Source organism: Centroberyx gerrardi, chromosome 12 (genome assembly GCF_048128805.1).
Source record: "Centroberyx gerrardi isolate f3 chromosome 12, fCenGer3.hap1.cur.20231027, whole genome shotgun sequence".
NCBI classification, from domain to species: domain Eukaryota; kingdom Metazoa; phylum Chordata; class Actinopteri; order Beryciformes; family Berycidae; genus Centroberyx; species Centroberyx gerrardi.
The window spans coordinates 14,806,476-14,948,382 of record NC_136008.1 but is presented as its reverse complement, the minus strand read 5'-3'; the positions used below and the strand labels follow the sequence as shown (position 1 = coordinate 14,948,382).

General features: G+C 42.4%; 9 protein-coding genes across 11 annotated transcripts in view; 2 read left to right on the top strand and 7 right to left on the bottom strand.

The window, feature by feature from the left end:
• Window positions 1-4,890, bottom strand: part of LOC139925433 (metalloreductase STEAP4-like) — a 9,340-nt gene extending 4,450 nt beyond the window's left edge. The window contains exons 1-7 of the mRNA XM_071916805.2: window positions 4,404-4,890; window positions 3,821-3,928; window positions 3,657-3,727; window positions 2,306-2,393; window positions 971-1,249; window positions 706-800; window positions 460-570 (exon numbers count right to left, since the gene is read on the bottom strand). Coding sequence (XP_071772906.1) covers window positions 460-570; window positions 706-800; window positions 971-1,249; window positions 2,306-2,393; window positions 3,657-3,727; window positions 3,821-3,928; window positions 4,404-4,628 — 977 coding nt within the window. The 5' untranslated portion in view covers window positions 4,629-4,890. The remainder of the gene's footprint in view (window positions 1-459; window positions 571-705; window positions 801-970; window positions 1,250-2,305; window positions 2,394-3,656; window positions 3,728-3,820; window positions 3,929-4,403) is intronic.
• A 13,214-nt stretch (window positions 4,891-18,104) lies between these two features.
• Window positions 18,105-22,947, top strand: glipr2l (GLI pathogenesis-related 2, like). The gene is made up of 5 exons (XM_071916819.2): window positions 18,105-18,534; window positions 19,185-19,293; window positions 20,482-20,585; window positions 21,291-21,368; window positions 22,213-22,947. The coding sequence occupies exons 1-5, from the start codon at window positions 18,522-18,524 to the stop codon at window positions 22,386-22,388; spliced, it is 480 nt and encodes a 159-aa protein (XP_071772920.1). The 5' UTR covers window positions 18,105-18,521; the 3' UTR covers window positions 22,389-22,947.
• A 1,303-nt stretch (window positions 22,948-24,250) lies between these two features.
• Window positions 24,251-29,167, bottom strand: LOC144541930 (uncharacterized). The gene is made up of 8 exons (XM_078287203.1): window positions 27,787-29,167; window positions 27,235-27,483; window positions 26,563-26,660; window positions 26,091-26,159; window positions 25,740-25,886; window positions 25,465-25,599; window positions 25,165-25,287; window positions 24,251-24,383 (listed from the first exon to the last, which is right to left on the bottom strand). Exons 1-8 carry the CDS (start codon window positions 28,424-28,426, stop codon window positions 24,369-24,371), a joined length of 1,476 nt encoding a protein of 491 aa, XP_078143329.1. The 5' UTR covers window positions 28,427-29,167; the 3' UTR covers window positions 24,251-24,368.
• Window positions 29,168-40,203: 11,036 nt separating this feature from the next.
• tbrg4 (transforming growth factor beta regulator 4) lies at window positions 40,204-47,469 on the bottom strand. Of its 2 annotated transcripts, none has more exons than XM_071916783.2 (11): window positions 47,391-47,469; window positions 46,265-46,771; window positions 45,828-46,148; window positions 45,144-45,318; window positions 44,815-44,972; window positions 44,160-44,270; window positions 43,888-44,032; window positions 42,498-42,740; window positions 42,108-42,219; window positions 41,843-41,957; window positions 40,204-41,149 (listed from the first exon to the last, which is right to left on the bottom strand). In XM_071916783.2, exons 2-11 carry the CDS (start codon window positions 46,676-46,678, stop codon window positions 41,048-41,050), a joined length of 1,896 nt encoding a protein of 631 aa, XP_071772884.2. In that variant the 5' UTR covers window positions 46,679-46,771; window positions 47,391-47,469; the 3' UTR covers window positions 40,204-41,047. The 2 variants fall into 2 exon arrangements, with proteins under 2 accessions (XP_071772884.2, XP_071772885.2); XM_071916784.2 differs by lacking the exon at window positions 47,391-47,469 and adding an exon at window positions 47,251-47,335.
• Window positions 47,470-48,417: 948 nt separating this feature from the next.
• On the top strand, window positions 48,418-63,650 carry LOC139925419 (potassium-transporting ATPase alpha chain 1). 2 transcript variants are annotated; one of them, XM_071916782.2, is made up of 25 exons: window positions 48,418-48,518; window positions 50,906-51,006; window positions 52,281-52,391; window positions 53,200-53,259; window positions 53,546-53,749; window positions 54,030-54,143; window positions 54,429-54,563; window positions 54,798-54,915; window positions 55,393-55,661; window positions 55,861-55,939; window positions 56,332-56,451; window positions 56,663-56,772; window positions 57,472-57,606; window positions 57,847-58,039; window positions 58,296-58,471; window positions 58,658-58,794; window positions 59,408-59,558; window positions 59,832-60,000; window positions 60,408-60,562; window positions 60,858-60,981; window positions 61,645-61,790; window positions 61,937-62,070; window positions 62,735-62,836; window positions 63,148-63,239; window positions 63,348-63,650. In XM_071916782.2, the coding sequence occupies exons 2-25, from the start codon at window positions 50,995-50,997 to the stop codon at window positions 63,374-63,376; spliced, it is 3,075 nt and encodes a 1,024-aa protein (XP_071772883.1). In that variant the 5' UTR covers window positions 48,418-48,518; window positions 50,906-50,994; the 3' UTR covers window positions 63,377-63,650. The 2 variants fall into 2 exon arrangements, with proteins under 2 accessions (XP_071772883.1, XP_078143334.1); XM_078287208.1 differs by lacking the exon at window positions 48,418-48,518 and having other exon boundaries at window positions 50,798-51,006.
• Window positions 63,651-64,795: 1,145 nt separating this feature from the next.
• On the bottom strand, window positions 64,796-91,709 carry LOC139925414 (DENN domain-containing protein 3-like). Its single transcript, XM_078287143.1, has 29 exons — window positions 91,587-91,709; window positions 87,326-87,475; window positions 85,309-85,507; window positions 84,808-84,924; window positions 84,545-84,660; window positions 84,084-84,208; window positions 83,422-83,533; window positions 83,006-83,125; window positions 82,777-82,875; window positions 81,902-82,021; window positions 81,242-81,357; window positions 80,875-81,030; window positions 79,971-80,067; window positions 79,456-79,559; window positions 78,809-78,996; window positions 78,079-78,238; window positions 76,685-76,880; window positions 75,678-75,846; window positions 74,652-74,741; window positions 72,504-72,763; window positions 71,922-72,092; window positions 71,373-71,502; window positions 70,777-70,884; window positions 68,611-68,750; window positions 68,159-68,319; window positions 67,610-67,746; window positions 66,994-67,112; window positions 66,318-66,467; window positions 64,796-65,641 (listed from the first exon to the last, which is right to left on the bottom strand). The coding sequence occupies exons 2-29, from the start codon at window positions 87,407-87,409 to the stop codon at window positions 65,423-65,425; spliced, it is 3,963 nt and encodes a 1,320-aa protein (XP_078143269.1). The 5' UTR covers window positions 87,410-87,475; window positions 91,587-91,709; the 3' UTR covers window positions 64,796-65,422.
• Window positions 91,710-93,188: 1,479 nt separating this feature from the next.
• Window positions 93,189-110,165, bottom strand: LOC139925431 (solute carrier family 45 member 4). Its single transcript, XM_071916802.2, has 13 exons — window positions 110,101-110,165; window positions 107,360-108,465; window positions 102,481-102,669; window positions 102,197-102,376; window positions 101,183-101,877; window positions 100,726-100,881; window positions 100,249-100,497; window positions 99,768-99,887; window positions 99,401-99,500; window positions 99,032-99,112; window positions 98,738-98,868; window positions 97,956-98,024; window positions 93,189-97,574 (listed from the first exon to the last, which is right to left on the bottom strand). The coding sequence occupies exons 2-13, from the start codon at window positions 107,616-107,618 to the stop codon at window positions 97,278-97,280; spliced, it is 2,526 nt and encodes an 841-aa protein (XP_071772903.1). The 5' UTR covers window positions 107,619-108,465; window positions 110,101-110,165; the 3' UTR covers window positions 93,189-97,277.
• A 2,532-nt stretch (window positions 110,166-112,697) lies between these two features.
• LOC139925442 (G-protein coupled receptor 20-like) lies at window positions 112,698-116,537 on the bottom strand. Its single transcript, XM_071916823.2, has 6 exons — window positions 116,343-116,537; window positions 115,532-115,798; window positions 114,802-115,046; window positions 113,965-114,049; window positions 113,138-113,263; window positions 112,698-112,886 (listed from the first exon to the last, which is right to left on the bottom strand). Exons 1-6 carry the CDS (start codon window positions 116,535-116,537, stop codon window positions 112,698-112,700), a joined length of 1,107 nt encoding a protein of 368 aa, XP_071772924.1.
• An 11,303-nt stretch (window positions 116,538-127,840) lies between these two features.
• The window catches only part of dgat1b (diacylglycerol O-acyltransferase 1b), a 27,480-nt gene continuing 13,413 nt past the window's right edge, over window positions 127,841-141,907 (bottom strand). Inside the window, exons 6-17 of the mRNA XM_071916801.2 lie at window positions 141,853-141,907; window positions 135,845-135,973; window positions 134,799-134,867; window positions 134,551-134,654; window positions 133,632-133,670; window positions 133,200-133,241; window positions 132,951-132,995; window positions 131,942-132,054; window positions 131,229-131,294; window positions 130,676-130,763; window positions 129,902-129,964; window positions 127,841-129,301 (exon numbers count right to left, since the gene is read on the bottom strand). The exon at window positions 141,853-141,907 is cut by the window's right edge and continues 51 nt beyond it. Of these exons, the coding sequence (XP_071772902.1) occupies window positions 129,152-129,301; window positions 129,902-129,964; window positions 130,676-130,763; window positions 131,229-131,294; window positions 131,942-132,054; window positions 132,951-132,995; window positions 133,200-133,241; window positions 133,632-133,670; window positions 134,551-134,654; window positions 134,799-134,867; window positions 135,845-135,973; window positions 141,853-141,907 (963 nt within the window). The 3' untranslated portion in view covers window positions 127,841-129,151. The remainder of the gene's footprint in view (window positions 129,302-129,901; window positions 129,965-130,675; window positions 130,764-131,228; window positions 131,295-131,941; window positions 132,055-132,950; window positions 132,996-133,199; window positions 133,242-133,631; window positions 133,671-134,550; window positions 134,655-134,798; window positions 134,868-135,844; window positions 135,974-141,852) is intronic.

Genomic DNA, 141,907 nt, shown 5'->3' with positions numbered 1-141,907 from the left:
CTGCCGATGTGCTGAAATCAATTTCTAGAAAGTAATTACACAATTAAACTTCGGCTGCTGCTAATATAAACCTTCAGTACCTAAGAGATTGTTCCTTGAATTAATGGGTAATAGAGAAGGTGTTTCTAAGAAAACTATGTCATTAAACTCAGGCTGTTACCCTTGTGACAACTACAATGTAGTTACTATTTTCAAAGTATTTACCTTCTTAGTTACAGCTTTAATTACTTGGTAATTTACTATGCTTACCATGTATATACCCGGTAAGTACCTAGTGTTTAGGGTGACAGTAAGTTACCAAAATCTCTAGAATTCATAATATGTTTTGGTGTAATTCAACAGCTAAAACTGAACATGAAGTTTCAGAGTTAATGAATGAAAGCAGGGTTTGTGGGGATTTATGCAGCTGTTATTGGACATGGATAAAAGGCATGGGGGTATGCAATCAGTGTTACATACCGTATGGGGATGATGAGAGTGTAGAGCACGTGTAGAAAGGCAAAGCCAAGTGCAACCAGACCCAGCTGCTTCCTGCACAGCATCCAGCGATCCAGCCAATCAGGGAAGCGCCTGGAACAGCCATATGTTTGCTGTGGCTTTATTCTATATCATGTAAAACACTCCAAAAATGATACACCTCTGTCCCTACAAATGCAACTCTGTCTCAGGTGCTGAGCATCATTTTGTCCTGCTTTGATGTCTGACCTGTACTTGGTCCCTCTGTAGAGCTGAAGGAAGGAGGCCAGAACACCAGGCAGGTAACACAGAGACAACATGATCAGAGACACGATGGGGAACACCTGAATGATGGAGGATAAACAGAGAATAGATTGCTGTGAGAATAGAATACACAGGATTGGAGTTACATGATTGCTAGGGAACACACTTGGAGGCTTGGAGGTGAAACACATCTTTGACAGAGAACACAAATAGCACCAATCCCCATATGAGAGCTGCTCAGATGTTCTACCTTGTTGGCCAGGGACACCATGATTCTGAAGGAGTTGTCTTTGCCCTGCTTGACGTATGTGTGGACGACGTCTCCGATGAGCACGTAGAAGAAGAAGAAGGCGGCGAGGCCGACGGCCAGGCATAGCGGCAGCCTCCACTCTGGGAACAGCTGCAGGGGGAAGTCCTCCAGCTCCCTGGCTGCTGACAGAGCGCCCCTGTCCAGAACGCTGAAGCCCAGCCTGGTGGCCAGCTCTGCCACCGCCTGCTTCGCCTCAGCACTGTTCCCACACAGCAACACCTGGAACACATAGACACCCATGCTTTTTAAAGCACCTGATATACTCCACATGAGGCGTATACGTCTTCATTATATTATATTTATGCATTTATATTTATGCATTTACACACGCAAAGATAAAAGGATGGTTTTGACTCTGGAGGATTGAACCTGCTACCACCTGCAGTAGCTTCCAGAGTGAAATACTCTAAATTTAGTTTGGAGGGAGAAGGTAAAAACCAACAATGCTCAGTCAACATCTATGTGATGTTGCTGATGGTGCTCCCAGAACACTAACACACCCCGATACACAAACACACACACAGAGAGAGAGAGAGAGAGAGAGAGAGAGAGAGGCACGCTTCTGTGTGGTTTTGCTGTCCTCTGGGATTGCACAACCAGATCAAAATGAAACTGAAAAATACACATATGCAGCTACTTTGCAGTAGAGAGGGAGAAAGCAAAGCATGGGATGGGAAGCTTAGATCTGAGAGACTGTGGAGTTAATTGATTCAAGATGCTTCACTGGCACTCAAAGCAAAGACATGAGGCTGGCTCCTTGGCTCTTGGCTCCTCTTCTATTTGGATTTGGTTTGATCAAAACTTAAAAATGAGTTAATAATGTAGTTTTGATTAAAATGCATTTCATTCTAGCAGAGACTATTATTTTTAACTTGTTGGTCAGCACCCCACTGTGTGAACACATTACGGACCTGTCAAGTGCTTGTAGTTCTGCACTGTCATAGTAATTTGACAAACAGTACACAGACAGAGGATTTGAAGAGTTTCATTCTAAAATGAGACATCCACCTTTTGAAATAAAAGTGACACCTACTCTTAAATAGCACAAGATGAAAACAAATTCTAAGGTACTTTTTAAATTATGGCAGGTAAATTAAGTCCTGTTAAGTTAAGTTGTCAAAAAGATAACAGTTTAACAAATGTGATCTTCAATATTTTAGACTAATTAAATTCCAGATTTTATTCATTTATTTATTTATTTATTTGATTCATTTATTTATTTTTGTGTTCCAATGGTTTGGAAACAACAACAACACAAACAGACACGTTCAGTACCTGTCTATTGGCATCCGAGGGTCCGTTCTGCAGGCCCCAGGCAGACAGGGTGTTGAAGGCCTTCACCACAGAGGCTTCAGGGATCAGCCTGGACAACAAACAACAAACTTTGTTTCATGTTCACCAAAGGTTGAATGTTGCAAAATGTTGCAAAGGTGATTTAACTTTCATGCATGGTGTCCACAACAGTGCACAGACATTTAAAAGACATTTTGAACCATCTAAGGTGTGTCACCATGTCCAAACCACCACTGGGTAAACTCCCTTGAGCCTTGCCTACGTTTCCATATGATTATTGTTTTTTGATGACGTCATAAATTCAAACTGCCGGACGGAAGTGGAGATACACCTCAGGAATGTCTGTTAAATCCTTTTTTTATGCTAAGAAAATCAGACAGGTAAAAAAAATATATATATGTATATATGTTGTATGTATGTATCCAGATTTTAATCATATTTTTACTGTATTTTTTTTTCTTCCCACTGTAGTGGATGTCATGCATTAATGGGTATATTTTACATATTGGGCCTGCATCCAGCCCTATTGTCCATTATTTATTTAATAAATGCGGTTCATACATAAAATATTGATATGATTTTCTTTTGGATATATTAATTAAACAAACATGGAAAAACATAAGACTGATTTTCATTTTAATGGTTACACTGTATATTTATTAGATAATATAACAGTTATATATGTACTATATTTATATATTCAGATATATTATACTTATAATACTTGTCATAGCAAAATATCAGCCTGTATGAGGATAACAATGAGTGTGTGTGTGCGTGTGTGTGTGGCGTTTGCACACATGCATAAAATATGAATAGTCACTTTCAACACTTCAACACATCACTTAGGTTATTTAATTGGTTACATTTAACTTTACCATGACCTTATTCCAGTGTATTACTGTATAATTACACTGTATACCTAATTAGCTATAATTAGGTATACAGTGTAATTATACACCACATCTAATTATAGCTAATTAGGTATACCTAAGTTTACCTCTTTATACCCCTAAAACTAACCCTAAAAGTATTGTATTTGCTACAGAGTAACCATATAATATTTATACTATATTTACAAATGTGATACACTGTTACAATTAAATATACAATGTTCTTTTGTGTTTTCATAACATTTGTTTTTGGTTTAAAAACGTTCCGTTGAAGTACTTTCTATACTGTTAATGCATGGTGTCTTTTTTAACATGATTATTCAAAAGTAAGGAAAAACATTAGGAAAAAAATGATTGCTTTATGATTTAATAATTAATGCATGAAAGGGTTAAACCACGGTCCATGAGATAACTCAATATTTTAGCTAATTTTCCCTCACCTCTGCAGATACTCAGCATTGGCCTCTGGGTATAGATTCTTCCTCAGGTTGTTACTGACATCCACCAGCACCTACCAATCAATGAAACCAGCGGAGTGGGTGAGAAGTGAGAAATTAACTAACTGCTATGTTATATGGAGGCATCTGACTGTGTAGTGAGGTACCTTCCCCTTGAGTTGAGGCGCCAGGGTCTCCAAGAAGTCATAGTGTTCTCTGTGAACACAGATAAACACCAGGCTGGCGGACTGCGCCGCTGCTGCGTGGCTCAGCACCTGGACAACACACACACACACATACCATGGTGATACATGACCACAACACATAGTAACACATTCACTAACGATTGTCTCAGTGTGTTCATTGGCACTAGTTCACTTAACAACACAAACTACTCATTTAAGAGACACAAACAAAATGAAACAAAATGCAACAGAATGCGATGCACAAACAAACACAGAAACAGATGTGCAAACACACACACACACACACATGCGCGCGGATTGTCAGTATCCTACAAAAGCCTTGTTTAGCCCAGTCAATTTTCAGAAATTGACAAAAACTGTTTTTTCCCCACTGGTAAACATGCACTTTGACACTGTACAACACATTTTCAGTTATTTGGCTTGGTCCCAGGACCATGAAACACACAGGGGAAAGTGGCAGCTGTCAATTATAACAACAACAAAAAAGAAAGAAAAAATGAAATCAAAGTGCAAGGTTTCTGCAGATATCATGTATGGGTTGTACCTGAGCTCCCTGAGGCAAGGGGCCGCAGCTGTGAGGTCTGCGGCTGCCGTACACCACCCTGTAGCCAGTCTGGAGCAGACGCTGGCCCAGAGAGCGCCCCAGGTCCCCCGTCCCAAAGATACACAGCGGCTCCTGCTCAGGGGCAGCTGCCGTGCCCAGAGGACTCAGGGACACACTCTCTGGCTTCACCTCTCCTGACATGACCCTCGCTGTGTCAGCCGCCATGGCCACACTCTGACACGGGCAGATCAGATGTCTCCTGCGGTTAGAAAGAGCAAAACACTCCACCCAGTTTTCTGGCAATGCTAGACAGCTGTATTCAGATATGACCGAGTGATGTGTCCAGATCCGAGACGGATGCCACAAAATAATAGCCCTCAAAGAAACAGCTCTTCTGGGCTCTTCAGAAAAAAGTCTTGGCAAATCAACTGTCTGTCTTTTGAGCCTTTCTGTCTGTTCGTCTAACTCTTTTTCTCATGTCTTACTGACAGACTCACTCTGTTTGTGTGTTTCTGTCTCATCCCACCCCCTTTTAGGATGGGCTAAGGAGGCAGTCCGTCTGCTAAACTGGGAAACTCCATAGGAAAAGGTGGGAGGCAGTTATATTTTCTTTGTCCAAGCTTTGAATATGTGTGTGTGTGTGGGTGTGTGTGGGTGTGCATCTGTGTGTGTTAGGTTAGGAAAGCCCATGGCAGCGTTGCATGTGTTGCCTTCTTCTGGGAAACCACATTTCATCTATGAGAGATTATGCAACACCGGAATGCCACACTTTTGGTCTGCCAAGTAACTGTGGGGTTTCTGGTGTAAATAAAACCATTGCTACACACACACACACACACACATGCACACACACACACACACACACAGGAATACAGGTAGTGAATGTTCCAATTCATATGAGAGCAAAAAGTAAACACATCTAAACTGCTCTTCTGTCTGACTTCAAGTCCTTGGCACACAACATTTGTTTTTTGACTGCTGCTCATCTAAATTTAACTGCTGACAGGAAAAAAACAGGCAAGCTTGTAATTACTGTAAGGACAAGTTTAGACATTTGATGAGACTAACGAAACCAAAAGTCTTTTTGTTAGAGTGGAGACCAGAGTTTGATAAGTTCTTTAACGCTCTCCTAAATAGTGGGCAAGGCAAAACTAATACAATTCAGAGCAGAGTGGGATTAGTTGACAGTTAACTCATCAAAGCTGTGGAGCAGTACACTGCGCTAAATACACACATGCTAACTTGACCCGGTCAAGGTCACAGTATGTAAACACAGAATGCCCCCGATCCCCTCCTCCCGTCCAGACATAAAATTCCAACACCCTGCCAAGTACGTCTAATTACTGAATGTTTACTGAACAAATAATAGCACAGGAGGTTATTTGTCAAGTGTATGCCTGTCTGTGTGACATGTGCCTGTGAGCATAAATGCAAACATGTGCATGTGTGTGGTGGGAGTGACAGAACGCCATCCTTACAATCAGTCACTGACATGGTGGCCAGTAGTGGCAGCAGCAGCTGATTCATGGAGTGTACAGGCAAACCCGCCAATTAGAGACTAATCTGTGCTCTACAGTTGCCCCTATGAGTAATTAATGTTCTTAGCCGTAACTGAAGTTGGCCTCTGAGCGCAGCCCTTCCTATTTTCCCAGAGGTCCAGAATAGCTACAGTGTTCAGGGTTGAGGTGAGCCGCAGGCCTACTGACCTGTCCTACACTGTAATTACTCCCTCTGCTCTGCTGCTTGGCTAAGTGGTGCGTGTGTGTGTTTGTGTGTGTGTGTGTGTGTACGTGTGTGTGCGTGTGGGTACGTGCATGCGTGCAACACAAAAATATAATGGTGCTACACACAAACACACACACATACACAAAAAAATTATGTAATTCTTCTCTGATCTTGTTTCTTGGCCACTGATTAGCCCGAATCCTTAACAACAACAAATCTGTTGTTTAGCAATCAATTACTTGCCCACTCTTCCTCCCACAATATTCTAAAGCCTGAAGTAGAGTCATGCACATGAGATGGGGGTCAGGCTTGATAAACAAACAAAATCATTTCCTTTTTCATTAGAGAATAAGAACAGATGCAAACAAAAGAATCATTGATGGAGAAGTGTGAAAGTTTAATGTAAAAGGCCTTGCCTTTTGTTGCTTATGGACAGCAGTGAGACCTGACTTGCTTTCCATATACTGAGCGGTCAGTTGCAACTAACCCAGAGTTCATTGCGCTCTGAAGCCTCAAGGCTCAAAGACCAACCAGTAACAGCCCAGGGTTTAACAGCCCCCCCCCCCCCCCCCCCCCAGGTCCTAAAGGACAGACCTCTGGCAGCTTCTCAGAGCTCACTGAGTAGAAGAGCTGGAAATGGTTTTCTTCAAGTATCTGTGTATCTGTGATCTACACACCAAACAGTCCAGCCTCCGATAGCGTGGGTGTGTTTCTAATGATCAAAACATGAATTGAACGGAAGCAGCAATCACGTATCAAATGTCAAAGCTGTAAACGGCACTCTGAGGCAGGGGTGATGATTGGAGCGCTCCACTATTCCCAGGCTCCAGCCATTACCATGATTGGCTTTACACAGTGCAATATCTGATTGTCTAAGCAAAACAGAGGGTGCATTAGAGCCCACAAGTCTATGCTAATGTATTCCGGTGCATCAAATAAGACTCACTGATTCAGTAACATCCTGGTTTTTATATCATATACCTACTCAGTAACTACTTTACTTTTGTAATAATTGTTGCATGAACATGTCATTACAAGGTAATCAAACAATTGGTTTTTAATTACACTTCTCCAGGGTTGAATGCAGTAGCTTATAGTTGTAAAATGTAGAGTTCAGTGCTATAATAAAGTAGTGCTGATAAATGTATAACTGTGGCCATGTTGGAAACTGAGAGCTTAGAGAGCTAGGGAGAGGGATGCAAGAATAAGTGAAGTGGGTTTTCCACAGTGATGAGGTTATCAGAGCAGATGCTCCCCAGGTAATGGATTATCAGATACATGAATAACTGCAGCAATTATTCAGTGGAGTGCATGGTCATAGGGGTGAATTATTAATTATCTACAGCTGAAGGATTTGTTCTAGAGTGTGATTTGATGTCAAGAAGAAAGAATGAGATGAAGGGATAGTGTAAAGAGGGGGGTTGTTGTGTTAGACATTCTGCTAGATAATGGTTGTATTGTGTATGGAGGTGCAGTGCGGTGGGCACTTGGACCTGACGTGTGGCCTAGCCGAGGAGCCGTGCCCCAGGGTACAGAGAGCAAGAAACATCCTGGTCTGAGGCCTGTGTTTGGTACAGTGACTTTTCCCTCTTCTCGCTTCACCTCCTCTACACGACACATCTTCTGTTTGTGTTTTCCTTAAGGCGCCGAATGTCCTCCTAAGCCCCTTTAGCTATGTTTTTGAGGTTATGTTTTCGGTTTGCAGGCCATGACCAAACACAGCCTGAAAGGCCACATCTAAAAACAGCTTCTCTACAGGCAGGAACATGAGAGCCGGGCCCGGAAAGCAACCCACATATGCCCTCGTCGCTTGCTCAGAAAATGGCTAAGCTGTCAAAGCCCTTTTTTTGTAGAGTGCTTAAATGAGTTACAGAAGGATATAAAGTCCAGCTGGCTGGTTGGCAGCAGAGGATATCCTTACTGAAACTTGTCTTGGCTTTGGACAGAGTCAGGAACAATGTTGCAAGCTGTGCACTTCCCTGTGATGTAGACAGGACAGACTCTCTCTTCTCTCTCTCTCTCTCTCTCTCTCTCTCTCTCTCTCTCTCTCTCTCTCTCTCTCTTTTCTTCGTCTCTGGTCTATCATTGTGATCGTTTTAGAGATTTACAGTGGAATCTCCCTCCTGACCCCTGCTCCACTGGTGCTCAATGAGTGGCCTGTAAAGTTAATGGGTCAGATCCAATCTTTCCTTGTAACACACTTCATGCCACACGCACGCACGCTCACATGCTTCTCTCGCTCTGTCTCTCTCTCTCTCTTTTCTTTCTTTCTCTGTCTCTCTCTCTCTCTCTCTCTCTCTCTCTCTATCTCACACGCACACAGCAGCTTCAGGACATGGTCTCAGCTTTATAGGGGTCCTAATCACAGTGGTTATAAACCCTGACTGAATGAGTGAGCAATAATCCCCTGATGACACTGATGTATGCGATATTAGAGCCTCTGAGGAATTGAGACTCCTGGGAACTGTGTCCACACCAACAGTCGACTCTGTCCATTCTGTCCACACCAAGGTTACGACAGTAAACTAAAAACTAAGATGAAAACCAGGCTTTAAAAAACATTGCTGTAACCTGAAATTAAAATTAAAACAAGACTTTATGAAAAAACTAAAACAAACTGAAAATTGTAAATCAAATACTATTTTTACTGAATGTTAATTGAGAAATAAATTTAAAGAATTGAAAACTAAATTTTTAAAAGAATTTAAGATGTATTGTTGGTCTTACACAATACTTGCAAACATATACAAAATCATTGTTCTGAACATCTATCATTATACCTTTAAAAAAAAATACCACCCCTATCAAAAATAGTAAAACTGAAACTAAACATACAACTAAACTAAAACTACTGAACGCACACTGAAAACTAACTAATACTAAACTCAAATTGAAATAAACTAAATAATATTTAAAATTGGTCCACTATTGGTCAACAGCATCCCAGCGTACTGCTCATATCTCCCATGCAGCCGGTGCCATTATACAGAATTCAGTGAGCTGTAGAAGTAAAACTTCACCACCTCCTTGTCTAATCTAATCTGCACTCCCCTTTTTGTCTTTCATCTCTCCATTCACGCCTCTCCTGTGTTCTCTCTCTCCATTTTACTCCAGATCCAACTCCCTCCGCCCCTACGACATCAAATCCCACTCTGGAACAGAAGTCCTGACGGTAGTGAATATATAATTCATCCCCGTGACCACACACTGCTGAATATTTCACTCTGACAGTCATGTATAATTATAGTTGACTTTGTGTCAAGCTGTCAGTCCAGTACCCCCTCTCTGGTAGTTTCTTTTTTCCACACAGCCCTCCAGGCCTCAAAAACCGTTTCCCTGTCAGTGTGGGCTGCCTTTCGTCTCTCGGAGGCGGCGGATTGCTCAATTACTGTCACTCGTTGACTGGCAAACCAGCATCAACACCTGGTCCCGCTGCATCCAATGAAACACCTATAATGGCTTGTAATTACAGACACGGATTGTGTTGCTCTGAGCAGACACCCGCAGAATGCATACTATGGTGTTTAGGAAATGAGATAAAGCAAGCGGTAACGATCCACACGAGGGTGGTAATGAGACTTAATGGGAGTTAATGGGGTTACACTGATCAGGAGAGGAGAGAGACCCCAGGTTAATACAGCTACTAACAGGACAGAGACAGAGCGAGGGGGGTATACACACTCACACACACAAAGAGCCAATATAAAGGCCTACCTCAGCCCTCGTGCTATCGCCTGAAATCATTAGATCGTTATAAGTCTCCTCGGTTTAAGAATTATACATGAGCCTTCTGGAAGGCTCCCGTCTTTGATTCTCTTGTCCTATGCTGCGGTTATACAAGCTGTGTGTGTGCGTGCATGTGTGTGTGTGTGTACATGCATGCGTGTGTGTGTGTGTGTGTGTGTGTGTGTGTGTGTGCGTGCGTGTGTGTGTGTTTGAAAGCGTGCGTTCTTTCGGCAGTCCTCTGTGCTTAGCAGCAGTTAATGAGATCAGGGTGAGTGTTACCTGGGAGGAGGCCTTTGATGAAATATGTTCAGAAGGAGAGGGGGGTCATAGAGAATGAGATGGGAGGAGAGAGCCAGGAGGAGCAAGGAGGAAAAAATGAGGAGTGGGGTGGGGGGGTTGATGTATAGAGATGGATTGAAGAAAATAGAGAGGATATAGGGGGATAACAGTGAAAAAGAGAGAGGGAGAAAGAGGGGGAGCGAGAGCGGGGGAAAGTGACAGAGAGCAGAAGGGAGGACATTCATTTTTAATCGAGAGGAAAAGTCAGCTGCACCGCAAAGAGAAAGGCAGATAGATGAGGCTGTTACACTCCCCCCCATCCACTTACATTCACCCATGCACGCACCCACACATACACACACACACACACACACACAAACACACACACCTACGCATACAAGCGCACACGCACAGAGAACAAACGCACATACGTACACACACACACACCGCTTCAAACAATCAACAGTGAATAATGTGTGGCCTGTTCAGCTCTGTGTATTTGAAAGAGTGGATTGCAGTGAAATTTTATGAAACCCATGAGGGAGTATTTGGATTATAGTTTTTCCTTCATCATAATCAGACTCAAATCCTCCTCTTTAACTCTAATACTTTAATTCTAATTACTCCACACAGGCTTCAGTGAGCTGAAGACTGGGAGGGTCTTTATCCCCTGGGAGAGAAAGAGGGAGAGACTGTAGGAGACAAAGACAGACAGAGACAGCCAGGAAGAGAGAGAGAGAGAGAGAGAGAGAGAGAGAGAGAGAGAGAGGAAGAAAGTGAGAAACGGAGAGAGAGGAGAAGGAAGAGAGAGGATGGAGTTGAAAGAGAAAGAGGAAGGTGGCGTGAAAGAAAAGGATTCAGAGGGAGTAAAAGAGTAATGATAAGAGTATTCCCTTGCTGAAGACCGTTTCACTCCTGGCTAGATTTATAGTGCTTCATTTTCTAAATGACAGGTGCAGACCACATAAGCACACAGAGCTCTGCTAACAGAGTCGAAGGTACATGGCAGCAAAATGACAAACACACATACCACTTGAACCAGGTTGGCAGGTTGGTTGGAGAGGCTACCTAGTAAACAAAAAGTTGCCTGTGTAAACCTTACTACCAGCAGTGTAGCTCTGTACTGCCAACGCACCTAACTCCAATATTAATGTGCACCAACCTGACAAAGCACCCAACCTCCATATTTATGTGTTTCAAAATATGTATAAAGAAATGATGCATCTTCTCTCATTCATTCCTAAAACACGGCCTAAAGCCGGTTTCCGTCGCTACTTCTGTGGTGTTGCTGCCATTCTGCTGTGGCCTGTTTCTGCCATATTGGTGGCATTTTGGGTATGTGAGTCCCAGGAGTGTGTAGTCAGCTCTGCCAATCAGAAGTAATGCATTAACACAAGAGTCAGTCCTGGCTCAACTGGCTTGGTCCAAGATGGTGGGAGGGAGCCAAAAACAGTGAAGTTTGGTCCACTGCCTGATTTTGAAACGCTAAGCCCCAAGCACGATCAAATTTATATATCATGTTTAAAAATGCAGGAACTGGCCCCAACCTGTCCCACCGGTACTGAAGATAAGAAAACAAAAGGTAAATACCTCACACATTCACAGCTATGCCTACTGTGTCTATCAAGGCAACAACATTTAAATGATTACCCCCGGGTATTGCCAACTCGTACAGAACATAGACAGAAGCGCCGCAGGATCTAGTAACACTTTACTGACCACTGGCCCATTGGGGATTCCAGTTCAAACCAGATCTGAACATAAAAACGAACAGGAAGGATGTTTCATTTTCCCCAGAGGGCTCCCTCTCTCTCTCTCATTCCCTACTGTTATCTCTATCTCTCTCCACATTGGCTGCTTTCATCCCACTCCGGAGAGCCGGAGAGATACACAACACGCAGAGGGAGAAACACACACCGACACAGAAGTTAAAACACACACAGAGAGAAAAGGAGGGAGCACATACAAAGGAGAAATGCACTCTCACTCACACATGCACGCACGCACAGACACACACACACACACACACACACACACATATATATATACAGACACAGTGGGCCCTATTTCAGGATGCTGTCAGCAGGGGGACAGAGGCTAGAGGAAACACAGGATGAATTCTCCTCTGCCTCATTCCATCACACTGCCATGACACCCCTATTTACCTCCCCCATCTATCTCCACCCCGACTGTCTACCACCTTGTCGTGTGTGTGTATATGTGTGAATGTGTCTGTGTCTGTCAGTGTATGTGTGTGTGTGCACGCGCGTGTATATCTGTGTGTGCGTGAGCTTGAGTGTATCAGCACATTCACAGTGATACATTGTGGTGTGGTGGGCATTGAATATAGCACTGTACTGTAGTATTGTTAGAGCATGCTGTGCAGCCCATCAGCGTTTGACAGAATCCCTGCGTTTTGTTTACATGGTTGAAACACTGGCAGTCACTCCCATAGGAGCGACTCTGGAAATTTCTTCATTAAAGTTTACAGTGGAGCGGGCCCCTAGGTTTCCCAAGCAATCTCTCCGACTGATTCCCCCTTAACTCGGTTTCAGTTTTTTCTTGTCATCTTTTCAGGCTTGCAAGGAATCCTCTCTCGCTGCCTTCATCCGATGGCTTTTCTTCACACCCCATATGTCCTCCTGCGAATATGAGAGAACCACTTTCATTTGGGGGGAACGAAAGTCTTCTATCCAATTCGCCAACCTCATTTTGGCTCTGAGAGAAACGGTCCCTCTCTTTTTGTCTCTGGCACATGCACATGTGCACACGCACACACATACACACATACAAAAAAATGGTCCTTTCCCCGCTGTCTCTCTACCCCCCAAGGCTACGGTCATGCATTTTCACTCCATATTACATTTTTTTGTTTGTTCTCCCTGGCCTTCTGTGATCCATGACTGCAAAAAAGAAAGAGAGAACACAGCGAGAGCAAATAAAATAGATATTAGCAGTACAGACATTCCCTATTGAGCTGTCCAGTGGGTTTATCCCTCACTAAAACACTGGCTGTGATTCTCAAGGAAAACACAAATATGCCTTTTTCACTCGCTCTGCATCCCAGTAGACAAACATGTTCACAGTGTAACTGTAAATCTTGTGCTTGTTACTGGGGCAATCACACTCTGAGGGCCACAGTGTCAACACATTCACTTACTAGGGACACTGTACAATTACTGCTTTACAGTTGAATAGTATCAGTGCTCTTGACATTGAAAATATATTTGTAATGCTGTCACGAACAACATATTGACCTCATCTTTATCCAACCACTATTATACCCATAGTGTCCTTTAGCTGAACAAGGAATCCACAGTCGGAGCACATACAGTAGTCATATAGTTACATTTCTCGTTGAAAATTACCCTAACCCTAACCCAGCTGCCATGGCTAAGTGTCTTTAACTTCAACCATCGTTCTGCTAGACAAGTCCAACACAATAAGATAAGAGATCCTCTCAAATCCTCCACACAGATAAGATTCAATTTCAAGTGTATATGACCAACATACACAACATCAGCAAGCTGTTAGCACATCAGCTGTCATTCATTCATTCATGCATTCATTCATTCCCTGGACAAGTCCAGTCGCAGGGCTCAGCTGGGTGAAAAATATACATAGTTTTACACGTATTGATAAAGAGACTTTTTTCTACCAGTTGGCATCGTGAAATATTTTCCAAAAATATGCAGGGCAAGCATATTTAAAAAGAAGTCAGTTTAGAGATTACTGATTTCCACATTAAATATTCATTACCGTGTGACATTCAAATATCTCAAGGAGATATGTATTTTCTGCAAAATAAATTTGAATTTTGAAAATCACTTATTTTTGGCTGTAGTGTGGTTGAAACTATACTCTTGCAGCAGTCAATTTGATTAAATTCAGTGCACAAACTCAGTTCACACTATTCACACTATGTTCAGAGATATCATGACAGTTTAAAACAAGACAAGGAGACTAACAGATTGTTTACGAGACAATGCATACCACATGTACATCCATGCGCAGGTTGTGTGTGCTTGGATATTCACACATACTGCTGGATGCTACTGAATGCTACGGACTGGCAGTGCCCACTGGCAAAAAATAATATCTTACCTTTCCCCATCTCTCTGTCAGTAGTTGACGGCTGCATTTTCTTCTTGTGTGTGTGTGTGTGTGTGTGTGTGTATGTGTGTGTGTGTGTGTGTGTATGTGTGTGTGTGTGTGTGTGGTTGACTGTCTGCTGATGGGCTAACACCTTTTTTCCAGACAGCCTATCCTCCTGTATCGTCTCGCCAGAGCAATGGAGTACTCCTCAGCATGGCAAACACTGCACACCTAGACACAGACGCAGGCACACACACACATTCACATGCACAATCATACTCACAGTTCTTATTAAATAGATAGCTTTGTCTTATGTTGACCTGAAGCAGAGGCTTAGGATTCCCAACTTAGTAAAACACTCCCTCAGGCTAAACCCAGGCAAGGTCAACAGATAGTCCCATAGTACTTAACAAAACAAACAGAACATCAAAGTAAGACAAAATGGCATACTCCAGAATTACAAAATTAACTTGCTGCCCTGTACAACCGCAACAGCAGTCCCAGATGCTGAGAAAGACCCAAATGGGGCCCATGCATAATGGTTAATGGTGGTTAGTTATTTTCAGAAGCAATAATTAGCGTGCATAATGTCAAGATTTCTCCATGCCTCTGCAAATAGCATTTAGGCATGACAACTATTAAATGCTGTTAAACCAGCTTGAAGAGCTTATTAGTTATACTACTTGAACATAGCTATTTAACCTATGATATATATGTACCCAATGTTGAGTGACAAAGCAATGAGAGTAAAAGGAAAAGGCAGTAGCTCTCCGAGTCAACAAGGGATACAGCGTCTCCCCGCACATGTGCAGCATGTAAGAGAATTATGTACAAATGGGAGAAGTGCAAGTGGAATTTTAGAGAAAGAAAGAGAGAAAGAGACAAGAGCGGGCACTGTCAGAGAGGACTCATTTGTCTGAAAAGAGAATATCAAGGTTGGATTCATGAAAACCCATGTTGAGAGACAAGACAGTCTTCCGAACAGCCATCAAATCATAACACATCGATCAATATCAAGGTCAAAGAAGACTTGTACTGTTACCAGCACAGAGATCCCACATCATCATCTATCTTTTCCCTTCACCTCTATTCTCCCGTTTTTCTCTCTTTTCTCTTTTCCTGTCAGGTCAGAATATATCCAGATATTCAACTCGCACTCTCTCTCTCGAGTGTGCGTGCGCATACGGCACATGCATACGTGCATGATTGCATGTCTGTGTGTGTATGTGTGTGCGTATGAGAATGAGGATGTGAGGATAATTTAATTATGGACCAGATAGAGCGGGTTACTGAGGTTAATATCCTACATGCACTCTGCTCCTCTCCGGACACAGTAATTGCTTTAAGCACATTAGGAACTTTATTGACTGCGATGGCCTTTTAAGACATTACATTTCTGCTGCTTAGTGTCAGACAGGAGTCAGCCAGTTCTCCTTACTGTCTCTGTCTCCCTCTATCTCTGTCTTTCTTTCTTTATAACCCCACCACCACCACCACCACCCTCCCCACCCCTCTGCTTGCGCTGTCATTCTTTCTTCTCTCCGTGTCTCTCCTTGCCTGTATCTGCTTAATTGAATGCTCTGTAAATATGATGAGATTTGTACAGCGCCTCATCCGTAGAGGCCGCTTGATGAGGTTTGATTGGCAGGTGATTAACTCCTCTTAACCCACAGAATCATTTGTCCTCGGTGGAACAGCCGCGCTAATGACATCATAAAAAGCTTCTTGATGTGTCAAATTCTGGAGCGGAACTCTGGAGAGAGCTTCCAACAACTCCCTCGAAAAAAAAAGTGCAGCCCCCTCACTTCTCCTTCTCTCGGCTCAGATCAATCCTCTCAACACCCCCTCTGTAAGATCTCTCCATCTCCATTCAACTAGACCACTTAATGAGGATGGAGGTGAATGGAAGGAGTTATTAAAAAGTCCTCACCTTCCTCCTGGGACCGCTAAAGAGGAATTATATGCGACTAAGTGCACTTACAGTCCCAGTTAGAGTTATTTCACATTTCTGTTGCCATAAATCCACACGACTGTAGTCAGGATGTGAGGGGGAAATTATTTCTGGCCCAGAAAGAATGTGGTGCTCCTTTCTTTTTATAATAGATCTGTGGGAGGATTTTCATCTGGGGTTTCAGGTGAGCAAAAAATGAAAATCACAGATGGGAGGGAAGGAGCAGGGGAGACGGAGAGAGAAAGAGAGAGAGAGAGAGGGAGGGAGGGAGGGAGAGTGATGGGGAGGAAAAGAAAAGAGAGGGAAGGATGTCGCAGCTGACAGGGAGGGGAGCCAAGCAATAAGTACAGCAGATATAGCCAATGCGCAGAGATAAATGATGTAATATCTGCATGGATCAATGTCTGTACTGTCCCTCTAAAAGGGGCTCTCTCCATAAATCACAACACCATCCCTCCTCCCACACACACACACACACACACACACACACACACACACACACACACATATACATATACATATACATATACACACACACAAGAACACACACACACTCAACCACTATCTCAATTAGTATGAATTAAGATGTATGGCTGTAGAGCCTCAGTGTCTTGAGACCACTATGTAAATGTCTTCTTCCAGCTGTCCAGCCCCATCACTACGCAGATGGCAAGAGGACACGAGGAGGAAACCCATTTGTTAAGATAGCACTATCCAGCTAATGAGAAATCAAGTGGCTTGACTTCTCACATGAATCCCATCATGTCCACTCATATTATTAAACCAAGATGTCATGGGATGCATTTAGTGTGACTAATAGTCCGACCACTTCCTCTTTCAATATCTTTGCTAACAGTCCCACCATGTGGTAGATGAACTCATTACAAGTGATACTTGAAAGAGCTCTATATACCTATATCCACACTCCACACACACTCCTACACTGTAGGAGTAACCTACACTACAGAGTGACTACACCACCAGTCAAAAGTTTGGACACACCACATTTTTCTTTGTTTTTACTACTTTCCACTTTTTAAAATAATAGCAAAGACATCAAAACTATGAAATAACACAAATGGAATTATGCAGTGACCAAAAAAGTGTTAAACAAATCAAAACTATCTTATATTTTAAGATACTATCTTATATTTTAAGCTTTTTTTTCATACATAGGCATCAACTTCACTATTTATATTTGTCTTTATATTTCAAGCATTTAAGCATAAGCCTTTAGATCAAAATGGCTTTAAGATAATGAAAAACACAGTACATTCAATCAGATGTGTCCAAACATTTGACTGGTAGTGTATGTATATATAAACTTTATCCTGCAAAAGTTGGATAAATTCACATTCACACCTGGGACTTGTCTTGCTAAAGCTTTCTACTATTACACAGTGAGCAGCTCCATCAGAGCAATTTGGGGTTAACACTGGAAAGGCCAATGCATTTTGTGGGTGTAAGACGAGGCTAACAAAACAACAATTGAAGGCTGCATACAAACTACTACCTTATGTGATTTTGAAAATGTCAACACTGGCTTATACAAAAAGTGGAGGGACATTTTGAAAGCAGAGATACTTCAGTTCAAAAACAGCAGTCATTTGACAGTGCTTGGCCTTCTCAGTGACTCAGTGCTCAAGGGCCACACATGCAGCATGTATGCACTCAGCGGCCTGTCTCAGAGTTTGCCATTGTCTTCAGTGCTACATTGTCTGGCACAGCGCTGCATCATGACAGTGCATTGTGAGGAAAGCCACTGTCCCGGCTACAGTTGCTAAGAGCAGCATTCTCCCTGACTACCAAGCTACAGAATACAGGAATCTCAGTCCCATATATGGGCATGTGTCTCACAGAGATGATGTCATTACACCAAGGACTGAAGGGGCTCCCCTTTCATTTGTAGGAATGTAAAGAGAAGAAGTGGGTGTGTGCTTGTCTGAGCCACAAAGATAGAGAGAGACAGGCAGGGTGGGTTGTAGTGAGGTGAAGGATTAGAAAGAGACAAAGACTTGAGAAAGAGAGGTGTTACGTAAAGCGTCACTACACACAGATTAGTAGTTAAGAGCTAAAGGGGAAGTTTGCAGAATTGCCGTAAAGTTGAAGTTAGAATGAGAGGGCAATAGAAGGAACGACCAAAATAAAAGCATTGGCAGCTGTTTCAGAGCGTCAGCGTTAGACAGCACTGAAGGAGAGAGAGAGAGAGGGAGAGAGAGAGGAGAGAGAGAGAGGAAGAGAGAGAGAGAGAGAGGGCAGAAACAAACAAGCAGAGGAGAGGCTTCCTTCGTCTAGTGGCACGCTTGTTACTGATCTTATAGAAGACTTCCTGTGTCAGCACCATGGGAAAGTCAGGTAAGTGGAAACTGCACTCCCAGGATTGTAACTTTGATTGTATCAGTTTGGCCTGAGTTAGAACTTTGCCCTCAGAAACAGTGTGTGTGTGTGTGCGTGTGCGTGTGCGTGTGCGTGCATGCATGCGTGCATGTGTGTGTGTAGGTTGTGAACTTGGCTGTCTTTGAAAAGTGGAATGGGAGGGAGGACATACAAAATTGTAAATCTAATTTCCTTTCTTCTATTACTTTAATAGTGCTTCCAGTGAGTTCTCAAAATTGCTTTTACTGATTCTTAGTTAGGTTTCATTTTGCAACAGGCTGAGTGCATGCAGGCTGCTACACAGCAGTGGTATTTGTGTTTGTGTGTGACTATTTGAATCAGCCTATTGTGTGAGTGCTGCGCAGAGTGTGGGACTTATGAAAAGGCCAGTGAGTGATAGGCACCAGGCAGGAGAGAGCGGATGACGGGGATGACGTTTTCTACTCCGCATCCATCATCCATCACCCAGCTGGCACTCACTGTCTGAGGCCAGGCAGACTGTAGGGGCAGGCTTGTATTTTGCAACTAGAACAGTCAGGTATGAATCTTCAGGTTGCATCATCACATCGTCAAATTCTGTCTCTGTCTCTCTCTCTCTCTCTCTCTCTCTCTCTCTCTCTCTCTCTCAGCCTCGAAGCAGTTTGCTGAAGAGGTGCTGCAGAGCCATAATGAGTACAGGAAGAAGCACCAGGCGCCTCCTCTGAAGCTGAGCAGCAAGCTGAGCAGAGACGCTGCCCGGTGGGTTAACGCACACAGATCAAATTAGCAGCCTAATTAGCAAGCAGTACGCATAAGAGTCATTGTCGAATTGCTCAGGATAAAAGTGACAGTTTCAAGCCTAACCTGTCAAATTGAATAACTGCAAAACATAATATAATATCAAGGGTGGTGAGTGTGTTTTCAATGTGATTATAGGTTATCTTGACAATTGGTTGCCACTAATTGCCAATATATTCAATTTCATTTAAATGAATTTTATGAACTGATAAATTGGTTTTCTCACCACATTTCCACCACATTTTTCATGCTATTCATTATTACCATGAACTCGCAGAAGTTATTGCACATAATTTATTCTCCTGGCTGAATCCAAAGTTGTTTAGTGCTGTCAGGAAGGATAGCTGCTGTCTTGCGTATTGGAGCTTCAATCCATCTCCATGAGCAAGTTTGATGGTGCGGCAGCAACCACGCATCCTTGATATTAGATCCCTGATCTGGAAATTTAGGGTGGCATTCCAAAGCATGATGTTATCCATGTTGTGAAAAATAAATGTTCACTCCTCAATTGATTTCATGATCTAATATGTCTATTTTATAAGCAAAGCCACCTTTTGTAAAAGTAGGTGTCATTTTTTTTTTTTAAATGGTTTGGAAATCAACAGATCAACAGGATATCAACCATTAAAGCATGTGGTTTAGCATATCTTATAGGCTACTATAAGATATGCTAACTATATATACCATATTTCTATTAAACAAATTTATTATCACATCTATTTTATTCTTGTGAAATACTGAATAGTTTCCAGCCTCTGATAATTACTCAAATGAAACAACCTGAAAAGGGAAAATAATTATTTGGTTGAACTGTTCGACACTCTACATAGCAGCCTGTGACAGGGGGTTGTGAGTAAGCATTGTTTCATTTTAAGGGCTCAAAAGCCGAAAAGGTTGAGAACCTCTGGTTTAGAGGACACCATGGTTGAAGAATCAATTGAAAGCCACCATTAAAAGTAAAGTGGTCCATATAACTTGCACTAATATTTCAGGATTGTTCAAACAGTTCGTCTGGGGGTGGAGCAACAGCACAGCAGCAGTGCAGCAAGCATGTAGAAAGCCTACATCTGAGGTGTTGCGGTGTAGCTCTCACAGAAGCAGTCTCTCCAGTGCAGTCCCATCCACAACTTTCTGTTTCTCTCTCTGTAGCTATGCTGAAAGTCTGGCCAGCACGCGGATCCTGAAGCACAGTGTGGAGTCCAGTAGAGGGAGCTGTGGAGAGAACCTGGCATGGGCCTCCTATGACCAACCAGGTACACACACACACATAGACATACAATATATACAGTATATTCTATCAAATAAAACCCATGTAAGCCCGTGTAAAGCTCTCTCTCTCTTACATATGGAGGGAACAGTGCTTTGATTCTCTCAAACTGGGCTATTGCCATGGTGACATCATTCCATGTGCTGATTGGCCATTATGGAATTCTAGTGACTCAGACCTTTTCCAGCCATACACACACACACACACACACACACACACACACACACATACTGAGTTTGACTATGGTCCTCCTGACAGATAATCTTGATAACATATATACTGTACATATATACATGACATTCTCTATAATCAGGATGAGATGGATCTGATGGGACGCGTCCCTCCAAAGCTAGTTTAGCTAGAGCTTAAAGTCGATGCTCCATGCAGACCGTCCAGCCCAGTAAGTGAACAGCTGGGATCTATTTCCCCCACTCTGTCCTCAGTGTGAGAGCTCACAGACAGTGACTCACTGCAGAAATATGTCGCTGCAAGATGGTGCGATTCATTAAAAACTCTCCTATAGACATAGTGTAGCATTGGGTCACACAGAGTGCAACGTTGTAGTCTTGAAAGTAAAATGTGCACTAAAGGGGTTTGTTGCATTCGGGTGCAGTTTGCTCGAGCTCCAAAATGCACACCATGGTATTGCTAGCATTGTGATTAATATGCGCTACATATGACTTGTGTGCAGGAAAGGATGTGGCAGACCGCTGGTACGATGAAGTGAAACAGTACAACTTCAACCGCCCAGGATTCTCCTCTGGCACTGGTGAGATATTGGAAACAGCGTACAGTAATGTATGCTCTCTCTCTCTCTCTTTCTCACACACACACACACAAGGTACATCCTGCTTCCTTGCATACTTCAGTGGCCATTCTCTTTTTACACATTGTAACAACACATTATATCAAACACTCCTCCCCTCTCATCTCTTCTTACCTCTTCTTATCATGTCTCATCTTGTCTCTTTTCTCTCTATTTACCTCTCTACATATTTCTGTCAATTTCTCTTTCCCCTCTGTCAGCTCCCTCTGTCTCAGTGTCACGTTCACCCAGGCGTGGGGCCAGGAGTTTCACATTGATGTCACATCTCAGTCAGTGCGTGTGACTGTGTGAGTCAGTGATCAGCCATGGGGAAACTGAGGGAAAGTCACAGTCCTCTGTATCACTGCGAATCCCACGTGTCAGATCCAGTCTGCTCTGATTCCTCCAGGTGTTTTCCCATTGCATCTGCGCTGAGTGTGACCGGAGCCTGTTGAGCTTAATCACACGTGAACCAGATCACTCTTAGCAACTCGTCCGGCTGATTCACACTGACTCATATAATGTTGCCGGGTAGAGCGGTAAAAGGAATAAGTGTACAGCGAGAAAAGGGAAGTTTGAAACCGAGTGAGGGCAAAGAGAGGAATTAAGATTCCTGCGTCTGTAAATATTTAGAGGAACTGAGTTCTGTGGGTGGACTCACATATTCAACCTAACAGTCTCCCTCTCTCTCTCTCTCTCTCTCTCTCTCTCTCACACACACACTCACTCCATCCTCCCCTGTCTTATCTGCTTGCCTCTACCTCCAACTTCTTTGTCTATATTATCTCTCTTTTCACTCACCATCTAGGCCATTTCACAGCGATGGTGTGGAAGAGCACTAACAAGTTGGGTGTCGGTAAGGCCGTCGCATCAGACGGTTCTTCCTTTGTGGTGGCCAGGTATTTCCCAGCTGGGAATATCACCAACCAGGGACACTTTGAGAACAACGTCCTCCCAGCTAAAAGCACTGCATCTGCCTCCTAAAGATGTCGAGACCCCCACAAGACTTGAGTCAAGCCCAAAGACATTTATTCCATTTTCCAAAAGACTTTGAAGTTATCTGCCTGCACTACTAGAGATAATACTCAGGAGAGCACCACTTCTTGCCTATGGATTTGAAAGAGGAATTGCACTTTGGCTTGAAATCCCATGTTTATGATTTGAAAGGGACCCGTGAATGATATTGAATGAAAGTAGCACTACTGTTTGACACTGCTAACAAAGCCAATCCTACATTGGATTGTATAAGTCTTGATGGTTATTTACCTTGTGACACTGATCTATACATTTCATGAATGCTAATACATTTTTCACAAACTGAAATACTTCATCGTCTTGCATCTGTATTTGTGTAGGAATGGGAACTAATTCAGTGGAAGTGGCAGGTCATTTACGTGTGGAATCATTGCTTGTAAATCCAGTGATTCAGCATGCTAGGTATGTGTTGTTATTGCCATCACTTTTCAAAGCAGAACCCCTTTTTACTGCATTTCCAGGTGTGTGTTTTGTATTCTAACCAATTTTGTACAATAAAGGTGATTGTTTGTCACAAATGCATTTGGTATCCATCCATGGATGCTAGTGCCATCATTATCATGTGAAATCATCAAAGAGTGAAAAACAAAAGAAAATAAGAGTTTCATTCCACAATGACACCTCCACTTTTTTGAAAAATGGGACATCTGCTCAGGCAAAATGTTTGCTGGCAACAAAGTGAAACTCACCATGAAATATGGTCTTATTAGCTACCTAAAGTAATAATATTTTAGATGATGTAAGCAGTTGTATTGTAAAGTATTGAGTAATGAGCATCAGGGTATTTTTTTCCAAAAAGGCAATTAGAGGTCCGCATAATTGTGGGACTCGCTTAGATCTTGGGGGTCCCAAAACAGATTTTGGCACCGCAAGGTTTTTCTTTAACAGCTGCAGATAGCATCTGCAAGAATAATGAAAGCAATTAAATGTAATTTTAATATTACAGTGCAGTCTGGGTGCATTGTTTCTAAAAAGCCCTGACTAGCAAATCAGGACATCATTTTTGCTCTGCCTAATAACATCCGATCCCTGGCTGGCCTGTGCATGAACAGGATGTCATAGCATCACACGAATCACACATTAGCGTAATGGCATCGACATAACTTCCAGAATTTACATTCATGTAAAATGCAATAATTGTTGAAAGTATTGCTTTGTGAAAATAAATGACTGTTATGTTATTACATAACATTTTCTACATGAAAACTCTACATCCAAATGGTCTTAATGAAGAATTATCTCTTGCCTGTTTCTTGTAAAATAATCTTTCAGTAACCTTTTTGTGACTTTCATGTCCCTTCTTGCAGGGCTCTGTCTGGATATGCTGCAATGTATTTCTGGAGTCTCATGTCAAATTATACCTGATGACTGTCTGTATTCATGCAATTGTTTAGATTTCCTATGGCCTCAGTCTTGGTGATGGACTGATTGTTTGCCACTACCTTCTCTGATTGGCTCACACTGATTCTGGAGGAGTTTATAAATAGGTCATGGTACAGTGAGTCTTTGTATGGTGCTGAAGATGTTCTGATGACCGAAACGTTCACCTTTTGTTTGTTCACTGCACTTTTAATTAATAACAACGCGACTGTTCAGTCAGTGTAGTATTTTGCAATGAATCCCCATTCTAAACTGTTTTCACATTTGCAATTGATTCTGAGATTGGGATTAGGAAAATGTTTCATATCGGCCTCCTGAAGTTGCAGAATGTTGGGGCGAGTCAGCTAACTTAATGTGCTGTTAAAATAATCAATACCAAAACTTTTGTGATTTTTAGGGTGCAGTTCATGAGCAGTCACAGCCCACTCTGACATGTTCTAACAGACTTTATTTAGCAGGTACTGGGGATGCAACATAGCAGCGATACAGAAGAGTCAGTGACGTTTAGGCTTGAGAGGCTGGGGGGGTCAGGATTCAAATTCTCACCGCTCACATGGTCAGCTCCTGCGAGAAAGAGGGAGAGAAAGAGATGGAAGAGAAAGGAAGAAAAAACAAGATGAAGTAAGATGAGTGAAAAATGTAGTTGAAAATAAAATGTTAAAGAAAAGTAAATATATGAAACTAAAAATGATTACTGTGGCTTCACCTTCATAAAACAAAGAATATGTTCTAGTGTCTTCCCTGCCATCGAATGAACAGCATGAGCCACTCTGCCTAGCGGAGCTGTCACACTAGCTAAAGGATTGTATTTCTTTGGGATACTCTTGATGCCTGAAGGAGAGGTTCTCTTCCCTCTGCAGGGAGATCAGAGCTACAGAGCAGCACCCCTGGGGGCTGGAAGTGATCCAGTGTCTTTCTCAAGGACACTTCAGCGGGGCAGATGTGTGCTGTCAGGGGGGTTTGAACCAGTTGAAGGACAGTCTCCAACTGGTTTTAATGTCCCACGGTCTAAAGCCTGCTTCAGAATGCTTTACACCCCATCAAGAAAACAAATCTGAGGAATACCATTCCTTAAAATCATCTGCGTCACCCTAGCAGTCAGCTCAGTGTGAGTTGTCGCTGCCACCTAGTGGACATGACACTGTATTGATGACCTACACAGGTTGCTCAGTAACTGGGGAGAAATTCTACTTGTCATTTGTCCTTTCTCGGTGCCCTCCCCTGCTCTTTCTCCTCTCACCCTCCCTCCCCTCACTGGCAATGACTCATTATTTTGTTCGCCATCTACCCCCCCCCCCCCCTCTCCTCCTCCCTCTCTCCCTCCCTCCTTCCCCTCTCTCCTCACCATGATAGCATTCACAATGTCATTCTTGTTGTGTTTCAGTGCGCGGACGGCCTTGGCTCGTGACACATTGGCCTGAGCCATCACCAGCTCAATGTCCCTCTGCTCAAGACCTCCCTCATCCACCTGATAAACAGAGAGAGAGAGAGAGAGACAGAGACAAAGAAAGAGAAAGAGAAAGAGAAAGAGAAAGAGATTTGAAGGATCAAGTAGAGAGTAGTGAGAATAACACTTAACCTTGAGAACGTAATACCAGTCACATTAGTGAAATAGGTGTTCAGCTTCAGAAACATTAGTGGGTACCTCTTCCTCCTCCTCTTCGCTCTCCTCCTTGATGGTGAGGCTGGGTGGGACAGGGGGGGCCAAGGGAGAAGAGGCCACAGGCACCTTGAACTTCTCTGCCGCTGCCTTGTGAACTTGCTGCGACAGGTCCTCGATCTGAAGGAGGAGTGGAGAGGAGAGGAGAGGAGAGCAAAATTGCAGAATTAAGCTCATCTTCAAAAAAGCACAAAGAAGAAAGAAAGAAAGAAAGAAAAAGAAAGAAAGAAAGAAAGAAAGAAAGAATCAAGAAAGCTGACCTTGGCCTCTCCAAACACAATGTAAATGTCTGATGCAGGGCTCTTGAATACGTCTGGTCTGCTGATGACAAACAGAATGCTCTTGGACTTCCTGATGGTGATCCTGGTCACACCATGGACCGGCTTCAGACCCAGCTTAGACATGGCCTACATACACATACAGCAAGAGAGAGAGAGAGAGAGAGAGAGAGAGAGAGAGAGAGAGAGAGAGAGAGAGAGAAACAATGATGCTCCATAAACTTAACAGATAACACCCATATCCTCATAGGAAAGATTATTTTTGTAATCCAATTCAGTGTATTATCTTGGTTCACTTTATTTCTCAGTTCTTTATACAGCCAGTAGTCTGACCTTGCGGGCCTTCTTCTCACTGCGGCTCTGTTTGGGTCTGTTCATCCCTTCATCTGTAGGGGAGATGGACTGAAAGAAAGACCAAACATTAGTTATTTCAGTTAAAATAATGAGCCATGACATTTTCATATAAATATATGTCCATTTTGCAAATCTCTGTTGCTGATTGATATAACACGATAACACACAACAAGTCATTCAACCTATACTCAGTTCATGTAAGGTTTTGTTATTTTAAACAACCATTGTCAGGTAGGTTTTGCATGGGACAAATCCTCCAGTGCACAGAGAGTGATGCATTTTATGTTTCTGGCAGCAGCAACAGTGGTTTATTTGGAATACATAGAAGAGGAATTCGGTAGTTAGCATGACCAGCAATAGCCACTATGGCTGAACAAAGAAAAGACTGGTACCGACAGAAAGTCAAGACTTCACATTATGCCACTGGACAACAGAGCATGAACAGACTCACCTGGGGCTCTGAGGGTCTCAGTGGCACCACCCCTGGCTCCTCCAGCTCAGGCACTGACCCTTCACTCTCTGACTCATTACAGGAGCCCACTATGGAACCTACACACACACATGCAACACATATACAAGTACATCATATCCTTATTGCCATAGTAACTAATCGCCATGGCAGAAGTAAGGAGGGCATTAGTGAGTCTACCTCGTTAGCACTATGCTGATGAGAGTGCTCATTATGAAATCCAACAGCTCATCTAATCAACACCAGGGAATTTAATTAGCTTTTGGAAAATAAATTTAATTTTGTCTCCATGCGATATAATCTTTACATCATCTGCAGTCTGTCAGGTACAACCATATAGAGAACTCTGAGCACTATTCATCCATAATTCAAGCAGTGAACTGTATTCTGCAGAACATTTATGTCCCTTATGATGTCTTTCATCAGAACAGCACAACCACTTTCAGCTATTCCCTGCTGTATCATCAATTCATATTCAAATTCTTACATGTAATGAAGGTTACACAAAGCAATAACAGCTCACCGTGACTGTACTATTGCAGCAACAAAGGGGGAGAGATGGGAAGAGAGGAGTGTGGAGTGTGTGAGGGAGACAGAAAGAAAACTAGGACACTCTTCTGTCCCATAGGAGGTCAGACTTAAAGAACAACTCACAATTGTTTTTGAAGGATAGGTCGATCTCTTCTGAAATCTTGTGGCTGTGGCTGATTGGACAGCCTAGCTGTCTGTCTGTTAGTGGGTGGGCGGAGAAAGGCTGTATTTCCCTTTGATTGGATGGGCCAGACTCTTTATGCATGGATCCATTTCTGTTTCCTGCAACTCCTCTGGGCTGGGCTCTGTGACCACGTCGAGGCAGACCATCATCATCCTCACTGTCTGTCTCCTCCTCAGCAAGGCTGGAACCTTATAGAGCACACATTCATTGGTCACATTTTTATAAGGAAGCTCAAATCAAATTATGGGATGCTCATATTTGACTTTGTTTTAACAAAAGGTATTAGACATTCTGCCTCTTGTTTTGGACCAGGAAAATATATCATCCACCTCCTTTTTCATAGCAATCCCACAGTGCAAAGCATCCTTTCACTTTTACCAGGTCTGACAGTGAGGAAGAGGATAAGAAAATCCTCAGTGTGCATTGCACTGTGGGATGGGCTGGGAGTACCAACTGATGTCAGTTCAGCAAGCCAATATTTCTATACTCACCTCTGCACCTGTCTGGTGTGCTCCGTGTGCGACCTGGCTTGGCTTGTTTGTGAGGCTGGATGTCGAGGTTAGGCTGTGAATGGGACTGAGAATGGGGAAGGGACGTAGAATCTGGAACAGGCACTGCATTTGGAGCGCCAGACCCAAGAAGAGACTCCTGGGTAGGCTGGGACAGACTAGGCAGGGCTGTAGGGGAAGATGGGACAGAAGAGACACTTCTGGCAGATGTAGTTGGTTTAGGAAGGGCAACAGTGGCCTCTTGGAGGTTGCTGTTTAGAAGAAATTGGGAAACAGGGAGTGGCTGGGTGGTAGGGGAAGTAGATCGGAGGGTGGAGCTGGTGTGGCACATGGACAGTGGAGGCTGTGGCTGGGCTGGGGGGAGCAGAGGCTGGGACTCCTGGACAGGGGTGGGAAGATCATCTTCTGGTTCAGTGGAGGCACAAAGGAGAGGGGAGGAGGAAGAAAGAGGAGATGTTGAGGCAGAGAGAGGAGTCAGAGGGCATAATATGGCATCCTGGGTAGGTGAGCTGTGGCCACTCCTAATGTTGTTGTCATTAATGTCCTTAGTGCTTTCTATCTGACTGGCAGGTAATGGCCTGTTATCAAGCACTTCCTGCTTCTGTGATACTTCCTGGTTCATTGCTGCAACAACATTGAGGTTGTCTGGGGTATGGGTGGGGGAGTTGCAATTTCCATGGCTAGGTATGTGGACATCAGGACTGGGACTGTTATTCCCTCTCCTCTGTGAATCAGATTCAGCTTCGCCTCTCCCAGATGTCCTCTGTTGTGTGTCTGAAGACACAGCTTTGTTGTTTGGCTTTCGGCCCCTCTTAATTTTAGAAGTGTCTGTGGCCCCTGTTGAGCATCCATCTGCCGTGGTATTTACTGAAACAGAAGGTTTCTTTGGATCATCAGCAGATTCAGGGCCAGTGTCGACATGTCTGTCTGTCTGGGATGCCCCGTGTTTGTTCTGCTTCCCTCTCCTCCCTTTCTTAGCAGCAAGAGGCTTATCTGTGCAAAGTTCCCCTTCAGGGGTGTGACGCTGAGACTGCTCTTGGTCTTTCGGTGTAGGGGAACTTTTCCTTTCCTTTCCCTTCTCCTTCTCTTTCTCTTCACCTCTCTCTTTCTCTTTCTCTTTCTCTTTCGCTTTTTCTTCCCCATGTCTTTCCCCTGAGTTACAAACACCACTCTGCTGTCCTTTAAAGGCATCTTTAGTCTTTGGTTGGTCAACATGTCTGTCAGTCACAGGACTGACATCACTTTCTCTTTGGCCTTCAGTCTGTGGCTCCACCTTCTCTGGTTTCAACTGAGAAACACTATTTTCCACCTTGTCTTTACAAACTGCTGGAGGAATTTCTTGACAAACTCTACTTGGTTTGGATTCACTGGATCTACATTTAGGATTGAAAGAACCAAAGGATCCTCCTAGCAGAGAAAATGCTATATTATTCTCTGGAGGGACTGACTCTGGACTATTATGGTGTCTTGAGTTGGCTTTGTCTGGTGAACTGGGAAGTTGGTCTGCTACGGCTGTGTCCACCTGAGTTTCAACTAACGGCACTAAGATGCTACAGGGACTTTCCTTTGAGGGTGGTGTCTGTGTTGTTTCTGGTTGGTTTATAGAGCTGTCAGTTGGTTTTTGCTGCCTATCAGAGACTATGTCAGAAGCCTGAGGTGGCATCTCATGAAGTGGAATGTTAGAGATGGACTCTCTCACACTGACACTCACACTTTGGGGTCTCACCTCCTCTGACAGAGCATTCAGACTTCCACACACTGTCACTGCCAGGGAGTTGAAGCCAGAGTAATTGTTATTGTTAGAGTTCTTCCATGTGTCCTGTTCTTGTGTGTCTGTGTTATCTCCATCATCGTCTGGATTTAGATTACTGACATCATCCTCCGGGAATCTGGAGCTTCCATCCTCTCCTCCTCCTGCTTCTGAGATCTCCTCAATGGACCTCCAGTGGGACAAGTTTGACTCAGGAACTCCCTCTCCTGCCAACTCCACATCTGCCATCCTCTCCCTCTTCCCGCACAGACTGTTGTTATCTTCTTCATCCAGAACAGAACCAAGAACATCATCATCATTTTCGTTTACTTCACCGCTGATGTTGGGAGCCACAGCAGTCTGTGTGCTCTGGCCCTCCATGTCACACATCAGCAGGCTCTCTGCCTCTAACTCATACTTCTTCCCCAGAGACAGGGAGAAAGACTCCCCTGCTCCCCAGGCACCGTGCCCAGCTCCTGGTCCTAACCTTAAACCTAACCCCAGCCCCATCCTATCAGCGCCCCATGCCCCGGCTCCAGGACCCGTCATCCTGCTTGTGTCTGTCTCTGAGTTTTCCCTCTTGGGTGAGATGGCCAGGGGGGAGTGTGGGGATCCGAGAGCCCCGGGCCCCCCTTCCTCCGCACTCAGGGTGTTTTCTCTCAGGTTGTCCTGGGCAGAGTCACAGGGGCAGTGTTCAGGGGTCAGGGCCAGGTTGTCAGCGAGGTCCGAGACGACCTCTGGGGAGGCAGAAACAGGGATGTTACTGGGGTTGGGGCTAGGGTCTTTGGGGTAGGAGAGAAGGAGAACACCTTTATTCAAGTCATTGGTGGCAGTGGTCAACCCCATATTAAGAGAAGGGGCAGTACCCTCAATGCTTGTACACTCCACACTCACACACTCAGCTGAGGCATTCCCATTCTTCTGGTCAAGCTCCATTTCAGACTCCTTGTGGATGGTGGACCTACTCCTGGCTTCTGCCCCTCCAAGCACATCAGATTTTTGGGAGTCAGGTTTGGATAATACAAGTCTGCCTGCCCCTGAAGCCCTGTAGCTGCCTGACTGAGAATGACGAGGTTTGATGAGCAATTTGAATGAGTCTCTTTCTGGTTCATCTGTGGGCTCCTCCCCTGGAAACTCATTGCTCTGCTTGTCCTTTTCTACCTCTATATCTTTCTCCTGGGTGTTCTCCTCTACCTCGGAGACTGTCATTTCTGGCCTGATTTCTGTTGTCAGAACTGAAGTATTAAGGTCTGTTGTCTCCTCTGTGGCAGTGGCAGAGGCAGAGGCAGAGGGAGGGGTGGTATGGTACACAGTAGCAGGGCCAGGTGGAGCAGTATAAATGACAGCAGGAGTGGTAGGAGGGTTGGCAGCAGGAGGGAAATCAGGGTTGCCTTTAGGCTGGTTGGGAGGGTCTGAAGACCCAGAGGAGATCTCCATCTCACTCTCACTCCCACTCAGGCTGTTGGAGGACTCTGGTTGGGCAGCGATGGCTTCAGAAGGACAGGGTGGTTCTGGGTGATCCACTGGTTCATCTGTGCTCAGTTCTCTCTGTAAAGGCTCTGTTTGACCTATTCCACTGGTAGACTGCGGTTCAGGTTGTGATTGGAGATCAATAGGATCTAGTGCGTCCAGAGGTTTGGGTTCTAGTGATTGTGCATGCCTCTCAGTGCTGTACAGGTGTTCATCTTCCTCCCCATTATAGGAGGCAGAATCCAATGAGTCATCTGTATCGTCTTGGAAACAGAAGGATTCGTCCAACCCCTCGTTGATGGATGTCTCTGAAAGTGAATGAAGGAAAGAGGCGGAGGTGTCATCCTCAGTAGGATCCTCCACTGCTTTACCATCACACTCGTCATCCTCTTCCTCTTCTTCCTCTTCTTCCTCCTCTACCACTTTCACCTCAACCTTACCCTCCTCACCTGCCTCTTCATCCTCCTCCTCCTCATCATCATCATCATCATCATCCTCTTCATCATCGTCGTCATCGTCTTCGACATCTGCCTCCTCCTCTCCAGCTGCATAAGCGTCAACATCCTTCCCTTCATTCCTGTCGTTCACTTCTCCTACATCATTCTCTTCCTCTGTGGGAAAGAGGGTGATCTCCATGGAATCGGCCTGGAAGATGAGGCTGGTGTGGAGAGGGAAGGAGATGAGAGAGGCAGGGATCATCCTCTCTTCCTCTGGCCCATCATCAGTGTAGGCCCCTGGGAAGAGCATGAAGGAACCAGGGCCAATCCCATCAAAGCCTCCAGGAGGGAAGGCATCCATGGGGAGGACAGGAGAATCAGGGCTGAGGCTAGCTGAGGCCAGGGTGAGGTTGTCTGTGTCAGGAGTCAAGGCAGTGGAGGCCAGACCTGGGTGGTCGTCCATCTGTGCATAATGTTCCTCCGATACACAGGCCTCCAACTGCAGTTTCAGGCCTGTCTGCATGGGGCTAGAGTACTCTGCTCTCCCCACACCAGCCTCCTCCGATTGGCAGAGGGAGCCCTCAGACTCCCCTCCATCCTCCTGGGAGTCACTGCTCCGGCCGCTGCTGCTCCTCAGAGGGGAGGTGTCTTCAGTAACCCAGCAAGGACGACAACTATCTCTGGAAATCTTGATCTCTTCCCCTTTCAGAGCCTCCTCCTCCTCCAGGATCACTGTCTCTGTCACACCTATCCGTGAACTCATACCAAAACCCTCAGGACGGTACAGGCAGAAGCCTCCTCCCCTCTCCTCCTCCTCCCGCTCTGCTCCTCCCCGCCCCCTTTCCTCCCCGACTTCATCTCCAATCTCTGACAAGGAGCTCACAAAGCATGCAGGTGCCTCCTGTGCTTCCTCTGTGAGGAGTGGGTTGGGAGAAGTGGAGGGGGAGGTGGAGGAGGTGTAAGAGGAGGTCCAGCTGCCTCCCTCTGCTGTGACATAAGAGCCAGAAGGAGAGGTGAGAGGGGAGCACAGGTCCTCGCTGTCTGAGGGAGAGCCAGGGGAGAGTGGGCAGGCAGGAGAGCCAGGGTACGAACGATGTTTAAGGTGAGAGGTGCGGGCAGCCATCTTTATAGGGGTGGAGGGGGCGGTATAGTACAGGTCAGGGTCCAGGGATGAGGGCACGCCCACTCGTAGTGGGTCAACGGCATACGTTGGTTCAGAGAAGGACAAAGCAACTGGATAGGCCAGCTCAGAGAAAGACAGGGAAGGCACTTCATCTTGAGAGAGGGGTTGACCCTCTCCCTGGTTGTCTGTCAAATTGTCACCCGCTGTGATTGGCTCTGGGGAGGGAGAGGAGGCGGGGATTAGAGGGGTGAGAAAAGGGGAAGGGAGAGTTGTTGGGGGCTGTACAGGGTCTCTCTCCTTATCCTGCTGTCTCTGTGGGCTCTGGGCTTGGCTTCCCTCCTTACTAGTGTCCAGTTGGGTCTCTGTTGCCTGAGCCTGGGGATCTGAAGAGCCTGGGATGGCAGGCAGGGGGATAGCCTGCCCACTCGGCTCGCCGTGGATTTTCCCTTTCTGGGTCTCTATTGTCTTGAGTAGGGCTTCCTGACCCATCACCACCCTTGTCTCCATGGTCTCTGGCTCCTTATAGTCACTCTCCACCTCAGAGCCAGTCAGGACCTGGGAATAAGATATTATACATACATATTAATGTTCAGATCAAAATACCAGTAAAAAATAGCATTTCTGTTAACTAGCAGCTGTTAAATTACCAACATAACACACACACACACACACACACACGCGCACACACGCACACACACACACACACACACCTTGATTCTTTCCATCTTTACAGGGACATGGCGACCACAAGGTCCATGACCTCCTAACTTTCCAGAGAGTCTGGGTGTGTTGTTGTGGTGATGGTCAGAGCCCTCAGGTTGGGGTCGTGGAGTAACAGACGAGCTGGGTGTAGCACGAACTAGTCGTGGTCCAAAAGGAGAGGTGCATGCTGGAAGCAGCTTCTGAGGAGTGCTAGGAGAAGGGCTGGAACCACTATCACTAGGGGTGGAGCCACTGTCACTAGGAGTGGAGTCAGTAGAGGGGTGTCTGGTCATGTCTGAAAAACAGAACAAGCAACATGATATGAAGGAGAAGTACTGCGTCAACAACTTTAATAGAGTTAAGAAAAAACACTGCTCAGTAATCTAATTCATTTGGGTAGTTTTCCTGGTTTCATGGTAAAATGTCCTTAGTGAAACAATGTAGAGAGGAATCAACAGGGAAGTGAGATCAGTCTAGCAGTCTGAATTAACTCATATCATGATATGGTATCATGATAATAAACACGAAGAGGAAGGCTACACTCGCTTTAGTGTTCCATAACAGTCTTTTCATCCTTTCCTTTCAGCTTGATTCTTCCTCTCCCACACACTAACTCTGGAGGTCTGCAGAAGAATGTCACCCAAATGCCAGTCAGTCAGTAGATCAAACAAATACCTCTCAGCTCTGTATGCCACTCTGACACACTGCAAGTGGCTTTAGAGAGCAACAAAAATCAACAACGCTGACGGTCAATGGCCAAAACATAAACTATTAAAAAGCAGTTTTGGATGAAAAGTGTGCTGGCTGAATTTTCTCACAGAATCCAGGCCTTAACTGTTTCCTAGCTGGGGAGTTCTTCTGCAGCATCCCACAATAAGGCTGGACTCAAGACATGGAGGTGGAAAACAACCCCTATCTACAAAAGCTCTCCATAATACACGCCATATACTGTATTTCTCCTCCCTCCCTCCATCTCTTTCTCTTTCTCTCTCTCTCTATCACACACACACACACACACACACACACACACATTTACACAATTAGCCACAGGCAGAAAGGAGCCGTTATCAAATTACTGTTTTCTCTGTCCTCTCATCTTCTTGGACCATGCTATCATCTCCATAACTGTCATCAGGAATGGGGGAATCGCTGAGAGGATATGACAGGGTGAATGGAAGAAATGGGGACAGGGGGTGAATAGAAGGAGTCTGAGGGAGAAGAGCAAGGGAGAGAGCAAAGAAGAGAGAGAATGACAGAGAGGGTGAAAGGCTATATTCTTCTTCATTTGTTTCAGTTCTGCTGCCATTTTGAATGATTTGGTTATGCTGTAGCTATCGTTTAACACAACACAAAACTATATATTCACTGAAAAAACCCTGAAGGATGTGATATGTAGGCCTCTTTCTCTCTCACACACAGAGAGGGAACAGAACCTTCATTTGCCCATTTAACTGGGCCATTGCCACGGTGACCTCAATCCACGTGCTGATTGGCCATTATAACACACTAGTGGCTCAGCTCGGTACCAGCCACACACACACACACACACACACACACACACACACTTGCTCTGCCAGGAACCCAGATATCACTTAGCCTACTAATGGACTCTCTGTTCCGTAGCCCCTCCCCTCTCTCACTCCTTCACTGTTTTTCTCTGAACCACTTCCTCTCCATCCTCTCCCCCATCCCTTTCTATGTACAAATATATATATACCTGCTCCTCCCTGTTTTTACTTTTACTTGTGACTCTTTACTTCCTCGTCTAAATCCTTCTCTCGCCTCCACATTCTCTTTTCTCTCCATATCTCTCCTTCCCTTCTCCTCCCTCCGCTGCTCTGCCCTGCCTGTGGTGGAGATGCAAGCATCAGCACTAAGCAGCACTGGCTCGATCACTGCCCCAATAACAAGCTGTAGGTGTGTGTGTGTATGTGTGTGCGTGTGTGTGTCTGTGTGTGTGCGTGTGTGCTGAGTCATGCCTCAGAGACTAAGACCTGCCACTGTGCAGGGAGACATACACTTAAGCATACGCACAAACAAACACTTGAACACACTTGTTTAGCGTTGAGATGTACAGGTGTGTATGGGTAGGAAGGGTAGAGGGAACGATTGTGTCTCCCTGTAGTTTCAATGGCCAACAAAAATCCAACAACTCATCTTGAAGTAAATTATACGCATCTGACGGTAAGGAAAGATTATGCAAAACAACATATAGTATAGTAACAATATCCAAAATACTGTATATATACAGTGAACACATTAGGGAATATCTTCCTCCCTTGAGTGTTAGAGATTGTATTACTGTAGATGATATTATTTCTGAGCTGCTATTGCACCATTTTGAGCACAAAAGCCAAACAGTAATGTTAGAGCTACAGCTTTGCTAGGCTGCTAGAATGATACAGTGATGTATATCATCCCTACTAGCATGACTCTGTTTCAGTCTGTTTCGTAACACCTGCAGACTTAATGCTGCAGATAGTCAGTGAGTCTCTGCCTCTCCTCCTCTCTCTGGCCCAGACTGGCAGTCTCCTCTGGGGGAAGGCAGTGAAACCGAGCACCTGGCTTGTCGTACGAGGAGCAGGCCGCAGCGAGCGGAGCAGACTGGAGCTGCGTCACAGAGGCTGCAGCGCTGGCTTGTCAGCCCCACGGGGCGCCTCTATTTCAGCCTCTACTGCTCAGGGAGAACCATGGAGAGACAACCTAACAGTCTCGTATTCTTTTCCTCATCTCTCTCCATCTCACCCCCCCTCTCGCCCTCTAACCACTCCTTATCCTTTATATCAAATGATACGCCAGAATCCAGATTGTGTAACCAGAGTGTCAGACAATTCGCTCTCTCCCTTCCTCTTCCAAGATTCAGGCCAAGAAAGCTTAAAATAATATCAAATGTAAGTACAGATCAGGACAATGATGACGTTATACTAGGAAAACAGCCAAAACAGCAAGTGAAAGTAGTGCCAGCAGGGTGGAGACAGACTGTCTACTCCAAATAGCCATCAAGGTTACCCATCGTTACTGTCAAATGTTTACAACAGTATACATATGAAACCTATGTTGTGTGCAATAACTGACAGAGACACAGTAGTCACAGAATCTTATACAGCCATACCTTTGTACCACATTGCACATCCTTTATAGTGATGCAGTGCTTGAAATAGAAAGACTACAATCTTACAACATTACAAAATTGCATTATTCCTCCAAACATAAAATAGCATCAGGAGGACATCATCGCCCGTTGTAGACTGACTGTAAACTTGGACAGAAAAACAACATCCCCCCCCCCCCCCCCCCCATCTATTTCTTCTGCACTGGCCCAACCTTATCTAACCTCATCCCTCTCTCCCTCTCATCTTTTTCACCATCTACTTCTTTCTTGATTTCACAGCTTCAGATATCCAGCAGCCACATAAGCAATAACCAACAAAATCTTAACACTCGACAGTTGACGGCAGTGACGATAGCTGTGTTTGTGTGTGTTCCTGCAGTGTGCTGCCATGCTGCTGTGTCATGTTCCTGCTGAGGCTGGGGGAAGGGAGGAGCCGCTCTACGCTGCCCTGCTCACAATACTGCTGGGGAGATAGATTGGGGTATGGATGGGGCAGGAGGGGGGCTGAAGATGGGGAGGGGGGTGAGGGGGGTCAGGGTGGGGGGGAAAAAAACAGGGCTGGGGTTATGTCTGAGGATGGGGGGCTGGGCACTGGAGGCAGGCAGTTGCATAGGCGAGAGACGTTTGTAGGGTTAATTGGGATTTAGTGCTGAGGAAGGGGGGGGGGGGGGGGAGGTGGGTTGGGGGTTAACAGCTCCGGGGTGGAGGCTAAGGGAAGGCTGCTAATAGCTGGGAGCTGGAGGGGGAGACAACATGCGGTTTAGTGAGGAGGCTAACATACAGCTGAATCACAGCTTACTCAGACTGCACGTCAACAGACACACAGACAGACAGAAAGGACCCAGCTCTACCCGTCTAATCTGTTTGCCAGCTCTCCACATGGCAGTTTCAAGCAGCTACCTAGCCGATTCATCCACTTTCACTAGCCCAGCAATCCTCTCCCACTCCCTTTGCTTCTATATCTCTGCCATGCTTTCTATCCTCCTACCTCTCTCCCCTTGCACTGTACTCTTAATCATCTATGTAAGCACTGTCCTCCTCCTCGTATCCTCTACACTATCCTCATCCTTCCCTCTCCATTATGCCCTGTTCCCTGTCCTTGGTCATATCTATCCTCGTCTATCACTTCGTTCTCCCCTCTTCCTTCCCATCCCCGGAGGTCCTACCTGGTCCAGGGAGCTCTGTCTCCTCCGCTCCCCGCTCTGGATGCCTCGCTGTGGGGACAGATCTGTGAGTGCTCTCCCCCGGCATGCTTCTCTCTGGCTCTGACGCAACAATAAACCACACAGCCGGAACAGCCAAGGTGAACAAGGAGAGGGAGCGAGAGAGAGAGAGAGAGAGAGAGAGAGAGAGAGAGGGAGGGAGGGGGGACCTGAATGCTCAGCGACCCAACAGTCAGATCCTTCCCTGCAGCACGTGTCAGTCTGTATGTGTGTTTGTGTATGAGACAGACACAGAGAGAGAGAGAGAGAGAGAGAGAGAGAGAGAGAGTGGGGAGCAGAGAGTGTGCGTTGGTCTCTATCTGTGGTGCAGAACAGTGGTGATGCTGCTGTTGTGGGGGTGTGTTTTTAAAGTCCCATGATTCAGTTCATCTGTGCGTGTGTCTGTGTGTGTGTGTAGAATCTGAGAGAGAGCTGCGGTATTCTCTCTCACTCCTGCTTCCCTCCTCCCCTCCTTCCCCCGTATATCTCTCTCTCTCTCTCTCTCTCTCTATTTCTCCCTCCTCTGTTCCCCCTCCTTCTCTCCCAGCCAGGCTATGACTGGATCCTGAGAGATGATGTCAGCAGATTTCTCCTGCTGTCTCAGTGCTGCCCTCAACCTTGAAGGAGAGGACCAGTACTGCAGAGACAGAGGAAGATGGAGAAATCAAGGAAAGCAAAGGAAACGAAACAAAGGGGAGGCTGAGAGAAGGGAAAGGGAGACTGGGAAACAGAAACAAACAGAGAATAACAAAGGGCAGAGAGGGAGAGTGCAATTAAAAAGGACGAGGCTAATGATACCCTCTGCCTCCTGCTCTGATTGCATCCCCGAGGAATCGAGAGAGAAAGAGACATTTCCCCTGAGGACAGCTAGAGCATCTGTCTCTGCTCTCCATCTTAACCATCTCTCAAGCACTCTCGCTTGCTCTCCTCTTGTTTTTTTTCTCTAGTTTTATAGATAGCTAGTGATGGGAATAGATGGAAATAGCAGGAGAGAGAGAGAGAGAGGGGGTGGCAGCGCTGAGCCAAATGATCAGCAATGGTAGTTTCCATGGCAACTCAAAACTTCCCATGATAGAGTGCCAGCTCAGCAGAAATCTTTGCTGTCTTACTGGTTTAATTTCAAATGGCTTCGCTGCAACCCAGTTGACCTCAAACAAATTTAGCCTGCCTGTAAGCTCACAGCTTCGTGAAAGTGTTCAGAATCTCAACTGACATTATCCTCTCGGTTCGGCATCCTCTCAGCACTTCTCAGGTGTCAGTCTGAGCAGCAACAATAGTCCACATACAGATGGATATATATTTCACCACACACTGAAAGGCCTCACATCTGTTTCATGTTAGAATGTATTTAAAGTATCTGTACAGCAGCATAAGGGCACAATGGAGCCTCATTGTGTTCTTAATATTAAAACAATTATGAAACTTTTCAGTGTGCGGTGCAATATTTTCACACTATCTTCTCTTCTTGCTTGAACACATTGGCTGCCCCCTCACCATCCCAATGTCCACTAGAGACAGTCCTATCCCATGAGACAATAAGTACTGACTCACAGGTCAATACTGGAACTGCTAGCTGGGCTGGATGGAAGACAACAAGTCATCAGCCAATCAATCGATCAACCAGTCAGTGATTATCAGGAACAGTGAGGTAGGCACCATGCCTCTGAGCCAGTTAGTCACACATGACAGCCAGCACACCAAATTCTGTTTTATCACTGTTCTCGTTTATCCACATTTTACTTTGTCCGCACATAGCGGTTTGATCAGAATGACATTTCATTTTCTTGTTTGTCGTTTCACTTTCCGTCATCGACCTTGTACTTTCATTTTGCTCCCTCTCGACTGAGCTTCTCCTTCTTTCTCCTCTGCACTGTCTCGCTTTTTGTTTTTTCCTGTGTCTTCTTCAGCAGCTCCTTCTGCCTCTTATCAGCCTGTTGTGTTGGAGTGATGCTGCTGCCCCCGGTGCCCCCTTGTGTAAGCAGTTTCAGTTCAGCAAAGTGTTTATCTGAGAATCTTACCCTGGCTGTCTGCCTGTACACCTGCTTTTGGATTTGAACACACACACACACACACCACACAAACACACATAGAAAGCATCTGATTAACATATACAGTAAAATATTTAAAATCTATGCACTTGTAGAAATGAAGCATACAAAGCTGCGTCCCTTTCGTTAACATATTTAGTGATTTTCATGCCACTGAAGTAGTATTGTTATCCAGAGCTGAGCTGACAATAATGAATGAGTAACATCAGCATTGGAGAGGGACAGAATATGAAACCAGTTGTCATTTTATTAGCAAAGCCATGAGAAGGCTCCTCCTCAACACCACACTATGCTGACACAATAAATGTTCACTGATATTGATGCACATTCAGCACACACACACACACACACACACACACACGTCAGAGTAATAGAATACTGTGCCATTAGCTGTTGGATGTGAAATGAAGCATCTTCAGACTGAATACCACACCATAAAGAAGAACCTAATGCAACAGGCCCATAACTGTACACACCCTAAATAGTCTCACACATACAGTATCAACAAAACCAGTCCAAAGACACACAAGTGCCCCCCCCCCCCCCCCCCCCCCCCATCCTGAATCCTATCACTACATACGCAGTAAATCCGAGAATGAAAAAACATTCCATAGACCAATGCAGCAATAAAACAATTTATTCCATCACAAGATGACTCCACACCCTTTCTGGTGATAATAAAGTTATTCCAATTAATTAATATATTTTATTATTATTATTATTATTGCCACACAGAGGTTTCGGGCAAGACACCCTTCTTCAGTGCACTTTTTAGGCAAACAAACCACACAGTTTTTTGTTGTCTAAAAAGCGCACTGAAGAAGGGCGTCTTGCCCGAAACGTCTGTGGCAATAAATATAAATTAATTAATTGGAGTGCTGTCCTGGAGTATTTTGTTACACATTGTTTGAGGATTCAGCACCCACATAAATAAATGAAAAATCCAGCTGAGGGTTGAGCGTGTTTTTTGGTAAATTGTTTTGATAATAAAGTTATTCCAATCTATTCACATGGTGACATAAAGCACAACATTCATTAATTCAACAGAAATTCCCCCAGCACTTCTCTCATCACCCGGGGACATGCTGCCTTAGTCTCTCATCATATATTTTCTACTGAAGGACTCACTGTTAGTTTATTTTTGTATTTCTGTATCACTCTCTCTCTGGCTCCAGAACTCTCGATCGTCATCTCCATGGCAACAGGGAAAGCCCCACGCGTTGTCACGGGAACCAGAGTGAAGATGTGAGTTTTTTCTGACAAAGTCGGAGAGCGCTTTACTGCAACGCTGCTCATTTTTGAGTGTTTTCGTGGGTGTATGTGTGTGTCCCCCATGGTCCCATTGAGTTGGGACAGTTCCAATTCAGCTGAGCCTGCAATTTTTCACCATGTGCTCAGCTCACTTGGCCATGTCCTCAGCCACAGCCTTCCCCATTTTATCCTTCAGGTATGCCAGTTTCTGCCAGTATGACTGCAGCTCCAGCCACTCATAATATGGCACCTGGGAGGGGACAAAAGGGATGGATTTAGAGACATTACTTAGTGAGTAAAAAGCTTCTTATTACCAAGGATTAGCTAGTGCCTATGAATGAGAACGTAAGTGTAGACGCTGTCATGATGTTGTCATATAGTTAGGCTGATTATAAAAAGGAAATGATGCTGCTTTTCAGTTTCGGGTAGACTTAGTGGCCCAGTTTATATGCAAACCTGAGAGGCCAGGGATGTTGCCATTGGCTAAGGAGATTGTCCTAGATGAGAGGGAGAGCTTGGATTGGCCTAGATGAGACAGAGCTGCTGCTGGTGGCCGACAGCTATGACTATTTATACCAGAGACTGCAGGGGGACCCACCTGGCCCTGAGCTCTACTCCAGTATTAGGTCCCTCAGCTTGCAAGGCCTTAGCCTGCATGATACAGCAGCAGTGCTGCTTGTTTGCCTTCATTCACTCAAGTATCAGTCACTTTCCCCTTTGCCTGATATTGCATCATTGCTAGAATCATTGCTTGAAAGCAAGCCTTTAAACAACAAATCAATTTTTTTCAACTAGTTCTTGTGTGTCTCTGTGATAAAAAAAAATGATCTGAAGAATAAAAAACCATGACTTCAAGATCTATCATTCACTTTATGTCTGTTCATCTGCATTTCCTTCTTCCTCCTTTTCTCCCTTGTCACCCACATCTCCAGCCTCTCCATACCTCCACTGTGATGAAGCCAGCCAACTGGAGATGCCGCTTCATCATGGCAAACCGCCCCAGAAGGTCTTTACTCTTCAAGCCAAAGTTGGGAAATTCCCAAGCTATGAAGGCTAGCCTGAAAACAGATGGACAGTAGCAGATAAAAAAAAACACAACAGCTTTAGACAGCTACAGCAACAGAGAAACAGATGTGATCTTTAAAGCAAGAAAAGCTGAGCTGAATCTGTAACAACACAAGCCCACATGGCTCTCTTCCCTGACTCACCGCCGTGCCCCTTCAGGCAACGCCTGGTCTCCTCCTCCACCGGGTAAATGAGGGGCTTTCAGCATCAACAGCTCAATTGGCTTGTTCTCACAGTCCACCACCAGCTCACCATCTGATTTGAAAAGGGCATGTCAGCCATTAAAATAGCACTCAGAGCAAATGAAACAACAGAATGCTCCTTCACCTAAAATCTTTTTATAAGCAGTTACAGAGAGATCCATCAAAAGCTGCTTTCAGTGTAAAAGTGATAGGAGTATCAGGTCATGCCTCTATATTCAGGTCTGGCCATTTGACCTCTAATGTCCTATAAAGGTCCAGTAATACAAGGAATTGAGTGAGTGAATGTGCATGGCAAGCCGATGTGAGAGTTTATGTATTTGCTACCCTTACCAATCGTCCATCCATACACAGTGTCGACCCCGGTGCGAAGGGCCTCTGTCCTCCCACCCGCCAAACTCTGTAGCGCCTCCCTTAGGCTGATCTGCAGGGGGGACAGGGGGGAGCTGCTGGCCCGGACAGAGGGTGTAGTCAAGGAGAACGGAGGGACAGAGGTCTCTGGATGCTCTAAGTGGAGAGTAGCAGCAATGTGGAGGAGCTTCAACTGATAGTTCTCCACTCGACCTGGACTGCCTTCTGCAGACAGACAGGAAGAGAGAAAGAGAGAGAGAGAGAGAGAGAGAGAGAGAGAGAGAGAGAGAGAGAGAGAGAGGATGAGGGCTACATTAGCATCCATTAGCACAAATGCATCCCAAAACCACCTCAAAAGATTGTATCACTCAAGACTATGATTCATATCTGTGAGAAAATGGAATTACTGTGCCCGTCCAACCAGAAACCTATCAGTCCTGCACTGCCATCTGCTGAGCCAGAGTGGTGACCAGCATGTTTTGGGCGTCAGGTCCCAGAACCCTGATCCCAGATGCGTACACCACTTTCCATGGCCTCAACACAAACTCTAAACCATTCACACTTCATCAACCTATAAGTGGAGTTATGATAATATTGCAATGCCTCGTTATAAAAGAAGAGACACAGGGCCACAGTACTGGCCAATGTAATGAAACCGATTTAGACTATAATGTCATTGTAGGCCATATGGCTGGCTGGGAATCTGTTTCAGGATCAGAAATTAAGTTACAACATATTAAGAATTTGTATATCCTGCACATTAATTATGTCCTGTATCGGATTATAAACTGTCATTTGATATTTTCATCATTTTGGAAATGTGCTGTGATGGTTTTATATGCCATAGGAGGACTAACATCTTAGATGTTTGATGTCTGTTAATGCATAATGATGACACTGAATTTTCTGGCCCTTCATGATGCACTCAGATCAGATGTGTTCATACTCAAGATTGCTGCATGCATCACATTTTACCATTTAACACATTGTGTCAGTAATGCTCAGAGCTTGTCTAAAATTACTGGATATTGATCAACTTTACAGTAGATAGGAGTGTTCTGGCTTGTTTAGGCCTACTGCTGTTGTGTTGTTTGTTTGCTTGTTTATTCTTTTCCCATTTTTGGAAGCTCAACTCCAAGATCCCCCTGGACCGCTGATACTGGTGATGTATGCAGCAAATATGTGTGTGCACAACTGTGAGACTGATATAGAGTGAGTGTGTGTGTGTGTGTGTGTGTGTGTGTGTGTGTGTGTGTGTGTGTGTGTGTGTGTGTGTGCGTGTGTGTGTGTGTGTGTGCGCACGCATATATAAATAAACTATTCATCAAACAGAAGGAAGTAGGATGAAAGCATAGAGGCTGCGTGTGCTTACCTGAGAGTTTGGTCACATGTTGGTGTTGTGTGAGGGCGGTGAGGTGGTGGGGCTTGGCCTGCTGTAATACACACAAAGACCAGACCACATCTGTCTGCAGGAAAGGCTCCAGGCCTGAGAGACAGCCCTCCAGCTCAGTGTGAACCTGCACACAAAATGCCAAGGTCAAGCTTCAGAATAAGGGAAGACTTGCAATGAGTGCTTTTAAGTTAGGAAGGAGATGCAATCATGTGCAATCAGAGACAAGCTTTAATTTCTGAAGGGTAAGTTACCTTGCTGTAGAACTCCTCTCCTTTGCTGGGCTGGAAACCCAATCTGGCCAATGTCATGAGCAGATTACAGAGCTGAAGAGTGCTGTACTTCTGACTGTTTGTTATGTAGTGCTGAAAAGAAAGGTACAGAGAGAGTGAGTGAGAGAGGAAGAAAGAATTTGAATGATAAAATGATTTAATCTATGATTTTTTTTTTGGATTTGATTTTCTTTTATTTCCGTGTCATGCACACAAAGTGCCCAACCCTCATGGGTTTACAAGACACCAAAGTTACAGTTGCAGTGGTATTTCATTACATTTCATTTCAAAATTACAGTTTATTATACAGCGGTCTTAAACACAATATTCTGCCTTCTCTCCCAAGCTTGGCAAATAAAATCTGCTACAGAAAAGATTCCCTTCTTGAAACACAACTCAAGTTTTTCATAATCATCCAGCCCAAAAAAATCAACATAAATAGAGGACATTTTACTAAAAAGTGCATCCCTTACGTCCTCGTAGACAGGACAGTAAAGCAAGAAATGAACCTCATTCTCAATTTCACCTAACTCACACAACAAACAAAGTCTAGGAGTATTTAATCTATATTCAAAAATGTATTTAATCTATATTCAAAATGAATGGAATTAGAATTAATCCTTGGTGTGGGACTGACCTCAGCAAAGGCCTCAAAGAGCGGGAGGTGGAGCCACTTGAGGAAGCCCAGTGATTTAGCACAGCGTGTGACATCAGCAGAGCTGAGCTCAGGTGCTCTGGGTAACAACTCTGAGGCCATTCGCTGAAACACCTGAGAATGGTGGAAATTCAACTTCCCTAGAGAGCAAAGAAAAACAAAATTGAAAAGATCCATTACATGTTACTGAGCAGATTCTGTTTCTGTCTTGGAGGGCTTAAGACAACTTAGACATGGATAGTGCAAATTCAGTGTACATTCAGTGTGCATGCTTTACATATTAGTGAAGTGGACATGTTATGTGTTATTACCATAAGCATAGGCCATGTCCAGTAGCAGGGGAGTGGTTAAGTCTGACGAGGGTTTCTGGAGCAGGTGGTAGGACAGAGCTCTGAGCAGCGGAACAGACCGGCGGCTCTGAGTCGCCACAGACACACACACCCTACGGATCTCTTCTGCTGAAAAGCCCTCTGCCAGCTCCAATGCCTGCGAGAGAGATGGAAGGGAAACTTTGCTAAGGATAGTGATTTTGGACAAACTGTACCTACAGCCAGTGTTTTGTCTGATGAAAAAAAAAAACATTTGCCACTTGTTTGTAGTCAGTTTGTTGTGTTGTTTTCGTGATGTACTGTGCATATGTTTTTTTTAACTTGTTGGCCTTTTTTGAAGATAAAATGGTCATCAGGTTTTCAGTGATTGGGCACCTTACGGTTCAGATTTACTCTAGCCTGTCCATCCAGGAGTGAGTGTGGAACTATGCTCGCTTTTTCTACTATTAGACAAATACACAATTTCCCATTTCACACATCTTGGGGATTACTTGCAAATTCCCTACACAAAGAAAAACAGAATGAGCTTTTGAAAAGAGCAAATTTCCTCTTGAATAACTTTCTAGTGTAGTATAAAGCTAAGTTTGAGGCTAATGTGTGTTTGATTGGGGCATTAACAGTGGATTAAGTTAATGTGTAAAGTGGTATTGTGTCTTTTAACTCTACCTTGTCTTCTAGTCTGTCCATCAAGGTAGGTGACATGTGTTCTCCTTTGGATATCAGTGCACTGACGGTTTTAGCATCAGAGATTTCAGTCCAGCGCAGTTCCAGCTGTTTTAATGCAGCATTTGCTATTGCCACTTCCTGGTGACCTTTCCTCCCTGCCCCCCAGTCTACCAGGTAGGCCAGCTGCCTGTAGGTGAGCCTGCGCATTCGCCACAGGACCTCTGTCTGGACAGAATTGAGTACTGCAGCAGAGGAAGGCACACTCAGAATCCAGAGAGCTCGCAGGACAGACACTAGTGTGCTATTCCACACTGTAGACACCTGGGAGAAAAACACACATAAATGAGTAGATACATCTTTGTAGTGCAAACATAAAACAAAAGGGTCTAAAAAGGATGTCACTCATCTCACACAATCAGTGGCACTGTCATCCCTACCTTCCCAATTATGGTATCCATCATATCCTGCAGCCTCGGATCCATCATCAGTTCTGGGTTTGTTGTTATAAACCTGCCCTTCGCCCTCTGCGCCAACTGAGCCAATTTCACCATGGCAATAGCAGCTTGATTGCCATTTCCGCCCTGCTCTGCCCAGGCCTGCAGGACGTCCTCTGGAGCTGCTGCCTTTTCCACCAGCTCATCCAGCTGGGTGCGTGTAGGCATGAGGGAAGGGTTGTCTTCTCTGGCAATAGTCCTACCCTCACACATTAGCCTGCCCGCGACCCGCACCCAGACCTGAGCCCTCTGCACCTCTGCAGGTCCAGCCACAGTGGGAGGCAAGCGGGCAGCTGTGGCCTGCGAGGACGCCCTGGAGAGGAGTCGGGCATATCTGCCCAATAAGCGGCTGGCCATTGGGTCACAAGATGGGGAGCAGGTAGGAGGGGGTAAGACCTGAGAAAAAGCTTCTCACAATTCAGCAGCCAGAGTCACCATCCCAAATAAAACCTGAAGGGCAGGATAGATAAGAACATTTACTGTTTAAACTGAGAGGATGACAGGTTCAAGAAACATACCTCAATGATCAGCTGAACCCTTCATTAAATCAGTTAGATGTCCAATTGGCAATAATTCCATTTTGTCAAACATGTAAGTTACCATCATCATACCTACCAAAGGTTTAAACCATTTTATCAATCGTCATCTGTCAGATCAATTGCTGATCTTTCAGTATACTGTATTAGCAGTTGCTCTCGGATAGTCTGGTAGTGCTAGCTAACGTTATCAAGCAAGAGGGAGAATCTATTGGTTGTGTAACCCGCAATGCAGGCACTTAACGTTACACAACTAGAAACGGGGACTGAGACCAGCTAGCTAACTGTAGGTTGTTCCACTGAAGTGACACCTCACGCACTTTAAAGTTAATGTTGACGGAGCTGTGCAGCCAGAGAGTCAAGCGGTTCTGCCAAGATCATGTAAATCCTGACCTTGTCGAGGAAGGGAAGAGCCGCTCCTGACCGGCAAAGCTTCATTCTGCCCACCTCTGATATGACAGACTTTATATACAAAGGCAGCATGCTGGCACAATTGATATCGCCATCGCCTATCACCTTAATTTATGGCTTACCTTGATAAATTAGATAGCTTGGTGAAGGCTATACACCGACATTCACATGGAGCTGGCTGTCAGCAACAGTCGCAAGAAAATGACGTCACGTCGACGGTATTACGCGAGCTGCGCACCAAGCTGCAGTTGGCCAGAAATGTTTGACAGGTTCGCATAGAATTGAAGTATAAAGTTAACCAATAAAATATTATTGTCCGTTAACTTTCGCTTAGTTTATGTGAGGTATATGAGGTAGAGCTAGTGTCGCTCTCATGTCATGCCTCATTCTGTTGAGAGGCAGCTATAGCTAGCTGTTTGCTGTTTCAAATTTGAAGCTAATCTTTAGTGTCACTATCACAGCTGGCGTTAACTTTTATGCTTTGTTTGATATGTTGTGGTCAGACAGGCCAATGTCTCCTCCTGCTACAGCTCGGACTGGTGCACAGTGTTGGGGAAGCTACTTTGAAAGTGTAACGTTAGTTTTACAAGCTAGTTACTTCATATTGGAGGAATTGGAGAAAATTAAAATTCAGATTTTCACGATATGTGAGGTTATCAGCCTGGAAAAGTCCTGAATATTTAACTTTCCATCTCAACAGCATCCATTCCTACAGGCGTTTTTTTTCCATTTGAGAGAGCAACTTTGCTAAAGTAAGACATAGATATAGTGTCATCTAGTGGACAATTTGTGATACTGTAACAGTGGGTCTAAAATGAAAACACTGCATGAGGAATATTGCCTTGCTGTCACAGAATCTAATTTGAATCATGAACCAGTATTGGTGTTTTCAGAACGTATCCCTTGCCTTGTGTCACTTCTCTACCTCTCCTAAGTGTTCAATCAGATCAGGAGAATATTTCCTCATGAAATTTCCCAAAGATCAAGAAGAAATAAAATCCTGCCCAAATTCCCATCTATTTGGTGCACTCATCATGTTGATAAAACCTCAGACAATTTTTGTTTGCCGTGACATCGATACATGCTTTGAGTACAATATTTTAAGAGTTGAAACTCAGATTTCCTCTTTGTATCCGTCCAGGCGATATAACCAGACTGGCAAAGCCCTGGATATTTGCCTTCCCATCACTGACACAGAATAAAATCCGAACAGCAATGTGGAGATTAGCATGGCCACCAGTGACAGACAGGTGAACATTTGGGCTTCTTCTCTGAAGTATATGGCTACAGGTTTGACCAGTTGACAAAATGATCACAAATTATATGAGAGAAAAGAGGATTGCTGATCTCCCATGATGCCCCTCTCAATTTGTTACGTTTTTGCTGCTCTGTTAGGTTTTTGCTAGTTCTACCAGCATTACCTCAGCTAAGAAAGCAACTATCTGCTTCACTTGTGTATAGCTACTGAAGAGGGAGAGAGAATGTGGGTGTGTGTGTGTGTGTCGGTCTCTCTATCTCTGTACCTGTCTCTCGCTGTTTTGTTGCTCCATCCTCCTCTCTCTCTCTCTCTCTCTCTCTCTCTCTCTCTCTCTCTCTCTTTCTTTCTCCCCCTTCCTGCTGTTCTCTCTCCTCCCAGTAATGTGTAGTTAGAGCTGATAAAATGGGGTTGATAACATTACTTTGATTACAAAGCCACTGTCACTCTGCAGTACGCAGTGCAGTAGTGACTCTATTAAACACAACTTTATCTCGCCTGGCTCTTATTTACCCAGCATGCAACAGGACCTGGGCAGGAGCAGGAAGGGGCAGGGTGACCTTAGCTCCATTTTCACTTAATTGGGATAATGCTCTTTTAATTGGAATTACATTCAGCAGTTACAGAGTGCTGTGCTTTACTGTCTAGCATTAAAATGGAGGTTGTGTGTGTGTGTTGGGTGGGATATTTTTTATCCATCTATCAGCATTATTACCATTTACTTACATTATGATCGAGTCACAGTGTCCTCACCTATCAGCCACAGTGTACCTACCTCCTCAACCACTAGTAGTGTATGGTCCTTATTTCAAAGGCTCTTGATATCAACGTTAAGAGGGTTGCTGACGCATGTTTGATATAATGGAGCCTCAGCAGCCTATCACAGCACAGGGTAGTACTGACCCACAGAGCCTTTCACTGAACAATTGAGTGCTGTCCTTGATCATGAACTAAACAAATGGTAGACTTTTGTTTCATTAAGTAACTGAACAAATGCACTGACTTTCAGTAGTTTCAGTATTGGTACCAATTAATTGCATGAGTGGAGAAGGTAGATTAATTGCAATGAACTACCTGGTAGGTGTAAAACCAGCAGTGCTTTGGGTCCTGAGGACCAGGATTGAAGACCTCTGAGCTAGGCAGAGCTGAAGGCTGTGTTGGATTCCTCTAACACTGGTTATCAATCCTGGTCGTCGAGTACCACAGCCCTGCTGGTTTTCTGTCCTACCAGGTAGTTAATTGCATCCCTGGTGTAAATCAATCCCTCATTAGATGGCTTGAGTTCAAACTCAAAATTCCAAGGTACACCAAATTATTCACTGCTTAGTGCATCCATTTATGAATTGTTTGGAAGTACTGTATCACATGAAGTCCACTGTGATCATACAAGGACACTCTGGACAGGGCCCAATTTCTCTTGTTTTTGGCTTTGGGAGCATGTTGCCTTTGTTCAGAAATCAAGACTGGACTCTCCAAGATCATAGGAGTAATGTGAATTCTGTAAAGGGAAGAGTGGTGTTGAGGAAACACCAGTTTGGCAACATAACCAGACAGCACAGCAAATACGGTGCAAACAACCCAGAAGGAGGGGAGTTTATTAATCAAACATGGAGCTGGTAGGGGGAGGAAATGGTAGATAGTGGAGGGCGTTGGTGTGCCAGGGTCCAGTGAGCTGAAGGTGGATTCAGCTGGGGGGCAGAGGGAGTGTGCAGTTTTCAGGCTAGAGAGACAGCCAGTCAGTCAGTCAACTACTTTGTCTGTAGGAAGAGAAAACTATCATGAGGACAAGCTGAAGCAACACTGACCTGCCTCTGTGTTAAGGCTGCCTCTTATGCCCTTTAGCAAGGCAGTCAACCCCAACTCAATTAGGGAAGCTGCTCAGTAGCTAACAGTAGAAGACTGTGGTTGTACTGGGCAGCACCAAGGTGTGAATTCATGTAACTCAATGTCAGTCAGTCAACTGGAAGTGACATTGGTCTGTTTTAACCTTTACTGTTCCTCTGCTCTTTACTCCAATCAGTTTATCAGCAACAGAAACGTGCTGAGGGAGATAAGAGATACCAAAGAAACACTGGCCTACGCATAGGTTCTGATAGGAGTGTGTTTCCGTGCGTGTGTGTGTATGTGTGTGTGTATGTGGTATGGGTGACCTGGCTAGGGGTGACATTGTTGCTACTTGAGGTACCATTTTAGGGTGGGCACTGTATTAAAACGTGTGTTTAAACGTGAGTGTGTGTGTCTATGGGTGTTTGTGGGCATGTGCATATAAAAAGGGGAGGTTCAGGGTATATAAGCCTTTTCCAGAAAATTTGTCCTGTTTCTGGTCATTGTGTCTGTATGAGAGAGACACAGTGTGTGTGTGTGTTTGGGACTGGACCTAAGTGACAGCCAAGATTTCGGGGGCGAAGAAGGATCGAGTGGTCTGGACCTCCATTGATTTAGGAGAGGCGTCCCCCATCACACCAGCAACCATGAGCAAAAAGGTAGGAGATCCTGCTGATTAACCGATAGCCATAAAGTTATTTATTACTGGTTGTGAAAGTAGACAAATTCTTTGTTAAAGTGAAAAAAAGTGGTATTTGTCACTCCAGCCTGTTTAAAGGTTAGGCAGTGTCTGTGAAGGTGATTTTGGGTGCAGGGGGTTCATATTTTTTCAGAAGAAAACAATCTTGGATAGAAGATATAAAGTGAGTCCTTATTGCAAGTCTGTATGCAGTCAACAAACATGATCATTAATATATTAAAAGGTTCAACAACATTCATTCCCCTAGTGAGACAGAGAAAAGGAAGATACTAGTAGAGTTGGATGTTCTCAGATTTTAGCCTCCCTGCACTGGCTACCTGTGAGTTTTAGAATAATTTAATGATGTTATGGATTTCTTTTAAAGCTCAACTGGGTACGGCCCTGGAAATATCACTGAACTTTTATATGAGCACAGCCTGAGAACTTCAGGCAGGACCCTTTAGGTTGCTCTTTTTTTCTTCCAAATAACAGTTTTTCTTAAAATCCAGCCAAAGCATGATATACCTATTTAGGGCATTAGAGTCTATAAAGACATGTATACATATGTTTTGTTTATTTGTTTGTTTTCACATCACAAGACTATTATTTTTAACCTGTTTTTTTTTTTGTTTTTTTTACTTAGTGTGCTTTTTCATGTAGCGCACTCTGTATTTTTGTTGCAGTACATTGCAACTCTATAAGCTTAGTTATTCTTAGAAAAGAATAACTCCATCAATCAGTGAAGGTCAGTCAGTCAATGTCACATTCAAGCAAGCAGTCAATCAATTAATTGAACAATATCTGATCAGCTGATATTAATAAATGATGGGTGTCATCGATGAACAGTCTATAGTGTTTATATTTCAGTTATTTATTACTTGAACTGATTTTCACTTTGGTTTCAATTCCTTGTATTTTCTATACATGTATGTACACTGGCACAAAATAAGGCTGTTGATTTGTTAGTAAAGGCCTAAGGCTGAAAATGGCTTTAGGCCACATACGTCAGAGGCTCTCAGATGGGTTCATTTCAGGGGCCTGAGCTTGTTTGGAGTGGTCACATAATCTCAAAATATAATGCTTAATTGCAAAAATCACAACTATGATTACAGTATCAATACCTTCTAGTATGTGTGAAGTACAGACAAATAAATGTCTGTATAAATGTCTGACTGTCTGTCTGTCTCTCTGCTTGCCTGCATGCCTGTGTGTGTGTGTCTTTTTGCCTGTTTCTGCCCGTCTGTCTGCCTTTAGGACGCCTACGACATGTTTGAGATGGATGGAGAGGTGGATGTTAAGGTGAAGAAGAGTAAGAAGATGAAGAAGAAGGAGAGACTGGAGGGCATGAAGAAAGAGATGGACATAGTAAGTAGAGATAGAGATACTGAGAGAGAAAATGTCATTCCTTTTAGGTTATAGTTCATGGTCTATCTTTCTAACATTCAGCCTATCTTCATGAACGTACATCATGTGTATATTTTTGTGCTTGCAAGAACAGACTTTCTTTCAGACTTAGTTACTTAGTTTTTTGCAAACCCATGACTAAGATATGGCATTCGAACAGAAAGAAATCAACCAATTGTTGCATCATTTAATGTGATTAGCTGTACACACGGGAAAGTGTCTGTATGTTTTTTGTAGCATGTTCAAGCAGTTCAAATTTTCATCAGTGTTTCACCTTTTTGAGACTGGGTTTGGTCAGTTTGTTTGGCAAACAAGCATGGTCTTGGCCTAGTCTTGGTCTCAGACCAAATTTTTCTTCAATAATTACTTTTGTATGCTATATGTAACCCGTTTTTTAATTTCACCAGCCAAAAAAATGGGAATGGAAATGTATGCATTGAAATTAGATATTGGCATGGAAATTAGCTGTTTTTCATTGACATCACATGCGAGTAACTGCATATCAGACATTTATTGAGAGAGGTAACAACCTGAGCTGTACAGCTGGCTGATGCTTTAATATATGAATGTCTTTCATGCTTCTGTATACAGCACACTCGGCCACATGCCAGCCAGTCTTGACACAATGGCAGCCCATGAGGAAATGGCCATGTCAGTGTGTCTGCTGGGTTGTTTGATCAGGCAACTATGAAGGAGATCACCTTGATCCACGCTAATGTGCCCTTTAAATCTATTCTGAGTCAATGGTGTCCTCTGTCTCCTCCTGCAGGACGACCATGAGATTACATTTGAAGAGCTGGAAATGAGGTACAACACCAGTGTCACCAAGGTAAGTGTTTGTTTGTTTGTTTGTTTCTTTCTTTCTGTCTTTTTATTTTTTCCCTCCTCCCTTCATTCCTTTATATGTTTTGCTCTCCTACTTTCACTTGGTCGAAAGTCTTATTTCATTTAATTTCCCTCTCTTTCTCTCCTCCCTCCCTTCATCCTTCTCTCTCTCCCCCCTTCTGTCTCTCCCGTGTCCATCAGGGCCAAGACAGTGTTGGTCTCAACTTCAATTAGTTCTATCAAGCTATAATCACTTTATTCAGCTGTTTTCTTCCTCTGTCCGTCCACAGGGTATGACTACCACCTTTGCCCGTCAGGTCTTGGAGAGAGACGGTCCTAATGAACTGAAGCCTCCTAAAGGAACTCCAGAGTATATCAAGTTTGGCAGGCAGCTGGCCGGAGGATTGCAGTGTCTGATGTGGGTTGCTGCCGTCATCTGCTTCATCGCCTTCGGAATCGAACTTGCGAGAGGAAACTTCACCTGCTTTGACGATGTGAGTTATATTTCCATCGCTCAGGGCTGCGTTCGATTTGAAGATAGTTTTCTTTTTATCTTTATCTTTCTTAGATAGTCTTATCTTTTTTTTAGATAGTGGAGAAAGACATGGTCAGGAGATAAGAGAACATTTGTAGCTTTTGTGGATTGCTTTAAGCAGGAATTAATAGAGACAGCACAAGAAGACGGAGAGGAAAGGAGAGAAGATAGAAGAAATGAAAGAGGAGAGCAATGAGAAACGTCTATTTTTATGGTAACGTCTCCTCTCTCCCCTCCAGCTGTACCTGGCCATCGTTCTAATTGCTGTCGTTGTGGTAACTGGTTGCTTTGGTTACTATCAAGAGTTCAAGAGTACCAACATCATTGCCAGCTTCAAGAACCTGGTGCCGCAGGTGAGCTACATATGACTCGAACCAGTAAAAACAGAGCTAGGCAATGATGTCAACACATGGTTGAAATTCATTGTGCATGGGACCAGACCTCTTTTTCAGAACAATCATCAAACAGAACAGAAAAAAAGTACAACAATAACTATTTCACCCCAAGACTGAAGACTGTTTTTATGATAAACACAAACACCAATGTCTGTATCTCTCACTCTCCTTCTGTCTCTCTCTCCTTGTGTTCATCTCCCCCTCTCTTTGCTGATCTCACTCCCCCACCCACCCCCAATTTAGCAAGCCCTGGTGATCCGTGACGGCAAGAAGAATCAGATCAACGCCTACGAGTTGGTGGTGGGGGATCTGGTGGAGATCAAAGGAGGAGACAGAGTCCCTGCTGACATACGCATCATCACCGGTCAGGGCTGCAAGGTAGAGCACATACATACATACATAGGAAAAAAGAAAGAAATGCTACATATTATAACAAATGAATTATGTCCCCCATGAATGATGCAGGCATCCCTTGGGCCAATCAGTAACAACATGCATCATCCCTCCAAGTTTTGTCTAGTGTCTGAGATTTCATGTTTGACAGACAGACGGACGCAAACTGATCCATAGTCTATGGATTCTATTTATTTGTTAATGTGTTTTGTGTGTCAGGTTGACAACTCGTCTCTGACAGGGGAGTCTGAACCACAGACCAGGAGTCCAGAATGCACTCATGAGAATCCACTGGAGACAAGAAACATTGCTTTCTTCTCTACCACCTGTCTTGAAGGTACAGTATAGTACATACGTGTATAAATGTATCCATATGAACCCTATGGATACCGCACACCAAAGACGCCGACATCTTCTCTACAACCTGGTTTGAAGTTTGGATGCACACAGACTCTTTGCATTCTTGTCACTGGTGTTTAACCCCATTTTTTTTAGTCTAAGCGTTATTTATCCAGGGAACATCAGCTAAGCACACTTGCTCTTTTCCAGTGATGCCCTGCTTCACATTCATACAGTTCCACACATTCACACCCAGGAGCTGCCCAGTATAACCACAGTCTTCTACTGCAGCTACACTGGAACAGTTCAGGGTTAAGAGTCTTGCTCAAGGGCACCAAGACAGTAGTTGCCCTCTCCTGTCCTTTCAGATGTAAATACTCACCTGCTGTTGTATCTAACCTCCTCTCCTCTCCTTTCCTCTCCTCTCCTCTCCTCTCCTCTCCTCTCCTCTCCTCTCCTCTCCTCTCCTCTCCAGGTGTAGCTACTGGTATGATCATTAACACAGGTGACCGCACCATCATCGGTCGGATTGCCAGCTTGGCTAGCGGGGTCGGCAATGAGAAGACACCCATCGCCATAGAAATCGAACATTTTGTGGACATCATTGCCGGTTTAGCCATCTTTTTCGGCTTTACCTTCTTTGTGGTGGCCATGTTTATCGGATATGCCTTCCTGGAAGCTATGATCTTCTTCATGGCCATCGTGGTGGCATATGTGCCGGAGGGGCTGCTCGCTACTGTTACTGTGAGTTACTGTATAAAATGTGGTTCTCAAAATGTGTAGGACTCGTCTGTCTCTTTACCAATATTCTTGATGTTTAGTTTCCATTAAGTCTTAAAATGAATGTTGATGATTTTATTCATCATAAGTCATATAGACAAATTTAACACTGCTCTGCACCAACCTGTCTGTTTCTAACAACCTGTGTGTGTCTCTCTCACAGGTGTGTCTGTCCCTGACTGCTAAACGTCTAGCCAGGAAGAACTGTGTTGTGAAGAACCTGGAGGCTGTGGAGACACTAGGTTAGTACACCAGACATATCCAAAGAGGGCTTGATCCCCCTCCTGTTGACCTGAGGATCTGAGAAGTATGCCTTATAGCAAAATTACTTTTATTTCTGCTAACTGCTTTAGGTTAGATGGTTATGGACTGAAGATGTGTTTCAGAAGAGATGTGGAAAGCTTTCTCTACAGCCTAGACAAAACAGCTATGTATTTTTTTGTGTGATACATGAGTTTGTTTAAGAGAATGTTTGTTATACATACATATTGCAACATGATTTATAGACGTGTCTTGTCAGCCCATGTGGACTGGGCACCTTGAGTGGACGACAGCAATCTAGGCTCTATGAAGTTACTCCAGTATGTATGTACAGTATGTGTATATGTGTAACCTTCTAACCGTGTTTGTTAAGGCTCCACTTCAGTGATCTGTTCTGATAAGACGGGCACCCTGACCCAGAACAGGATGACTGTAGCTCACCTGTGGTTTGACAACCAGATCCACGCTGCTGATACCACTGAAGATCAGTCAGGTAAATGGATGGGTGGATGCATAGATAAATGAGGCTTGTTGCCATTCCTAGCATTTCCTATTGAAATCAATCAGCACTGTTCGTCTTAAAATAATAAACTTGTAGCTTGGTATTTCAACAGTAAAGTGATTTTCAAAGAAAGGTGGAATAATGTTGTTTTACATGTGGGTGGTCCTCTGTGATAACGCTGTTGTCCCTGTGTGGCCTCCAGGCCAGAGTTTTGACCAGTCATCAGAGACGTGGCGTTCCCTGGCAAGAGTGGCCGGCCTGTGTAACAGAGCTATATTCAAACCTGATCAAGAAGGAATACCCATTCCTAAGGTACATGAATACTATACAGTATAATAGTCTATTATAATGGATTGCTATATCATACAATTGACAGAGTACTCATTATTAATATACATACATACTGGTACTCTGATTGGAGCTAGTTTGTAGTACACCTCCATATGATGGCATACCGAGTGTAAAAAACTAAATGTTAGGAAGACCTTCTTTCTCCATCAGACCGACAGACCATGTGAATTCTGGTAGAAAACTATGAGCTCTTATTGATTTTAGTTATTCAATACACTTAGCCGTGATAGATGGGATAAAGAAAGAATTTTAATCTTTAATCCTTGTGACAATTGAGACATGGATTATGTAAAATATGTTGAAGTTGTACGGAATGCGCCTTCCATCTGTTCTGTAAATCTGCTAACACATTTGAACACCCTGCATGTACGCTCATGTACTGTACTCATGTACTAAACGGCAAATATTTCTAAATCTATCAGTAGTCAACATAGTGGCAATTCTTTCTAGCCAATAGGAACTGTGTAGATGAAGATGCTGTAGCATTAATCTTCAGTGTTTATTGTATTTTTGTCTACATTCTATTCTTTGATGCCGTAAGGACCCAATCACCCCTTGGGTAACAGTCAAATTCACATTATCTTAATGATGTATGACGGTATTATACAATGATTTTTTTCTATCTTCTCTTGCCTACCTCACCCTTACTAACCCACACAGAGGATCGTGGTCGGAGATGCATCGGAGACAGCTCTGCTGAAGTTCACAGAGCTCACTATAGGCAACATCATTGACTACCGCGAACGCTTCAAGAAGGTGGTGGAAGTGCCCTTTAACTCCACCAACAAGTTCCAGGTGAGAAGAGGAGGCTTTGTTATTACTGGGCTTGTAGGCCATGAAGAGCTTCTTCTCTCTCTCTCTCTCTCTGTACTTCTTCCATCCTTCTCCCACCCTTTCTGTCCCTCCCTGTTACCCTACTCTGTACATTTCTGTTATTGTGATATAAGAACACAGCTAAATGTCTAAATGCCTCCCTCTTCCCTCCCCCTCTCTCTTTTCATCCCTTTCTCTTCTGTCCTCCCTGCCTCTCTCTAGCTGTCTGTCCATGAGTTGGAGGACCCCCTGGACCTGCGCTACCTCTTGGTGATGAAGGGGGCACCAGAGCGCATCTTAGAGCGCTGCTCCACCATTTTGATAAAAGGCCAGGAGCTGCCTCTGGATGAACAGTGGAAAGAAGCCTTCCAGACGGCTTACATGGACCTGGGAGGACTGGGAGAGAGAGTACTGGGTTAGAGAGCGCTTTTCAAGACCTTCATCATGTGGCCCGCTATGATAACAATATCTTTGAGCGGCGTGGAAAACTTCAAAGCCTTTGTCAATATAATCAAATGCATTGCTGCCATTAAATGATATATAAATAAATAAATAAATAAACGATGAGTACATAGCTAAACTAGATAAGAGATAAGCTGTTGATCCCTATCTAAAATAGGTCTTCTCTCTCTTTCCCCTTTCCTTCCTCCTCTCCTCTCGTCTCCTTCCAGGTTTCTGTCATATCTATCTCAATGAGAAAGAGTTTCCTCGTGGCTATAGTTTTGATTCCGATGAGATGAATTTCACCACGTCAGGACTGTGCTTTGCTGGTCTCATCTCCATGATCGACCCACCCAGAGCCACTGTACCTGACGCAGTGATGAAATGTCGTACTGCTGGTATCAGGGTGTGTTCACACTGTTAATCCACACAGTAATTGGCACAATGTTAAATTCTTCAGGGTGACAGAAATCAGGCCGGTCTTGATTTCTGGTCACTGCCGAATGTCTGTAGGATTGTTTTTATAGTGATTAAGAATCTTGTCTGTCTGTCTGTCCCTTTTACATAACCTTTTTACATCTTGGCACTTCAGGTTGTCATGGTGACTGGAGACCATCCAATCACAGCAAGGGCGATAGCAGCCAACGTTGGTATCATCACAGAAGGTAGTGAAACAGTGGAAGACATTGCCACGAGGAAACGCATACCTGTAGAGCAAGTCAACAAGAGGTACATGCATCACTACTGTCCATATGTCAAACAATGCTCATTTCCCACCGGTGTAACGTTATTCTTTTTTTTTATGGCTGCCATCTTGGGTGTACCAAAGAGATTACCATGATATGTCTGGCAATTGGCTTTTTGTCCATTTCAGCTCTGTAAACTTGAGACTTGAGAGTCCAGTGGTTTTCTTACCTTAGCTGCAGAATTATACACAATAGTCCAGGCCAGAATAACCTGAGAATTCAAAGTTTCACATGAGATGAGGTGTTTGTTTTGTGTGAGGTATGAAAACTATTTAGATTCTGTCATGAATTTGGGGGGATTTGTTTGGGAAGATCAGAGACACAATGAAACATTTAAGATTTCATTGTGTGAGATTGCCAGTCTGTAGTCGTTTGGTCTCCACTGCTGTCCCAGCAATGATCAGTTGCCGTTGTTTGATATCAATAGTAATTGAACATTTTGTATAGAAATTAGGTTACCACATTCTTCCTGTGTTGCCTAAATGTTTGTGGGTGTGTGCCTGCCTATCTGTATGCATGCATGCATGTCTGTGTGTGTGTGTGTGTGTGTGTGTGTGTGTGCATTTATGTACTGACGTCTGTCTATCTGTATGCAGGGACGCCCGTGCGTGTGTGATCAACGGCGGTCAGCTGAAGGACATGACCAGTGATGAGTTAGACGATGCACTACGGAATCATCCTGAGATGGTGTTTGCCAGAACCTCTCCTCAGCAGAAACTCATTATAGTGGAGAGTTGTCAACGACTGGTATATACACACAGACATACTGTGTATACACACTAGGGATGGGCCGATATGCTTATCTCACGATACGTTTCAATACACGATAATGGGCCAGCTCATAAATGGAACACTTGATTATCTTGAATATTAGGGGAATTTTGGTGTGCATGTATTCATATCTAATACGTATCGTCAAATAAAATTTTCAGGCTTCCGAGAGATGTTGTTTTACTCCTTACTTTCATCCATCTCTTCCCTCTCTCCTTTTCCCTCCTCCACTCTCTTCACCACTCCCAGGGTTCTATTGTCGCGGTGACAGGTGATGGTGTGAACGACTCTCCGGCTCTTAAGAAGGCCGACATCGGCATCGCCATGGGGATCGCCGGGTCAGATGCTGCCAAGAACGCCGCAGACATGATCCTGTTGGACGATAACTTTGCTTCTATTGTCACTGGAGTGGAGCAGGGTGAGACTTGAAGATACAGAAGGGAGACTGTGTGTGTGTGTGTGTGTGTGCTTATTTTATAAAGGTTCCATTTTATTCACTTTTCATTTATTTGTTTTCAATATTGCCTCAGGATAAGAATAATGTGTTTTCTGATGTTTTCAAATAATTGTAGCTAGGTTAATATGATTTTCATGAATTAATTTGAAGGAAAGGGTGTGCAGACTTTTGATATCTGCAATATTCAGTATATACATATTGTACAGTATAAAGTACATAGAGCTCCTTTAAGGGTTAAGATACAAAATAATTCATAGTAACCAGAACGTAGCAGTGTGAGGGAAAACATGAAGTCAATAGTGAGTACACTGACTAAAATCATTCCAGAGTGACTCCCTGTTTGTGTGTGTGTGTGTGTGTGTCTTTAGGCCGTCTCATCTTTGACAACCTGAAGAAGTCTATTGCCTACACGCTGACCAAGAACATTCCAGAACTGACACCATATCTGATCTACATCACCGTCAGCGTGCCTCTTCCTCTGGGCTGCATCACCATTCTCTTCATCGAACTGGCCACTGACATTGTGAGTGATTATGTAATTAGTAGCAATTAAGCAGGAAACCAATTATTTAATTATTGTCATTATTGTTACCATCATTATCATTATCATTGTAGATGAGTGTCTCTAATTTTTGTGAAACTTTCATTGCGCATCAGCACACAACTCATTATCCTCATCATCACAATCCGTTTCATTGAGTAATATAATTAAAGTATGAATAAATTATCTTCATCCTCACTCCCCTAACAACTTCCTCTCATCCCCACTGCAGCCAGTAGAGTGATATCCTGATTTCTTATCGGTTTCTTTCCCATAGTTCCCCTCTGTCTCTCTGGCCTATGAGAAAGCAGAGAGTGACATCATGCACCTGAAGCCCAGGAACCCTCGCCGTGACAGGCTGGTAAATGAAGCACTGGCTGCCTACTCGTACTTCCAGATAGGTAAGGCTGTGTTAGTGCTGGTTAACAAAACATTATGTATTTTACTACAGTCCCCAATTGTGTTAAACTGAATACTTGCTTCATAGGGATGCAACATGTCCACCACAGAAGGCTGCAGAAATTGTGACGAGAGAACTAAACCAAGTCCATTCTTATTCTGGCCTCATACACACTTTCACCTTAAAACATTGAGAACCATTTCAGTTCCTTAAGACTGTCATATATGCACTACAAAAAAACATTTTACCATTTAGGACCTGCTTTGGAAACGGCTCACAAATCATTATAGCTGTATCTAATAGCTGTAACAGTTTTTGAAATGTGATCCTTTTATTGTGTGATATAGGTTGGTGCACTATAATGCAAGAAAAGCTGAAAATAAATATTCTCCAGTACTACCATCTCTCTATATTTTATCAAACTTTTATCAAACTCATATTGATAGCAATGTTTAGCTTCTACCTTCCACATTAACAACATTGCTATAACTGCATGGTAAATGGAAACATTATTCTAATGATGAGTCCTTAATGCACATGGAATAGTTTTACCTTGTATGTGTGTATGTGTGCTGCCACTAACTAAATCATTTCCAAACTACTGAATGTGCAAGTATGTAAGAACCCTGTGATTGTTTTTTTTTCTTTTCTCCCTCTGTTTTAGGAGCCATCCAGTCTTTTGCAGGGTTTACAGATTATTTCACAGCCATGGCCCAGGAGGGCTGGTTTCCACTGTTGTGTGTGGGGCTGCGTTCTCAGTGGGAGGACGTCCGTCTCCAGGACTTACAGGACAGCTACGGACAGGAATGGGTTAGTATGGATAAACACACACAGACCCTTACTCTATAGCCCCTTTTCATAGTGTGGACACACATTGTCTCCTCTCCTCTGTGTCTTGTATTTTTGATCAGGATAGAAACCAAATAACTCTTCCCCTATCTCCTCCTCTGCTGTAGACCTTCAGTCAGAGGTTGTACCAGGAGTATACGTGCTACACTGTGTTCTTCGTCAGTATAGAGATCTGTCAGATCTCAGATGTGCTGATCAGGAAGACTCGACGTCTCTCTCTCTTCCAGCAAGGATTCTTCAGGTCAGTACAGTCCCGTTGCTCACATGGTCCTGCGTTCTGTAGCTCAATAGCTACACCATGGCACTAACACTTCCAGGGTTAGGGCTCCATTCCCTGTACACCTCAATTAGTAGACCATGACACTATTATTGTGAGGGACTGGGGGTTGCATTCATCTCACTGGGTACAGCAATGACACTGATACTGCCAGCATTAAACGTTCCTTTCCCCAAATACAAAAAAATGGATGCCACTGTGGTATTTGTAAGGCACTTTGGATGAAGTGTCCACCAAATGGAAGATATGTAATGGCATATAAAATTAATGCTATATCCTTTTGAAATTGTTGAACTGTTGTATTTAGCATTGCATTGTCCAACCTTTACCCTTAAACTTTCACCTCTCTATTCCTTGGTGATTCATGAATGTGGCATGAATTATAAGTCACTGTGGATAATTCTAATTGTATTACATTAGTATTTACATAAATATAATTGAACATACTTTTGCTCATGCATCCATTTCTGTGCAGATAGAGGCATCCAATAAGGCCTCTCTTCATTTTTTGTTTTTGTTAATCCATTTCATATGGAAATAAGTAAACCTAAACCATCTCCTCCTCACTGTAATATGATTCCGACTGGGTATTGGTAACTTCTGTGTGTGTGTGTGTTTATGTGTGTAGGAACCGTGTACTGTTATCGGCCATCATCTTCCAGCTATGCCTGGGTAATCTGCTGTGTTACTGTCCTGGAATGCCCAATATCTTCAACTTCATGCCTATCAGGTAACACAAGGCCTCATTCAGCTGAGCACCATTTGAAAACCAAACCCAGACTGGATTTGAAAAAAACAAAACATCAATTGATTAGTATGTTGTGACTCTTGAGTATAAACATTTGAAATTAAATGTAATTTTTTAAATATAAAAATAGGTAATCCATGACAATCAATGATCTGTAAGGTCCAAACTGTTTTTTGTGTTTAACTCCCACCCTATTTTTGGGAGTATGAGCTACTAAAATGGTAGCACTGTAGAATGCTGTATAATGCTACAATGTTATGGTTTATGGCTCTTTTATATCTGTCTCTGTCCAGGGTCCAATGGTGGTTTGTTCCCGTTCCGTACGGTATTCTAATCTTTGTCTATGATGAGATCAGGAAGTTAGGAGTCAGGAGATATCCAGGAAGTAAGTCGATATTCTTCATTCATCCCTCCATCCATTCATTTATCCATCAACCCATCTGTACATCCATCCAATATATCATTAATCTCTATCTCGTTCTTTCTCTCTCAGGTTGGTGGGATCAGGAATTGTACTACTGAGACCAGAGCCATCCATCCATCCATCCATCCATCCATCCATCCATATGCACAGAATAGTGCAAACCCAATGGGCCTTACCCCATTCACACCCTACTCTATTATGATCTATGTTTTTATAGCTCAACCTATCTTTTAATGTTCATATTATATTAACATTCGAGATCGTACCTAAATCCTGTCAACAAAGTAAAAAGGTAATCATTAATGAAAGTCATCATTGAATAATTCACACAAATTTGCTCTACTCCAGCTCTTTGGCTGTGTCTGCATTGTATTTGTACTAATACAAAAAACAAATGTTTTATGACTGATAATGATCCCAAATTGATATCAAAACTACTTAGGCCTGTGTATGTGTACTCATGATTCAAAAGAATCCACTAATTGGTTTCGGACTCATTCTTTTCTAGTTCTTAGCACTGAATTGCTGTTCCTTGCACTTGTTCTTTACTACAATACTAGTAATTATGGAATGCACAAATGCTGACTTATTTAAATGTTGGATTTTTTGTGAATCACTCTGAATAACAGTTTGTGTTGTAAGATGCTTTGTGCAGGATTTCTTCACTGATGTATACTGACTGTACAAAATGGTAACAAAATATATGCACAAAAAGGATGCATGCACACCTTTCCACGAGTCTGGGATTTATAAAAAAGCTAATTCAACATGAGTTTGTGTACTGTGTTCCTACACCATGCAAACATATACTTTGAAGGGGATCTGGGTGTGGGATTGGGTGACACCAAATTGTAAAGGTAATTTTAGTCTTAATAAAATGTCTCAGTAGTGGCTGGACAAATGCCAGTAAAAGCCCAAATTAACATCTTAGTCATCCGAGTTGTGATTTTTAAAATGTAACTACTGTAAATACGGTACATTTGATCCTTGTTGGAATTTTATTTTTCATTGTCTCAAATATTAGTGCCTAATCAGGCAGATATCCGATTATTATCCACTACTTTTCACTTGCATATTGACATCTTGTAGGTCTGCCAAGCCAAGTGAGCAGGGCTTGACTCTCATCTTAAAATATATAGGTTCTTTACTCACACTCATACACTACCAATGTGGCAGGAACAAGCTACAGTATAACGGCAGTGAGAACACAGTAGTAAATGGGCTGTGCGATCAATGGAACAACCAGAGACTGGATCTATTTCTGATGGGGAGAAATTGAAAGAAAATGAGCAGACTAGGGACTGTGGTTCATCTCTTCCCTTCAGAAACTGAATGAATAAAGGATTGTCCTTCACTTGGAGACTGTTTTACATCCTGGTAAAACAGTCCATGTGCAATTTTTAACCACACAACATACCACACTGTTCTGTAGTGTAGTCTTCTGTAGGGTTAGAAGTTAGAAATGTATCAAGAATGATTGGTAAAGGTAAACTACAAATAATAAACTCAAACCTATGTAATGAAACGGGCATTTCAGCATTATACTGTTATTTTAAACAGTTGTGACACATCATCTAAAAGAAATCAAAATTTTAAAACAGAACATACGGTATGCATTGATTTTTTTTGATGTGCTGTCTTCTTCCACTCTCACACATCTCAGTTCTGTTGCTGATGCTCCATGGCAGAGACAGAGAAAAGAGAAAAAAACTGCATGTTCTTCATTTAGTCTGGTGTCAGAAACAAACTCTTCATTTCCAGAATATTATGTTGTTCCCAGAGCTACTTTCTCTTCTGTATGGCTCCTGAGGTTTAAATGGCTCAACATCATCTTCATAGGTTGCGTTCAGCATTTTGCATCCTCAGTTGAATTAAACCAAATGCTTACCATCAGAGAAACACGATGACCAAGACCAACAAGAGAAAGCGAAGACCTTTTCCCTTTTCCTTTCTTCACCTTCTTCCCCTCATCCTCTTACATTACTCAAACTTCCACGTGGTGATCTTGCTGTCACAGTGAAGAACCCAAAGGGAAAAAGTTTGTCATTTCTTAGGTATCTCCTCTCTTCTTCCTTTTCTCCACTTCAGTCTCCTCTCTCCTGCTCCTCCTCTTGCTCCCTCCCTCCATCTCTTTCTCCTCTCCTCTATTCCACTTTCCAGATGGCGATCTTGCCGTCGCGGCATGCCGAGCCGCTCAGGACGTAGCGGTCCTCGGCAGAGCAGAGCGTCTGGACGCTGTCTGAATGGGCCTGCAGCACCTTCTCCACAGCATGGCTCTCTGGCTCCACCACCAACACCTGACTTCTCAGCTGACCGTCACACTGACCCCCGACGCCGCTGCCGCCGCGACAGCCCACCCAGATCTGAGGAGAGGGCATTAAAGACGGATAGAAGAGGGTGAGTGGTGATGGGAGAGGAAAGAAAAGGAGAGGATAAAAGTTGAGAGAAGAGGAGAAGAAAGAAGAGTCAAGGAGAGATGGGTCAGGTGAGGGGTGAGGGCGAGAGGAGTGTGGGAACGAGAAATGTTAGTCGTTGTTATGCATTGAAAAAATAGCACTTTGCTTTCGTTTCATCACCAACATTGATTTGAACTAGTAGAAAAAAACAGCAGTGACTCTCACATCACATTTGTCTTTTCCAGGCTCCAATTTCTTCCATTCTATTCACCGTCTTTTCACTCACCACAGGAACATGCTGTAGTTGCAATGATATTCATGTTTATAATCCATACCCGTAGAAACTTGAGTAATATGAAAACGTTTCACATGAAAACACAAATCAAACATTGCCATAACACGTCACAATCTGACACGACTTTAAATCAAATACTGAATGCTTCCTCCATAAGCAATAACTACCTCCTGTTCCCATGAACTCACATAGGTCCACCTGTTACCCCAACACTCCACCCAGTGTTCAATGTTAGAAATACACATTAAATATACAATGAAGTTACCAATCATATGAGCAACACACATAATGGCTCCAACAGATGTTATAGTATATAACGTTGCCATGTGGCATGATATCATAACCAACCTGGTCCTTGACTCTAATCATACAGGTGACTCCAGAACTGCCTGGCAGGGAGATTGTCTTAAAGGGCCGGCTGCTGTCCTTACTGTTGTCCTTAATGTGCCAGAGACACAGCTCCCCCGAGTCTGCACAGCCCGTCCACAGCTGGCCTCGCTGGAACAAACACACACACACAGAAACCAGGAAGTCACATATATACTTTTAACACATGCAGACATTTTACTGTGATGAGTTACTGTTGCTCCTTGATAAATTCGGGCAAACTGTGGCCTCCAACATGCAAATTTAAGCCCTTAATTTGCAAGCATGGAGAGAAACGAATGGCTGCCACTTAACAATTGCATTATAGCTGTGGCCATCATGTTTATATACTTACCAACCCCTTTGGTAGGCAACCAACCATTGTAGTAAGGTTGCATCTTAATAACCAAGTGCTAACATAGGAGAAGTTGTCGGTGAATCTTTGAATCAGCTCCCCTCACTATTCTCTAGATGTTATTTGATGAGAATATTTTACAATTAACTGCTTGATGTCCTGCTGGCTTGCATGATTTATTCATGACCAATCGACTGCCTGGCTTGACTTGCTGATTAAGTAACTGATTGACTGATTGACTGCCTGAATGACTAACTGACTGTCTACTGGCTTGTTTGATGTATTGACTGATTGTTGAGTCACCTCCAGCACGAGGATGAAGCTGCTGAAGCAACTGGGCATGCTCTGTAGGTGGTCAGGAAGCGCCATCCTCCTCTGTGGTGTCCCGTTCTTCCTCAGTTCCACAATGCTGTCACCACAACCTGCACATACACAACCACAGCCACTTCTTATTAGTCTCTTCTTTATTGGACAGGCCAATTAAGAAGTAAGTGTAGAGACTGATTGGTTGGTTGTTTGATTGATCGATCACCAGTGTTGCCTTTGCAATTTGGTGGGTTTGAACCAGACAGATGTAGACAGCAAATTATTTGGCTACATTTAACAAGAGGGATGGAGGGAGGAATGTAAAGCGACATTTCTCTTCATTTTCCCTACAGTGAGGGGGATGCATTTTAATGATATGTGTTAACAACAGGGCTTCCACTGTTTTTCACCCCCCACTCTAAATGCCGACACTCAAGGATTACAGAGATGGAATTAGAAGCCATACTGACAGACACAGAATCACAGTCGGGTATTAGTATGACACTCAGCCAGTGAACTACACCGAGCCACAAGTGAAGAACAAGGCTGATGCTACAGGAGTGAGTAGTGTGTGTGAGTGCGTTAGCTTAGGGGGGGGAGCGTGCGTACGTACAGCACCACAGCGTGCCATCATGGATCTGTATGGAGGAGAGGCGGTCGCAGCTGAGCTGGAACTGTCGCTTCACTTTGAGACTGGACGAGTCCCACTGCAGAATGGTCCCATCACAGCTACAGGAGTATGGCTGCTGACTGGGACAGAGACAGAGAGGCAGAGAGAGAGAGAGAGAGAGAGAGAGAGAGAGAGAGAGAGAGAGAGAGAGAGAGAGAGAGAGACCAAGGCTATCATTTGAAAAGGCTGCTTACAACATACATGCTTTTTGCAGCGCTGCAAAATGTCCACTTATACTACTCACTGATGACACACCTTTGTAAGATTGCTTTTAATGTTTAATGTGTGATTGACTTTTATTGAGACTATCTTACAACTTGTTTTGTGTAGTTTTCTACTTTTCAGTTGTTGTAAAGTGTCTTTGTGAAGAAGAAGAAGAAGAAGAAGAAGAAGAAGAAGAAAAAGAACTACACATCTTTGGATTCTTCATTCTATTCTATTCGAAGAAGAAGAAGAAGAAGAAGAAGAAGAAGAAGAGATGATCCCGTCTACCTGTTCTGGAGATCTCTGGTGTCCACAGTGAAGCCCGTCACTTCGTGTCTGTGTTCAGTCAGCTGCTTGTTGCAGGACATGCTGCGAGTGTCGATGATGTAGATCACAGAGTCCTGGGAGCCAACCCACACCTGCTCCTGCACCAATCCCAGCATGCAGTTCTACAAGCAATAGCAGGGGAAGGTAAGATAGGGAAGGAGACATCAGTTTCATTGCACTCTGAGTATGAGAAACGTAGGCTGATAGGCTGAAAAATACTCTATTATTAGTAGTAGTAATAAGTACTGTATGTATGTATGTATGTATATCTGGATGCATGTATGTTTATATCTATTTATCTATGGGGTATACAACAACCCAAGAAAAGTTAGTATATATCTAGCTGTTACATCTCTCTCTCACTATATATAAAGTTTAAATATAAAGTTTCACTCCCACATCTCTGTTCTTACCAGCTGTGATGCTCCGACCTGGATGCAGTCCTGCAGCATGGACCAGCTAGCTGCATCAAATACCACCACCCTGCCCCCACTCAGAGCCACCCACAGCTTAGGGTTCCCGTCTCCCTCTGAGTCACTGCAACTCAACTGACCTGGAGAGAGAGAGAGAGAGAGAGAGAGAGAGAGAGAGAGAGAGAAAGAGAGAGAGAGAGAGAGAGAGAGAAGAGAGAAAGGAAAGGGCGAGAGGGTGGAAGACAGGCAAGAGAGTCAGAGAGCGAGGGAGGGAAGTAAGACAAAACAGAGGGACAGAGAGAGAGGGAGACAGAGAAGGAGTAAGAGAGAGAAGAGAGAGATAAAGCATTCAGTCAGTAGATGTTATGTTCCAATGCTTCTGCTTCAAACCACCCCAGGCGCTTGAATTTTGCCGTCATGTGAACAGGACAAATAAACCTTTAAACATCATACCAACACCCAACATGTTTCAAGCCATTTCAAAAAATCTCTTGAAAAGTCCTTGAGCGAGTCACTGAATCCCTACCGGATCCAGAACTTGCACTCTGACCTCCTTGTGGGGGAAGACAAAGCAAAAACTTTTTTTCCACATAGTATAGCATTGTTATTGTTAAATTATTAAGAAAAACCTGAAATAACTGAGAAGCATGTAAACTATTCAATTGATCCATTGTAAAAACAGGAACAAGCATACTCTTATTTGAAAAATACATTATGACATACAAACCAATGGCAATCAATATGTATACAGGAAGAGAATTTCACTCAAACCTGACGCTCGTTAATTTTCTTTGCATCTTATACTTTACGGTTTAAGAGACTATGAATGACTTATTCACAGGGACTTCAAACCACTTAAGTTCATCGTTTTCTTTGTGTTGTTCTCTAGTTCATCTCTTCTTACCATCCTGTTACTGTGTTTAGTTCTGTGAAGTGTGTTGTTCTGTAAAAGCAGACCAGTGGCTTCCAGACTGCTTTTGTTCTCTGTGTCACAGTGTGAACAACATAAAGAGTCTCTCACAAGACAGTTATTATCCTGCCTGCCTGCACACAGCACGACAGCACTAATCAGGTTATGTGGATAGATTTCGCTGGAGCATCTGTTGCCACACACACACACACACACACACACACACAGATGCACAGCACATACACGTGCACACACACACACTCATACAGATGCAAACGCACATTATGTCCCTCTGCTGACACTTTTTTGAAACAGGCCAGCTGAACAAGAACAGATTCTTATTCACAATTTTGCCACCCGATACACACTCATGCACAGAGGCAGAGGCAAACAGTCAACATGTGCGCACTCTTAAACACGCATAAAACACAACAACTAAGAGCACATTCTTATTTACAGCAGCAGCCTGGGGGAGTAGCTGCAAGGAGAAGGCAGACAAATACTGAACATGTGCACAGTCTCTCTCACACCCAAGAACACCACATTCTACACACACACACACACAAATAGAAAGCTGTTTTGTCCTTTCTCCTCTCGGACCTCAATACTCATCAAGATAATTTAACACCAGTCAGTAACTGCACAATGGCAGAGCATCTTGTGACTGCAGCAACCAGCACACAGATAACATGCAGAGAGCCATACCAGTGGTATAATCAGAAGTGGCTTCACTATGTCAGCACTGATTATAATTACAAAGAAATTGATTATCATATACACAGAAGCTTCTCTGATGCTGTGAACTGTAAAGGATTGTTCTGGGTAATTTCAATTAGAAGACTAAAGGGACATACAGTGTGCCTGATTTACATGGAACTAGGGGTTTTAAGGATGATAACTGTTATCAGCGAGGTCTTTACAGTAGAAGGGCATTTTTATAATAAGGGGTGGTGTGTGTGTGTGTGTGTGTGTGTGTGTGTGTGTGAGAGAGAGAGAACTTACAAGCCATATCTCCCACATCCTACATTCAATTGACATGAAATTAGGTGTAATTGCTCTTAGTTGAATAGCCCAAGGGATAGCTACATCAGGGTCTGTGTAATGGTAAATGTCATACTTAAAAACACCAATTACATTAGGATCTTGCCAAACCTGCACCTAGTGTGAGGTGAAATATCAGTGTCAGGTATAATCTGGTACAATGTCAGTAAAAAAAACCATTTCTCCGCAATTCTGTAATTTGATCCCAGTTCTACCTGGTGTGTATAGTAGCACATGTACAGTCTGAGGTTCAGCCAGGCCCAGTGATGGATTGATCTTATGTTTCAGAGTCTCTGAGGTGGTCTTGGGCACCATCATGGGCACTGAGAGAGAGAGAGGGAGAGAGAGAGAGAGAGAGAGAGAGAGAGAGAGAGAGAGAGAGAGAGAGAGAGATAGAGACAGAGAGAGAGAGACAGAGACAGAGAGAGAGGCAGGAGAGATGGAGAAAGAAACCGAAAGGTTAGTGATAACTCAGATTGGGAATTAACATCAAGATGCTGATACGCAAAATTAATACGAAGTTTAACAAAGTTATTGTTCTTTGTCTTAAAAGGCACTGTCAACAAAGTCCAGGACCCATGAATGGGACCGAGGCTCACTGAAACAAACTAGTATTCCTTTCAAGTGGTATTCTTGTCAACAGATCTGTGGTCTACCTATCAGCATGAGTCGAGAATCATAAAAGTGTCAAACACTTTATTAGTAGTAAAAGCAGTCTGACCTCTCTGTGGTGGGGGACAAGTGAAAAGACACACTTCTTTTTTGTAGATCAATAAAGTATCATAGAAGAAGTAGAGGAATGAGCCCATACCTTCATGTTTGACCTTGTCAAAGTAGGCTAGCTTTGAGGCAGCATAGATGGACCTCTGGGTCTGCAGGCAGCCCACTACAGCATCCATTAACAGGACGTTGGTCAGAGCGTGGGCCACGTACTGAGGGTCCTAGACACACAGAAAAGGAGCCATATGTAAAAGATATGGCACTATAGTACAGGGTGGCAGTAATATATATATATATAAAGCCATGGACAGATACAGCATGTAATTTATTAATTGGCCACAAGGAAATCTCTACATTTTTAGTCCATATACACAATTCAAAAGCATTTAAACTGCAAATGGCACTGTACAGCATGTTGGAATATACAGTATACAAAATGCATATCATACATTTTGTCCTGCTCTGTCTACGTATTTTGGTCATTCAAATATTTCACAAATTCAAATCGATTCTCAAGAGGTTCAGAATAGCCAGATCCTATTTTAGTAGTATAGATACTGAATAAGCAGCCAAGCACAGTATACATCAGGAGAATATCGGTCAGTGTGTTCTGGGGTCCCTTAGCCAGATCTCGCTGTACCTTGTGCTGGTCGGCCATCTTGCGTCCGGCCCACATCTCTTTGACCATGAGGTTCCAGAGCTCCGTCTCTGTCTTCAGGTTGGCCTCAAATACCTCGGGCCTGCTGGAGGTCTGGATACGAAGCGAAGGAATACGAAGGAGGAGGAAGGGAGCTGAGGAGATCTTCACCTCCTATAGAGAGAGAGAGAGAATATTTATTATTATAATAGTAGAAGTTTAGCTCTTATTAATTCTGAATCTAATGAAAAGGGATCCAGAGAAGAAGGGACAGAGATGATGAGATCTTTTCCTCCTCAATAGAGGGAATATGATCATTTTACTTCTTTTAAGACTTCCAAGTGACATCATCAACATACTGTACATGTGAAAGCAGCCAGTGCCTTCAGACAATGTGACTTAAAATAGGTTTGATAAGTCTGAAAACAACATAAAACATTTGTTGCTTGCCTGTTTTGCACTTGACCTGTTTGTCCAGGAGGAAACTTGCTTTAAGATACTTTCATTTCTTCAAAGCAAAAATAAATACTAATACTAATAAATATATATCTAAAAAATAAATATCTTTTTTTTAGCATGCTTGACCTGTATGTCTCTGAACTTGGTGATTTCCAGGAAGCCCGGCCGTCCCTCAGTGAGCAGGAACAGGCGTTTCTGCGTCATGGCGATTTTACCAACGCCGTGGGACGTCTTGACACAGGACGACAACTTGTAGACGCACTCGCTGTTGTCCAGGTGGTCGATGACCTCGGAGGGCAGGTTGACGTCCTGTGCCTCGGCCTCCGTCTCCTTCCAGAAGGTGTAGAAGACTCTGAAGAGCTCGGGCTCCACCTGCTTCTGAAGGCCTGGGACAGAGAGGAAGACATGTACAGATACAAAGAAGCATATACAGAAGGGATGCAAGCAGACTCACATGCCTCCACATGTTAGACACACGCATCCACAAACACACACGCCACAAATATAGAAACGCATCCACATACACACACAGATGCAAAAAACCGATGCAGACACACACACACACACAGATTAAGTAATCAGTTCCACATTCATTCTCAATTATAGATATCACAGAATAGCATATTTTCTTGTTGATGTGGTACTAAATGACCGTCTGACCTCACAAGGCTCCATAAAGCGTGATCAAAACACACACCCAGACAAAAATTAGACCATTCACACAGGCTTTTAGCTTGGCCAAGCGCCATCATACATAACACTTCAGTCCTGTTCCTTTCTTCTTCCATCTGGCCATGCATGATTACATTCCACCATCAAATAAAATCAGCACAAAGCAGGGAGAAAAGCCATGTTGGGAAAAAACGACTTCTCTGAAGCAACTACAAAGGCTTCCAAGAAGATTTTACCGGTATTCCGACTACACTTGAAAGCATACAGTCGAGAGAGACAGGAAAGATGGGAGAGAGGAGGCGACATGCGACAAGGGTCCTGAAATGGATTCAGACTCATAAAGTTGTGAGTTTATGGTGTGGTACTCCACTGACCGCTGAGCCACCAGGACGACTGTGATCTCTCTTTCTTAGTTTCACACTTCAGGGTAGTGATGCACCAACACTGATACTGTTACTGCCTTTTCTTTTACATGTTAGATCTCTCTAATCAAGAAAAATGGATATATCAGTGCTTTTTGCCCTATGACCCAAAACTAATGTTCTAAGTGTTAAGTTCTAAGGGACTGCTGTCATGCTCAAATCAGGAAGGGAGGAGGAAGAGAGGGGCATTAGCACAAGGCAGACAAGTAGAACAAAGACTAACAATGCATCTGGATGCAAACTGGCCATGCATTAGTGTGGCATTTTCTTAACCATTCAGTCAGGCTAACAGATGGTGTGTTCTCAGCAGATCTGGGTCGGTTACAAGGTGAGATTTTCTCTCCTTTGGAGAATCTGCAGCCTGCCTAGAGTGCATGCTGTGCTGAGCTTGGTATGTTTAGGGGAATTTTCTGGCTCCACTATGCCATGATCAAGCCTAACAATCCTGCAAGACTTTGTTCAATCCAAAAGGAGTCATTAGGATTTTATCTGAACGTTACAGGACTCACAACTCCTACAAGACTGTCCAAAAGACTGTATCACATGACTCTAAAATAACCCTAAAAATCCCAAATTATTGGTTGGTTCCAAAATGTGACAGATTCTATTTTGGTTCTAAAGCAGATTTTCAATCCTGTCATCTGTCTCACTCGATGTCACGGCCTCCACCTGCGGACATTCTGAGGTGATTTTTCATCTTTCTAAAGAAATGATTTGGTTTTAATTCAATGGGGAAAGCAAAAGGAAACCAACCCACTGGATTCCTGACTGGTGCTTTGACTCGAGTATCAGTTGCAGACAAATAACTGAATCTAATCCAAATAGTAACTGAACCCAGATCTGGATGTCTTGGTCCAGAGTTATAGATATAAACAGTTTGGCATGGTTGTACGTATCTATACTATGGTGCTGTCCCTTTCTCTAGGACTAATTAGTGTTGGCCGGAAATATGCAATTCTGATTTCCTCCATAACATCAACATGACCCCATTGAATCACATGTTACTCAGCAGGAGCACCAGAGCAGGACTGTGGGGCTAAAATGCCTTCTACTTGTAGGGAAATCTGTATGTAGCTGTTTGATTTCAAGTGAATTTCCTGACTGGATTTTGAAGTTTACCTTGTCTTTGAAAACTTCAGTGTCTAAACGGTGTGTATCTACAGCTCTGGTGCGGTCTTACCCTCGACAGATGCTGAGGAGTCCAAGGAGGAGACTGATTTGGAGGAGGGACTTCTCAAAGCCACGTCTGAAGACGAGTCTCTCTTAGATTCTACCAAAGTCAATCACATCACCATGAGATCATTCCTCTACAGTCTGTGTGTGTGTGTGTTACATTTGTATGTGTGCATTCAAAATTCCATTGTGTTTTGCATCTGCGTCTGTGTGCATGTGAATGAGTGTAGCATTTGTTAGCATTTGTGTGTGTGAATCTGAATCTGTGTATGTGAGTGAGTGAGTGAGTGAGTGCTTTGCATTCGTGTGTACCTGAATGTCTGCACTTGTGTGTGTAGCAGTGTACATTTTGCATTTTGTGTGTGTGAGAGAGAAATAGACAAAAGGAGAGAGAGAGAGAGAGACAGAGAGAGAGAGAGAGAGAGAGAGATAGCACGAGAAAAACCACAGGACATACTGTACTTTACGCTTATAGATTGTAAAAAAGTACAGTAAATTCACCATTTCGGCCACTGGTGACTTCATTCATTCAAAATGCTTTCATGTAATGCTAGTGGAGTGAATGATTACTGTACAGTCAGTACAGTAAATACTGCATTCATCACGTCAGCTCAGAGCAAGTCCAATCAACACAAATAAAAAATGGCCAAAACAATCAAAAGATACAAATAAGATTTAGTGTCACTGCTCAGTTTTGTGCCACTTTTCAAGTCTTTGATTTTCTAGTATTGTTTATTACAATTGTTTGGTTTGTTATGCATTGTTTTTTCATGAATTTTGAACTTGAATCAGCATCCCAGCATTTTTAGCACTTAGCCTTGAGTCAAACTGCTGGTTACAAGGTGTTTTGTTACAAGTAAATGTATGTCTGAGGGATCCATGTGAAATAACAGAATCCTAATTTCTCTGGTTTGATGTTACTCTCTCATTCAAAAAAAAAAATAAAACATGAAAAATATAATCCAGCAAGCCAGATTTCTCTCTCTCTCCATCTTTCTCTCTCACCCAAACACACACACACACTCACTCTTACCGACAGTGAGAGCATGAAATAAGCGGTGTATGGTCGCTGGATCCTTAACGATCCCAGACTCTTGGACACAGCGCACAAACTCTTCCTGATGCAGGTGTGTTCTGGGAAGCTCAAACTTCTTAACATGATAATCAGGCTCGACCAACGGCTTCTCATTCTCTGTCTTCACCTAATGGACAATTAACACAACATCATTGCCATCATCATCATCACCATCAGTATGATGGTAATAGGGATTTTTTTTTTTTACAAATTAGATTTAGAGACTACAAGAAGTTGGTACGTGCCATGGCCTGCTGAGTCACCAGGATAGCTACATTTCAAATATCAATCAAACCAGTGTTTAACCTACAGTATATTCCTTCAGCAGGTCTACGGCAGAAAATGTGGAATTTAAAAATATGGGATTTAGACCAGTTTTTTTCCCAAAACATAAACAAGCATGGAGGGCAATCTTTAGAATGAACACTTATCAAAATAGTGTGTCCATATAGGAACAGTTTCAGAGGTACAACATGCAATAAAACCAAAACTGGGAAACATGGACATAGTATGTGGAATCAAAACCAAGATTTCCTGCATCTAGCACTGAAACGATTAGTTGATTCATCAATTAGTCGACCGACAGAAAATTAATCGATTATAATTTTGATAATCGTTTTAGTCAGCAAATGTTTTTGTAAAAATGCCAAACATTTGCTGGTTACTGCTTCACAAATGCTAAGATTTGCTTTCTTTTTTCCATTTCATGTTAAAATGAATACAACATACTGTGGCAAATTGCGTACTCAGACTGAGTACGCAATTTTAAGACTTCACTTTGGGCTCTGGTAACTTGTAATGGGCATTTGTCATTATTTTTGACGAAATGATTAATCGGTTAATAAAAAAAAAAAAATCAATAGACTAATTGATAATGAAAATAATCATTAGTTGCAGCCCTACCAGCGACCACCACTGCCACAAAAACCCTCCATGGGAAATAATGAATGTGCGAGCGGACCGACCTTGAGGATGAGTCTCTTGAGCTCAGGCCGTCTGTCAGCTTGCTGCCTTTCCTCTCTGTGCAGCGAGTCCACCAGCCATGTGACCAGCCGGGCGGGGAAGATGGCCGTGTCGGTCTTATACAGGTTCTGGAAGTCACTCAGGGCCTCCAGGCGCCGAGAACACAACGTGTTGATGAAACCACGCAGGTAGTAGAACCTGCACAGAGGAATTCATTTATTCGCCATGTTGATGCACTGTCTGTGGACAAAAAGGTACGATGTGAGAGTCAGTACCTGTCCAGCACTGTGGAGTTCTTTGATGGAACACAGAAGATGAAGAGGAGGAGAAGAGGAGGAGAGGAGGAAGAAAAGGAGTAATAAGAGAAGAAGTGACAATCACAGAGTAACATGCCAACAGTAAGAAGCATAATGCAGAATACAAGCGTCTCAGACTGAGTGACACTTGAGACTGACTGAAAGCAACAAAATGAACATCGTCTGTCTGTTTAAAGGCCATTATATTTGTTACTGATGTTGCAATAAATGTATTCTCAGATATGAACCCTGAACAAAGATGGTTGTCATGGCGTTTCCTCTAATTTCACCAATGACTGCCCAGTTATTTCAGGTGAGGCCTTCCATGTATCCTTTTTTCCCTTAGTGAGGTTTTTGTGGGAGTTTTTCCTTGTCCTTAGTTGAGGGATTAAGATTGGGAGTGTTGTTTTAATTTACTGTTTTCATAATGTGGGCGTTGTAAAACCCTTTTAGACTGTAACAGTGACAAAGAGCTATACAAATAAACTTAACTAGACTCAACTTTGTTCTCAGCTTTACTGCAATCCACTCTGCAATGCTTCATCATGATTCATCAGTATTCTGATTTGGAATTCACTAATTTACTAATACGTATTTTTCTAACTTTCTACTAAAAATGATAAACAGAGCAAAAAGCTCTGCTATTGCTAGTACAACTAGCATCACAGCCATCACATCACATGGGGCTTCGGCAGCACCTCGACAGTTTGTGGCAGATCCATGTTAGCTGTCATGACAGACATGCTTGCCTGAACTTGGGAGCCTGTCTGTCAAGATTCAACGATGAGACACAACACTGGAACGTACAGTATGTGTATTGCAAGTCAGAAAAAATCTCACAGACTCTGCTGAGAGTGAGAGAGGATTTTCTGCTGTAACTTTACAACCAGGCCAACTCTTCTGTTTGTGGACAATGATTCAGCAGCGCTCTATGTGAGACTTAAAGAATATTCAGCATCTCAGAAAATTAATTATTTAGGAACCGTCTCCCTTCACTATGTCACCCTGCTGCCATCTTTCTTGATATATGATCATAAGAAACTTGAAGAGCAAGGGATTCTTGAAAGCATGAAAGGAGGAGTATGAGGAGAGCAGAGTACCTGGCCAGCAGAGCAGAGTTCTCCGGTGGGACACAGAAGATTGCCTTGCCGAGCTGCAGGATCAGCTCACTGTAGTAATTTTGGACAGTGTGGAAGGACAGAGAGGCCGGGAAGTCTGGGAGCTTAAACACCTTTACGGGTTTAGGAGGAGTTCTCAATGCTAAGGAGAGAGAGAGAGAGGAGGGAGAGAGGAGAAAGAGAGACAGAGGGAGAGGGAGTGAGAGAGAGAAGATTTCTTTAACATTTCCCAGTCAAATGTTCACCATCTTGGTACTCTAACAGTGCCTCTGCTAAAAAATCATAACATGGGATTTACACATTAATCTAAATATGTACTGGGGAGGATAGCTACATCTAGTTCAAATCTATTAAACCTATTACTCCATTAAGTAAATAACAGAACTTAAGATCTTAAGAGCTACAATTTTCCAAGAGTATCCCTCGCTGATTCTTTGGGACAGGCATTTCAATGAGATCTAATTAACTGACACTTAATGTCAAGTTAAGTACCAATTTCACATTCAAAAACTCTCAATAACAGCTGAACCAAACAATGTTGTACACGATTGTTTGCAATGTACAAAATATATCTGCATGAATTTTGTGCCCCTTTAATTTTTTAAGCACTTTAAAACTGCAAGGTGTGTGTGTACTGTATGTGTGTATGTGTGTGTGTGTTGAGTCCAGATATACAGCATATATGTATATACTGAAGACGTGTTGGTCTCACCAGGGTCGGATATGATGATCCTGGTCAGCAGTGTGTGTCTGTGGAAGCTGATTGGTCGGTCGTCTCCCAGGTTAGGAAGGCTCATCCCCAGTCTCTTATTCAGCCTGCTCTCTATAATCGAGCTTTTTCTCCTGGCTTGAATCTCCTGCATGGTGGGTCTGCGAGGGTTTTCAACCATAGCCTTCATCCTGGAGGACAAATTATAAAAATATAAAATATACAAGGCATACAATCCATTCCCACCCATACTGAAAATGACATGAAAATTAATTAATTACATAGTAAGGCTCCTTAGATAAAACCATCCATCTAATGACATGCAGCCAGTGAATTTGTATAATTTGTATAACTGATTGAGTTCTATGGGGTTATGGTTATCAGTTAAGGTTATGAGTCAGAGTAATGTCTTATTACTGATTAGTATTACTGATTTGATTAAGTGTTGAGTTCCATAGGACTTTAGGATTATTAGGGTTAGGCTTGTAGGGAAATTCATCATAAGAATAGTTTGAGTGGTTGTGTGTGTGCAAGTCAGCGATAATCATGAAGCCATGGCTCTTGGTATAGATTAGATCTTATATCAAGTGTTGAACTTTATGGATGTTATCAATCAGTTTTAGGGTTATTAGCTCGGCTTAATAACTTACTTCTGCGTCTCAGAACGAGTGTTGAGTTCCATGCGAGTGAAGGCGTCCATTTTCCTGTTGAGACGATCCTTCAGGAAGGAGTGGAAGATGTGGGTCTCCAACACCTACAACACAGTCATGTTACCTCGGAGACGAGCACCCTGCACACCACCTGGCTGCTAAGAGCTGTCAATCAACGTGACACAACCCAGAGTGCAGGCTGACTATTTCACTTTCACGGTATGTTTACAGTTTTGAGTCTTATAGGCATCATTTTTGTGAATTTTTATGTTACATTTTGGTGATTTTTTGAGTCATTTTTTATATCTTATGGTTATGTCTTATGGTTAGGTACATCATTTAACAGCTCAAATATGTTTTTCACTTCGTCTTTTAATAATTTAGTTTATGAAGTATTAGTTATAGAAGACTGGAAGACATGAGTTTGCTGTAGGATAGGGATCCATAAGAGACATGTTTTGAAAGTGATTTGTGAGTTGGCTAGATGAATAATGAAACTGTAAGTGAGTTTTTACCTGCTTGTAAAAAAGCTGTTCAGCGGTCTCTCTGGTCTTCAGGAACTCCTCACTGTTAAACACTCTGTGTTCATAGTTCAGATGACTGCTAACATCCCTGTTACACAAACACATTACAGCACTGATTAATACACAATAACACACACCATGACCCCTCACTGTTGCACACCGGATTCATATATCAAAGGAACAATTGTTATTGTTATTATGTTATAGTACCTATCCTGTTTCAGATGACTGCCCACATTGGTGTTGACATCTTATACTAGAAACTGCAGGCTGGATTTTCTCTAAGAGTTGTCAGATGAATTGTGATAATGACCATCTGCTCTACGTTTTATAGCCCCTGTAAGCTGCTTTTTTCTTCACGTTTCTTTATTACTTCTCACTGCTGCTTTTGATGCAGAACTTATCAGTCTACCAGAAGGGATTTTGTTGAGAATCAAGTCTGAGATCTCAATGAAACCGAATGAAAGCATAAGGCAGATAACTGGGACTATTTTTTTTTTTTTTTTTTTCTAGCGTTACTATGCCTCAATACAATTTTACAGATAGCCTATCTATTAATAGGAAATATGCATACAGCCACTTTAAGTGTTCATTAGGTGGGAATGAAAATTTTACAATGCTCTGTAAAGACTGCTGATACTCTTAGATAAAATCAGTTTGGACATAGCAGTTTTCAGTGGCAGCAATGTCAACACCACAGTCGCGCTTCATGGCCTTTGCTAAGAAGCTAGTATTTTTATGCCAGTTCATATTTAGAATTGGAAATTTCACCAGAGCATCCTGACCACACGGTGTCTCTGCAGGGTTCTGGTTAAGCCATCAACATCCAATAATCCGAACAGATCCAATCAATACTTAATACAACACTTCACAAAAAACAAACACACACGCAAACCTGAATATGTTGACGATGAGTTCTAGTGTAATCCTCTGGATGTCGTGGTTGAGGCTGCGCTGCCACGCTCGTCTCTGAGCCCGCTGCTCGTTGATGTCAGTGCAGCTGGCATGGCGGCCCTGATGCAGGTCGAAATGTATCCGCAGGGACAGACACCTGGAAAAACACTCATATCAATACACAGTTACTATCATTACATTTGTACGTCTACCTATAGTTCAAGTCTACAGTATATGCTCCTCACAGAAATTGATTGGTCAAAACGGAACGCTGCATGTTGTATTTATTTATTTATTAATTCATTTATTTATTATCTATTTATTATTATTATTATTATCATTATTATTATTACTACACATATCAGTACCTCTGTGTGAAGCAGTCTGCAGCAGCCAGGGGAATCTCTGGTAGGTCAACAGTCTCAGAACAAGAAGTGGAGACGCGTCCATCATCAATGTTGATTAGGATCAGATCATCTGTTTCCTGGATGACAGGGATGAATGGGGATGGGGTGGGGAGGAGTGGACACACATTGCAAGATTATGGCCAGTGAAAAATCTCTCTTAGTTATTTTACATTTACTGTTAAGTTCCCAAGATAAACTAAGACATAACAATAAAACATTTCCCCCCCTATCCCCCTAAAACAGTTATTCCTATGATCTGGGAAAATGATCTAATATGTAATACAAAGTTATTATAATCACCTAAAACTAATTAAATTAAAATGAAAAACTGCATTTAATAAAAAAAATAAAACAAACTAAACTGAAACTATAATATTTGCATGTGAAATAATATAAAAATTATAAAAAATGATTTTCAGTTTGAGTCTTTTGACCACTGACATCCAGAGTGGAGAGAGATTCCTCTGGTAACGAATGGGCCCAGATCTATTATCATTATATGACTGTTGAAATACTAAAACTTTCCATTTTCCCCACTTCTGTCAGAACTTCTATTGCAGAAACTGCACCCAATTTGCTGTACTGGACAAATGTAACTAATTTAGCAGGTTGTGTACTCACAGATGCAACCTCTTCAAAATGGCTGATGTGACAACCCATAAGGAAGGCAGTAGGAGCCATGAGAAAGTCCAGCATGCCTCTGGCCAGGACAGGAACATAGGGCTGCTGCCATGACAGAGGCTGGAGGAGAGAACAGGGAGGCATGGATGAACACATTAATGGGCCAGCAGATGAATGAATGGATGGATGACTGATTCCAGATCCCTTGATGTTGCAACTTTTTAGATACAAGTCTTGAAGAACAAGACACAGTTAAGGACTTATATATGGAAAGAGATTAGTGCCTGCAGAGATTGTACTTAAATTGCATAAAAGTGAATTTGCCATGCTCATATTGAACCGGCGATTTTAAAAACTGAATTTCAATTCTAAAATCAATTAAAAAATCAAACTTGTAGGGCACATTTTCAAATTGAATGCAATGGCTTGAAATTGAATGTTATTATTATTATATTAAACTATAACTTCAAATTCAGTTTTTCCTGTGCCTTGCTCATCTCCTCAACCAATGATTGAGCCTTATACTCCCCACTTGGTGAATTAATTTTCACTCAATTTCTAATTGTGCCTTACAAATTCAATTTTTGAATTAATTTATTACTTATTACTTTATCACTAACCTCTTTCCATACTAATGACTAAACTGACCTGTAAGAACAAGAGACAGCTCAACTGGATAAACTGACAGCATAAAAGAGTTTTAAATTCTTCTGGCTTGTAGCTTGCCTCTCCTGCACTAGCACTAAAATTAAGTGAAGTGAAATGAAGTGTGGAGAAAGGTCTGGCTGCGTGAGACTAATTTAGACCAGTGTGTGTCATGGTTGAGGTTAGAACTGTGTGCGTTGCAGATATGCAGACATAGATTTTGAACTGACCTGTAGAAAGAGCAACAAGCTCTCTGCCATCAGAGTGAGTCTGGCCCAGTCAGCAGAAAATAACACCACCCTCTGTTCCTGCAGGAGACATGACATCACCTAGAGAGACAGGGAAAGAAAGACAGAGAGAGGGACAGAGAGAGAGAGAGTAATAGTGAGATCAGCCTCCCCTGCTTCATCTACACAAACAAAACGTGTGTGTGTGTGTGTGTGTGTGTGTGTGTGTTACCTGTAGTAGCTGCTGTGGCCTGAAGCAGAGGAAGGGTAGATGGAGGTCTAAATCTACAGCTGGGTGGTCTTTGTCTTCTCTGGATGGCAACACGATGGTCAGAGGACGCAAGGAAAACATCTGGAAAATATACACACTGTTACGGTTGTTAGTCTTCTCTAGATGGTAGAATCATGGCGACAGGATGCAGGAAAAACACACATATGCATACATATACATGCACACACATACATGAAAATCCAATAAATATTTGCTACAAGTACACTACTACTACCACTACCTGTAGTACTGTTTGATGTCAGCATATTATGAATAAACGAGATGCCAAGCTCACAATATTATGAGTGTATACATTTTATACATTGTATACACACACACACACACACACACACACACACACACACACACACACACACCACATGTAGTTGTCCAGGGGGTGGGATGGGCACCAGTGCCAGTTTGGCTGCAAACTCCTTCACCCTCTCCTCCAAGTCTGATAAACGACAAGTCCTCAGCTGGACTAATACACTAAAGAGGAACAGAAAGACAGGGAGAGAGTCAGAGATACAAAGTTAGATGGAAATACAGAGACTTATGGGGTGATAGTTGGAGCTGATACATCAAATCTGAGAGAAATTTGCTATTTGACGAATTTGGGAGGAACTTCTTTAACTTGGCACCAACAGTTTCAGGGGTAAAGATTAAGCAATCTGGATGGTAAAATAGTAACCACAACCATGCTGTGGGCCTGTTGGCTAGTCAGGGGAAGACCTTAGCTCTCATTAAAATGGGTGTAATAGGCCTACTAATATGTAAGCATAGCATTTCTTTCCCAGATGTTCTTTGTCTAACACAGCACACTTGATGTCAAACTTTCTCTCTTCTTACCTAAGGACCCTTTGCTAACAGAACAAGACTAAGAGTCTAATGTGGTTGAACTGAACATAAATCAATAAAAACAATTTGATTTGGCTTATATGGTAAAGGTAAACATAATTCAAGCAAACCAATTTAATGGAGCTTATAGAACATATTTCAACATAAACCAAGAAACCAATCTAATCCATTTGGTTCTCACCATGACAGGCAGTCTTTCAGTGCGGTGTAGTAGGGATGCTTGGATATGACACAGAAACCATAGACAGAGTAAAGTTTAGAAAACTTAGAGAAGCCAGTTCCATTCTGGTGGAAAGATGCCCCCTCCTGCAAAACACAGGAAAGACAATCCAACAGTGAGTTGCTCTCATTAAGGCAATTTATATTTTATTTACCCTTGTTAGTCCGATCAGTTTAATGTAGCATAGTATAGCAGGTGCATTATTTACCAATGCTTATGGGCTATATTTTTAGGAAATGCTGATGGGTTCATTTGCCAGCAATTTTAGCTAACGGTATATTTTCCCATTATATTTTGTTATCTTCATTGACAACAACAACCCAGCAACTGGATGCTGGAGTTGCTTTTGGTAAGAACACAAGGGGTAACTCAGCGTAAAGGTTAAGCGTTGTGTGTTCAGTATCGTGTGCAGTGTTGTGTACCAGTATCGGCCGGTGACACTGCATTACTACTCCATGGGTCTGGTTGCCAAAGACATCAGTGAAAACCAGGAAGTGGAACTGCTCTTCTTTCTGTTCATTGGTTACTTGGAGCCCACCTGGTAAAATAAAAGGAATAACAATATTTACACATAGGAGTAATGCGTTACAATTAGGAAAATGCCAATTTGCAACTACTGTGTGGCCAAATTTTGTGTGTGTGTGTGTGTGTGTGTGTGTGTGTGTGTGTGCGTGTGTGTAAACACCAGGGAAGCAGAGCTGAGGCAGAGCCATGAGATCAATGTCTTTAGGAACACTGACATCTTCACTTCTTGCTCCTCCTTCTTCTCCTCTTCCACTTCCGCCTGCAGAAATGCTAGAAGCTAAATAACACAAAAATAAGACTAGACTTATCATCGATGTTATTACATGGGTCAGATTATCTGTTCATGGAACCAAAGAGCCTTCACACAACCGGACCACGGACCACTCAGCAACCTAGCAGACAACAACACCTGCTGTTATGGTCTGAGACCGTCACAGTAGGGGGTTTTCATAAACGTGAACTACTGGGTCAGTGTTACTATTCACATTTTTGCAGCATCACCACGCCCTTTCGATTACAAGTCCCATAAGCAACTGATAAAAGCTCACGTTACCTGGTACAAAGAAATTCTATGGCATCTTGCATAGGTTTACCTGGCTACACCATGACACCAGACCAGACCAATAGATACCAGACCAGATTAGTAGCTACTAGAACAGACCTTGGCTGGGGGGCGCTGCAGCTGGAGGAGGCTGCTCTCTCTTCTTCCTGATGAAGGAGCGCCGTCTCCCAAACGGCCTCAACACTCCACTCTCAGCATGCTGTCGGCTAACGAAGGGGGGGACCAGGACATGCAGTACCTCCGGCTCCAATAGGGGGAGCTCTGGAGTCCCACTACTGTTAGTGGCCTGCTGACTGGACTGAGGGAGGGAGGGAGGGAGGGATGGGGAGAGGGGGAGGGGGTAGAGAGATTTAGATTTTGATTATTTGATCCTCGAGGGGAAATTGGGTCATCATCATCAATTCAACTTGCGATATTTAAATTAAGTTTCAGTAGTTTCTCTAAAATGGCTTGTTAGCGTTGTTAGCATTCTTGCATTAAAACCAATAGGTACTCTGAGCTGCAAACCTGCCGATGTGCATTAACTTTTTCCGTAAAATGTTATGAGAGCCTGGTTAAAAGAGACTGAAATTCAAAACATCTCCACGAAGGCATCTTGGGTAGCAAACAACAGGTAAAGCAGGTTTACTAGATAAGCATGTGGCATTGAGAGAGACTATGTTCTCGCTCCATGGCTGCAGCCTCACAGTGAGAGGCTCCATCAGTTGGGTGCTATGTACACCACAGCCACCAGTGTTTTGCCAGCTGAGGTCAAGGCCGCTGCACCCTGCTCATACCCAGCTATTCAAGACGGCAGCATGTCAGTGTTTGTGTGTTTGGTGACTCAAGTTTTATAAACCTCTCCGGTCTTTAAACAGTTCTTAACCGGTTTTATAACCCCATGTGTAGCAATGTTTTATATTTTTACTGTCCTCAGGTATCATATGCTGCTGTTGTCGGGACATTTCGGCTCAAATGTGGCTAAATCTGGATGGACTAGAAGCTAATTATTTCACCTTGGGTCTGCTTTTTGAGGATCTCTTTGGAAAAATCTGTAAATGATGGCATCTTGTGTTGATCTCTCTGACTAGCAGTCTGCTGGGGCCTGATCAGAACTTATTTCCAGTGCTTCTTCTAAACGCTGCTTGCTTGCCAACGTCGCCAACCTCTTTTGGAGACAAACTCATCGTTGTACCTTGTTTGCTCAGGTTCACTGGCCTGCCCTATCCTATTCATTGGTACGTTTTTATTGATAAGTCTAGACTTCCTAAATATTTACACTCTTATATCTCTAAAAACATCTTGGTGGACATTACAGTTTATGGTCTCAGGAATTGTTTTTGCTTTCTGTCCCTAAGGTCAGAACTGAATTACTGAATTAGTGAATTCATGGAACTCACTGCAAACTGATTTAACGCTGAAAGAGCTGGTCTCTCTTGGTGACGTTAAACTAATAATGAAGGAACTTGTGTGTGAAGCTGTCTTTGCTTTGTTTAATTCAAGAGTTAAACTGGTTTTGACCCTGTTAACCTGCTGGTTTGGTACTGGTCTAGTGGACTTAAGACTTTGGAGAGCTTACACAGAAGATTTTACTTTGTTTCTCTCTTTTTTACAAGTTTGATTACATTTTGATTTTGTACATTGTTTTACTTTGCACCTTTTCTATGTGATTTTGACTGTATTCACTCTTTGAACATTGTTATATGTCATTGGTCTGCAATTTTTTATGTTTGTATTGATGCTGCTTTCTTGGCCAGGTTTCCTTTGAAAAAGAGATTCTTATCTCACTAGGACTAAACTGGTTGAATAAAAAAATGAATGAAAACAAGAGGCAATAAAGCTGGGTTTAAATGTATAAGCCATATTGCCATAAAAATCACACATCATGAGAATACAAGCAAAACTAACATCAACCACACATTATAAAGGACTCAAAATCTTTGTTATCTGGGATATTTTAAAGATGACGGAGGACAACGGGATAAAACACACACAAACACAACGTAATAAATCTATGATGCAGACAACACATTGCTTCTATCATTCTTCAGTTTAAATCAATTAAAAGTACTTATAAGTATAAGAACAGAAGTATGTGGAGGTGCGTGTGTGTGTGTGTGTGTGTGTGTGTGTGTACCTGGTAGACCTCTCGGAGTTTGTCACTGGATGCTCCGACCACCACGCAGGCTTCCAGCAGAGCAGGAGGCAGATGATCCGCCATCACTGGAACCCACGGGACCCCCTCCCGGCCCCCAGCAGAACCCGACCTGGTGCCTGCTCAGAACCGCTGAACCACAACCATTGAGCCCGAGGAGGAGAGGAAGAAGGGATGTGCAGGAGAACGATACAGAGAGAGAACAAGAGAGACAAGAGAGAGAGTCAGTGAGAAGGAGAAAAGGGAGAAAGTGAAAGATGGACAAATGAAGACAGACAGAGAGAGACATACACAGACAGAGAGACAGGGAGAGAAGCAGAAGTGGGAATGAAAATAAGAAACGGTAAAGCAAAAACAGACTTAATATTTACTGTTGCTCGTTTGTCACCGGACGGAAAAGCCGTTCCATTTCTCTCTCGTCTTTAGCTTTCTTCATGAGGACAGCATCCGCTAAGTAGCAGAGTCAGACCACATGACAGGCTGGCTGTTCCAGCTCATTATCACTGCCTTTAAAAAAAACACACACGTCGGACTGTTCTCATCAACAACAACCACTTAAGACACAATCAGGCTTTTTTTTTATTAACAGGGCTATTCCAAGAGGCAGGGCTGCTCGGTTGTCCAGAAATCTAAAAATGATCTTGAAATAGCTTCTCACTGATTGGTATAGCTACAAGATATCCACAGCACCCATATCAAGTTCAATTTGAGGATATATTTTAAACATCAAGCGCTACATGGTATTGTGTAATTTTGTATATTCCCCACATTGGTAAATATAGAAGTTGCGTCATACCATGTACTGTAATTCAGGATGTACTGAATTTTCTTCAATACACTGCCTCTTGCACTACTCGTCAGGGCTGGAGCTGTTTCACATTCACTTCATTTAATTCCAAATAATTAAAAACATTCCAAATAATTAAAAAGATAAGCAATTTGTTTATGTCCACAACATGTATTATTATTATTTGGTAATAGGTTACATATGACAACTTCTTCATGCACAAAGTTTTTCTGTATTTGAATTTTGAAGAAAATCCCCTTCCTGAGTTGACTGGATTGAAAGGGAATGGAACCCGGCCCTGCTCCATTTGTCCATAATCAGTTTTGGTGATAAGCACATTTAATTTTGATTTTAATAATTCTACATTGGAAATAAGGTTTTTGCAACTTTTTTCGTCCAATCATAATTCAAAGATTTCATGATTTGGGGTTTGCCGCTTGCAGTAGTTTCAGTCCTTTTGTCAAGTGCTTATCAGTCGATTTGACTGTGAATAAAATATCCCACTTTCCTCTCGTCCCTACACCACAATTTCTCCATCTATAACAAACATCTAAAGTATGTCTACCCATCCACGACTCGGTAGCATGTGACATCACTACTGAGACGGCTACAACTGGTGGTCGACTGCTCAGGAACTCCTATGAGGATTTAAGTACTGAAACTATAATTGTTCTGCAAAAGGGAAATATTGCTTTAAAGCCACAATCCCCAGGAAACTATAGATGCTAGACTTAAACATTAACTGTCATTTCTCATTATCTGTCATAGTTCAAGTGACTTGGATTATACTGCATGAGTTGTCTAGAGAAAGTTGATGTTTATTTTTATGCTCTATTTGGAAGTCAAACAGGCCTCACTCACTTCAGTCGTTTAGAGAAGGCTGTGACAAAACTTTGGGCAATAACTCGCTGTGTGTTTGGAATTTTTTACAAACTTCACTGGAGTTTTGACTGACATAAGAGTGAGTAGATAATGACAGAATTTTCATTTTTGGGGTGAACTGTTCCTTTAAGTCGTGCTTTATCCAATTGACATAATAACATAATTTAATATACGACATATCTAGACCAAAATATTGGTGCCATCAAATATCTGGTTACCATTTTTAGTTGCTGGCAGCAGTGCCACCCATGTGATGTTCTAGGAAATCATAAAACAAAGACTATTGAAGAAAACAACTGACTCAATTCAAGACTGGATTCAGCTGTGCGGGAAATATCGCAGGCCTACTAAAACACTGAATCAATGTATATCAATCAATCAATCAATTAATCTGTCTCTCTTTCGCTGTACATTCTACTACTGTGGTGGGCACAAATACCCTTTTTTCTACATCTGATACTTTCTCTCTCTTTATATTCTGTACTCTTTCCTTCTATAGTCTCTCTCTCTCTCTCTTCCCCCTCAGTCACCTCAGAGAGGAGCAAACAGTTTTTAATCTCATTTCCCTACTGCTCCAGGCGTTCTAATCTCTTCTGGGAAAATTAGACTCATGTGTGCAGAGGAGGATGGACACACACACACACACACACACACACGGGGCCGCATGTTATGGGGCCACAATGAATGGGCTATATGGATGCAGTGTTAACATTAAAGCTCGAGTCCACCTCATAACTGAGCTACTACATTTCTTTAAATGAAACTTTGCATGCTTCTGTACTTGCTGAGTAAGTCGCATGATCCTCAGACCTGCAGCCAGCATCTCTATGCAAAACTAGACCTTTCCAGTCAGAAACCCACAGCCGCGACTCAACTTTGGGTCACTGCATTTAGACGTCACACCACATAGGATACAGAGTTGCTTCAGTGTTTTGTCAAGGGCCTGTGAGTGTGTAGTCAAGGGTATACACAGATATGAGCTTTACACAGAGTTTTGTTCCAAAATGTAATATCTACCATTTGAAAACACTGACACCAATTCTTACAAAAGGATTGATAGCACAAAATTAAAATAAATTGTGGTTCTGTTTAAAGGATAGTAGGTACTTTAAGGCCTTGATTGACAAAATGGTAAGGTTTCAAATAGATATATAGCAGACTCAAGTAGTATTCTTTGCCACCTCTTTTTTCTAAACTATAATTACATTAAGTTGGCCATTACAATGTGGCACTGTAGGATACAGCAACTCATTTAAAATGAAATGGATTGCACTGCAACTCGCAGTGTCCAACCTTACTAAGATCCCATTAGAAGAGCATGCCACATGATCTACAGCTGTCCCTCCATTACTGCAGCAGATCCAATGAAATAGTATGATCATCACAGTATACAATCATATGATCCCTGCTGTAGTGCCTATAGGCTCCAGCAAGCAAAATCTGGAACATGGAAGCCAAACCACATCCCTCAGCAATGCAACCTTTATAGATCCAACATTTGGGCTACAGTTGTCGTTTTAATGCACCTTGTATCTTATAATAATGATAGGGCCCAGGACACATTAAGTGACAGGTCTGGACACACAAGAAACTGATTTTGATCTGTTCACCACCTGATGTGGAGGCGGCCAGTAGGACAAACTTCCAGTCATCTATCTGTGTAAACCGTTCTCAGAACATGAATCACTCTATGACAACTAGTACTGTTCCCGCAAGCAACAGAATTACTGCTTCCTCCAAGGACAAAGGTCAGCGATGTTACTTTTACAATGGCAGTACAATGGCAAAATAATTCACTTTGGCTAATAAATCTCCTGTTCAACAAGTATGCAAAATTTAAAACTGATAAGTCACCATTATCGTGGTCAGGATCAGCAGATCAGATAACTAGGCACAAGCCAAGTAGTGTACAGTCAGGTTTATATGACAGAGCAATGGGCCAGTTACTGTAGTACAGATTTTCACTGTCACTCTATTCAAGTAAACCTGAATAACACACATAACATTTGTCCTGTGTATCATCACCTGTAGAATATATGACACTATGATTTTTCCAGATACTACAGAAAATTAAGGTTTTTACACAGAGAATGAAATGCAGAGGAACAGTTACTGAAAGCAAAACAAGAAAATGATAGCATAAGAACTATGCAATCTACTTTTCCCCTTGGCTCTAACTTATTGAACTTATTTACATGCAGACCTGTATCCGGGTACGACAGCTGCCACACTGTTCTGTTCTGTTCTGTAATCCTTGCTGATATTTCCTCTCTGTTGTTATGCTCCATAAAATACATTTTAAAATGAGGTTTCTGTAGGAGTTAAGGTGAATTTCTAACCAGGTTTTACTGCAGCTTTGACATGTGATGTGTCACAAGCTACAGGTCTAGAGAAATCTCTGCTGACTTTAAACTGATTAATCATATGATTTATCAGCTTCTCTCTCTCTGTCTCTATCCATCTAAAACGATTTGTCAAGGTTATAAAAGCAGGCTCAAAAACTCTTTTAACAGGCAAAATAGGACATAAACAAGTTGTCGTTTATTGCCAAGGCTTCAATTTCAGGGTACTAACCTCCTTAATGGGCACAGACATCCGTGCGGCTTCTCAATCATCCCCATTCATATGCATGACAGCAGTCTGGAGCCTGCAGCTGAACACTCGAGCTAAACAGCAAAGCTAATGAATGAAATAAGCTCATCCCAGCTGCCATGTTATCTCCAAGAGGTCTCTACTAACAGCCTGCTTCCTGTTTCTGTGTGGAGAGACAAACTGCGCATTGATTGACTGAGGAAGCAGACTGGGGTAAAACATGGATGTGTTAGATAGTGTAACGCTTATCAATTAAATATTAAAAATCGAAAATTTAAAAATGGAAAGCTGAATGGCTATTGATTTTGCCCCCCGGGTAAATGCAAAATTAATATTTTAGAGAGTCGCTTGTTTTTCGAATCAGTTTTTTGATTCGTTTGAACAAAATGAAACTGAAAGTTTGTCTGGGACAGAAGTTTGCATGGAAGTCATCTCAAACACGTCCGCACGCCTGCCGATACGTAAACGCCACGTGTATGCGCAGGCGTGCGTGCAAATGCACACGGACAAACACAGGCGCGTGCTATGACAGAAGTTCAGAAGAGGTATTTTGAATTTGTTTGCAACAGGTCTATTGTGTAATACAAACAATAAATCAACTTATTGTCCAATTTATTAAAATACATTTTTTAATTGGGCTACATTCTGAACTAACTACAGAACAGCGCCATCTTGTGGCGTCATTAGATCAGTAAACAGACAGAAATTACCTGCCACAATTTTTTTTTTTTACATAAACGGTAAAATTGACCTTGCACATACAAAGACGAAAATTAAAAACATTTCATAAATTAGTATTTTCTTTTAGTTAGTTCTATACGTAGAGAAGATAGTTATAGTTCAGTTTTAGCCATTTCACAGTCGTTTTCATTTTTACTTCAGTTTACAATGTTTTATAGGCTAAACTTTTATTTTACTGTAATAACCTTGCTGTCGAGAATCATTTTTATGGTGTGTGTGTGTGTGTATAACTATAACAATGGATTGCACAGTATCTTTTGACATTAAAGTTTGCTGATTCATTTACATGAATTCATGCTACAAAATAAAGATGTGTTATCTATATTCCAGGCACTTGGTGTTTGCGAACTCTGGCTGTTTGTGTTCCCGCTTGATAGTGCAAACATGCTTTGGATGTATTTTGTGGATTGTCTGGTTAGATTTGCAAGACTAAACGAATGACATGTCATATATTTATACTCTTAGCACTCTTTGTCTCTCAATAAAGGTGTTGCTCAAAAATAATATCTGTATCCATGACAGACATGTAACTATCACTAAGATAGTTTTCACTTGTGGTTATAAATACAGTGTGTTTGCCTAGCCTACTGTGTTTGGGCCCAACACCTCTTAGCTGTTCTAAATCACTAAAGCAAGCTCTTGCGGCATATTGCTTACATTTACACTATAAGGTTAGGTAATGGTATTGCCACATCTTTAGAATTTCACAATCATTACAAATGAGCTAATGTTAAGAAGGCTCGAGAATACACGTTGTCCTTTAATGCGAAGGAAACAGCTAATGACGAGTGTAGGTAGAGAAATCTGTAAGAGATTGTCAATTGAGACACAGACACATTTTCACAATTCAAGGTGCATTCATTGTCTTTTTTCAAGTCATTGGTACAAAAATACCTTGTTCTCACGGTACAAAAGTCTGTACAGCAGCAAAGAGAAGGCAATTATCAAAACTCACTTTAACAAAATCAGTGATTGACTTAAAATGTGGAATATAATCCAAAAAACCTTATATAGTGACATTTGGATGAAATCAAAACACTTTCAAATCACCGGCACACATAAAAAATAAATAAATAAAAAAAGACTATTCTGTGTTCCCTCAACCAAAGCTGTTACAATTCAAATAAATAACAGTCACAAATCATACTGTATATGGCATTGTATTTCACCGATCTGTCTGAAGCACATTTGTCAGGCCTCTATCAAAACAGTATCTAAAATCTTTTTAGATATGTCAGCAGTTATCGCCTGGTCTGGCCTGGTTCAATGGAGAAAATAAAGCTGAGTCCACTCTTATTCAATAGTTCAGCACCAAAGATAGAGACCATTTTCCCCCAGAAAAGCTTCTTGGTGGGGTGGAAACATCTCTGAGACAGCATTGAAACCATCTTGCCATTGAAACCAATACCAACCAAATTCTTATAGGAGGAATGGCAGCTTCTCTATTAACTGTAGAGGTAAAACCCTGTCTAACTCCCAGCAAATTTTGGACAAGTTTCCCAAAAGCTTCAATGAGCTGACACCAGCACTTTAAAGCCCACCATTCGCCCAGCCTGCTTCTTTTAGGTCCTCTGATTACAAAGTATATTAGCAGGTTTTAATGAGCCTGGGTCTGAGGCAGGATCACATTAAGCGTTTTTGGATCCCAGGCTGGAAAAATTGAAAAGGATACCATGCTATTTTGATTTTCAGTCAGTTATATTTCTTCACCAGGCACTTGTTGTGGAAAGCACCATGTTAGCATTGTTAGCATCACCATTAAAATCAATAGGTACTCCTATCCACAAGCAGCTGGTAGGTACCTAGTGAATAAAATGAAAGGCATAAAATTCTAAATGTTGACAAGTTGACAGAACCCCTGGCACTCATTAGCAAAATGGAAAAATGGGGCTGAAAACTGGGCCCAGAATGATTCCCAAATAATTAAATACTCTAGTGCACACACACACATTATGTCACACTCACGTTGGCAGAGTTCCTGCATTTCTTAGAGGGAAACTCAGTGATGGGCTATGGAATTTAAAATGATGTTTCTCTAGATAGTTTCCCTTTAATGTTCAATGTAAAATCCTGCAGAGCGAGGATGTTCCCTTTATATTGCTTGTGAAACAGGCTGTGTTAATCTTGGAACCTAGACAATAGAAGTCCTCGATGACATGGCAATTACACCAAAGAGGACACTCTTTTCTGTTACTACGGGCACAGCGATGATGCGGCATGATACGAGGTGCAGCTGAGTACCACCGGCATTGATTGAGCACCCATAAACACAGTAAACAACGCCCTCTAGGGTATAATGGTTATAGACACGTATGCTAATTTCAAAAGTTTCCTTCAAAGTCATAACTGTAGAGACCTTTAGTGTTGTACAATAGGGAATCTATGTAATGCTTTCACTTGCGTCAATTAGTTTGTGCAACTGAATTAGGCAATGCTTACTGGGAGGGAAGCAAAATGTTGCAGACGGTAGCTGTGACACCAAATTGAGAACAAAGGACTAAAAGACTAAGGTCACGTATCTTTTCAAGGTTCATTTGGTCATGACATCCCAGTGAGGGGATTTGAAGGTTTGCATAAGTCACTGGCCTTGCATAGACATGGTCTTCTCTATCATTCATTATGCAGCATTAGAGGGATAAAGCCCTGAGTATTTCAATGCAAAACCTAAAGAGGTCTCCATCACTAAATATCCGTTTACCCACCAAGTTTTCAGACCATGTGACGCTAAACCTCTCTGAAACAGAAACTAATGACGCTCTTTTAGGTGAACTGGAGGCTCCTCTAGGCACTGTGACCATTCAATGGTAAGGGAAGCACTTCAGATAGACTACTCTCCTATTCAATAGCAGAATGAAGGAGAAGAGGGCCTGAAGAGCCTACAGTGACAGAGTCAACTGCAGATGGGCCTTTGGAGAGGAAAGACTAGACTGCACACTGTAGGCTGTTATGTACATAGTCTGTAAGGGACGTCTATTACAACCCCTACGTGTTACTGTGTGCTATCAGCTAGGCTAGAGAATATGTGGTATATGTCTCAACAATGTTTAAAATAATGCTCAACTGAGTCTTCTCTGCTCTTGCTACGGTCACTAGTTTACAGCAAAGCACTATAGACTCTCTGAGGTAAACAGAAAAACTGGCACCATGTGAACAATTTATCCTCTTGTTTATCCTCTCTCTGTATAACAGGACCCAGTTTAAGTAGAGCTTATCAGTCCATTGATCAGAATGGCACTCCAAACTAATGTGTACATCAGGCCTAGGGTCAATTTGCTCTCAATTCAAAGTATAAACCAAAGTATTACCAATGACAGAGCATTCATTCTCAATTATTTCTTAATAGGCTGGATATGACAAACATGTCATGATAAACCCGTTTCAGTATTTAAAAATCTACTTCCTGAACTGATTCAACTGAAAGTGAACTGAACACAACCCTGGTGCACAATCACATCTTATAAAAACCAAAACACTTGAGGTCAAATTTGAAAGGCCATGACAAACTCACAACATTTTGTGGCAACGTGGACTCGCGTGATTGATTCCCATGGTAACTGGTAAAAATCAATGTGGATAACCCACTGACAATAAGGAACAAAAGTACCAAAAATATATTCTTTGTCACGATTGCTGGCAAAGTTTCTCATTATACATTGTGATAAAAAAAAAAGTGTTGCGTGTTTATCATGGCCTTGAAAAGACACAACGACATTCTAAATTTCAGCGTGCTTCTCTGTTGGCACAACAAATAAACAGCATGTTAGTCTTTTCATACCAATGGGTAGTGCTAGCTGCAACCTAGCTCGTTAGGTCACAGATTGCAATACCTTCATTTCTTCGAATGAAAACAGTATGAAATCAAACATACTGTTTTAGGGTGTAGTTAAGACAAAAGTAGAGAACCTTACCCATAATTTCACAACTATCTGGCAAAGACAAATAAACTAAAATGTCAAGGTATTCCATTAACAGATTGGAATATAAATTCACATGACTATTCAGTCTACATGTAGTGGAGAGGTACAGAAAGATTCATTCACATTCATACAGCATTTAGATTGTGTTCATTAAGCAGACAGTGATGGAGACTGCTGTATATCTCAGAGCCTCAAAGTCTCTGTATTGCTGGACGCACACAGCCACTGTGAGGTAAAAAAATGTGTCTAAAACAAAAAACAAAACAGTTTGGGGGAGGTGGCTGAATCCTATGTTAAATGATAGTCGTTAGACGGCCCTGCAATGTGACGATAGAGTTCAGAAGTGTGACAGAAAAAAGTGCTCTGTGTGCTTCCCATTTAAGAGCTTTCAGAACCAAGATATACAGAGTTAGTTTCAGTAGTCTGATCTAGTAATCACTGTCAACTGGCTCTATGTGTTTCAATGGATCACACTCCACTCGAGCAAACTTGGTCCATCCATCCATCCATTTTCTAACAGCTTATCCGGGTTAGGGTTGAGGTAGCAACAGGACATGCAGAGCAGCCCAAAATTTTGATGACTAATGAAACAAGCTGAGTTGGAATCCAACGTGTGAGGGTGTCACATAACTGCCACAGTTTCTCTTGTGTCCTTGACATTCTTCCTCTCCTCTCCTCCTTGAAGAACATTTATCCATCCAACCCAGATTCCTGTAGATGTGATAGTATCAATATTTTGCCACATTTCCTCCCCTTTCTTCTTCTCTCCTCCTTCAGAAAGGACCAGTCATCCATCCATCAATTACCATGTTCACACCTGGTCCACTTGTCCAGGGACTGTCCATCTGTTTCCTACTGGGTGGGTCTTTTAATGTATGCAAGCTTCTAGCAGGTGTACTACTAAGTCCAATGAAGAGTGTCAGCTTTGTAAATCAAATGCATTTGGTGTGATCCCCATTTGCTGTGGCTTGTGCTTGGTCGGAATAAACCTAAACCACACTCAGCGTGCCCATTCTCAGACAACAGAGTGGTACTCTGTCTTTATAAAACTCTCCCTGTCTGTCAGTCTCAGCAGAGCCGGCTCCTGGCTGGTCCTTTCTCCACTAGGGCCCGCCTCCCCGGGCAAACCCACCAATTTCTGGTCCTGCTTTGGGTCACTGGCCTCTCCGTCAGGGTATATGACTAGGAACAGGGCAGTAAGGAAGCCAAGGAAGGAGCCCCCAGAGGCCACCATGGGAATGACACGCACGCTGCCGACTGCCTCTACCACAGCTCCCAGGGCCGAGGCTACCAGAATCTGGCTGATATAGACCTGGAAATTAAACAAAATATGATGTTGCACCACAATATCATATTCTATAATGACAGTCCCACTTTCCACTGATTCTCATGAGGCATCTCACCCAGGGCTGAAAGTACTAGAGTCAGTCAAAAATCTGAAAAAAGTACACAATTCTATTATATAGAGTAGCAATAACACTGTATTACAGTGTACTTTACAGGGACACATGATGGCTTCCCAGCCTAAACTATATTGTTGTCTTGTGGATCAGTTCAAGGAAGATCAAGAATCATTGGGTCCTATTCGGGTCTTGCTTATTCCAATGGCAGAAGGTTCTCTAGATGAGATGCCTCTGGGTCAGTTAAAGTTTAGAGCTGATGGGGAGAGGGCAAAAAACAAATGAATGCTCACCTGGCATGATAAGATAGCACAGTCAATACCAAAACCTCTCCGAGAGTTTGCAGGACTGTGGTGGATATACTGGGGAACGGGAGAGGAGAGAGATTGTCACTTTTCAATTGCAAAATAGTAATTTACAGCTAACAATATCCGATCCCATAGATTAACAGTGTGTACGTTTTTATGATGTAGAGTTCTCTTTCTGGGTTAGGGTATAGAGGCTTTCACGTGGAGTTGAAAAAAATAATAACGTTTTCTTTAGGTTAAGTAAGCTGCCACTTCTCTTGAGTGCTTTGGAGTAGAGGTTAGGACTAAAGGAGCTTGGGCTAGACAATTTACTATGTCACAGTAACATACATTTTTAAACAAATCTACCTAACCAAACCATTCTCATTTAGCTGTAACATACTGTTTGGATCTACACCCACATCTTTGGATGTCTTTTTCAGATATTTCTCTTTTTCTGGCCTGATTGTTGTATATTTCGGCAAGTTGCACACAGCCAATTCTCTAGTGGACCTCCAAGATGGCAGCAGGCATGTTTGGTAGGGGATTTCTGATGCAAATGCAAAGCACCAAATGAACTGTTTTTACTGGCCAGTTGATTCCCAATGAGAGTTTGCAACATGGTATTGAGTCTTGACAATCTAATAAGGATGGATGCTTTCTGTACGTGTGTGAGTGTATGTGTTTATGTGTACATGCTTGGATCATTAGTCTCATTGTACTGTCAGTGTGTAGGGCAGTTGTGCATGGATGTATGCGTGCGTGCGTGTGTGTGTGTGTGTGTGTACCTCTTTGATTTCGTGGTATTGTCCCAATAAAGCATAGGGACAGTAGGAGATACTCATGGAGATAATGCCCATGCTACTGATCATCACCATGGCAACATAAACATTAGGGAATATCGCCATGACAGCGGTTCCTAAGATGAAGGGGAAAAAAAGCTTTTAGTCCATTACATACTTGCATTAATTTCCATTTTTTCTGGATACCCCCCTTAACACCTCATACAGATGTCCAAGACACACACATTCACCCTACTACACACTCCTGTTTGCAGTTATTTTTTCTATTATAAAACCTACCTAACGAGAATCCCAGAGTTCCAACAATGTAGATGACCTTAATGCTCAGGTCAAAATTATCCAGGTACTTCTGAAGGAGGGCTGGAGGGAGGGATGAAGAGAGGGTGAGAGAGAGAGAGAGAGGGAGAGAGAGAGAGAGAGAGAGAGAGAGAGAGAGAGAGAGAAAGAGAGAGAGAGCAATTAACAGAGGGAGAGAGGGATTTGAATATATCACTAACCACTCGTTTCAAGTGAACATTCAGGTATTTGAATATAGAATCCTAATGTAATAATTCTTATTTGTAAGTATATATATATGTGTGAGAGAGACAGATAAAGACAGTGTGTGTGTGTGTGTGTGTGTGTGTGTGTGTGTGTGTGTGTCCTAACCAGAGCAGACAGCAGCAGTAGCAGCATAGACCACCAGTCCCCAGCAGCCCATCTGGACTCCTCTGTTATAGTTCTGCAGGTCTGTGGAGTTAACTGGTGCCTGAAAAAGCAGAATCATTGCAACACTGTCTTACATTTGTATCATATATCATATCTGTATTTGCCTTCTATAGGGTCACTGGCATAGATGACTGTGTGTGACATGCTGTGTTTATGTTATGCAAGTGCATAATGTGCATTTGTTTTTCCCTACTGTGTGGTCCCCATGCTATATAACCTGCCCAATGAAGTCAGTTAAAAACACAACCTGTAATGGACAGCATGTGTGTGTGTGTGTGTGTGTGTGTGTGTGTATGCATGTGCCTACTGTGGGGTCTCCATGGTAGATGACTTGTCCCATGAAGTCGGTATAAAAAACAGCTTCAGCTATAATGGAGAACCACGTCAGGAGGTGACACACACACAACCTCCACAGCTGCCTTGGCATCTATCAAGGATACAAACAGACACAAGGAATCAAAACTAGTGTGTGGCCACGGAGAAGGAATTCCACAGAAATGAATGTTCAGTTTGTTTTAATCCTATTTTACGAATTTTCTTTTGACCATCTCAGGCAATACAGTTAGATGATGTTTGAACATTGGCTAATGTCATTAAATAAAGACGACGTCATCTTTATGCACCTGGTCAAGTGGCAGCAATGGTGAGTAGCTGTGGTGCAATAAACATCAAAATGGCCAGAAATAAATGCTATAAAACCCCTGAAGCCTGCCATAAATTTAAAGTAACAGTAACAGTAAAGTAACAGTAGTAACATCAATATAAAGCAGATTTCCAATTTACTTCACCCTCAACATGGACAACCAGAGCAGTCGTACAGTCGTGCCTCCCTCTGGTCCCCCCTCGCTGCTGGAGCTCTCGGACGACAGGCTGCTGGCCGACAGCTGCAGCTCCCGCCGCTCCGCACGCCGCTGGAGCTCACACAAATCATTCAGACTGCGGGAGGACGTGATTGGCTGAGGGCCGCCGCCGGCTAACCGGCGGAGTCGGTAGCGCTGCGATCCCACTCGTCCGTAGTAGGAGAAAGTGAAGGAGGGCTGGAGACAGAAAGGTCAACTTTACTATCTTGGCAAGAGGAATTATGGTGCTCAAGTTAATGTCATTGCAAAACTTATATATGCAACGATTTAAAAAACACAACATTTTCTTCAACAAAAGGTCTTCTTACATCTCTCACAAATGTAGCACATGCACACACACTATATGAATACAACATTTATGATTATTATTCAAAATAATTTCAAAAATGATCACTATAACTGTACTTGTCTGTAGAAGGTGTGTGGGTGTGGCCGTGATGGGTTTGAGGTGTTGGAGGGGCGGTTCCCCAGCTTGGTGGAGGCGCTGCCTTTCACTGGCTGGGAGTGACCGGGAGTGGACCCGCCGACTTTGACACCGTTGACAGCCTTGGTCTCCTGGACCTGGACAGGAGAGCAGCAAAGAAGAAAACATTGAAACAGAAAGTGCAGAGGGGTTTTTCCTCCCATAGGGGTTCCATATTGCCCCCATTATAACCATGTGCCCCAAATAAGCAGAAGATAATTGTCACAGGAAATCAAGCAAATCAATGGGTCTACTTCTACTTGTGATATGCCAACATTTGTTTTTCTGCTGGCAACAGAATGTTTCATCACAAGTAACTTCCCAGCTTCACAGTCATATTAATGACAAAAGCCTACACAAATACATGTTAAATCTGCAACCTTAGCAGCTGTATATTACCTGTGTGTTTAGCAAAGTGTCCTCCATGCTAGGACTGATCTGCAGAAGAGGAGGAGGAGGAGGGCCGTCTGTCTGCTCCTTAAGCTGAGGCCAAAACAGGCTTCTGGGTTCCAAGTACACCATCCCATCATTAAGGGGAGGAGTACCACAAGGAGCAGGAGGAGGTAGAATAGGAGGAGGAGGAGACGAGGACCCAGTGCCATGGTTTGATGGCAGGAAGGCATCCTCTAACTCTTCCTGTGTCTCTGGTAGGAAGTGATGCGCATCCGGGTCAAGGTCAGGATCCAATTGGATTGTAGCATCCGGCATGGCTAAGACTGAATCACTTTTACTCCGAACACGGTCCACACCAAGGAAATCCATCTCCCCCTCCTCAGGACCTGGGTTGTTGTCCTCACGGGAGGGGGCTTGAGCAAAGGCATCCTCCTCTCCAATCACGTCTAGGGAACGTCGGGAGTGGCCATTGGGCTTTAAAGACAACTGGCTGGTAGAGTCCCTGTCTCCTGTGGCTTTGAGCTGGTAGGTGGGGGTGAAAGGTTTCTCAGGGATACTGAGCATGTGCAATGTGACGGAGATGATGAAGATGATGGCCGCGAAGAGGAAGAGGACCTGTTCCTGGGACTTAAACGCACGGCCCAGAGTGGTGTCAGTCCAGTCTAGACCACCTAGCATGTAGCCCACTGCACCGCCGAGCCCTGGGGAAACAGGGAAGGAGACACAGGTCTCATTATCATGCAAAGACCAAGAGACAAGGATGCATAGAAAGTGTGTGTGTGACTGTACTGTGAACATGTTAAAGGGATGTTTGTAATTTCTTGACATTAAATTAGCTTTGCCCTCCTGGGGTAAATTCATGCGGGGCATGAAGTACTGTAAATCTTTGGTTTTTTTAAGAGTGTACGGTGTGTGCTATTTTTGGCATAGGTGTCGATGTAGAGGGTCTTCTCTTGTTCTTAAATGTCAGCCATGTCTAAAGGTTGTGTGAGTGAGTGGACGTGTGTGTGTGTGTGTTACCAGCAGAGAAGGCGTGGATATTTAGAGCCATATCTTGCTCATCGGTGTCAGCAACATCTAGAAGGTAAGCTCTGATTGGTCCCTCAGAGGCGTCGGCACAAAAGTCCAGCACCACCACGCCTACCATAGTAAGGACGATGCCAATTGGCTGGCTGCTGGGGGTGTCGCCAATGGACAGGCCTAGAACAGCACCATGACAGATGTAAAACACGTGGGCTGCACAGTAAAAGAAGACATGCAATATTCCCTCAAAAATAATATTAACTTCTAATTAGTGTGCTCACCTATTAACGAGCCATTTAAAAACAGTGCCACTCCCAGCAGCACGCCCACACACAGGGCCAGGATGAACGGTCTTCTCCTGCCCCATCGAAGAGTACAGCGGTCACTGGCTGAGCCAAGCACAGGAGTGAAGACCAGACCCAGGATAGGACTGAGGAACCAGGTTAAACTGTAATACTGCTCTGGAAGACCTGAAACACAATATGCAGACAGATGGTCAGATTAGAGCCAGGACAGGACCGAGAAACCAGTCAGACTGTAACACTGTTCTGAAAGCAGGGCAAGGAACCAAAATGATTTTGCTATTTATGTGTGCCAAGTGTAAGTTGTTTTTTTTTTGTTCATATTGTCCAACGTATATGTAATATTCTGAACCAGTTATGTTTATTGACGTTGCTGTCCAAATGCCCTTTCTCAGAGAATGTTTATATCTAAAACTAATGTGGTCCAGAACATGAAGTTTTAGAATAATGGCCAGGTTACTTATATTTCCAGGTTCTGTGTCTGTTCTACCAAAACTATTGAAAATATTTTTCAAGTTTCCATTTTTGTTCACTTTTAGTTTCCTTCCCCTGCCACCGGCGCATACAGTACATAGATGTAGGTCTACATATATGTGTGTGTGCACGTGGACACACACACACACACACACACACAGAGGAAAAGGATGTTAAACAAAATGTCATGGTGAAACTCAACCACAGTGAGTGTGCTGAGAGAAAAACCCATTTACTCAATGTGAAGCAATGTGAAAATCATTGTAATACCAAGTAGTGATGAAGTGGTCTGCAACATATGTTGTATTTAAGGTCTAAAAACCTGTATATTTAAAATGTTCTGTATCTTTCTGTTCTACCTTGTATCTCTGGAACATTCCACATTCCTCTGTGACAGGAATGGAATGTAGTTGAAGGTTTATGATGCTTCACTTCTCAGTCTCTACACTAAAACAACAAAGTTGGCTATTGGAGTCTTTTCAGTTACAATCTAGTACATGGCATATGCCTGAGCGTTCTGGTTCACTGACCAGGATGTCCACAGTGGAAATTCCTTGATTGCGATGTGACAGGAGCTTGTGTGTGAAAGGAGAGTGGACCTGTCACTACAGGCTTAGGGCTAGGTATGATGAAAATTAAAACCTGACTAGAATCTCCTGCAGTTACAAGAGCCTGCCTGCCTCTACCAAAGATGAAAATGAAGAAATTTCTCTTGGTTGGGACTCCAAATTCTAATGTTGGTCTGCACACGACAAGACTGGGTCTAACTTAAATATCTTTAATTTGGGTCCTGGGCTGAGAATATTTATGCATAACTCAGTGACATAATATAGTTTTTTAAAATACAAACACAGCTGCCACTTGCTTTAGCTACATGCCCCTGCCTGCCTAGCACTGATAGTAAATTCAGAAGAAAAGACATTCCCCTACTGGGGTTCTTAAATTGTGGGTTACAAGTCAACCTGGCCTCTTTCTGGTGAGTCCCCATGTAAGGATATGTTTTTGTTCGACTGGGGCTCATGATTCAACTAAATTTCACAAATGTGGGTCATGGGTTGAGAAAAATGTAACCTCACTCTGTGATTGCTCTGTCTATTAAGTCAATGTTGTCCCACTAAGCCCTAAGGCCAATGTCATTATCGACTGCCCTGGTCAAACTGTCAGAGGACAGTTTGAGCTGATGCGCTCTGGGCAACGCTTTAGAGCAATATTTTCCTTACCAGACAATAAAAGTAGGAATTAATCAAATATTGCTTTGCTAACCGTTTTGATTTACTGAACTGAAGAAAAGTTTTCATTCTCAAATTGACTATTGATTAAACATCTTGCCACACAGGTGAAAGTTTTCCTATGATCTATAGTTTAGAAAAGGAGTGGGATAACATCCCCTGCATACCAACACATAACTGAAGAAACACGGATCTTCAGTGGCTTCCTCTAGTAAATGCCTTTAGAGCAGCAGGGACATTTCAGATAATGAGGAAGCCTGTTACAACAACAGCATAGAAAGGGCCTGAGAGAAATGCACATGATGCCCCAAACAGCCAGGGAAGTTGTGAAATCGCCTCCAGTTGGCCCTGTGTTCAAAACACAGAACTAGGCTTCAGCATGCACTGAAATTGAGAAACACTCATATTACATCAGTGCCTATTTTGATACCCTTGCAATTTGACAATGAATCATCAATGTACTGGCTTTGACCCAGAGTCATGAAACATAAACTGTATATGGGAGACAATGCCGGCTGTCAGTTACAGTAAAAAAAAAACAGAAAATGTACAATTGTAGATACAAGGTTTCTGCACGATGACAATATTCTGATTTTCCATCGTTCATAAAAAAGTGGATTTTATTCACGATGTTGAGCTGTTTATAGTTTTCAGTGGAAACTTCTCATGGAGTAGAATGCAGTCAGCTGGCTGTCTGTGCTGGCCGGTTCTCACGGGAACAACATGTTACCCACGCTGCCTTGCTCTGCTCCTGCTTTCCCTCTCACATAAGTCAACAAGACATCCAATGACTTTCTGGCAACAAGAAAAATGTCTTACTTTCCATCTATCCCTCCCATTGTCACTCTCTCTCTTTTGTCAAGCAGCCTACAGTAGGACTTAAGAAAAACACTGATTAAAGACATTAGGTAGGTTAGTACTGGCAAATGAGGCAAAGCTACACAATGGTCATACTCAAGTTCAATGTCATAAAGCTACTTTGTGGAAGCCGACATTGTACTTATGAGGACATTGTTTTGGAGTATCGCCTTTTAGCATCAATCAATTGTGGGTCATATTTGTTTAATAGATTTGGCTGTGTCACTCCCCCATATAAGCAAACAGGACACCAAATGCCACTGTTTGTGCTCAAGTTATTCATCGAGCACTTTTTCATAAAGCTCAAACACTCAGCTGAACAGGACTTGGTGAAATTCACTCTCTCCACTGTTATCTCCTCACCTAGAGTACAGAAAGTTATGCAATTCTGTACTAAATAATATCCAACTAAAGCCTGGTCCTCTAGCTCCAACACTGCCAGAGTTACGAGTTCCATTCCCTCTAGTCCACCCATGCTTAAAAGTGTATTACCTCATGGCACTATTAGGTGCTTTGGATAAAAGTGCCCACCTAATGAGAAATCTTACCAAATGGCGTTCCAAATCATATCTACTGTGCTAGAGTATATGTCCCTGGAACAAAGCTTTAAAGCTTTAAATCTGCTGTGATGGCTGACAATCCCAAAGAGATTGGGGTAATAAATGTGTCAGGGCTCTGGAGGACCACGAACACTGGGAAATTCAGCAAACTGTAGCCAAATCAACCTTGTAATAAACACACTGCTAATGTTTCAACAAACTAGTAGTACTTCAACCAGGCTTCACACGTTAATGTGTCTAAAGCTGGTATTGTAACAAACTGTTGCAACACTGGATGTTAATGGGATACTATGACTTTTCGAAATGTGTTTATTTTTCTTCAGGCACTTGCGATATTTGGGGAACATGTTTCAATATATTTCAATATTCCTAAATGGCTTGTTGGCAGTGTTAGCTTTCCTTGATAAAACCTCGGGGCACAGCTAGCTGCAGAAAAGTTTCTGGTGAAGAAAATTAACCAATTAAAATTGAAAATGTCAAAGCATCCCAGTAAGAGATTCACCCAAAACAAGAAACATGAAGGGTTCTGTCAAGCTACTTCAGGCCACTTAGTCATACCATGCCACAATAGTCTTCATCTCTTCTTACACAGATGATACAGCAGATAATTTGCTACAGGAATTGGTAAACCCTTTCAGCCAGGAACCTCAGTGAATTCAGTCTGACCCTGAGATCTAGGCTCATTAAAACATACAGGACAACAACCCATCTTACATCCAGACCCATAGTTAATGAAATGTAAATCTACAGTATTTCAGTGCCTGTTACAACACATTTTCTATGGAGATGATTAGGAAATGGGGTATGTTGTTTCATAATCCACCTGAATGGGTTTTGGTGGAGAGTTTTTAAACACAATTTTTTCCAGCAATATTCTGAACGGGAGGAAAACAGTGAAATCAAAATGTGCTGTGTTAGACATTCTTGTCATACCTAGCCAGGAGCAGAGGCCTTTGTTACATTTCTGCTACGGTGGCAAACCTAGTAGCTAGCTGCAGAGCCACTGGCTGGCCACTGCTGGGCACACAGGCTACATGACACACTGGTGCAACCAGGGCAATGGATGGAGTTTGGCTATTGCAGTTTTTGGTGACAGTCAGGTTAGCTCCACAATCCTACTGTTATTAACTGACTTGTAATTATGTTGCAGCTTAGATTAAGACAGATGGGCATCTCTTTTTGATAATGTTATGGACGGCATTATTACATATTTAAACCCAACACTTCTTAGTTGTAGAAAATGGGACAGCAGCAGGATGCTGATAGCACAATCTGACCAAACTCTGTCTGTGGCTCTGACCAAACTCTGTCAGTGGCTCTGGGTATTCCAAGACACTAGCCAGGCCAACACTTTGCAAAAGATAGCCTATCAGCTAGTGTAAATAGAAGGTCCTATACACTAGAGTAGAGTAAATACAGCTTTGGTGCAGTGGCTAAACTCATAGAACTTGTTAGCCTACCACTGTGTAACTCAGCTGGGGGCTTTCTACTGCCTCTGAAGTGTTAAATCAGAACAAGACCAGCAATCTGCATTTGGACAGGTGTGCCTCTTTGTGTGCGGCATTTACTCATCTGGGCACTTGTGTCTATTACCCAGCACTAATAATATAGGTGCAGCCAATGTGTGTGTCCTAACTCCTTACCTATCTAAAGCAGCGATTTCATCACCTTCATATCTGCTTATGTGTGAAAGTGTGTGTGTGTGTTTGTCTCTATGTCTGCATCTTGTCTCCTCACCTATCTGAAGCAGTACTGGTGTCACTAGGGCCGTTTCCATGGCGTAGCAGAACTCGCGGCCGAACATCACCGCCCCGTTCATTACCCAGCGGCGCAGAGGGATTCGCGCTCCTCTGCCCTCCTCCTCTTTCTCATCTCCATTCTCCTCTTCTTTCTCCCTTGGTTTCTTCTTCTCTGGGAGGCTGGGGGCCTCCCCTTCCTCCACCACCTCCTCCCCTTCTCCTCCCATTATAGGCAGGTTTGATTTCAGAGGAACCATTCTTTAGCTGGATGGGCGGTATATTTCAATGTATATCTTACTATAAAAAAACTACAATTGGACTATATTAAAATATGCTAACAGAACATGAAATGTCCTATCTTGATCAGTCGCTGTGTAAGAGCCAGAGAAATCCAGCTAGATTGATCAGGGAGCATCGTTGTTGATAAATAGCTTCAGTATCCAGAGACAGACACAGGAATGTGATCAGGACAACACAAAAAAGTAGTGAATAATGGGGGAGAAGGCAGGAAAACATGAGTCTTCATAAAAATGAATAGGATGAATAGTTGCATGTCCAAAAAACTAAGATAGTAAAAACATCTTAAAAAAAAAAAAATCACATCCATACAGAGGGCAATAGTTGGACCACTGATTCCTGAGTCTCAGATGAAAATTCCACTTTCCTTTTAACAGAACATCTTCCACATGACTTTCAATGGGGCTGTAATTAAACTGGCCAATATAAGGTACATCCTATTCAGTTTTCCATCTGCTTAAGCAAGCACTTGGACTGTATGTCCTGTGCTTACATATTGAAATATACAGCCAATCTATGATTCAAAAGGAAGAACCACCCAATAAAAGCTGCAGTAGTAGATCCAGTTCAGTTTGCCATCCAGTCAACAGGCACTTCGAGGTTAAATCCTGGTGTGTGTCTGTTGGAGGTCGTGTGCATGCAGCTGTTGGACGGTGTGTGTTTTGACTTTTGACTGTGTATCAGCAGACCTTGGTGTGTGTGTATGTGCATATAAGTGTGTGAGGGATTGCGTATGTGAGTGTGTGTGCGCGGGGGTCAATACAGGTGGAAACTCCTTGGCACAGACCCATTAAGTCACACAGCAACCTGCAGAAAAACAGACAGTCAGTTAGACAGTAAGCTAAAGCTACAGATTAGTACAGAGCTTTGGCTTCAGCATGCCCTATCTTGGCTTACTATGTGAATTTATTTTCATATTCTACAGATACTGGAGGCAATACAAAACCAAAGTAACAGAAAACAATAGTAAATGATTCTTTGAATCTTGTTTCTGAATACTTGTAGGCTCACATTTGCTGCCTCTACATGATACAGATTTCCATCCTAGCTAAGTCAGAACTTGAGTAACTGTGAATTTATTGCAGGAATCAACATGACAGATAAAAAGGAACAAAAGACAAAATAAATAATGCCACACCTTAGGTATTTGGGTTTAACTTTCCCATTGACTCATTATCTGGAGTCTGTACAATAAAATGACACCACTTGTAGCTTCATAACCGTTGAGTCACAACACTGTCAGACTATAAAGACTACAAAGACATGGATGAAAGCCACATTAAGCAATAAAGCCTTCATGCAACACCATAAGAAACTGGGTCATTTAATGGAACACTGTGCTAGCTTTGGATTCCCTGAAAACTAAATGAGATAGCCACAAGTTGACTCAACACTTGTTCTTTTATGGCAGGCAGAGGTCAAATTTATTTCACTTGCAAATGTAACTCGAAACTGCAATTCATTTCCTATGGTTAATAATGACTGAGCACTCATTCTCTGTTATTCACTAACATTATGACATTATGACAACCTTCTCATACCAGATTTTTTTTTCAATATTTTAATCAAATAGAAAATCAATGAATTGATGGTGAGGCGAACAAAGCCCTAATTTCTATCCCACCTACCTCCTGCAAATAGGCTGCTGAAACAGCCAAAACAGGTAGATCCAGTCTGTTCAAATAAACGATGCCTGGTGCTCCTAGTGGCTCAGCGGGCTACACGCCATGTAACCGCGACGTCTTGGGTTTGAATCGCCCCTTCTCCCAGTCTCTCCTGTTTCTCTCTGTACTGTGACCTACCCAATAAAGGCAAAATGCCAAAAAAAAAGTTAATCTTTAAAAAAAATAATAAACGATTCCTTTGGGAAAGCGTACCTAACGCCGGACTGCTCTTACAGATGTGAAAACACAGAAAGCACTGATCAATATTGAGCTATGTCTTTCATGTGTAATGTGAAAATCCCGAACAACTTGTAGTGAGAAAATTACGCTACCTGTGTAGCGCCCACTCCTAAGTTTTTGACAGGAACCGCCCCTGACTATCCGTATGTGCCAGAAGAGCTGAAAATGGGCATTTCTTTGTCACAGGAATTTGAGTGTGCGTGTCAGGGCTTCCTGAACCGGTTAGGACATGTTTATAATAGGGGGGCTTTGCTAACGTTACCGTTACCGGAGTCACCTAACGACCTTACGGCAGTAACGTTAGATTCCAAGACAGTTACCGCAGCCAACCTATCAAGTTCCAACATATCAAGCATTTCTAGCATCTGGGGATGATGGACATAGCGGCAGATACGTGTCGTCTGTGGGGCTGGCTGAAACCACCTGACTCTAGTAGATCGATGTTAGCTTGATACTGACAGGTTTCGGCTTGCTGGCTATACTGTAACAAGCTAGGTTGGCTAATACTGTAACGTGAAGGCAGAATGATGAAACATACCTGAGCCCTTTCTCTTCCAAGGTAGAGTCGCATCAACTCCGTATGATGTAGCGTTAGCTATGTTTTCAACAACATTATAGTAGAACTCTCGATTAGTTAGCTTTGTGGCTAACCGTAGCCCGCTACCCGACTGACCATCTGGTTACTATGCCCATCAATCTCATTGGTTGCCACAGTAACAATGCGGGGGGGCAGTCAGAAGGCAGCTGATGTCACCAAACCATTCACCTACGGAGGGCGGGGCATTCATAACGGTTTACTACAGTTAATAACAACATCATCATCGTCATCAACAACAATAATAATATTATTATTAATGAACATTCTCAAAATAAATAGCAGTAATTCATGATCGAATCTTCAAATTCTAAAATCTAATTTACTTTTTGTGGGGAAATTGGCCTTAATTCTGATTACATTATGATGGTATGGTTTTTCTTCCCCATTTTCTCTAGCAGCGGTGATGTTTTTTATGCTGTGGTGGTACAGCATGAAGAACTGAATGAATGCAGGAGGGACAGTCCCAACAATCTACCAAGCATTGAAATAGCCAAAATATAACAGATGTATATTTATATTGCTTACTTTAGCAGATATTTTATTGGCACCATGATACATAATTGTGAATCTACTAATGTAAAATCAAATAATGGATAAGGAAATATTATGATGATTTGAATTGTTCATTTGTCTAGGTGTCATCAAGACAGCATGCATGATATTGATAACTCAAGGTAATAATTAAACATAGACTATCTAGCAGCTGAACGAGATTGTATTCCCCCCTCCTTTATTCTTAATTGTATTTGATACTTTCATCTGCAAAGAGAGCTCCCACTAATAAAAATGTTCTCTTTCACAATCACAAGAGAGCTCTATGTACAAAATGTTTACAAAACAGCACACAATACTGAAATGTATTTCAATAAAAACATTATTATTACAGGCCAACAATCCCTATCCAAACATTCACAGTGCAGTTGCTATCAGTCTTCCCAGCAGCTTTTCATTTGGAATCCGCCTCAGTTATAATCAAGTAAAAAATCCTTTGGGCTCTGATGGTCTTCAGAAGGGAGTGAAATGCTGCCCTCTCCTGCACAGAGCCCACATCACTCCCAAACATCTTGCACATTGGATCTTCTGAAGTTTCTCAGATATGAATGTCATCCTGGAATCCAAAACACACCACTACACTTGTCATGTGGGAAAACACAAGAAACAGGCTGTGGTCCACTTCATGTGCCAACTCATCCTGTTATTCAATCTCATCCTGTCCATCCCTTAACCTGCAGGCATCAGTAGAGGTAGCTGATCCAAGTCTGAACCGTTTTACATTATATGGTTCCTTGCTCATGGAGAGGATGTGATGGTCACATGTAGTGCAGATGTCAGGTTGATCATCAACATCATTATTTTGTTACTGACAGCATTAGCTGTCTTTCCTGACCATTTTAAAACTTTGCTGCATAACTGATGTCACAGCTAAGGTCACCAGATCAATTTATTTGGGGATTCAAAACAGCGCGAATGAAAGAAACCTTTTGATGATTTCTGCACTAATGCATAGCTCTGTTACAACCACAAATGGAACTTTTACTAGTCTACTAGTTTGTGGGTAGTATTTTTTAGAAATTGAAAAAATCTTCTCACTAGCCAGAATATGAATGGGCCTACTGTATGTAATGCCAGCTGCCTCCTTACAGCTTCCTGTTAGTGTCAGGATTTGAATCAGCAGTTGTCTTTTGCATGTTGGCCTGGGGGAAGAGAGGCTGACCAATAACTGAAAGTTGCTAGTTGAATCCCTGCCACTGACAGAAATCTGTATTCCATTTGTGAGCTGGCGACTGGAAGTTGACTGGTATTATCCTGTATATATGGTGCCCATCATCACTTGTATGATGCCTTTATATAATAATACACATTAAATCAGTGTTGTATTCTGTGGTATTGTGTGAATTTGGCAGCAGAGTGTCCTAATGGTTAAGGAGACCATCCCATAACCAAAAGGTACAATCTCACAACAGCACAGTGTGTCCATCAACAATCATGTGTACAGTCAAAATGTCCTTGGGCAAGAAGCTGAACCTCTATATCCGCTCACTTATTGTAAGTTAGTCTGGATAAGAGATAAATGCCCAAAATGTAAAAGTAAAATGTCTGTTTGTGAAGTGGCCTTACTGCCTCTCAGCCAACTTGGCTCCCTATGTCTCTCTGTGTAGAGTAGAGGGAATGTTACTGGTCCTGATGATGTTGTTAGTGATAGTGTTGACTGTCCCTCTTCACTCTTGGGATTCATTCAAGTATAGTTAGTAGAAGTTGTTAGGACTCTGAACCAGCTCTGTTGCATTGTGTGATGATTCCCCATGATGGTATCTCTCTTCATTGTGAATTGTCAGGTTGGTCATCATTATTATATTATTAATGATAGCATTGACTGTCCATCCTGAGCCCTTAGCACTGTGCCGCATGCTGATGATGTCACCACTGGTCAGCATGTCACGGGAGTCTTGATATATCAGCCATGTTTCCACAGGCCAATCTGACATCTCGGCGACTCTCAACTCTTCCCAGTCTCTTCACGCCATGTGAAAGGGGATTTACAGCGTATTGTTTTTCCCCAGATTACTGTCTCTCTGCGGTGACGGGGGGATGTTGGTCATCACAATCACATTATTGGTGATGGCATTGACGGTTCCTCCTGAGGCCTTGGAGCTGTGCTGCATGCTGATGATGTCACCGCTAGTCTGCTCGGCCTCGGCACGACGAAACAGACTTCTCATAGTGGCCTGGGGGAGAAAAAGGGACTGAATTATTCAATGAATGGATGAGTGAATAAATAAATGACTGAGCGATGGGTGAGTGAATAATGGCTGGAAGGAAGGATGGATGATGGATAGATGTGTGGAGAGATGGACAGATGTAGTAGAAAGGAAGGATGACTGGATGAATAGAATAAAGCAAGAGAGGAAGGCAAGGAAGGGAGGGAGTAAAGGAAGGAATCAATTAAATGTATATGCACACACACCAGTCTTGTTACCTGGAAATTATTAGTTACAAAGCAGTAGACCACAGGATCCATACAGCTATTCAAACTGCTGAGAGTGACAGTCAGGTGGTAGACTATCACATGGTGAGGCATGTCAGGGTAGAAGTACACCAGCACCTACAGCACAGACAAGGACCAACACAGCCATGTGGTGACAGATGACAATGCCTTGTCTACATCAAACAAGAAATGTTAACTTCATTCCAGATCCACAGATTTCCTTAGATGTCCCAAAACTAAAATTGTGCTCAAAACTTTCCTTTTTTCCCAAGCTTTGGACTAACCTTGTGTGCATGAATATACAGTATATGGCTGTATGCGTGTATGTGTATGCGAATGTATGTATGTGTGTATATATACATGTACTGTATATATACATATTTTCAATATATGTGTATTTTTTTTATCACATTTTATATATATTTCTTGTTGTTATTTCTACTATTTTAAAACATTTTTGCTATTTTTCATTGTTTTTGCGTGTATAGCACATTGAGATTTCCTGTGAATGAAATGTGATATACAAATACTGTATGACTTGACTTGACAAATTAGTCAAACTAGCAACATTGTTTGTACACAGATTCAGTACGACTTTGTAACTCAGTCTATCCTATCTATTCAGTTCTATTCAGTACCTTTCTATCATATCCTAGTCACTATACAGCACCTGAATATGACACCTCATATTCATATACTCGCTCCTCAACTCAGTAAGGGTTTCAGGGGTGCAAAACAAACGGTGACGCTAACAGCATGGTAGCATTACTACAACCCTTTATTTCAAAAGGATGCTTCACCTCCCATCTGTCACTCACCTGTCGGATGTGGAAGGGCGTGAAGCAGACGGTGAAGATGACCAGCACGGTGGTCAGCAGCTGGACCGCCCTCCTCCTCCTCTCCCTGGGGGAACAAAGGTTAAAATCCCCCACTGTGACGTCCCAGCTGCCATATGTCACCACTGCTTTCACTGCTGCAAAGGTAAACCTTCTCTTTCCACAAAGTGCTTTTTTCTGAATACATTTTTGGGGGTTTATTCACGTATGTTCTTGTATAAAAAAAAAAGTGAAAAAAATATAATCGATCCAATTAATCAGTATGTAAACAAAGCCAGTGAGGGGGCAACAGTGTTTCCTCAAAGGAAAAAAATATCTTATCAGATTGAGGCCTTTTTGAAATTATATAACAGGTTTTAAATGAGTTTCATGAAAATTGTTCAAACCTATAAAGGACCATCTTTAACTTCAAATATGAAAATTACAATATCTTATGACACATTGGCTGATATGTGTGTGGATGTATATGATTGGTTGTCTTTTATTTTTTAACGTTTTTGAATTTTTTGTGTTACCCTATTTAAATGTTGTTTGTAATGTGTTTCATGATGACCCTGATGAAGGCCACAAGCCGAAACATGTTGGTCTAACAATAAAGTTGTTCTATATACTACAAGTGTTGCTGGAGTTTTGACCTTTTTAGACACAAGATATTGAGTCATTTTTTGGTGAGGTGAAGTGCCAATGCATTTAACATTTCCCCCATATTGTAGCAAACACCTGATAAAGACAAATAACAGACCAAAATTGGAAATGCAATGGTATTCTATATATACCATCTAATACTATCTACGATACTCCCTTTAACATTGGCTATACCTGCTCTGCTGCATCAGGCGGCGGTCAGCTAGCGCCCACATGATCCTCAGGGTGAAGACCACGATGACGACGAGGGGCAGGAAGAACTCGGTGATGGTGAGGAAGAGGAGCTTTGACAGGCAGCAGCCCGTGTGCCGGAAAGCAGTGGAGAGGAAGGAGTAGGTGACCACGATGGCAAACAGCCAGACTGACACGCACACACACTTGGCCACGTTGGAGTTACGCCACCGACGGGACGCTTCAACCTGCAAAGCCAAAGGAAATGAAGTAGCATTTTAGCATCCAGGAAAAAGGGAGAGAGGGCATCCAGTATGACTTAAAGAGAGATTACAGAATTCAGATGTTATTCCTGTGATCTTGGACAGTTCAGCCTTGAAACAGAAGAAAGGGGGAAAGAAGGAAGTGAGGAAGGAAGGAAAGCCATGGAGGAAAGGAAGGAAGGAAAGCAAGTAGGCTGTGGAAAGAGCTGACATGATGGTAAACATCCAAGTGAAAGGGATTGAACTCACTCACTCATCTTTCTGCACTATGGCCAGGTAGTTAAAAAAATGAATTATACTAACTCATTAACTTAAGTTAGCCATTCAAAGTGCAGACCGCAGACTTGAAACAAAGTGGCTTTCTTGTTCTTCAAGTAGAAATGCCAAAAAAATCAATGCTAAAAGTTATTACAGAGAATGTTGCCATTGCTACCATTACTGCTAACTCACTAGCTTACTGACAAACCCACCTGCACTATGGCGAGGTAACGGTCGACACAGATGCAGGTCAGAAACAAGATGCTGCAGTACATGTTGACAAAGTAGCTGAAGATGTGCAGGTAGGAGCAGGTGACGCAGGCTCCTCCGCTGTAGTAGAGCAGGATGCGGGTCGGCAGAGAGAGGTTCACCAGCAGATCCGTCACCGCCAGGTTGATGGTGTAGATGACCGAGGTGGTCTTCGGCTTGGTGCGGAAACAGAAGACGTACAGCGCCACCGTGTTGAGTACCATGCCCACCTGGGAAAAGGAGTAAGAGGGAAGGTAGAGAAAAGGAGAGAGGAGAGGAGAGGAGAGGAGATAAAAATCAGCTATATTCTGTCAACCTGCCAACTCTTAGCCATCTTGTTGCTGTCTGTCAAATAATGGGTAAATAGACAGTTTGTACAGATTGGAATAGGTTGCATCGTGTATCATATACAGTTTGAGGCCCTGGCAGTAGAATCCAGTACAACACAGTCATTTTTTTTTTTTTCTGTCATGAGTGCCTTGCAGAATCCTCACATCTCCAAATCTCAACTTTCCAGGACTTGTAAAAACTGTCTGGTGTTGCCATTGATGTTTGTTGTTGCTGTTTTTTTTTTTTAACTTAATACTTTGCAAACTCAGTGGTCGGGAATGGTTTGGCTTGGTCCCAAGGTTCTGAAATATTATCTTCAAGCTGTCAGCTGTCAATTCAAGTAAAAAAAAACTAAAAAAAAAAAAACTAAAAAAAAATACAGGGCTTTTATAGGATATGTTCAATATCAAAGGGGGCACCTGTCTGAAGAACATAAATTCCTACCAGGAATATGAGAGAGTTGACGACCATCAGAGCGATCCAGAGGCTGTAGAAGTCGTTGTAGAGCCCCTCGTCTAGATGAGCCAGTCTCTGAAGGTACGGCTCCATGCCACTTCTGTTACCGGCACCGCCAATCATGGGCAGAATGGGAAACGAAGTATTGATGGAAACCCAGGACTCAGAACTGTTGGAGTGCATGATGAGGATGGGGATGAGGATGGAGGTGGTAATAATGATGATGATGATGATGCAGGCGGTGGTGATGATGGTGAGGACAGGGAGGATGATGAGGACGATGATGATGATGATTTGGGGTAGGAGTTGAATCTCTGTCAGACAAAATGAGATGTTGCTTTCTTAAGCGGATACTTTGAATTTCAATATGTAACTAATGGGTGCTAGTAGCTGTTACTCATGCATTTTAATGAAGACTGTGAACAATGTTGAGAAGCAGCTTTTTGGTAACTGAAGCCACAATGAAGCAACTAAAGAGCTGGTGCAATCACATTTGGTAAATGAAGCTGATTCTGATTCTGGTGTTTGCTTCTGTCTGTCCTAGATTGATGCCTGATCATTTTAAAATAAACTTGATGCAGGATTCGGAATATTAGCCACTATGACAGTAAACTCATAAATTGTCTGGAGAGTATGGACATATACAAATATAAAGTGGACTTGGGCTCGTGAGAACAGGCTTCTTTTGTGTCATAAACAATAATTATCTTGGATTGTGTACCTCTCTCTCTCTCTCATACACACACATACACACACACACACACACACACACACACACACACACAAATACACACACAAACAAACCATCTCCACTCCCTCATTGCCCCCTCCTCGGTGGTTGTTGCTGTTGGCATGGCCCTCATTGACAGAGTCACCTAAGGCCAATAGCACCATCTGAGTTATTTAGACTGTCTATTTATTTATAACCTGTCAATTTATTTATGACTATTTATTTACAGCTGTATTTACACAAGAACTGAAAATCTAGTTTTTAACCCTTTATGGATCTTATCCTCTCCCAACCAGGGACAAAACACATCTAACTTTCAACTCTTTCTGGCCAATATATGACTTGACTTTTTCATGGAAGAAAAAACTAAAGATTCTCAAAAAAATAGATTCGGTGTACACGCTTTCACCCTGTTTAAATAGGAGAAGATCAGATCTGTACCACAAAGAGTCATCTTTAGTGCCTGTGTTAATCAATCCTGATCTCAGAGATGGGCTGTGTGTTTATTTACCTCTAAGAAAGAAGGCGAATTCTTCTCTGAAATAAGATAAACAGAGTGGAATTGGATAAAGCTGTGTGTGTGTGTGTGTGTGTGTGTGTGCGTGTGTGTGTGTGTGTGTGTGTGGACACTTGCCGTAATAGTGGTGAGGATGATACGAAGTGGCTGACAAATCTTTCCCCCAACATTTACAATTTAAATGAGTTTTGTGTCATTTGCAAATGGTTTGATATGATAAATCAGTCCACCATATTACGTTCAACTTGCTTCATTATTTTCATAGGTGCAGCATAAAGACCTTTACAACCCCAGCAATTGGACTACATCTAGTCTCCAACTCAAGGTCTTGAGTTGGAGACTACTACCAACTATGATATTCCAAAATATCAAGATAAGAGTGACTTCTATAAAAACATTTCCCACTTGTGAAAATATTGTGAGAGTGGCTTGTGTTTCTTGTGTTGCTTCATTTCATTTTGTTGCAAACTGTTGAATATCAGCAGAAATAGGCCTAAACTTGCTAGTAGAGGCAATGACTTGAGGCATTTAGCTGCTGCACTGACAGATGAAACATCTATTAATCATCTTAATAGAGCTGCTAAATGGATGAAGGTTAAACAAAGGCTACAGTAGGTACAATGACTGCATGACTGCTAATGACAAGTTGGCCTATAGATGATAGAGAAGGTATGTACATCAAAGGTAAACCACTCAAAGAACAAGAAAGAGTAAACAGATGTCAGTGTGATAAAGTATTATATATCGTCCTCAGGGTATTTTCATATTTCATATTTTCACAGTGTGATGATAATGTCCCATAGTGCACCAACAAACTCTCCTGCTGTTGTGTGACTTTTTAAAATCAGACATTGGAGTTATCTTGTGACCCTTCCCATATGGCGGGTTCAACCGTGAAGAGAAAAATATGCAAATACCCAAATGTGAACTAGAAGGTACCAGAATGTATGAATCTTATAGACAGCAGAGGGCAGACAGCGACTGTATGTATCTCAGTGGAATGTAATGGGAGTGAGAAGCTGTGTGAGAGAGGAAGAGAGAGTGAGAGAAAGATAGAGAGAGACACAGAGAGAGAGAGAGAGAGAGAGAAAGAGAGAGACAGAGAGAGAGAGAGAGAGAGAGAGAGAGAGACTACATCCTGAGTGTTCCTTCCTGTCCTCGTCTATAGACACAGCCCATCAAGTGGCCAATGACCATATTGGGACAGAGCATTTACGGTCCATAAAGGACGGGGGTAATTAGCTAGAGAAGAATGGGGGAGAGGGGGATGAAGGAGATGAAAGGAGAAAGAAAAGGTGGGACTGGGAGGTGAATTTTGAATCTTAAATAAATGATCCATGTATCTGTGTGGAAACAGCAGGTTTCATCCGCTGTGGAAAGGACAGTAAACTGGATCTGTCCACAGCACAGTCTCACATTGGCTACATTTATAAAGCTATAGATGGTGTTCCTCTTAATAATACTTTGAATCAGACTGAATCTGTTCTGCTGCTGCCCTGGTCTTTGTTGGTTTTGATTTGTCTTCAGTTCATTGGACTGAGGACATTTTTTCACTTCACAAATTGATTGACTGAGCTATTGTAACTCACACCTGCATTTTAAGTTACAGTTGTTATGAGACTGCAAAAAGCTTACTGATCAAACCAAACACTTCAAGAATCTATGGGTATACATACACTTTAAATGGCCAATTAAACATCCCATTTTCCTTTGCTAGTAGTGACCGTTGAGTGTGGACCCAAAACTGCTACTGGATCCTTCCATGACAAATGTAGTTTAATTGCTCATGAGGCTCCCAGGCTGAAAAGGTTTAAGAACCCCTGGTTGTTGTGCTGTGTATGCTCATGGCCCGAAATTAATCTCTCACAGCAAAATAATCATCTAGCTGATGAAAAATGTAGTCTGTTCAGACTAATGAGAATAACATGCTCAGCTGAGGGTGAGGCATGAATAATGTGATTCATCAACATTAACAAGACCGGTCCGGCCATTGAGCTTTAAGGGCACTGAAGGAAATAAATGGGTGTTTTCACAGTAACATCCCCTGGTATTATTCAGCTTACTGGAGCTAGTTCATCATCATTAACAGCATTAACGAGTGTTATGAGCATGACTCAGGGGGAAATTGTGTATTAAACCACTCACTTCCTCTGGTCAGAGAGATAAATGACAATGCCAAGTCATATATCCCAGTGAATTTCAAAGACTGGGCTGGGAACCAAAGTTGGGTCGTGGGAAGATGAACGTTGATCCCCAAATTATCCTGAGCTAACTGGTATCAAAAGCTGCTGGTTGTGTTCTATTGCCAAAGACTTCATTCCTATAATGTAAAGCAGGTGGAATGAAACACTTGTGGTTTGTTAGCCTAAAGTTAAGTAAGTTTGGTTCGATTAGTCTAAAGCCAACAAAATTGATTTTGGTCCACAAGATTAACTCTTATTAAAATGTAGATCCCTGAAGAAAAGGTCAATTTTACATTTTACATTGCGGTGCCATGGCATGGTTTCCATTATGCCAGAAAAAAAGCAGTGATATAATGTATTCAGGAAATAGGCTCGTTTTGCAAAACCCATCAACACTAGGCCTTGCACATTAATGCTCTGTATATTGTCATTGTTCTGCAGATTGTATCTCCAAAAACGTTGACATTTAATTGTGAAAAATGTTTGACTGTCACATTCACTGTGGTAAAACCTTAAAATGTGACAGTTTCAAATAACAGGTTTCTGCAGAACGCCAAAAATATTGGACCTATTAAAATCCTGACTGATTAGAAATAGATGGTATATAGTCAGATTTATTTTACAGAGATCACACAGATAATATGAAATCAATCCAGTGCATCACTGTGGCGATCCTGTCATATTGTTGCTCTGCCCCTTTTAACATCAAAGGCTGTGATGATGCAATGACTGTAAAGTGATACTGAGAGGAGGGCAGAGGGCTCTGAGGCAGATCGCAAATAACACTGTCCAAATAAATTCCAGCACTGTGGGAGTCCTGTGTGTCTGTGTGTGTGTGTGTGAGAGAGAGAGAGAGAGAGAGAGAGAGAGAGATACAAAGGGAGAAACAGGATGGAATACTAAGTTCAGATCTCACGCTGTCCTACATCAAATTACAGCTTTATAGTTTTTCCCCCCAGGCAAAGGGAACATTTCATTGCTGCTGTAACTCTAATTTTAGCGACAGTTGTATTTCTACTTGTATTGAAAGTTTACATGCCCCTCGATTTCTATGTACACTGATTGTACAACATATCAGGAACACAATCCTAATACTGAGTTGCAGACCCCGTCTCAAATATCTCTTAAAAATCCTTCTTCAAATCGTACCCTCTGCTTCATCCACATCTCCCTTTCATGACCGAAGAGGATTTAATAGGTGAAATAAAGAAGGGATTACGGCTTTTGCCTACTGGAATTGGATGCAATCAGTGTGGAGCCTGGGCTGAAGCTCTGTGAAAGCCCCTCGTCTTTTCCTCTCTTTCTTTTAATAAGAATATATCAACAGTTTATCCTCTGCTGAAGACGACTTACCTGTAGAGAGAAGTAAAGGAGACCAGTCAGACCAGTGGAGTCCTTATTCCCTAACCATTCCCTGGACCAGTCAATCCTGTAGATGAAGCTGGAGTGTCCTCAGCGTTTTCCCAATCCACTGATCCTCGGTCAGTCTCAACGCAGGTGATGCTGGGTCGTTCCCAAGCAAGGAAGGGTCAACTTTCAGCGACCTATGCCCTCTTGCATCATCTCAGAACACTGATATCCACTTCTGTCGGAACAGTTTAGCATCTCAGTGAGAATCTCTTTTGTCTTCTCTCTCTGCCGGTCTTGTCTTTCCATTCATTTGGCTGTATCCATTAACACTCTTCTCCAGATCTACTCATTAATAGTTATGCCCATCATTTCTGATTGTCCGTCTTCTGATAGTCTGTTGCTTTCTCTCTAGAATCCTCAAACACCCTCAGATCTTTCTGCTTCCTTATCTCGCCGTAAGTGTCTCTCTCCCCTCAGTGTGTCTTTCTTTCCTCTTCTCTCTCTCCTTCTCCCTCTATCAGCATCCTTTCTCTCTCTCTCTTTAATGACTTTGTCTTTCTACCTCCCTCCCTCTCTCTCTCTAAATCTCGTCTCTGTCTGGTCTTCAGACAGGAAGTCTTAGTATGTGTTTACATTCTGCTGTGACGCGCATACGCACGCACATGTACACATACACACATGCACGGATACGTGCACAAACCACATATGCTCAGTCACAGTGACACAAACAGATGAACACATACATTATACACTGTATGTGATATAATGTACGGGACAATGTAAACTTTATCTCTCTGTTCAGCCCTTGTCCAAACCATGTTATGTTGTTATGTATCACGCTGAGACTAAAAGGGCCACTGCAGAACAGAAATTACTATTGAATGTACACTAAAATAGACTGAACTGTACAGAGGCATAGGAAAAAAAATTCAAAGATAAAATTTAGTCTTGAGTGAGAACCCCGAAGATGTGTGATGAGAAAATGAATCCTCAAACTACTCTGAAGAGACTAGTATCAATGCCTTTTTAGAAGCTGAATAAAATAATGTAGACAACTAGGTTAGTACCATTGAAGCAAGGAAGAACAGCTTGGCCAACCCCCAATCTATGTAATATGATGAATGTGAATATGAATGATGAATGACATTTGAGAATGAACTGCAGAGGAGGGGTGATTGTGACAGAAGGCAGTCTGGTTTTTCCTAGGTCATACGAATTGAGTGGTTTCTACTAAACTAGGATATTCACAAAACTACTCACAAAATCCCATGTAGAGCAGTTCATTTGTTCATAAAATGTGTTCATCATCAGCATGTTGGAAAGCTGTCTTTTTGCAGATATACACTCAACACAAACACCTCACATTCCTAAAAACATGGCTATATACTGAATAATTTTGACAATGATTTTACCAATGTGCTGTCACAACTAATATAGTGATTTATTCATGAGAAACTCAAACTCAAACACATAGTATCTTGAACTTGACCTATGCTGAGCGTGCACTACAAAAACATCGAGCTTAAGTGATTTCATCTAATTTTTTTCATCCTTTTTTTTCCTAAAAGTGGAAATTTGAAAAGGGGGGTAATCACATCAAGACAATTAAATTTGTTCCAGTCAACTGCATTGAAACAAGCAGAATTATCTCACTCCATTGGTAGACCTGTACTTTTAGGAAAAAACAGATTTTAAGAATGAATACAAGAATAGGAGACAAAATACAATACAAAATGAATACAAAATTAAATGGCTTGTCAAGATCAATGTATTTTTGCAGTGTTGGTGTTATATAAGGAGAAAACAGAAGAATTCCCTGTCAAATCAAAGAGCATAGAAAGCATTAATCTATGCTGAATATTTGAGAAATGCTCTTAGTAAGACAGTGATGGCCAATGTATACAGGAGGAGTGTTTTAGCAGCATTATATTAAAACAAACTGTTCTCAGCAGGAACGAAGCCCCATCCATTTCCTAAAGCGAGAAATGACACATAATGACACCGGTTTCTCTCCTCTGGTTCCCTCTCAAACGTGGGGAATGAATGATTGTTTAAATGTTCTTTAGAAGCAGTTCAAATTTACACAACTGAAACATTAACAAGTGATTCTTCTACGTCCAAGAAGTGCGAGTTTGACGCATCGTAACCTCAAGCTGTGGCCAGTTGCATAAACTCAATTTAACACTGATCGAAGCCTTAGACTTTCCATGCTTCATTTCTATGAGCTTATCCTGCTATTTATATGTCCCATTTTACCTGATTTTTAGAGTGCATCACACCTTGTAAGCTGTTTTGTGTAGCAGTTAAATTGATATGTCTGTAACGTGTCTGAATAAAAGTTATATTAAAGTCTAAGGCTCAGTCTGTCTCTATGCAGCTTGTCCCTGGTGCTACACTCCATCCATCTTCCAGAATGGGACAGGTTTGTGTCTCCTGGTTTCCTGTCTAGAGGATCATCATCGCTCACAGCTGCGTCAGCGCTCCCTTGGAAAGATCCGGAATAACGGATGTCAGGAGAGGAACCATGGATCAACCTGTTACTGAGGATGAGGAGGAAGAGCGGGGTGCACGAGGGGGGGAAGAAAGGCCAGGAGAGAGAGAGAGAGAGAGTAAAAGAAAGAGAGACAGAGCAAGAGATAGAGACAAAGAGAGTATGTCTGTGTGTATGTATAGGTGTAGAAATGACAGATGGGACATGTGACAGAGGATGAGGAGAGTGCGTGTGTCAGTACGCTCATGCACAGTGCATCAGTGTGTGACTCGGTACGACCAGGGGAACTGGAAAGCTTTGTTTATGTCAGGAACGGTCTGAATATTGATGATAGATGAGAGGTGACGAGGTTTCTGCACTTCGTACTCCGCTCCCCACGTCCTCTCATGGGCTCCGTTTATTTGTCAGGAATGAAAGGGGGATGGATGGAGGATTACTGCCTGCATGTCCTCTGCTCTGCAGTAAAAAAACAAAAAAATTCTGCACACTTTTTGGCACTGGTGTTCTTTTTATTCAGAGTACAGGGAGTTATGAGGGGAGATGAAAGGAAATGACCCATCGCTGGTACAAATAATTACATGCATCCCTCTTGTTAACATTTAAGTACAAAATGTGAAGGGAAACGCGTCGCTTGCCCACCAACTCCCTCGTTAAATCGGAAGAAATCACCCACTACTTTAGAGTATTTATGCTCAACAGAGTGAGACTTTAATTGTGCAGCTGTCACTTTAAATGAACCCTAAAGAAGGTTTCTCAGCATGCGTGCTACAGTGTGATCGCAGTTGAAAAAGTGATTTGAGAGAGGGACTCCGTCGTCCATGGCTTTTATCTGATGCTTGTTCCAATTACCAGATGAATGACCGGGTGTTACTCATTATCATACTGAAGGTCAGCACGTCCTAACCCATAGCTTTGGATGACAAAAATGAGTCGCAAGTTTGTTTCTGGTGGGTCTCCACATGAGCACTCATATGTTTTAATGAAGCCGAGTCCCAGACTAGCTTTACTCAGTTTGGATCCCCAGCTGAAAAAAGTTCATGAACCCCTTTAGTCAGGTAAAAAAAGGTGTAAAATGTAGGGATTAAAATGGTAGTACCTTTTTAGTGTGAGGTGATTCTGTATATATATAGTATATATTGTGTATATGAGGCCATGTATCCCGTCACATTTACACTAATGTCACACTGACACAGCATGCACACACACACGCACACACACACACACGTACACACACACACTGTTTAATCCACTGTCAGCCTGACAAGACACAGGTTCACAGACCTGTCTTCACATCACTGGATGACAAATCTACATACACACGGACATGGACACACACATACACACACACACACATATATATACAAGGCTGTAGAGAAAAGTATTTAGCTTGCTTTTAAAACCTTGTGACAAGTTCTGTACCCCTGGCTGAGATGCCCAGTTACAAAGCAGTTAAATGATATTTGTCTCTGTCCTGAGTTTAGTATTGAGCCCGGTAGGTAGCCTGATAGTGATAGATATCACAGGCTAAAAATGGTGTTAAGTAATTTAACATGTGTCGTGGAGCTAGAACCCCACCGTGTGAGGATTAGTTCTGTCTCTGTATAGTATTTTCAAATGTCATTTACATTTTACATTTATGTTTTAGGCATTTAGCTGATGCTCTTATCCAAATTGACTTAAAATGAGCAAGCAAGTATCTCTGTATGCAACTGATAGTAAGGAGTGTGAGGGACAGTATTCCTGTGACCAAAGAATGATCATGCAGAAGAGGCAGAAGTGCTCGGAAAATAAATCAAATAAGAGCTAAGGAGAGAGGTGGAAGGGATTTTTTGAGAGAAATCAGAGTGAGAAGAGGAGTGGGGAGAAGGTGACGTGAGGTACTTCATGCAAAGATGAGTTTTCAGCCAACGGCAGAAGATTGGGGAGTGACTTTGCTGCTCTGACTGGACTGGGAAGGTCATTTCATTAGGAACCGAGGAGCGACAAGAGTCAAGACCCGGTGGAGTGACGACCAGGCCGGCACAGGGAAGAGAGAGCCAAGCGGCCGGTAGCAGCAGAACGCAAAACACGGGCTGGTGTGTAAAGCTGGACCGTCGCCTGGAGGTATGGGGGTGCGGATCCCTTCGCAACCTCATACACCAGCACCAGGGTTTTGAGTTTGATAAGAGCAGCCACCGGCAGTCAGTGGAGGGACAATAGGAGGGAAGTGACCTGAGAGAATTTGGAAAGGTTTAAGATAAGGCGAGCTGCAGAATTCTGGATGAGTTTTAGGGGCTGAAGGGAGTGTTTCGGGGGCCAGCTAGCAGGGAGTCGCTGTAGTTCAGAAGTGATAACTTGTCCAGGGAGAGGACTGAAGCTTGAGCAAGAAGCTGGGCAGAGTCACTGCTGAGGAACGGTCTGATTCACTGGATGTTGTAGAGTGAAAACCTGCAGGGTTGTGGATACAATGTGGGCTTCGCATGAGAGTTGGTTTTCTAGAGTCACGCCAAGGTTCTTGGCGGTCTGGCCAGGAGTCAGTCTGGTCTGGTTTACAGTATTTTACAGTGTTTTAGCACTGTCTGGTACAGTGGCAGGGAATAAATAAATATAGTCTCTGATGGCTGTAGTCTTACCATTAGAGAAAAGAAGCCGCCTTCCCTGGAATACAGGCCCTTATAAATATACTAGTACAGGTGCAAGACAAATTTGGGGTCCTGACCCAAATGAAATACTGTATTTATGTAAAGCCAACATTCAGAGTGTTGTTGGGGCAGGCTGTCCTCCCACTGACAAGACTGACTAGACTCTTCTGGTCTCCGCTTTAAGAGTCAGGACAGACAGAGTCAATAAAGGTCCCACTTGTTGGATTTTCTCACAAATGCATTGCTGTGAACTAGTAAATTAAGCAGTCAGATGCAGGAGGGAGAGGGAATGAATCACAGTTCAAAATCCTACATGGATTAATTTAAACAACCTGCTTCAGGGCCTTATTCATAACACATGATACAGTAACACACTTTATGGGTTTCATTCTGAAGTGGTACATCTCAAATTTTGAAAAAAAAAAGGTAGTTACTCCCTGTTGCTCGGTATTTTTTTTGGAGTACCCAGGCTACCATGTGGACTGAGGAACTTCAGACAGAGAACTATGGACTCAGGAACTTCAGCCCCTTGGACTGTTTGAACATGGACTGTTGTCTCTCAGAGGGAAACTAGGTCATTGGTAACCAGAGTTATCACACAGCTGCTTCAGGTTTTGGACACAAGACGCACTCGCCTCACATTACTCAATGACCCATTTACCTGTATATGGGACTGGTGGTCTTTCCTCTGCCTTAGACTCTCCTCAAGAAAGCAGTTCAGTGGAATAAGAGTGGTAAATGTCAACTGGCCACACAGTGAGAAGATTAATGAATGTTCATTGGACGACTGTTGATGTCCTGGACCTGGAACTGACTGAACTGACCACTCGGGATAGTCTGGGAGGAGCGACGGGTGGATTATACAGAATATTGGACTGCGAGACTTGAATGGACGGATGGATTGCTCTTTCCCAACTCTCCCTGTCTCTCCATGTGACCTAGATCAGAACTGATGACACCTGGTTTGGAGAATACCCCAGACCAGGAGGAAACTGTTTCTCCACTCCCTTTTCCCCCACTCATCTAACTACCTGTGTATTATTTATAACTCAAAACTGTCTCATAAGTGTTGTTTTCAATTTCATGTGTGCCTCTTGTTAGCTGGTTTGCCACAAAAACAACTACTTACGTTATCTAAAATATTATAAGTTTGTCATCAAAAGTCTTTACCTACCTAATCACTTCCATAATCACGGTGAGTTTTATAGTTTTACAGCTGTCCATTTACTGTCCTTTTTCTGTCTATTCAGCTGTCATGGGAGGATGCTCATTATATCTATCTATCTATGCCCATTTTTACTGACTGGATAAATATATTTGCATACATTTTGTCAGCTACTCGCCAACTCACCACACAAAGAAAAGTATGAAGCTGAGAGTAAACCTTGTTCTTTCTCTTCCGGCAAATGGCTTTGCAGTTAAGTATGAATTTGGCTTTGGGCCCCTCAAGAGCAGATCCTGTGTGTTTCAGGCAGGTTTGATCTTTAGGGTTCACTCTTCATTCTATCTAATTAGATTTGCTCACCTGAAAAAACATGGAAAACTGAGATGCATTGCCACAAAATAACCCATGGATAATAACAAGACTGAAATATAACTCTTCGAATGTTTGTATTCATGAACATAATATATTTAGACACAGACATTATGATTTGCAGCAGTCCTTTGGGATATTAGCATGGAAAAAAAACACAGCAAGTGAAGGGATTCTTCTGTACCTGAGCTTAGATCCATTCAATGATTTTGCATAGTGTCTGGTTCATAGCAGATCTTGCAAAAACCTTTTAATTAAAAAAAAAGATAAATAAAAAGTCTTGGCATAGGATTGCTTTTTGTGTTGTATTAATGTCATTTCACAGGGACATAAACCTGATTGAATGAATGCTGGTAATTTTCACTCTGCCATTGACAAAGTAAAACGTGATGAAAATAAAAATTAACATTGATAAAATCCTATTAGCATACATTCATTTTTCCTAGAAGTGTTCCGTCTCATAGTAAAAACAGAAAGTTAAGGCCCCTTTGAGCCACTTTAAGCACAATGTTTCATAATCTGTTACTTCTACCAAGGCACTTGAATCATGTAGTCAACTGAACATTTGATAATATTCAGCCACACTTTCCCAACATGTAGAGAAATATTAACCTCAGTAACCCCAGTGTTTGAAGAGAGGGCGCCATACTGCTGCTGAGGCGTCACACTTAAGCTGCATGTTAAGCGGAAAGCTACACTCTGAAGACTGTCATAACCAAAAATGCATTGGTATAAATAGAATTACCATTTTCTTTACTTGTTTACCCAGTGTGGTTGAGTTTGCTCCATTTGACATAAAAAGAGAGACAGTCATATAATGAGAGAGAGGAAAAACTCGCACATCTGAACCCTCTCACTGTGGGTGCGCTGGAGCAAAACATCTAAGATAAAAATGTGAAGTTAATCCCACATGCTGCTCTTGCAATACCACAGAGTTTATCCATTCAAGTAACATTTCAGCCCAAACTGACCTTCATCAGAGATTTTACAAAGACATTCACCTGAGCGAGAAACTGTGACTGGCTGTGCTACTATATCATTTTATACAGAAGTGAAAACTTACATTCTTACTTACTTACAGTATTGTTTCATGACACTTTTGTGTCATGTACTGTAGCCCACTATGTCAGCGAAAGTTTTTTCACCCAGTGACCTATTCCTATCTGAAGGAAGCTGAAGGAAACATCTCACTGTATAGCGTGGCCCTGATGTCTGATGTAAACATAATTATTATCAGGAGTCATAATCCATCCTGCCCTTTAGAGGACGCTACCTGTCTGCTGCACTAGACACTAGTGGTATTTGTGTGTGTGTGTGTGTGTGTGTGTGTGTGTGTGTGTGTGTGTGTGTGTGTGTGTGTGTGTGCGCACGTCAGTCGGTCTCCTGTCTGTAGTGTAGGACATAGTAGTCGTGGACGTACATCAGGACGGCAAACGGTTGACCAATGATCAGTGACATCCACACTGCAGCGTTGCCATAGTTACCACGCAGGAAGCGACCAACCAACCAGGCTAATGGGAGCTGATAAGTAAATGAAAAGGGTAATAAATTAAAACAAATAATGGATGATTGTCATTGTAATGACCAATATCAGTCTCTGAATGTTTGTTAAATACATTTCAGAATGCATATTCTTGTGTTGTGTGACACTGCATCACATTATAATGAATAAAAAACTTAGTCAGGAGAGAACAAGAGGCACTTGAGCTGCCTAATGTCCTGCCATAATCCCCATGATATATTAAACATTCCCAACTAATTAGGTCATTCATTAAGCTAATGAATGCATTAATTAGCAAATATTTATATGCCAACATACTTGTCTTCATATAACACATGGGCAGTGTTAATATGAACTCTGGCATTAAGGAGTTATAGTTCAAGAAAACCAGATCTGCTCTACTCATCCTATCTAAACATTTTCTCTCCTCCACCCAAGTTTTTAACCCTTTCAAGCAATTAAAAAGAAATATACTTAGAAAAAAGTATAGCAAAATGTTGCACACAGTTTTCAGCAAAAAAATAATTATTTTATATCAATATAGTGCAGTCTTAATAAAAGGTTTGTGCTGGACACTGATGTTGTTTTATCATGTGTGATGTGTGTCAGTGTGGTCTCACCTGAGCCATCATGCCCATGAAGGCCCACAGTCTGAACATCCTCAGAGGAACACTCACTAGGTACTGACACAGGAAGACAGAGGGGGAAACTAAATATTTATATGACTTTTATTCTGTATTCTATGTAACACAGTGTGACCCTCCACAGAGGAACACTCACCTGAGTCAGATAGAGCGACCAGCATTATAATTTTACTGTTAAGCTATATTCTACATTATATACTGCAGTATAGGCTATCAAGGAATGGAATCTTATTCTCACTGCACAGTAAGTCACTCTGGAATAGAGCATCAGCTAAATGCCTAAAATGTAAATGTGATCTACAGTCTAAACAAAGTAGTATGTGAAGAGTAGGCTAATTATTCTAAACTCAACACCACACCAAAACTAAATCCGTAGACATTACTTTCTTTTTCTATTTTGGCTGAAAATCTGGAAATTCTGTGGTGTATTTATGTTTTATTGCTTATTTGGACGACCTTGTCTTTCTACAAAATCGACTACCCAGGTAAATCTGGGTATCTGACAGTTATGATCTTGTTTTGATTTCATCTGATAAATCCATTTTATTCATGAGGGTGAGGAGGAGAAAAAGCAAGGGAAACAGGTTGAAAAGGGATTTTTTGAGCCTTATTAAGACATTTGAGACATGAAATTTGCAAAAGAGGGTGAAATTCTGATATTAAGCAGATGGTCTTAATATTTCATAGACTCAACGTTCTACAGTCTGAACATCACCAGAGGAAGTGGTGTTCCGCCCGCTCAGCTCTTACCTCATGGAAGAAGGCAGACAGGAAGAAGACAGCTGATTGGCTGGCTATTTTACTGAAGCCCCTCCTCAGCAGGGGCTTGTAGAAGTGGCTTCAGGGGAGATGGATGGATGGATGGATGGATGGAGGAAGGAACAGAGAGAGATACAGAGTTAGAGAGACCAAGTTCACTCCTTTGTTAGTCAGTCAGTCACTCCCTCCCTTCCTCTTCTTCTTACTCCCTAACTCACCAACATGTTGTAACTCTCTCCCTCCCTGACAGGCGTTCAAAGTGGACCGGTGTAACGGATTAACTTGTAGAAGAGATAGCCTTTTACTCCCTTTGTCTTGTTTAATATAAACCTCACTGCGGGTATGTAGCGCTCACTGCAGGCACAATATTTATTACTGTCACTTACTCACTCACAGACAGATGGATCAGTCCGTTTCCCAAATAGATCAGTGTGCATTGCAAGTCTGTGTCCCTGTATCAAACCCACTGCTGTTCCCTTTGTTTAGTTCTACCAATATAAATCTCGTCGCTCCCTCCCACTGGGTTAGTGTGTGAATAACTCACCGTAAACACCACTTGTGAACAGGGATGTTCCAGTTCTGCCAGAAATACGTCACCGTCTCAGAGTTCCTGAAAGAGAAAGAGTCAGCAAACAGTGTTATTGAACCTTGAAAAAGTCACACTCTAAATAATATTCATGAGATCTGAGACAGTTTGATCAATATTTGTGAACATGAAAAAGTCTCTCCTAAACCTAGAACTGTGCAAGCCAGGCTCTAATCTGTACTGTCATGCAGGAAAGAGGAATTTAACAAGCCTTTATTGAGTGATACAACGGGTATGCTACATCAGGAAACAAAAGGAACAAAAACAATTATTTACATAAATTAAATCAAATTATCAATCAAATAACCCTACAGAGGGCACCATAAAGCCAAAATCCTTTTAAATGCCCTCCACTTCCCTACCTGACACAAAATACTGACACATAATACTGAAAATCCAGTTTACAAAGCTTTGTTCTCATAAGTCCCTTAAAAAAAAGCTTGCACCTGCCTGCCTCTACAAGTTCTGAAAAGTATTGAAAGGATCCTCCATACACACTCACACAAAGCCTCCAATTTACGCACACAAATACTCCCATGCACACACACATCAATGCACAACTACGGTCAAACTCGCAGACCCAGGCAGTCCTTCAATACAGTCCACCACACCTCAGTGCTGAAGTTCACAGCCTCACATCCTCTGACACACACACACACACACACACTCACCACCAGTCCTTGTAGAACTGTCTGTCTCCAAAGCGCAGCAGCTCAGCGGTGAAGTTCATAGAGGAGTGGAAGAACCAGTAGAAAAACATCAACCACAACAAATGATTAGGAACCTAAAGAGAGAGAGAGAGAGAGAGAGAGGAAGGATTCATACTTTGAATAGAATATATGTGATTGTGGGATTGAGTGTTGATGGTGAGGCAGAGAGAATCAACAAGATGTACCTGCACCTAGTACACCTCTACCTGTATATCTGTGTGTTTCTGTCGACACTGGCAGAAAAGCCTGCTGCCTGAACCAGGGAAGCATGCCTGTATGCCCGGCCTGAACAGGCTACCACTACAGACTGTGAGACTGAGGGGAACATTTATCTTCAGACTGTGGAGTCCACACTGAAAGGGCAACAGTGGCTGGTGGTGTGTAATGTAATTTATGTTCTGTTTAATTTATGTTGGCACCAAATAAACTACGAGGAAGAACCGCAAGCAAGTCTCCAGCGTCCTTCCTACCCACAGAGTGAACAGCCATTGTGCTATATAATATATGAGAATATGGGAAATGTTCTTATTCATACTGTATGTGACACCATTCTCAGCATAGTCCTGCAGAAAACCTTGTATCTCCTGTGTGTTTACTGTTATTGAAAGCTGTCGTTGTTCCTCACATTGTGTTTCATGAGTCAGAGACGAAGCCAAATCATTTAATACAGTTTAGTAAATGCTGTCAAAGTATGAGGAATCCTCAATTTGTGTAACAATAACTTTTTGGAAAGACACTGATGATATGTGACCGCTAAGTCAATAAAGGTGACTGTGATTCTGATGATAGTTGATTAGCTGTGACCGTGATTGCAGTGCTGTGTTATGCCTTTGCCATACTCCGCCATTAGAAATGAATGGGAGTTGTAAATCTAAAAACACTTGTAATGCTGAAAAGCTCACAGCCAGCCTGAATAGTGACAATAATAGTAAATAGCTGTGGTGTCGTTGTGTGTTGTGTCTCTACTCACAGCTAGTCTCAGCAGTCTCTCAATCATCCTGGACAGATCCATGTCCTACAGCACAGGAAGAGAGAGGAGAGGAGACTCTTGTCACATGGGGACCCAAAAGACACAGGCCTGTGACCCACCGCTGGTCAGGACCCAGAGTTTAGGAAACAAGGCTCGGTAGTGCATTGAGTCATCCTGTGACAGGCTACGCTGCACTGTTGCGTTGTGTGGTAATCTGCATAAGCTTCACTGCCATTCTTCCTTCCTTACCTCTAGTGGCTTCATGGAGCTTTGAATAATGGGAATCATCCACTGACCGAGAGAGGAGAGAGAGCAGCGTTACAAAGACCAAGAATGAATTCATACATACAGTAAAATAGGGGAAAATACCATAGGCATATCACTGTGGAAAAAATACTACACTCAAATTAAACTTCCAATGAGAAAAATACATTTGAAGTGTAAATTAGCAATCAAAATGACATTTGATCATCACATAATTTCTAGCATGGAAAGATCACGTATGACATGTCAACAAATGATGTATCAATGTTATATCTTCATGTGCTAATCAAAACATACATCAAATTCATATCATATTATATTTTTACACTTTTTAATGATGATGTTTAAAATACTTGAATAAATACAGAATGATACAGCACTATGCAGTCAGTTTGGGATAACATGAGAAGGTTGTACCTGCTGAGTCAGACCCACTAACAGCTGGGTGAAGAACAGCTGGGGACAAAGACACATATTGATAGAGTGGGTGATGCGTTTTCACAGGAATGTTGTTGTTTTCCTGAACTTTCCCCAGTAAAATCAACAGAGAACAAGGAAGATACATGAAATAGCTAAAGGAATAATCAGGACCTTTTCAAATTACTCTGTATATATTAATATACTGTCCAAAGCATTATGTATACACAATCAAAGTCAGTACACATTTCACCCATCATCACTGGACACATGCAATTCATTCTCCTATATTAACTATTCATTTGTTAAAGACAGAGGTGACACAGAAAATACAGTTTGTGTTGTTGTGATCACATTGGAGGAATAACCAAAAATATGTAAAGTGAGGATTACAAAGTTCTTCACAGTATGTTGAGGACATCTCCAGCTGTGACGACATGTCTACATTTACTTTAGATTTCAAAAAGTAGTGCAAAAGTACTTTGGTTATGTATGGGAACAGTGACTGTACAAGTGACATTGGTCAATGCACTAAAAGTCAACAACACCAGTATTTCCCTCCTAATGGTATATTCTAAAATATGGGTATTGATTGAAATACTTCTTACCAAAGTTCATAAGCCTTGGTCTAACTGACTCATGGGCAAGGGGCTTAAATCCTGTTTCTTGTACGTTGAAGCAGGAGTACAAGTGATACCTCCTGGACAAGATGCTAATCCATCTCTTAACATCAAACAGTGAGGCATCTGGTCTCATTTTTTTGTGTGTTTTGGCCAGGAGTCAAATCTCAAACCCCCAAATTTCAGAGCAAATGCTTTAACCACTAGGCCGCTGATGTAGTGACCTCATCACGCAGCTAAAGCTAGTGTTTGTTGGCTGACACTGACATCACATATTTCAGACAGCCTGTCTTCCTCACCATCTCAAACAGTCTCCTCAGCAGGAAACTCATGCGAATCGTGGGAGAGCGAGGGAAGTTCAGCTCGTAGCACAGAGTCGGAGCGAAGACAAAGTAGTACAGATCTGTAGAGATGGAGAGGGAGGTCAACTTGAATGTTTGACAAAACAAAACAGTTCAAGTACATTCATAACTCAATGATGAATGACATCAACAAAATCAGATCAATTCAGTTTCATCCAAAATAGCAATAACATACAGTTGAGTACCTCTGATAGTGAGGTTGCCAGGGTAACAGACCTGACGGTCTCCTCCACTGAGGTGCTGCGCTGAGGGACCTGTGGCAGAAATTTTAAATTGATATATAAATATAGAGTTTAACATCTTAATACTGCAAATTATATAAATATATTGCATTTTATATGAGAAAAAATAAGTATTACATAACTGACATTAATTGCATACATACAGCAAAGTCATGACTAAATGTTGCCACAAGTTGCTAATATCTGTCTACCTGAAATAACAGATCTAAAGCAAAATACTGGTAATCAGTTAACATTCACCACAACCTTGCCATAACCTAATTTGCATAAGGCATACATTTTTTTTAGCAATACTTATACATTAATATCATATATATTGCAAAATCCTGCTGCAACATTGCATTAAATACTGGGCAATGTTTGCATTTGGTAATTGATAGTATAAATGAAAACACACGCATACTGAAATCTTAATTAGTCAGTCCATCAGTCCGGTTTCATTTCAATAATATTGGTATGCTGAAAGAGACATGAAATGTTAAACACATAAGATGCCAAAAGTAAAATAATTTTGTTTTAAATAATCAAGATTTTAAATCAATCATGATTAATAATCAAGATCAAAATTTCTAGCAAAATAATTAGGATTATCATTTCAGCCATAATTGTGAAGCCTGCTGAACTCAGACTTTCACCCGTGTATCTAAGAGCTGCAGTGTCAAGACTCTGCCATTAGATGTCACTGTCACAGCATGAGCAAGAGGAAGGGATCGATGGGGCAGGGGGCCAATTCACTTACAATCAAATTCAAAACAGAGACAGAAACTGAACTTAATTTACTAATACTAGTGTATTCACTCTGTTATAGTCTGGATATGCCAACCCTCTCTTACCAAAATATTTTTTGATGAAAATGAACTTACTAAATGTATTGAATTGAAAGGGGTTGAAGCTAGCCTTAGTTTGCATGCTTATTTGGTTGTGTGTGCACTTGCTCACACACCTGTTTGTGTGTGTGTGTGTGTGTGTGTATGGTGGGTGTAACTTACAGGACAGTGATCGGGCCAATTTCTTGGCCTTGACGGTGCTCAGCTCCCTGCACCACATGTTGACATCCTTATAGGAGTACAGCTTCAGGAAGAGAATGGTGTAGGAACTTAGAACGAACGCACTGCCAACTGACAGACAGAGAGAGGGAGAGAGACAGAGAGAGAGATGAAGATAGTTCATGCTTTAACATCTTGATAAGAGTAAGAGAACGCACTACCAACTGACAGAGAGAGGGAGGGAGAGAGAAGAAGCAGAGATGAGGGACGGGAGTGAAGGGAAAAGAAAGAGAATGAGAAAGAAGGGAAAAGGGGGCAGAGAGGGAGGAAGCAAGAAAGCAGGAGAAAGAAGAAGAGCGAGAAGGAGGATGGAAGGAGGAAAGACGGAGGGAGAGAGAGAGAGAGAAAGAGAGGTCATCATTTGATCTTGAACAAACAGCAAAGCAGGGCCAGTAAAATAAATCATCACAACTCAGTATGAGAGCAGTCTAACTATGCCAAGGACGTGATAATATAGTCACTGTTGTTTATCAGTGTGGTTATGTGTGTGTGTGTGTGTGTGTGTGTGTGAGTGTGTGTGTGTGTGTCAGTGTTTGTGTTTGTCGGTCAATATAAAGGATGCTTTGATGTGAGATTAATCAACATATTTTGCCAATCGTGCACACATACACACACACACACACATGCACGCACGCACGCACACACACACACACACACACACACAGGCCAAGCGAGCAGTTTGCCTAACAGGGTTTTATCAATAGTCACCATATGCTAGATGGAAACAGATCATGCTGGACACACATGCACACATACACTCACACACACATGCATTCACTCATTTACTCACTCACACACACACACACACACACACACAGACAAACAGCAAACAAGCATGGGCGCACACACACTCACACACACACAGATCTCGCTGGTGTGCCAACAGGGTGAGGTAGAGGTCAGCACACCTGGCATCAGACCACAGCAGATCTTATCCATTAACCATCTGCCTCTCTGGCTCAATATGGCTTCTAGACAGCTAGATAGTGATCATAGGAACACATATGGAGGCGGGGCTAAACTGGAAAAACATGCCAGAGGGGTACACAGTCTCTCCCACTCAGAAACTCCCATCCAAATCATGAATTTGTCAGACTGTCAGTGAAACATGTCTAAACATCTATTTTGAATTTTTGAAACCCCGTCATAATCTTAGCTATGCTGACTCTTTGTTGAGTCTTTGTTCTCAACAGACTCTAAAGGACAAGCGCTGTAACGATTCACAGATTCAAATCAGTGTGCCGGGCTTAAAGGGGAACGCCGCCCATTTTCAGTAGTAAAATATGTCTTTCTCTACCCTTCAGGGAGCGCTGTGATCATAGGCAAAAAGTCTGAATCGGTTCTAGAGCCAGAAGTGCCCAGCTGGGTCAGGTCACATGGGCTGCTGACGTACCTCGGGTTTCCAATTTGGCACGGCCTCGTTTCAGTCCAACGTAATGTCAATGTATGTTTGGATCTGAGACGTGGCGATTTGAAAGCAAACTGAGAGAGGAGTGTCTCCATTTGAATGAGCCAAATAATTCTGAAAAAAGCAACAGTCTCACGGATATCCACCAACATTCTCTGTTTTATGAGAATTTCACTGCTACGCTGTATGTGCAGAGATGGCCAGCCGTCACCAAGGTAACATTGATTTATTTATTTCTTTTTTACCCCACCTTTTTGCATCTTTCGCTCTCTAAAGTTGAATCTGTGAAACTGAACTCCCTCTGCCATAGACTTTTGATAGTCTGAGCACTTTCTCTTCCTCTACCGCCATGTTGGTTTGTTGTTGTTGTTGTTGTGGTTGATGTAGCGCAGGCACACTCATTACCATCCACAACAATACAGCGTAGCAGTGAATACTTGCAACAACAGAAACTACCGGTGGATCTTTGTGAGAAACAATTACCTTTTCTTTTACAAAACAGTCAACACTTCAGAATTATGTGGCTCATTCGGATGGAGACACACAAATAAGCTCTCAGTTTGCTTTCACATCGCCAGGTTCACGTGTTAGATCCACACTTCCATTGATATTTCACTGGACTGAAAATATGCCAAATTAGAGGTATGTCAGCGGCTCATGTGACCTGACCCAGCTGGGCCTGGCTGGCAATGCTGGCTGTAGAACCGATTCAAACTTGCTCCCCAAAGGGTAGAGAAAGACATAATTTACTACTGAAAAAAGCAGAATTCCCCTTTAATGTCTAAGATACAGCTGCATTGATTCAAACAGCTTGTATCGGGCAAAAGTTGGGAGGGAACTGCAGGTGAATAGATGCGAGCTTCTCTCTATTGGAAAAGTCCAATACTATTCTGCTACATAATAATGTCATTTACTCTGTTTCTCTCCCTCTGAGTCCGTATGCTTGTCTCTGCCAGTGAAGGTTAACATCACATGTCCTCCTGCCCCTCGCTCAAAGAAAACAAACTCTCTCCCCTACCTTCCATGCTGCTCTGCCCATTGTTTCGTCAAGGATGTTGACTGACGGAGAGCAAATATACAACGCACCAAAAACACTATAAATTGCAAGTGTGGACACATACAAAGGTATCAAAATGTTCTTCAATGCTTCACTCGCCAACAGCCCTGCACGGTCAAAATGGATTCCTGAAGCCATTGCACTCTTTATGTGTGTGACCGTATAGCATGATAGAGAAAGAGGGGTTTATACACCTGCTGCACTTCACTGAAAAGTCCATCTTATTACATCATATCACACCGCATCGGATTGTATCAACACAGGGCTGAGTTGAATCGTATTAAACTGTTGGCTGCTTAAAATGTATCTTAGGTTCATTGAATCGTTGATTCTGTATCAAGATGCATATCGACTCTGTCTCAGAAGGACAGATACACACCCCTAGTATGAACTGATAACTTTGTGATATTAACAGGCATAAGAAGAGACTGGCAGCAACGCTACCCAGGAAGTAACATGATGGTCTGTGCGTTGTATTTCCTCACTGTTCTGTATTTTCACTTACTAATTTTGCTATTTTGTAATTCTCAGCCTAGACAGCTTAAGAAATCCCTTGCAGCAGATGTGTACACAGTCAAGCACATCAAAAGCAGTGGAAATAATGAAATAATGCCAGCAGACAGTAGCTAACAGCTTCCTCCACCAGCTGAAAAGAGCTCTCAAAACCCTCAGAAGAAATTCAATAAAATTTGAAATTAAGCTTGGTATCACATTCTTGCACTCCACTTCAGGTACCATGGCTGAATACTGGTTGCATAAGCAGAGTGTCTTTCCAGTGTTATTTCCCAGCTCACACACACACAAACACAAACACACACACACACACACACCTGCCCTCTGTCATTGCCCTTCCTGTGTGAACAGCGGCGCTGAGAGGAGAACAGACAGACAGATGGACTGACTCCTTTACTCCTTCACCTCCCAGCGAGAGAACAGATGAGAGGAGAGGAGAAGAGAAAAGAAGAGGAGAGGAAAGGAGAAGAGAAAAGAAGAGGAGAGGAAAGGAGAAGAGAAGAGAAGAGGAGAGGAGAGGAGAGGAGAGGAGAGAGGAGAGGAGAATAAAGTGAATGGAAGAAGCAAAGAGAAGCAACACAGCAAGCCTCTTATAATGAGAACGGATTGAACTTTGAAAGAATGAATGTCTAAGACAACACAACTCCCAAAAGTCTTGCTGTGGAAGAGGAATGACAACCAAAACATCATTAACACCGTTACGTACACTATAAACCCACCATCTGTCTCATGATCGGGGTAAAATGAGATGCGTCCCAACTGAAACTTAGAATAAAGGTCTAAGGAATGAGGCTATGCCAGAAAGCTCGCTGTTATCTGAGCTAAATATATTACCTTAACGACATGAAATACTCCTGCTGTGTCGTTTTTGTGGGCTAAATGACAGATGTGACCTTGGCAGTGAACAATTTTAAGTTTTCAAGTTCATTACAAGTTATGGACACAGTGGAAGAGTGTATACAATGATAGCCATGCTACAAGTCATGATACTACATATATTTAGCATAAAGGTGGCAGGTTGGCCTGGGGGAAGAGAGGATGGCCAGTAACTCAAAGGTTGCTGGTTCAATACCCATCACAACAGGAGTATGCATTGTTTGGAAAATCTAATCTGAGGGAATCACTTTGTTCCAAAATGAGACCATTTGAAAACACGTGCATCTGACAAAATTATTGCTGACGTGACAATAAAATTCCCTATTAAATGTTACTGAATGTTATTAGCTTTCTTGAGCCAATTAATTAACCAAAGAGTAACATTTTAGAGGATAATAATCATTTGCATTTGTCAAATATAAAATGATGTACATCAGGTAACTTTTTTTATTTTTTCAAAAATAGATGTACAGTATAGTGCTTTGGAATGAAACCCTTCAAGTGTTTTCATGCAAAGTATAGTGTGCTGGTGTATCATGTAGTGTACAGTATTGTCATTTATGATGGGCTGTATTGTGCGGTCTGTGGAGGGCAGCCATGTTGCCTGTCAGGCAGCCTGATGAAGACAGGAGAAAGTGACCCTTGGACGACCCCATACTGTAAACCACACCCACCTTGGCATCTCTCTTACCCTCCTCTCTCCTCTCCTCCTCTCTCCTTTCTCTTCTCTCCTCTCCTCTCCTCTCCTCTCATCTAATCTCAAGGCCAACTGGATGTAATCCAGTCATGACCAACTGGTGCCATTAGCACTAACAGACTCCAATTATGACCCTGTATGAGAGATTTCTTTTACCACACTGTGAAACTGGTCAGCTGTTCCTTTGAAGGTCAAGGATACGAATGTCCTCTTAATCGTTTATACTTTTATATTATTTTCTATTTTATTCATAGAGCTATAATGTTAGCTATCCCTGCATCAATTAATGGCTAGTGGTCCAGTTGTATATGAAATTTTCTGAAATTTACATTTTTAGTCTGTTATTTTTCTTTGTTCTTTGCTATTTGGCACACTGAAAAAAAAGTGGTAACTCTTCCTTGTACAGTGCCCCTACTACTAGGTATTTAACAGGAAAATATGTGGTAAAAATAGTAAATTACCAAGTAATTAGAACTGTAACTATGTAAGTACATACTTAGAAATCACATCTGAATTATTTAAAAACACGTCTTCTATTACTTATTTAAAGTAGCTACATTTTAGTTGTCAGAGGTTTAGGATGGTAACAGTGCAACTTGAATGGCCTAATTCCTAAAGAATTAGGCTACACTTTCTTAGAAACACCTTCTCCATTACCTATCAATTCAAAAACAATCTTATCAATAGGTACTGAAGGTTAATATTGGCAGTAGCCCAAGTTTAACTGTGTATTTTCTAGAAATCAATCCAACACTTTCCTATAAATTAGTTTTTCTTATGTAGTAAGAAGTAAAAAGCCAATACAAAAGGTAGTAGGAACTATTGCGATGTTATTCGTAGTTTAATGGTAAAGTTGGTATTTCCCTGGAGTCATGGAGGAGGCTGGAAGGCCAAATGAATGAAGGTGTATTTTTCTTATTGATTCTTATTTAGCCAGGGAAGTTAATTACACACACTTTGTTATGTACAATTAAGGCTTCATGGAGTAGTTGCTGGGAGGGACTCGGGTCTCACACACACACATGCGCGCACACACACACACACACACACACACACTGCTACGACTACTACTGCTACTTCTACTAGAATACTGTAATGAGCAGCTCTACAGGAGCATTTGAGGCATGTGGGTGGCTTGCTTAAGGGCCCTTTAGCATTTCTTGTTCTGAAGCCCAGCTAATTTAGACTACTGCCACCCCTAATGATGTAGCTAGTTAGTTAAGTTTGTGAGAAGTTTAAAAGTACAGCTTATATCTATCTGGAGTCACAGAGAGAACCAGTTGTAGCACAGCAGCAGAAAAACACATGTAGTGGGCTAGAACAATGGGCTGTGTTCTAGTAACTGGGTGGTTAGTGGTAAGGCTGCAGAGTTAATTTGTTAATGGTAAGGAACATTTTACCTGGAGTCATGGAGGGGACCAATAGGACCACAGCAGCAGGAAAGCATAGGATGAT

Bases quoted from the DNA above. Each gene is read 5' to 3' on its own strand.
- glipr2l (XM_071916819.2), top strand. The intron at 19,294-20,481 runs GTGGGTTAACGC...CTCTCTCTGTAG, and splicing joins CTGAGCAGAGACGCTGCCCG to CTATGCTGAAAGTCTGGCCA. The intron at 21,369-22,212 runs GTGAGATATTGG...CTCACCATCTAG, and splicing joins AGGATTCTCCTCTGGCACTG to GCCATTTCACAGCGATGGTG.
- LOC144541930 (XM_078287203.1), bottom strand. From the start codon at position 28,426: ATGAACCAGGAAGTATCACAGAAGCAGGAAGTGCTTGATAACAGGCCA. The intron at 26,661-27,234 runs GTGAGTTGTTCT...GTGTGTGTGTAG, and splicing joins CCTATCCTTCAAAAACAATT to GTTCCATAGTGGGCTCCTGT. The intron at 25,600-25,739 runs GTCAGCTTTCTT...CTCCTCCTTCAG, and splicing joins TTGTGTTTGGAGAGGCCAAG to ATCGAGGACCTGTCGCAGCA.
- tbrg4 (XM_071916783.2), bottom strand. From the start codon at position 46,678: ATGGCCAGCCGCTTATTGGGCAGATATGCCCGACTCCTCTCCAGGGCG. The intron at 44,271-44,814 runs GTCAGTCCCACA...CTTTCTTTTCAG, and splicing joins TCTTTGAGGCCTTTGCTGAG to CACTACATAACAAACAGTCA. The intron at 44,033-44,159 runs GTAACTTACCCT...TTTTGTGTGCAG, and splicing joins GAGAGGAGTTCTACAGCAAG to GTTCACACTGAGCTGGAGGG.
- LOC139925419 (XM_071916782.2), top strand. The intron at 54,916-55,392 runs GTACAGTATAGT...TCTCCTCTCCAG, and splicing joins CTCTACCACCTGTCTTGAAG to GTGTAGCTACTGGTATGATC. The intron at 56,773-57,471 runs GTACATGAATAC...TAACCCACACAG, and splicing joins AAGGAATACCCATTCCTAAG to AGGATCGTGGTCGGAGATGC.
- LOC139925414 (XM_078287143.1), bottom strand. From the start codon at position 87,409: ATGGCGGATCATCTGCCTCCTGCTCTGCTGGAAGCCTGCGTGGTGGTC. The intron at 83,534-84,083 runs GTGAGAACCAAA...GTTCCTCTTTAG, and splicing joins CTGAAAGACTGCCTGTCATG to TGTATTAGTCCAGCTGAGGA. The intron at 74,742-75,677 runs GTAAGAGTGAGT...TGACTTTGGTAG, and splicing joins ATTTCATGCTCTCACTGTCG to AATCTAAGAGAGACTCGTCT.
- LOC139925431 (XM_071916802.2), bottom strand. From the start codon at position 107,618: ATGGTTCCTCTGAAATCAAACCTGCCTATAATGGGAGGAGAAGGGGAG. The intron at 101,878-102,196 runs GTAACACACACA...CTGTTTCCCCAG, and splicing joins TATCCACGCCTTCTCTGCTG to GGCTCGGCGGTGCAGTGGGC. The intron at 99,888-100,248 runs GTGAAGTAAATT...TATCCTTGATAG, and splicing joins TCTGGTTGTCCATGTTGAGG to ATGCCAAGGCAGCTGTGGAG.
- LOC139925442 (XM_071916823.2), bottom strand. From the start codon at position 116,537: ATGCACTCCAACAGTTCTGAGTCCTGGGTTTCCATCAATACTTCGTTT. The intron at 115,047-115,531 runs GTGGGTTTGTCA...TTGGCTTTGCAG, and splicing joins GTTACCTCGCCATAGTGCAG to GTTGAAGCGTCCCGTCGGTG. The intron at 112,887-113,137 runs GTAACAAGACTG...TTTCTCCCCCAG, and splicing joins TTGTAACTAATAATTTCCAG to GCCACTATGAGAAGTCTGTT.